We start from the raw sequence: 144,179 nt of genomic DNA, 5'->3' as shown, positions 1-144,179 counted from the left end.
ATTATTGTACGAGTTTCTTCTCGTCTCTTATTCTTATCTGAACGTCCTCTAAGAACAAATTAAAGTAATTTAATTTGTTCTTAGAGGATGTTCAGATATTTTTAGAACCAAGGTGCTTCGCTATAGATATATTCTATATAGTTGCTTGGGGGTAGTATTGACCAGTATTCAATTTGGCTGTCATGGTCAGTTCAAAAGGCCGATAGAAAGCGTTTAAAAAATAAGGCGTAAAGTGTATGTTGTTACATTATTTTAGTTTCCGAATACGGCTGAGCACTATCCTCGAGACCTGACTTTATTAAAGCAATATCAATATCTCGTTACGGCTTGGGCTCAAAATAACTTACAATTAGTCAAGAAAGCGATATCAAGCGTATAGAATTATTAATTAAATATATTAACCCTTGCAGCCACGGTTGTTAGTAATAATAATAATAATTCAGCCTATATACGTCCCACTGCTGGGCACAGGCCTCCTCTCATGCGAGAGGGCTGGGGCTATAGTCCCCACGCTAGCCCAATGCGGATTGGGGACTTCACATACACCTTTTTGAATTTCTTCGCAGATGTGTGCAGGTTTCCTCGCGATGTTTTCCTTCACCGAAAAGCTAGTGGTATAGTATCAAATGACATTTCGTACATAAGTTCCGAAAAACTCATTGGTACGAGCCAGGATTTGAACCCGCGACCTCCGGATTGAATGTCGGACGTCATATCCACTCGGCTACCACCGCTTACTTGTTAGTAGTGGTAGCTTTTTAGGTATATGGTGTACGAAGTTTGCCAGTATTTGTGACATTTCATGGGTAAAGATAATATGGTGGTTGACGTTTAGGCTATTATTAACGTCTCTCCAATACTAATGCGGTACTACGCGACGTAAGCACCGACTGCCATATGGTATCTGTAACTGTGGAACGTCACATTTGTTGGCCTACCGTGAACCACGTTTGACGTGTTGCCTTTTTTGTCGCACTTGTAAATTCGTATGTAAGTGAGACAGGGAGGCAACATCGAACGTGGATCACGGTAGGCCCTCTGATCGTATGTGTGGCTGGTAGTGCTGGTACTAGTTTACGTTGCTAAAAATGTCAGCCTATGTAGCCTTCATTTTGTAACAAGTATTTAGGTAAGTGCAAAATTTAGTGAAAATAGAATACATTAAGAAAGATGCCAATAGAAGGTGACACTTGAAGAAAAATTTTACCTATTAAGGTACTTATGTATAGTGTTGGTTAAGAGGTCCTTTGAGTCCTATCCTTTAAGACTCAACTCAGTTTTTCAGACTCTAGTCATTAACGGCCCGATTCGAAGAATGATTAAGCCACGTTTAAGATCTTTAAAAGATCGATAACTAAACGACATGTCAAAATTGACGTTTATTTCGATTCCGCTGTGATCCCAATAAGATCTATCTACGATATTTCTAACGTCAAAGTGACGTTGGTTGCCCCAATCGAGCTGCTTTTGTCAATTATACGACATACAAACGATATCTAAATGAGAACTTATCGTTATCGTATCTCATTCTTCGAATCGATTTCAATTGACATGCAAACTGTATTGTATGTTTATAAATAAAAATCTGAAATCTGAAATCTGAATCGGGCCGTAAGTCGAAACTTACCTAAGTAAGTTATCCTTATCGAGAGCTAAGTCTTTAAAGACTTGAGCCCTTTAAATAGAACTCTCGAATTATGTAGGTAATTTTTTTTTCTAAAATGCATTGTCTCCAGATTAAATTCATTTGTTATGCACAAATTAAAAAAAAAATACAGTTTTCCTTTGTGTTTGTAGATAAAACCTATAAAACGAAGTCTTTGTCGTTGACGAAGTCTTTATTCGAAGACTCGAACCAGTCATTTTAAGTTGCACTTAACCCTTAATAAACGACTCTACTCGGGATTTAATAGACTCGGAAGTTTCTTAGGCGCAAAGTTGCGTAATAACGACTGGAGTTCTTCAAATTAAGACTGAACACATTCACTGCCACCAACGCATATATGCGTTCAGCGACATACAAATTTGTTTCTAGGCCACGCCCCCTGGCAGTGAATACGAGCTTACCAAGTCTACTAAAGAAACCTAATAGAGGGAAACCGAACTCATTTTGCGTTAAAGGGTAAAGGTAAAGTTCATCTATTACGTATTCTTGAGTTACTTGGAAAAGCCTTTGAAATGTGAATAGTCTGGGGCCGCTCTCAAATTACACATTCATTAAATGGGCTTTAAGATATTAGTACTTACATAAATTAGTTAAATGAAAATGCCTATTGGGTAATGTATTAACGGTGTAACGTTGCGTACCTCTGAGGTAAATGAAGTATAGATAGGTACCTAAAGATTATTAGTAGCATTAAGTAATACTTTGATAAAGGAATCTGTTCTTACATTAATTAAGGAAAAAGTATTGTAGACACTTAAATTTGCTTAATTAATGTAAGAACACACGAAAGAATTGGTAACTGACGTTCGAGTCTCGTGGACCCATATGCAAAGATACACGTCAAAACATTTTAAAGATAAGCTTATCATATATATATATATATATTTTCGATCATAAATAATTACGAAAATACATTTAAATCATACAATGTCCGATTATTAACAAAAATAATAACAACGCATTTAAAAATAAATTAAATGAAATACCTAAAGCATACCTAAAGGTTGTTTGGAGAGAAGAGAGAGAGAGAGAGAGAGAGAAATTAAGACTGCCTGTTGTTTACCTCTTCTTAATGTGCTTTATTCTTTGTATTGTTTCTGTATTGAGGGGTGCAATAAAGTGTATTTGTATCGTATTGTATTGTATTAAATTCAAATTAAATGTCACAGAATTCACGGATGTCATAAAGTGCATTATTGATTAGCCATTTCTTTAATTTCCTATAAAATGAGTTATTACTTTCTACGTATTACTTACTTTCCAATATGACTATTTAATAGATAGATATTTCGATTTGATACTTAGTCTGTCTAACTAAGCAGATCGTTTTTATAAATATTCAATAGAAATAAGTAAGCGGATTGCAAATAATTCCCTTTCAAAGGGTGACTAAATTCTGATATTCCAGAACGAAATTCTATCGACCGAATTTCAAAAACGATATCAAGTTACTATGCAAGTACTTGGCTAGCTCGAAACTTCAAGACTAAATGCTAAGTACGTTTATACGAGTCGACCCGATATAAAGTGCTACGAAAACACGACCAATTGACTTGGTCATACCTCTTCTTATTCCTTGAGACGAAAGCTGAGGACTGGCGTGAAACCGCCTTTGCATGCAAACGTAGTCCTCATTCTCCTCTCTGGATATAAACATTATTATACATATTTTGATACAATTTGTTATATTACAATCACAACTATGCCCATATGTTTGATTCTTTCGATTTTTAAATTATTATAAGAGTTAGGAGCATTTAAAAATTTGCATGAAAACTGTTTTTTGCTCCTAATTTTTATAATAATTAAATAAGTTTTTGGCAAAAATTTCATTTTTGGTACAAGCTTTTACCGCTGACTGTACTTTTCTTTCCACGAGCAACTAATTAATACTCATCGAGACAATTCTAAAAACCCCAAACACAATTAGGTTACGTTGTTTTATCACAGAGTTCCTATGACCACCTCCTGTCTCCATTATCAGATCATCTCGATGGTACCATAATATTGCATTGTCTCCCGACTTACATATGTATGCAAATTTTCAGCTTCGTAGGAAACCGGGAAGTGGGTCAAATTCAATTTGCAAGATTTGATTACACGCAGAAAATGGGACAGGTGAAACTAAATTAAAGCTTGTAAAAATAAAAATCTACCTTCAAATGGCTCCATAAGCCAGTTGAGGGTAGATGAAAATATTACATGATCAAATTATGTAGGTTAAAATCAGGTCATTCAGTGACATATCCAGGCGGTTTTGTATTTGGTCGGTTAACCAATAAATGTTATAACTACCCAAAAATTAAAAATTGTTTGTTTACTTTTATTTAAATATCTAAAGATAAAGAACATAGGATGAAAAAGAAATTTTTATGATGGTGAAACAGAATTGGCCCCTGAGCGGTCTTGCATTGGAGTAACATTGGCTATAAATTTCAATGCAATAGAAGTGCAAAGAATGCTGAGATTCGTGTAAAACGATGTATACTACTTTTGGTGGCAGCGAAATTGTAACAAGGAAAAGGGAGTATTACTGCAATGTTCTGCCGCCAGAGTGCAGCACTAGCACCTTTCGTAAACCATAGAGTAAATAACTTATACATACTGTGCCTTAGACTTTTTTTTGTCAAGTTTCTACATATATAATAAAGTATGACATTGATGCATCACGGCGGTTTGTTTACAAAGGGCCTACCGGGAAACGCGAAAACAAAATATAGTTATCTGCCTCTTCATCGGTCGAATATGCAAGAGTGATAGAGAGGTTAGATTACGAAATTTAGAATTTCTTGTTCCGCGGTAGACCCTCAGACCCTCAGTTTCGCGTATTAATAATATTCCCTATTGAAAGGGGATTATTACCCGACCAACGGCCAGATTCGAAGAATGATTAAGACACGTTTAAGTTCTTGAAAAGATTTTAAAAAATCGACTACTAAACGACATTTCAAAATTGACGTTTATTTTGATTCCGCTGTGATCCCAATAATATCTATCTACGATAATTCTAGCGTCAAAGTGACATTGGTTATCCGAATCGAGCTGCTTCTCTCAATTATACGAGATAAAAACGATATCTAAATAAGAACTTATCTAAACCAGAACTTATCGTTATCGTATTGCATTCTTCAAGTCGGGCCGCAAGTTTTGTTCATTTTCTTCAGAGTTACAATGTTACACATTTTAGATAAGCGTAATAAGTAGTATTAATAACACTTCTTCTTCTTCTTCTTCTTCTTCCGTCCCTGGTCCCGTTATCGGGGTCGGGTCTCCTCACTCTACGGCGCCAGGTTGATCTGTCCTGGGTTGTCGGTTTTGGCAATTGGGCTTTCTTAAGGTCTCTTTCGATGCTTGACCACCAGGTCGATGGCGGGCGGCCTCTCCCTCTCTTTTGTTCTGGCAAGCTTAATGCGATTTTCACTACATGGTCTTCATCACGTCTCATGATATGGCCGTACCATCTAAGGCGATTTTCCGTCATTTTGTCTGTGATTGGTGAAGTAGTATTAATAACACTAACCTAATTTATTCCAAATGATTACATGGACTGGTTTAATTATTAAGCATACAAATACCGGCCGGCAACTAGTTGATTTCATGTTAACTAATGGACCCATATCGCTATACCACCAATTTATCAAAGTGCTCCGAGTGACCGTACGCAATCAGGGCTCGATTGTGTCCCACCCAGGTGTTTCACTGTTGACGCGATATGTCCTCGTCTGATACATGCTAGTTAATTACTGTATAGTTATATCGTGTTGCAGTAAAGTAACCATACTACTATGGTTACTTTACTGCAACACGATATTATAGGGTTGTTGCATAAGTATTTTCCCACTTTGACATAAAACTATTTTTTTCTGTAATATTTATTTATTGAAACAATCAATCGAAAATATAATCACCATCATTATCTAGAACATTTGTAACCGTCTGCTACGCAAAATTTCAATACCCTTGGCCCAGAATGAAAGTGGTTGAGAGCAAAAGAAGTTGGCAAGGTAATGTTTTAGATCGCCAGAATTTTCGATTTTTTTTACGAAGATGCTGTTTCAAAGCCCGAAAAAGATGATAGTCGGAAGGTGCTAAAATTTTTTTGCAACAACCCAATACTATGGTTACTTTACTGCCACACGATATAACTATACTACTATGGTTACTTTACTGCAACATGATATAACTATACAGTAAGTCAGACCAGTCTAAGTTGGCAGCGATTTTGATAGCCGACGGTGCAAGTCTTATTTTAAGTCGACCTTCTATGAAATTATGACGTTAAAACTGGCACTGTCTGGGTTATCAAAATTAACAAAGGAAAAGTTGGATGGACTGTGTGAGCGATGATATGAAAATAAGTTCTTGGCAAAAAAATCATTTTTGGTACAAGATTTTATGCTGACTGTAATCTAATGAATAGATTTTGGCGTTACTTTGCATTAATCCATATTAATTTAAACAAAAAATATTACTTTGCTTATCCGCAAAAAGTTTGTGTCTGAACACGTTATTAGAAAAAAAAATCGCTAGGAAAATCACAAATAGCTAGAGTTACACCGAGCTAAGTTAGCAGCGCTTTTGACAGTCCAGAGTGCAAGTGACGTCTATAAAATTATGACGATTACTTAACACTTGTACAGGCTGGGCTATTAAAATCGCTGCCAACTTAGGCTGGTCTGACTCTAAGTATCTACGTAACAATAAACATATCTATTATTGTAACAGGTGCTCGCTTTGATCTCAGCTCGGTTAATTTATGCAATTACCACTCAGTCTTCACATTAATTAAATGAGCCTTCCGCTCCGGTGTGCAAGTGGGACATCGCTATATTCGTGCATAGCTGTCTCGCTTACATACCGGAGCGGCGTGCGGATCTGTGTCATAAGCGCGTCAGACTTGGCAAGAAGTCAGAGTACCTACCCCGAAAGTCGAATTTCTTTATCTGCTCTATTGCTCTTTATATTTGTGCGATAGAGAGGCAAGTAATGAGATTTAGATTAGTTTTTAGCAATAATTAAGCCCTCAGGAAGTATCAGATAATGACGAATATTAATTTATGTTACTCGTAAACGTGATTACTCAGAGGAGTAATTTTAATTGGCAATTACGCGTGCTAACGATATATTAATATAAGGAAATCTGATAAAGTTTTGACGTGAAACATGAGTAAAACGTACAACTAGGGAACAAATCAAATTATATTATTAAATATTTTTATATTTGTGTTTTTTAGGGTTTCGTAGTCACCTAGAAACCTTAATAGTTTCGCCATGTCCGTCTGTCCGTCCATCCGAGGCTTTGCTCCGTGATCGTTAGTGCTTAAAAGCTACAATTTGGCATGAATACATAAATCATCCATTACGACGGAATGGTAAAATAAAAACTATACAAAAAAAATGTACTTCCCATACATTTTTTTTTGCTTTGACCCAATAGTGTGGGGTATCGTTAGATAGGTCTTTCAAAACGAATGAGATTCTGAAAATATTGTTTTAATAAAGTTAATAGTTTCGGAAATAATCGCTCTGAAAGAAAAAGAAAGTGCCCTCTCCCTCTAACTTGTGAACCATGGGTCGTTACCACAACCACGTTATCCACACGTCGTTCGTTAGGACGTTAGCCGCGTAAGCTGGGGACGCAAGTTCGATTCCCGCCTCGGCCACCTGTGGACTTGGTTACTTTTTCTTTCGTGAATGCTATCTAGATAATTGCAGAGCCCCTAGTGTACATTTATTCGATTTCGTGACGTGACGTACGCGTTTGCGTTAAGTCTCATTTAGTATAGGATTTAGAAACAGCGCGCCAAGCAGAACGTATTGAAAACTCAAAATCGCATACAAAATGAGACAACGCAAACGCGTACGTCACGTTACGCCATTGAATAAATGTACACTAAGGGTACAGTTTATAATGAGTGAAACGTCTTTAATAACTCGTAGATATGTCATAAAACTGTTGTCATGAATTACCTATTATAATTTATCGGCGTGAATTATCTAACTAACAGGAAATAGTTTTTAGGGTTCCGTAGCCAAATAGCAAAAAACGGAACCCTTATGGATTCGTCATGTCTGTCTGACTGTCCGTCCGTATGTCACAGCCACTTTTTTCCTAAACTATAAGAACTACATACTGAAACTATATACTGATGAAACTTGATAAGATGTATTCTGTGAACCGTATTACGATTTTCACACAAAAAAAGAAAAAATAACAATAATTTTTGGGGGTTTCCCATACTCAAAATTTTTTTTTCATCAAACCCATACGTGTGGGGTATCTATGGATAGGTCTTCAAAAATGATATTGAGGTTTTTACTATCATTTTTTTCTAAACTGAATAGTTTGCGCGAGAAACACTTCCAAAGTAGTGAAATGTCCCCCCCCCCCCTGTAACTTCTAAAATAACAGAATGATAAAACTACATTACCATGCAAACTTCCACTGAAAATTGGTTTGGTTGTAAGTAGTTTTTTTAATACGTCATATATGGTACGGAACCCTTCATGGGCGAGTCCGACTCGCACTTGGCCGCTTTTTTAAATGTATGTGGCTAAGTATTTAAGGCACACATTACCCAACATTAAAAACACTAATTAATATCAAGAGAGGAGAGTAGTGTAAAACGGACAGGGGATAAAAAGGAGAACCTGTCCTTATCAAGAATTAATTAACCATCAGTAACAATTAAATCTGTTAAAATACAAGTGGATCAGTTTTGTTCGGTCCTCATTCCAATTGAATGAGTACATGTTAATTTGAATAAAGAACTTGAATTGTGAAGATTTTCAGATATTTTAATTAGAACTAAGACTATAATTAAAATTAAAAATATCTATTTAAACAAATCTTATTTAATACTGTAGTGATGTACGAAATATGATATGATATATGATATAATTTATTTATCTCACAATGTACAATTTCACTTAAAACTACGCGTGCTAAATTTTTAGGAATATTGAGATCGTTAGTTTTATTTTATATCAAAATTAGTAAAATTTCGTAGTAAAAGTTAAAGTTATGTAGTAGTATACAAGGTGACCGTGAGCATTGCGAGAGATTTTAAAAGTGCATTCCTGATGGCAACAGAAGCAAAAAATGTTATATGACTTTTTGTGAAATTCGACAAAAAAAAAGAATATTCTTTTGTTTTTTTCCCCCCTTTTTTTGAACACTCCTGTACATAAAACGTAATTTTTATTGATAAACACATAACCTAAAATTAACTAAAAAGTTTTTTATTTTTATTTGGGGGTAGCCTCTCGAATACATGGCATAAAACGGAACCCTTATAGTTTCGTCATGTCCGTCTGTCTGTCTGTCTGTCTGTCTGTCTGTCTGTCTGTCCGAGGCTTTGCTCCGTGGTCGTTAGTGCTAGAAAGCTGAAATTTGGCATGGATATATAAATCAATTAAGCCGACAAAGTCGTACAATAAAATCTAAAAAATTAATTTTTTTTAGGGTACCTCCCCTACACGTAAAGTGGGGGTGATTTTTTTTTTTTCGCTTCAACCCTAGAGTGTGGGGTATCGTTGGAAAGGTCTTTGAAAACTAATAGGGGTTTTCAAGAAACATTTTTTGATAAAGTGAATATATTCGGAGATAATCGCTCCGAAAGAAAAAAAAAATGTGTCCCCCCCCTCTAACTTTTGAACCATAGGTCCAAAAAATATGAAAAAAATCGTGGAAGTAGAGCTTAAGAAAGACATTAAATGAAAACTATAGCGGACATGATCAGTTTAGCTGTTTTTGAGTTATGGCAAAAAGTTTTCCCTTCATAGTAAAAAGACTTACTTTAATTAGGTACTGATTACGCAAATTTGCCTATTTGTTTAATTCGGGTGAAAGGTACCATATACTACACTTTAAGCTCCAGTTTAGCTTATTGTGACGGAAAAGTAACTACGGAACCCTACACTGAGCGTGGCCCGATATGCTCTTGGCCGGTTATTTAATTTATCGATGTCAATCAATAGGTATGTCCAGACTAGACCTCAAAGTGGCAATACCGCAGTCAAAAATGTGTTTTGTACCGACTTATGGCGAAAGAATGATTTAGAAAAAACATTTAATCATCTCTGAAACTAGGCCTAATCCAGAAAATTTTATATGTCATTTTAGTTTCTAAATATTACCAGGAATGCTTAGTTAAAATGTCTCGCAATGCTCACGGGCACCTTGTATTAATATTTATACATAAATTCTAGTATCTTTATTGATTTGTGTATTTTATTCTAAGTAGTTAATCAGGTTTTCCAGTTTTTTGCGATAGTTCTAATAAATATCTTCTAACTTTTTTCCTTGCACCATTTTTACATGGCTCTGTTTAGCACGATGGTTGACTGGTAGAGATGTTATTGCAATAAAGTTTAAATAGAATAAATCTTTCTTGCTTTAACACAAGATTCGTACCTAATCCTAAAATTCCCTTGTTTCCTTCAAAAATAGATAACTTATAATTTATGAGTTTCTGCCAAAAGTTATCCTCAAAGATTCAAGTTTGGCGGACCGATTCGAATTTTAAGATACGTTATATATTAGATCTAGATACGATATTGATCGGATAGGTCAGTGTCAAAAGGGACATTTCTTCAAACAAAAACGTCACTGTAGTCTTATTATCTTAATAAGTTATCAAATTACGCGGGCTGCCCAATACAAGCTCGACTGGAGGCCTACCGCGAACAACGTTCGACGCGTTGCCTCTCTGTCGCACTTGTAAATTCGTACGTAAGTGTGACAGTGACAGTGGCAGGGCAAGACAGAAGTGTGGGCAAGGTACATTTAGCGAGGCCCTCTGGTGGCGCAAGAAATAACGATTTTTTTACGTTGCTTCACAGTTATATGTATTTGAGGCACGAGGCCCCTCGGACCGCGAGGCCGTAGGCGATGTCCCGCGTCACCCACGCCTAGCGCCGCCTCTGAGGGCCTACCGCGAACCACGTTCGACATGTTGCGTCTCTGTCGCACGTTTATTTATAAGTATTTTTATTTGATATTGCCTATTGATGACTGACTATTTATTATTATCTGTCACACAAGTCGCGCAGTATGCCGTTCCGCTCACCTCACTGGCTCCACAGTAAACCAGCGCCGTTGACAACGCTTAGTCGTGCCAACTGCAATGCTGAGTGGAGACCATTTCAGCGTCACATCCTTATCTGTTCTGTACTATTCAACTTCCACTGTTTCTTTTTTAATTCTTGTTGTTGTTAATGTATTATCTTCTTTGTAATAATTGATGTGTTGTCTGAATAAATATTATTATATTCTATTCTATTCTACTTGTAAATTCATACGTAAGTGTGACAGGGAGGCAGCACGTTGGACGGGGTTCGCGGTAGGCCCACTGATAATTTTAAAAATAATATTTAATCTGGTTGGAAATCCGAGATTATTAAGTTCCGCGGAATAGGTTATTTTTGATAACGACTTATTAAATAATTTTCTTCTTTGTTATGAATAAAAATAAAATTATAAGGAAAACGTATTTTAAACATCTAACAGGCCAATAAAATTCGAACGTACACTGACTTCGGAATGACATCTAACGTTCGTACTTGTCCGTACATGTAATGGCGCGGGCGAGACGCACGATAACCAACGGCCCGATCCGAAGAATGATTAAGACACGTTTAAGATCTTTAAAAGATCAATAAATAAACGACATGTCAGAATTGACGTTTATTTCGATTCCGCTGTGATCCCAGTACGATCTATCTACAATATTTCTAACGTCAAAGTGACATTGGTTGCCCGAATCGAGCTGCTTTTGTCAATATACGACATACAAACGATATCTAAAAGAGAATTTATCTAAACCAGAACTTATCGTTATCGTATCTCATTCTTCGAATCGGGCCGACGGTTCATATCCCGGTCAATTTAAGTCTACGTAATTTTAACTTTGATTAAATAAGTTCATGTTCCAAATTCAAAAAAGAAACTAGCGATTCTGGGGAACGGAAATATACAGCGCCATCTAAGTACGTCATCTGTCAAATTCGAGGCACTGACTTTACACATCTTACGCATTCGATGGATCTTTGCCATTTTTAGGGTTCCGTAGTCAGTTCATCAATTATGTCGACTATGACGTACAATAAAAACCACTTTTATTAGTTTGTTCCCCTGCACGAAATGTGGGGCGGATTTTTTTTATCGTTGGTCTTTCAGAACGAATAAAAGCCTTCAACAACCATTTTTGATAAATATAAATAGTTACGAAAATAATTGTCCTAAAAGAAAAAATATTGTCCCCCCCCCTCTCTAACTTTTGAACCATGGCTCCAAAAATATGAAACGTTTTGTGTAGAAAACATTACATAGTCAGTATCTCCATTCTTACTCGTAATTTACTTTCAGGTTGTAAAATGAAATGGTAAAATAATATTTGCAAAAATAATGCCTGGAAAAATTAAAGTCGCTTTTCCATCGTCGCACCTGAATAAAGGGTAAATTTACTTTGCAATTTGCTTTACTCGTATTTTACTGTATTCAGAGTTTGAAAATGTATGTTACTACAAGCTTTTCATTAAAATTTTACGCATGGCATTATCTGGTTTACCGTAATATAGGTTTATTCTGTTTAAAAAATTTATATATGACTTTGGATTGATAGGTATTCATATTTGTACGTGCAGTAGGCTTAGCACATGATTGGCGCGGCAGTATCTCGCGGCGACATAGGCTACCCATCCTTTTCTAACTACGTTAATTATAGAGGGACGGGTAGTCTATGTCGCAGCGAGATACTGTCGCGCCAATCATGTGCTAGCCCGGCAGCTCGCACTTGTTTTTTTCTACTGCGAGAGAATTTTAAATCAATGTCATATTTTAAAAATAGTACCTAGGCGACACCGAGCTTTGCTCGGTTATAACTATATTTATTGTAATATGGTGGTGTATAGGTGATAATCTTAACTACATTTTTTTACTAAATTAAATTGTGTAAAATAATAAAAAAAATTTTTTTTTAAATAAACTTGAACATATATATATAAAAAAAAAACAAAAGTTAGTCACCGGGCGAGATTCGAACCCGTAAGGATACGTACGCACTAAGCGGCTAGCCGCGTGCGGACAGCCGCATGACGGTTAAGAATGTATGAAACCGCAACCATAAATACTGAACGCACTAAGCGGTCCGCCGCAACCGCACGCGGCTGGCCGCATAGTGCGTATGGGGCCTAACACTCGTTTCTAGCCGTCCGCGTCTTAACCCGCTGGACCAGACGGAGAGTGGCCGGCAACACGAAATTAGTGACCATATTCTGCGTCGAAAGAAAAACGCATGGAAACTCGAAAACACGCGTTTTCCCAAACATAAGACTAATCTAGATCGATTTTATACCCCCAAAAAACCCCATATACCAAATTTCAGCGAAATCGTTAGAGCCGTTTCCGAGATCATAGAAATATTATATATATACAAGAATTGCTCGTTTAAAGGTATAAGATAAATACGTTTGCAGGCTGCAGCTGCTTTGCAGACTTTTTTTGAAAATCATACCTATAGATCGTGATATTGTCGAAGACGTGTCTTAAATCTTATTGTCGTGTTATTAAAGGTTAGATTTGACAAATCTGCGCGCCATCGTGGATGGCACGCACTATATTTGATGCTGACTTTGCTTTATCTACATTATAATTTAATCGATTTGTTTAATTTATTTGCATTTTCTATCGCATGTACAACGGGGAGTGCTCCGAGGAAATGTTCGGATTAATCCCTGCCGCTTCTTTTCGCCATCGCCCTACGCGACAACATTTCCATCCTCACCACTTAGATGGTTGGCAGTCCTCAACTGTGCGTTTCTCCAGGAACTTTCTGCCTCGCACAGCTGAACTGTGGAATGAACTGTCGCCTGCGGTATTTCCGGACCGATACGACCTTCAAATCAAACCTTCAAGAAAAGAGCGTACTCCCATCTTAAAGGCCGGCAACGCACTTACCACCCCTCGTGTTGCAGGTGTCCATGGGCGGTGGTAATCGCTTACCATCAGGTGATCCGTCTGCTCGTTTGCCTCCTCTACCATAAAAAATTTTTTTAACACTAAGTCATTTATCGTATGGTGATATATCCAAAATCACATAATACAGTATGTTTATTTACTCACCTGCAATAATTTACGGGGTGAATATGTAGGTGATACTGAGCAACTTTTACTATGGGACCAAACCCGAAATCGAGAAAAAAAAAATTAGTCTCCCATAGAAAAATGTCAAGGTCAGACAGCCAAAATGTATGAAACATCCATTTTTTTCAAATAATTGGAGGCTAAAAAAATAAAAATTGTATAAACAAAATATTGCCGAAACTGTTATAACTAATATGTAGGAAATGACATATTAGGCACAATCTGATCAGTGATATGTTATAAAGAGACGTGTACACACTCGTGCTTTATCAGAGCGGCCATCAGGCTAGGCATCAAAGCTTTGACGAAGAACACACAAGCTACACAATTAGACGGAAAGGTCGGCTTTAAATGGAGCATTTTGTTCGGCGTGTGAAAGCCTTACGAACTACAGCCTTATTCGAACACCGCCGATCTTGATTTAAATCGTTTTATATATATATATATATATATATTTTATGGTAGTGGAGGCAAACGAGCAGACGGATCACCTGATGGTAAGCGATTACCGACGCCCATGGACACCTGCAACACCAGAGGGGTTTTAAGTGCGTTGCCGGCCTTTAAGATGGGAGTACGCTCTTTTCTTGAAGGTTTGAAGGTCGTATCGGTCCGGAAATACCGCAGGCGACAGTCATTTCGAGACAAGAGGACGCAACTAATTGAAGCTAGGGGTTATAGTCCAAGATCCCAGAGCCGCCAGACCTTACTTATTTTCTCACTAAGTACCTGGGCGACCGAGCATTGCTCGGTTATAACTATTTATTGTAATATGGTGGTGTATAGGTGATAATCTTATCTTATATCTTATATATTTTTTTACTACATTAAACTTGTCTAAAACAATAAAAATTAAAAAATTATATATAAACTTGAACATATAAAAAAAAAGTTAGTCACCGGGCGAGATTCGAACCCGTAACACTCGTTTAGCAGTCCGCGTCTTAACCCGCTGGACCAGACGGACAGTGGCCGGCAACACGAAATTAGCGACCATATTCTGCACCGAAAGAAAAACGCATGAAAACTCGAAAACACGCGTTTTCCCAAACATAAGACTAATCAAGATCGATTGTTTACCCCCAAAAACCTACATATACCAAATTTCAGCAAAATCGTTAGAGCCGTTTCCGAGATCCCGGAAATATATATACATATATATATATACAAGAATTGCTCGTTTAAAGGTATAAGATAAAATGTATGGGGTCCTTGCTATATTGGCCTGACGGCCATTTGTCCGGTACAAGGTGCTAAAGGTTGGTAAAAATATTACTAACTTTTCTCAATATTTTATGTATGTTTTAGAAAACATTGTTAATCTATCATTATAATTTTTTTGAAACTGCAACTTTCACGTCTGTGATTCCGGTTGGCTCTGCGTCTAGTATTTTCACAAAGAGACAACCATCAGACAAAACAACTGAAAACAGCGCAGCTCTGACTGTGCAACCGCTTCTTGAGAATTTATACGTAACGAAGTACCTCAAAGTGGGTCATATTTTATCGTGCGGGAGACCGCATACGCTACATTGGAGTAACCGAAGTAGTTTAGGCAAGGTGGTGTAAGGCTGTTTAATGTGCTGTACGGAACGGAGCACAGTCTCGGGGATCCGATTTACGCTAAGAGTTACTAATAATTTTTAATAAAAAAAATGACTTCACGAATCAGTTTGAATTGCCATTTAAATCGCTATAAGTAAGCTTATAAGAGTTATACGATTGTATATGCAGATGTCAATCACAATTATCAACTCTGGCCTCTGGCCAATTGGGGACGTTTTTTTTATTGTGATTGACATCTAAATATACAATTTATAGATTGGAGTGTGGTACATCCCACAATAAAAAAGGAAAACATTAACAACATCAGCTTAAAAGAGGTGAAAAGTTTCAAAACTCGCTTACAACTTATTATAATTGGGTGTCTATCTAATATCTATGTACGGAGTGAGCACTCTAAGCTTATTTCTCTATGGTATACCTAGTGTGCATAACATTTTGAATACATTCGCTGACGAGCAGCTACTTCGGCTGCTGACTTTACCGAAGACTCCGTCTATCTCCTTTAAATTAGGTGTTGAAACTTTGTTTTGAGTCGCTGCAAACTTGGTTCGACGTCTTCGGCTACCTCTAAGAGGCCAATTCGAATATACAGTGATATCGGAATTATATTTAATTGGTATCCTAGCCAAGATCACAATCGTTTGCAGAAAACAAAAAGATAAACTTAAATAAGCCATCAAGATGGTGTAACCAAATATCTACCTAGAGAGACATCACACTAAGTAACGGTTTCCACAAAGCAACCGACAGGGAGAAGTGGAGAGGTGACGTAGGAAAAAGCAAGCAGAGTCACGATCCTCAGCAGTAAGGGACCGACTTAGAAGAAGAAGAAATAATGTATGGAAATATTAGCGTTTCGTTTTCTGCAAACGATTCTTAACTTCATATTTTTCAGTGACTTCTACTTATTATTATAATAAATAATAAGGGTGACAGCTGGTAACTACAGTTACCAAAAGCAAGTGAGTGGTTAGGCACCCTGATGTCATTCAGGTATCGTGCATTTCGCTCGTAGGTACTTGTTTGTACTTGTATGTGTTGGCGCGGGCGAGAGACACGATAACTGAATAACACGATGGAGCTTGGGACGGATGTTAGTGTGGGACTGGCACCGTACCAACTCCAATGGACTAATGTATGTTAATCCTTCCTAAAACTTTCCGGGATCAGGGAAAACCAATCATACACGAAAACGCGATTAACTCTGCTTTTACCTAATTCCAATTACCACAAGAACCATCAATCTCTAACACCACAATTTATTTTAAAGGTGTTCACAGCTCGAGTGCTCATAACGGAATGATTCCGAACGAACGACAACTAAAAACAACTGCAATTCAAAAGGCACCACTCGACCCATGAACCAATAGAAATCGACAATTGAAACGTCACTCGAGCAATGACCAATGACAATCGTACAAAAATAATTTTCGACTTAAATGTCAACGGGAATGCATTTTTAATCATATCGTACCGTTTTGCAATTTATATAATTAATTTAATTACAAGTAAAACATTAATATACAGGGTGGCCAAATAAGAAGTAAGTATACATTTTGTATTTAAATTTTAACTGTATTAAGTTCAAAAATTATTAGGTATTGTTTTAAAAATATATTCTTCAGGGTTGGCAAATTCATGCGAAACATAATGTCTGACATATGTCCACCTCTAACAGCAGGCAAATGTAAGCCATTATCATCCCAATGTTCAGCATCTATTCGCACATTTTTGGCATTATCTTAGTACATTTGTGTCGAATAGTCGGTTTTAACTGTTTAAATTTCATCAGCTCGTTAGCATAGACACGTAATTTTAGATAGTCCCACAGAAATAAGTCAAGAGCTACAAAATTTGGAGAATTTGGGTGCCAATCACTGTCACTTTTTTTCAAAATTAATCGAGCAAACAACGTGTTTTAAACAACAGAAACATTTGACATAAAATTGCTTGCTGCTAGTGGTATACATTTGGCAGAAATTATCTTCCGTATACAATTGCCAACCCTGAATAATATATTTATGAAGAAATATTTAATAAAATTTCCACTTAATGTAATTAAAATTTAAAAACAAAGTGTATCATTCTTATTTGTCCACCCTGTAGTTAATTATTACTAAAAATATCGTAAACGCTTACATGTTAAAGCGAGCGGAGCGGCGGAACGCGTCGAAATATTGAAACGTAATAAATATAAAAGCCGTGTTAGACAGTACTATTTTGTACCATTTGGCGTTGAAACTCTAAGTCCATGTGGTCCCAGCGCGCACAAGCTTTTTGCAGAAATCGTGATGCATCTGGTTGACGTAACTGGTGAACGAAGAGCTGGCGGCTTCCTCGCACAACATATCAGCATTGGTACAATGCCTCAAGGGCCTATTTTAGATTTAAGCTAGTCATTTGTTTATATTTTATGTATATAATAGTTATTGTTAATAAAAGTTCGTTTTATTAATATCATTCCGATGTCAGTGTACATTCGAATTGGCCTGTTAGTTTAGCATACCTAGTTGAAATAGCTATACTTGGACTAATTAAAATGTCTGCGCTCCCAAACTATAAGATGGAGACAATATGAGCATCTGAAGTTTATATAACGTTTGCTATTATTTAATACGTACATAAGATGGTATAGAATAGTGAAGTAGCTGGGTCAAAATTAATTTCGGTGTCTTGTTTTTTCCCCCAAGAATGTGACGGAGTGTAGCTTTTTGTATGAAATGATTTTTTTTTCACTTAAATTATAAATTATAATCTACAGCTAGAAAGACATGCAATAGCTCTCGGCTTTTTTTATTTATTTGATTGAAGATACAAATACAAGCGTGACAGAGTGGTCAGAAACAAGACATCGAAAACAATGTTGACCCACCTAAGTATTAGACATAAATATGATTCCAGATGATATCTATAGTATTTTTAAGACAGAATTTTACATATCTATTTAAAACTTTTTTTTTCTTCAAACTTTACCTTTTTATAGAACTTTTTTGTTTTTCAATTGGAAAGATTGAAGTTTTTTTTATAAAAAATTGACTTCTACGGTTTTTACCTAATACAATTATATTTCTTTTAAGAAATGTTATTTAAACAGTAAATAAGTTTTACAGGGTGTTTATTTAGTCACCTGCAATCATTTACGGGTTGAATATATCGGTCATATTGAGGAACTTATACTATGGGGCCAATACCGAAATCGCGAAAAAAATCTACTCTCCCATAGAAAATGTCAAGGTCAGACAGCCAAAATGTATGAAACCGCCAATTTTTTTTCGCGATTTCGAGTTTGGTCCCAAAGTAAAAGTTGCTCAGTATGACCTATATATTTACCCCGTAAATTATTGCAGGTGACTAAAACGACAACGACGTCTATGTATATTTGTATCAATGTGTATTCAAAACGTGCATTTCATTAATTTCAGTGATTGTACACTTTTGTTTGTGTTTGTCATTCATTCACCGTTACTTCTGTTTTACTCATTTCCTCAAAGGTTAACTGGAAGAGATTCCATTCAGGGATAAGGTCGCCTTTGTTGTATTTAATTTACTCTGTAACTGTGTTTTTATTTCTATGTACAATAAAGTATATGCATACATACATACAACCTGTACTGAGTATTACTAAAAATATGCTACCAGTTTTATTTTTATTTTTTAAATTTCCAGTAACTTGATCAAAGTTTAATCCCACAGGTAAATACATAAGATTGACGTGCCAAGTTTCCTTAAGGTAATGGTACTCTTTCAACAGCCGGAAGGTAAAAAACCTTTTTAATTAGACTTGGGGGAAAATAGTCCCGGCGAAGTTTGTTACGTTAGAAAGAAGGCATTGAGCAGTGGAGTCCCCTGAGTACGGAAGGGGTGAGGTGCGTTGGGGTAAATTCAGTAATTGCATATTTCTGTTAGACAAGTACTAAATACTTCTAACCTCATTCTCTGTATGGTTATAAAATTGTTTTCCACTGCCAACCGAAGGTTTTTCTTATCTTTTCAATATAATCCCGGCTTAAAATAGTTTGAATTTTAAATCTTTTTTTTTTGTGTACGCACGTTTTGTTTTATGATAATAACAATCTATTCGTTATATTGTATATCTATTTTTATGATTAAGTAGTTGAAGTAGAAATTAAAGCTTATTTTATTTACTCCAAGTCGTAATTTTTGAATGTTTGTTTTAAACTTTGGTGTGAAATAATTTATTTTGGTTACAGTGTTTCCCCTTACTATACTATGGCGACATTAGATGTAATAAAAATATCGGAGAACGACACTTAATTTATGGCATTTGTCTCACTCAAACAGACACCACACAAAAAATAAACATCGACCTAGAGCATGTCGGGCCATGCTAGGACGTTTAAGGTTCCGTAATTACCTGTTTATTCCGATAGGCTGCCTAAAACGGGGGCTTTGAGCGGGTATCATATCATATTCTAGCACTAAGGATCACGGAGAGTTGCTTGAGACGCCGATGTGGTGAAACTATGTATAAGGTAAGGATTCCTTTTTGTCTACTATCCTATACTATTGAGCCCAATGAGATGGACAGAATAAATTCGTTCAGATCTTGATGTAACGCTTCACGATGCCCTACATTCGGTGACAGATAGAAAGAAGTGGCGGCAGATTATCAAAGAGAAACGACCCTCAGTGGTGAGGAGGAGGATTTGTCTACGGAAGTCAAAAACATCGACAAATTGATCAAACCTTTCCTTCCACATGATCTGGCGATCTAGACTGAAATGAACCACAAAAAGTATTATAGTAACCCCAATGCACCACCCAATCCTCTTACACGATGACGGTCCCTGATTAGGTTTTCGTCCTCCGACCGTTATTCCGTGATAAAGGCAGCATAATGAGACTCGGGTGCGAAATGGACCGCACGCTGCGAACACACTTATTTACGTTTTCCATTATGTTACATACCTGTCTCCGATCTTCAATCGAAACTAAACCTTAGTTCTAAGAAATATGTTATAAATTCGATTAAAGATTTACCAGACCCCCTTTTTATTGAATTTTGTGTGATATTAGATCAACGAAGTCGTTACCTGGCATTCATTAGATTCCTATTTTAAGAGCATGGAGAAGATGACAAGAAATATTGCTTGTACTTTGTAGAAGCGATGAATGAGATAAGCACCTGTATTATACGAGTGACATGTTCAAGCCCCGTTATCGTCGGGGATAGTGCAATACCGCGCAACTAACAAAGTCGTAAAGTCCCGGATAGACGTGCGAGTAAGTTCGCGAACTTACGGCTCGACGACCTTTTTCGCTCGTGTGTCAGCCTAAGTACGTGTACTTTACAAGCAACAAAAGTCGTCAAGCCATAAGTTCGCAAACTTACTCGCCCGTCTATCACCCACTTAAGAGTTCGAAATTCAAACAATGTTCAAGGTAATTGGACCTTACTGCATTTGTTAGTTACGCGGTATTGCACTATCCCCGACGTGATGCTTCTTGCAATTCATTAAAAATAAGGGTTGGTAAAACTGTCTTCCATACGGGTCCCTAACTTCACCGTTAGTGCTCAAGTTCGCCCAAGTATTAGAATAATAATTTTACTGAGAAATAGGTATCCATTGAAATTATGTAAATTAAATTGCGCAGCTCGTAAAGCTAGTTTAAAATTAAAGATAGTACAATTATTCTAAAACAACCTAATTTTGTAACCTAATTAAGAAGAGTATAAATGACATTATCTATGAAAAGGTCGGTGGCGCTTACGACATTATCAACGATGCTCCCATATTATAAACAAACGCCGCGCTACGCAGTGCGGCGTAAGCGCCATCGACAATAAGGTCCCTTTTCATAGATAATGTCAAAGGTTATCACATCGCTGGCTAGCTGACTGTTAGTTAGCAGTTACTTATTGGCAAGTTGCTGCGGTGTATGAGCGCGATAAAGCTATATAGCAGTGTCCCACTCGCACTCCGGAGTGGCATGCGAATCCGTATTCAGTGTGAAGACCGCGGAGATCCTTAGGCGTGCCGATGTCGCTGGAATAGAGGCCTACCTAATGAGACGACAGCTACGATGGTGCGGTCACGTCTCCCGCATGTCCCAAGAACAAGTCGCGAAACGCATCTTCTACTGCGAACTGCAAGATGGAAAGCGCAAACAAGGCGGCTAATTCTTGCGGTTCAAAGATGTGTTGAAACGGCATATGAAGAGAGCTTATGTAGAGCCAACGAAGTGGGAGAGTCTAGCCAGTGACCGTCCACGTTGGAGGCATATTGTGCAGACTCAGGTGCGTTAGTTTGAAGCCAGGCGGCTCACAGAACTTGAAGCTAAGCGCGACGAGCTGAAGGCCAGACCACCTGCGGCCATACTTTACAATTATGTCGGAGGGGTGCTGACTTGCAACGAGTGTGGTCGTACATTTGCTGCAAAAATTGGCTATATCAGTCACCTGAGAGCGCACCAGCGACGATCTCAGCGGTAGAACGCAGTCGCTATGGTCAAAAACGGCTAGGAGATGATGATGATGATTGAGCCAGTTAGGGTTTACTTTACATTGGACATTTCATACCGTTAGTATTGTCAACCAAATTAGCTTGAACCCTAAGTGGTTCAACAATTAAAGTCCGGCACTGTACATAGGTAGTTGGCGCCAAAAGGTAAAACTGGTAGACTGCGAACAAATTTCCTCTATCAGCGTTTAAAGTCAAGAAGTTTACAAACTTAGTCAGTATTCGAGATTTATAACTTGAATTCAACCTTCCTTTCGGCGATTCCTTATTCCAGGGGCCGATACTAATTGAACAATTTGATAATGGAACTAGGGATGAAAATTCCGGAAAAAATCAAATGTATTTTCCGGGAATTTTACCATGTTTCGCTTTTTTCGGTTTTTCCTGTTTTATCCCTTGGTAAATTGAAATAAAATCAAAATTCCAATAACTTAAAAACGACATGTGCCACTTGAAGAATTATTCAGAAAAAATAAATACGTCATACACAATGCCAGTGATGAGTGATGACAGTGTCAAATATATAAAATACCAGAAACTAACACATTAGACGTGCAACCTTAACCGTCCTATTTAAAATCTCAGTTAAATTCTGGAAAAATACAGAAGTTTAAAAAAACTAGTTTTTTTCGGAAGTATTTTAACTGAAATTTGCAATGTTTTTTTTCGAAAGTAACTTGAAAAAAAAAAGTCGTTTGGAAATTTTCCCGTATTTTTCCGGGTTTTTTCAACGCTTTATGGAACTTTGGAAAAATATAAAATTTCATATTGTATAAATTTGTCGGATCTTGGGGTGCAGAGGCGAAGGAGTTTGTATGGGAATGGGGTTGGCGACTAAGAGAAAGGGGTTGCGATCCTCGCTCCGCATCGTATCTGGTCCAACAGATATCCTTGGCAATTCAACGGGATAACGCTGCCAGTGTCGCGGGGACTTTTGGGCCGGCTGCGGTCCGGGGTGGGGTCTTGGTCTAATTTTAGTGTTAAGCTTGACAAAGCTTGTTGCGGATTATATCATTTGTTAGTAGACGAAGCAGAACATGACAAAATTCGCAATACATTGCATATTAGAATAAACTTTAAAGTGTAATAAAAATCAAAACATAAGTTATTTTTAAAAGTCACTGAACAAATGTTGGTCAGTTTGAGGAGTACAGCTTTTAGTTTTATTTATTGCTCCTGTTATAGGCAAAATCCGGTATAAATTAAAAACTGAAATATTTACATGCCATATACGAAAGTAAAAGTGACTAATCCCTCCAGTGTTGGAGGCCGTGTTCGAACTCGGCGTTTTCAGCTTACTTGGCTGTCGTCCTGAACCAGGTTACCCCGTCACAGATACACAGATGGGATAGCCACTGGCCCCTTTCACAGATACACAGATGGGATAGCCACTGAGGGATGGAGGGCTTGGGCACTTTTTCGTTTGGGTATGCCATATAGGTACACCAGTTTATAATTTAATATGATTTTCACCTTATTTTGATACGACCTCGAGTCATGTCATCAGGTATCTTAAGCGCACTGGTAAGTGCGAGCGAGATGCGTTACCGGTTAGCGTTGTTGTGTAAAAAAGATAAGGTTATACGATTTTTCCTGTGGACAACATAAAACAAACGGACTTTAAAGTCTAATTTTCGTAGGTACTTTATGCTTATAGGCATGTGATAATCTTTTATTACTTAAATATTGTATGATGAAAGTCATAGAAATGTATTATTATCGTTAACTTTTGTAATGCCCACAGAAAAGTTGCCGGTTTTCCTAAACGTTATTCAACCAATTGTCTCATATCATATAGCATCCGCTCGCACATATTGGTACGCGTGAGATGCCTGATGACATAACTCAACATATCCAAATAAAATTAAAACCACATCAAAATGTTAAAACAGAATGGTGTTCACGGTCTCTAAAGCTTGGCAAATTTTGCAATTTCCGTGTTCGGAATTGGAATAAATCGTGGTCAACTGGATTACACTTGAAAATGACGAGCGACTGACAAACCTATTACGGTGAGTAGTTTAGTGATGTTGACAGATCGATATCGAATCACTACCACTATCGATTATAGAATTACTATCTAATAGGTATTTGACGACCTGTTTGGACTAGTGGGTGACCCAGGTTCAAATCCTGGTAAGGGTATTTATTCGTGTGATGAGCACGGAATTTGTCCTAAGTCGTGGAATTTTTCCATGTATTTAAGTAATTATATAAGTATTATACTATATCATCCTGTTCCTGTTTCCCTTTTAATTGTTGTTGGCCACATTGTGGTGATTTATTTATATTCGTAAATGTGTAATATATGCCATTTATTTATGTATGGTAATGTATGTAGTCTATACTATTTGCTATTTACTATTTATGTATGTAGGTATGTGTATAATAATAATATTATTATTTCTGAACTTCTCTCTCACTACATCACCTGCTCACATTGCTTGTTTTTTTTTAAATCGTCTCCAATATATCGCCCTATGGTTGTCTGGAAGAGATCGTTCTTTAGCGATAATGTTCTCTACCATAGTTTAGGTTATGTGCTTAATTTGTATGTCATGTTCATATTTATTTTCATATTAGTGAACATAGTAGGTAAGCTAAATAAGGACAATAAGGTTTGTGTTGTGGGCACTACACGACTATATAATATATAGTATATAATAATACTTATATACATAAAAAAATCATCCATAATTCAGAAACAAATATTTGTGATCAACACACAAATGCCCTTAACAGGATTCGAACTCGGGACCCACTGCTTCGTAGGCAGTCAATTATCAACTTCTTGCACAAGGGAAATTGAGATTTCTTTTTTATCTGGTGTATCATTAAGTGTGCAGATATAAGAATTAAACCACTTAAAAAAAATTGCTTTGAGTTCTTGGTTTGTTTTCTACGGACAGTGTCAGTTATTATGATATATTATTATTTGTAGTGGAAATTAATATGTAACTTACGATTGTCAAGTAGATATCTCTTGGTATAAGTAGGACAGATTATTGTTTGTAGTTTACAGTTTGTCTTTTTTAAATATTTGTCAAATCTAAGGATTGTGAAGTTCAAATGCCGAAAATTGACATTAAATTTCTATACGTAAACGGGTTAATCAATTCATTATTATCGATACATATCACGTCCCATCACTAGTCACTATAGAAAGAAACTAACAAGTCAAGTAACGATTAAAAATGGTTCGCAAGAAATTAGAGTTCGAGGAGAGACCAATATGTAACGCAGTTACTGTTTACAGATCAAGAGGGTAAGTACCCACACAGATAAAGATAAAGATAGTTTATTATTATTCAAGTAGGCATATTCCGATGCGCTTATGAACTTCAAATAAAGCTACACCGGCTCTAACCCTACACCTCTGACCCGAGAAGATTTAAGTCCCTCCTAAATTATAGAAGGGTATCCAAATATGGGACTGGCAAGAAACTCGGCGGGACGTATATTTTCAAATCATTACTATTTTTGTTCCCGATCAGTCAGTAGCGGTAGCATTAGTGACCGCTGCACAAAAGAAACAGACTTTGCTTAACAGATTAGAGCCCTAGCTAAAAAAATCATTTCATATAATTCATACAATACACTTACTTAATCCGTTGGCTCAGCAATCCAAAATGAAACTTGGTCTCCGACACAAGACAGCGCCTCTCGGACCCGCGCCACTTCGCCAATTGTTGTGTCGGAATTCGCGCAGATCCGCCTCCACCATGTCGCTCCAGCGATACCTGGGGAGCCCAACAGGACGTACACACACAGACCACACGACCAGACGTACTCGTACATAGTATAACTCTGTATCTTAAGGTATTGGTATTATAAGGTATTATAAGGCAAATAATAATAATAATTTAGCCTATATACGTCCCACTGCTGGGCACAGGCCTCCTCTCATGTGCGAGAGGGCTCGGGCTATATAGTCCCCACGCTAGCCCAATGCGGATTGAGGACTTCACATACACCTTTGAATTTCTTCGCAGATTTCCTCACGATGTTTTCCTTCACCGAAAAGCTAGTGGTAAATATCAAATGATATTTCGTACAAAAGTTTTGAAAAACTCATTGGTACGAGCCAGGATTTGAACCCGCGACCTCCGGATTGAAAGTCAGACGTCATATCCACTCGGCCACCACCGCTATTTTCGGGTAGTTATAACATTTATTGGTTAACCAACCAAATACAAAACCACCTGGATCTGTCACTGAACGGCCTGACTTTAACCAACGTTATTTGATCATGTAATGTTTTCATCTAACCTAAACTGGCTTAAGGAGCCATTTGAGGGTAGATTTTGTTTACTTTTATTAAAATACCTAAAGATACAGAGTACACAGAGAGGTTAAACACTAATTAAAACGCACCGTTCGCAGACACTACTTGCAGCGTCTGGAACTGTTCGACAAAGCGATACAAGCGTACAATGAAGCACTCCGGTGGAATGTAAGTAAAATACTAAATATTAAGCACTTACGAGAGGAGCCGGTCAACGTTGTTACCACCCTAGTCAGCACCCTAACAGCAGGTTTCCGTCCACGTACTATCAGGGGCCCATTTCTCGAACCATATGTCGTAATGCCATATACCTAAGTATAGCCTACTACTCGAAACATATTATTTATTAGTGTGTTAGTAACCCATACGATTTGACAGTTTGTGGATTAATAAAATAAATTAGTCTAAAACTGTTCGACAAACGAGTCTCTGGAAACCGTTACCATACTCAAAACGGATTCATTTAATTTTTTTTTTAATTCGAGACAAAGTTTTTTTTTGTTAAACGGAAAACGCAGCCCGGCTAATCCCAGCCCAAGAAATCAATGGACACCGGCCCCCTTTCGCAAGTTCCTGGGTTACAACAAGTTCGTAAATTGCCGACATTTCTCTGTCATTCTAATTATACGTATTGGGGAGAGTAAAAGAGAAAGATCCCCGCAATTTGCGAATTTCGGTTTTTGCGGTAGGCCCCCTGGCAACAGTCTAGATTATATTAGTAATAAGCACACTTATGACAAGCGAATATTCTACTAATAAGGGCCGGCACAGACAGACTAACAACGACTGCAATTTAAATGGGAACCCCACGCTGACTGCATGCCGATTTCCGTACAAATTGCATTCGGGTTGCAGTCCGTCTACACAGGCCCTTAAAATAGCTCCGTTACATGTTTAAATAATTTACCTAACTGCGAGTAACACGCATAACAGTCGTAACAGACATTGGAAAACCAGTTTCAATTTAGACTTTGTTGCACTAGAATAAGGTAAACATTTGAATGAGATTTCCGATGGTTGTTGCTACCTTTATTGCCAAAGGGGCAGTATTTTAGTCAAATTTCCAACTAGTACTAGCAACCAGTTATTTGAGATGAAAGTTAAAATGTAAATAATTCCTGTTGCAGTTATATTCGGAATTTCACAACGCATTGTTTTTTTTGTTGAAAAGCTTTAACATTAATCCGTGAAATGTTTTGTTTCAAAACAGAGCGTGGTTTAATTATATATTTGGTTGAAATTTTAGTTCGTCGTATTATTGTTGTATTATATAAGTTATTATCTACATTTTGACAGCCAGTCTGGTCTAGTGGGTAGTGACACTACCTATGAAGCCGATGGTCCCGAGTTAGAATACATGTAAGGGCATTTATTTGTGTGATGAACTCAGATATTTGTTCGTACACCCATGACTCAGGAACAAATATCCATGTTCATCACACAAATAAAGCCCTTACCAGGATTTGAACCCGGGACCATCGGCTGCATAGGCAGGGTCACTACCCACTAGGCCAGACCGGTCGTCTAACCCCACTACCAAACCACACTATGATCTTTTATTCATTATGGGTAGTCAAATATACTGTTATTGTCTGTACTTCGGGGCTCCCTGAGGATGGGGGACCTGAGGGCCTACCGCGAACCACGTTCGACGTGTTGCCTCTCTGTCGCACTTGTAAATTCGTACTTAAGTGTAACAGGGAGGCAACAAGTCAAACGTAGTTCGCGGTAGGCCCTCTGGGCATGAGGCCCGTGTGCCCTTATGGTAACTGTAATGAGAGTAGCAAATACCGTAATATAACAAAAATCGCGTACAAATTCTTGAACCGTCTGAATGGGGCTTTATTGATCATGTGGTATAAAAGTAGAAGGTAGTATATAATAGCGATATAATTGTCATTTGTTCGACGCGGTGTTACGTCCTCTTCTTTTAACGGGCATAATTATTTATATTAAAACCGATGAACAATCTCTCTGCTTTACCTTCAGGTTGACTGGTAGGAAATGCATTTAGGCATTAAGTCCGCCTTTTGTACGATAAGTTTTCTTATGTGCGATAAAGTTTAAATAAATAAATAAACATGAATAATACGTTAATTTTGTCGCTATAATCGTTCCCTTACTGTAAGCAGATCGTACTGTCCCCGACTAAATTGCTTAAGCTCACGTGACCCTATTAAAGCTGAACACGTTATACTTATAAAATAATAAAATTGTGTATTACAGAAAGATGACGTCCACTCACTACTCGGCCGCAGCGTGGCGAGAGCGAAAGCGACGTATTACAGCGGTGCTATAGCGGACGCCATTCGAGCTACTGGTATCTGTCTTTAAACCTAAATAAATAATAATAATAAATGACATTATTACACAAATTAACTAAAGTCCCGCAGTAAGCTCAATAAGGCTTGTGTTGTGGGTACTTAGACAACGATATATATAATATATACATATTTATAAATACTTAATACATATAAAACACCCATGACTCAGAAACAAATATCCGTGCTCATCACACGAATAAATGCCCTTACCAGGATTTGAGCCCGGGACCATCGGCTTCATAGGCAGGGTCACTACACACTAGACCAGACCGGTCGTCGAGGACCTAGGAATTTGGTACAGATACATAAACAATACATTCATTGCCAGCAACCCGTTATCGCTAGACAGGTTCTCTGTTCATGGGCACGTTTTCGGTTTTTCCTGTGTCATCAGATACGCTCGTAGCATGTAGCTCGCGCTGGCAGCGAATGACTGTGTTAACTATCTACGTAAATTCACTGACTTAATTAAATCTTTTGATGTTTGGAATATAACTTTGTTCACCAGTTTTTATGTGAAATTTCACTTTTCTTAAATAGGTCTCTATTATAAAATTTAACATTAGTCAATTTTGTGAACGCATTTCAGTTACTGATTGTAATGGACATACCAGAATCTATTTATTATTAAATTACATTAATAATCCATTGAAATCAGGTTGAAAATAAAAACAGAGGTAAATCTATGTCTCTTTGATCTAAGTATGATGTATAATTAAATGTTGAATAATTATGTTCGAACAGTATATTGTTTGTTGTTTTTTTTGCATTTCAAACGGTGTTCACTATCGAACATATTCAACAATTAATTATACATCATACCTAGATCAGAGAGATATATATTGACCTCTGTTTTTGTTTTAGAGAAACACGTATGATAGCATTTTAACTTCCCCTGTTTTGTAGAATGGCCGCAAATATACTACAATAACGCCTTTTATCAACCTTTGTTTCCGATTGGCGTTAAATACAGGGCGTCCCACGGCGATGCCACATGGAGGGAAAGTACCTTAAATATCATAGATAGCATATTTTGCTGAAAGAAGACTTCATTTTATTTTTAAAACTTAGTTAAATTGCATTCATACTTTTTTAATTTTTTTTGAAAAAAAAAATGTATGGAAAAAAAATATCGCGTCATTGGAGGAAAAGTACCTTAATTTTTGTAAATGAACATCTTACTGAAAGAAGACATTATTTCGATTTAAAAAAACAAGTTGAATTGCATTTTAAATAATTTCATGGTTAAACCGGGAATCGAACCCGCTACACGAGAAAAAAAAATACCTTGTAGCTTTGTCATACCGATCGAAAGGCTTCAATGTGAGAATTATTTTTTTGCCAATTAACATAGTGTTGGAAACAAAAGGAAGACCATTATTTTTTTCATTTGATGTGAAATTTTGATTAGAATAATGACATTCCCGTATGGGCATACAACTAATCTTTCATTTTAAAGTACCTATTACTAATGAATCAGGACCCACTTGAGAAGTACGCATCATTTCCTTATTATAATTGTAGTGCATGATAAAATGATAAAGAGATAAGTAATAAGTAGGAACGTACCTGTTTGTATGCAATCAATTGAGTTTGTGTGCATAATGTTCTGCCGTATGCGTAAACGACAACGAGCGTATTTTAATTCTTGCTATAATGTGTTTAAATTCCGTGTTTCGTGTCATTAAATTAAATAAATCTGTTAAAATAAGTGTCAATTATTGTTTAAACATGTTTTAAAATTACTGACTAGGCAGAAAAACAAGTATCTTAAACTATGATCAGGTGTTGAAAGTAAAAAAAAAAAGTTTAAAAAGTTTGTTGGCGGGAATTGACTATTTTATTTAGTTATGTCGCTTTACGAGGATTTTGTTACGACGGTATTGTATTAAATAACCATGGCGTATCAAAATAATGTTGATTTAATGGAAGCATACTTTTTGAACCACAAAAACATAACATTAGCCTTAAATTGGCACCGTGAAAGATATCCTGATAGAAATACACCATCTCGATTTATTATGAAACGGTTGGTGGATAATCTGACAAATTTGGGACGTTTCGATCATCTATTACCACAACCACGGCACCAAATGTTAAACACTGACGATGAGCTCGACATTTTGATATACTTTGAGGCAAATCCTAAATGTTCAGTGAGGGAAGGTGAAGCAGAAACCGGATTTTCGAAAAGCAAAATACACCGTGTACTGAAAAAATACAAATTTAAAAGTTACGTTGAAGGGCGATTAGTACAAAAATTGCAACCGGGTGATCCTGGTAGACGATTGATTTTCTGCCGAGAAATCGAGAGGCTCATTCTAGAGAATCAAGATTTTCTTAATAATATTATCTGGTCTGACGAAACAAACTTCAGCAATAATGGTATGTACAACAGACATAATAACCGCATCTGGTGCAGGGAGAATCCCTTACGTATCCGCGAGACTAACAATCAAGTGCGTTTTTCCTTCAACTGTTGGTGTGGTATTGTAAACAACCGGGTCCTCTTAGTACATTTTTACGAAGGGCATCTAAATACGGATAGGTATTTAGAAATACTTGAGATTTTAAGAATTGAGATAAATAATCTTCCGTTGGCAGAACGACAAAACATTATTTTTCAGCAAGATGGGGCTCCGGCTCATAACAGTCACAGAACAAGGGATTATCTCAATGAACACTTTACTTCCTGGATCGGAACAAATGGAGAAACTAGATGGCCGCCGAGATCCCCAGATCTAACCCCGTTAGATTTTTTTTTATGGGGTTATGTAAAAAATGTAGTTTACAAGAACCAGTATGAAAATGTCCACGAGCTACAAGCAGAACTTAGACGTATTATTTTAAATATCCACCACACCATAATTAAAAAATCGACAGGGAGTGAAATAATGAAAAGAGTGAGACTTTGTATTGAACAGGATGGAAAACATTTTGAGCATTTGATAAATTGATTTAATTTTGTATTAAAAATATTAAAATGCATGGCATTTTTATTTCGTTATTTAGCAAAAAAGTAATTCTCACATTGAAGCCTTTCGATCGATATGACAAAGCTACAGGGTATTTTTTTTTCTCGTGTAGAGGGTTCGATTCCCGGTTTAACCATGAAATTATTTAAAATGCAATTCAACTTGTTTTTTTAAATCGAAATAATGTCTTCTTTCAGTAAGATGTTCATTTACAAAAATTAAGGTACTTTTCCTCCAATGACGCGATATTTTTTTTCCATACATTTTTTTTTCAAAAAAAATTAAAAAAGTATGAATGCAATTTAACTAAGTTTTAAAAATAAAATGAAGTCTTCTTTCAGCAAAATATGCTATCTATGATATTTAAGGTACTTTCCCTCCATGTGGCATCGCCGTGGGACGCCCTGTATATTCACTTGCTTCAGAGATCGAGCCTGAAAATGTATCAGCGCTGCACATCAGAGCTCAAACGGCGTATGAAACATGTGCCTTTGAGCGTTCTCTTGTCTTGTCACACCGCGGGCAGTTGCTGAGGAAGCTGCCGCCAGACTTCGCTGAGTGTGCCAGGAATGCCGAGGAAACTGTATGTACCGATGCATTGGCACTATCAGGGCTTGAACGGTGTAGACGCCACTGAGTGCTTGCTTGCCTCGTCACACTGCGGGTAATTGCTGAGTAAGCTGACGTTAGACTTCGGAGAGTGTGCCAGGAACACCGAGGATACCATATGTACCAATGTAATGGCACTATCAGAATCCGGACGTATTGAGACGTTTGAACTGTTCCTTGTCCCGTCACACCGCGGGCAACTACTGAGTAAGCTGCCGTTAGACTTCGGAGAGTGTGCCAGGGGACTGACAATCGTTAATAAAAACCCCAAGCAAAACTTAAATAATCTATGAAAATAGTCACGTGACTTTACGTAGCATCTGTCATTCCCAGAGCCCGTACATTTCATGCTGTTGACAGAAAAATGACGTCACGCTACATAGAGTATGATTCCAATTAGTATTTTCGTAATAATTAATCATTTGTCAACCTCTTTAGGTAACTGATACATATACTTAACATTGACAATCAGTAAAGAAACGTCTGACTTTCATTTTATTGTCACACAAATAAATAATAGATTATTAATTTATGAAATAATACATCTTTTTGGTTTTTAATAGCGTAACAAGCTTTTATTCACGTAACAAGTATTTATTATGATACCCATCAATAAGTAAGTTATCTAAATTTGTAGGAACTCCCTGTATGTTAAATTATATGTAGGTATGTTATTTCACAATCTATAACTCCCGCGGGAATATTACATGCCTTTGTCCTTCAGTATACCTGTATGAAATAAGATCTTTATCGAGCAAGTATGATAAAAAAACATTTTCATTACCTTTTCAAAACTGTACATCTGTTCCTATACGCCAGTTAAAGTCAGGGCAAAGCAGTTCATTACTCTATTTCAATGTTCCATCTGAACAAGTCATCAATAAATATACTCGTAACATAGCAACATAGGCTGGCAATCAGCGAGTTTGTGCAACTTGTAATAAAGTTAGAAGGACAACAAACATAAACTCGAACCAAGGCCCGGGGGAGTGGCGGAGTTCACACTTCTCATTTAAAAAGTATATTCACCTTGGAAACACCGTCAAATGGAACTTGTAATACAAGGAAAATCATTGCAGCTTTCGTTTAGAAAAGGAGTTTTGAGGTGCATTACAATATAAGTACAATGAATGCAAACCATTGCAAAATAAATAAAATAGGTATAACTAAAAAAACTTTACTAAGAGCTTCGTCTATATACAGTCTGTCCCTAGCCATTAGACAAAGCCGAAATGTATATATGCATTAGGGTATTTAGAACCAGTGTACAAAGTATCATAACAACCGGTGTAGCGATTTCCAAGAAATTAACATATTACCATATTTTACTTTGAAGCAGCCTGTATGTGTTAGTAGCTCCTAAGCTAATATCCTAAAAGAATAGTATGGAACCTTCTTCGACCTTTTTGATTATTATTTTTATTTATGACACTAATAAGCTTCTGACTTTTGAAAAATGTCATCATTATCAAATATTTCGAAAAAATTGTCAAAAACACTGCCAAAGATTAACACAGTGTGTTTCTTTTTGTTGTCGATTATTGCAAATAACTTTTGTTCGACAAAATATTTTTTTATCCATTGTTCTAATTAAAAAAAAAAATATTAACGTCAGAGAAATCCTGAGAAGTAATCCTACGTATATTATATTCCATCACTGGTGGTAGCATTACTGAGTCTGTGTTTCCGCCTGAGTACAATCTCGATCTCTTCAAGGCTAGAGTAAATAGGTATCTCATAGGTAAGCGTGCTCCACCGTAGACCGCATCATCACTTACTATCAGGTGAGATCGTGGTCAAACGCCAGCCTATCCTCCATATAAAAATGTTTTTTTTAAAACAAAATTAGTTTAAGTAAAATTTTAAGTTAATTTTTTTGTGACAAATTTTAGAATTACTTTGTATCAACTCGATTTCGTCTAATCTCGTACGTCAAATGGTAGTCATTTTGACTAATTTAAGTACCCACGCATATATGCATGAGTAGCTTTAATTAGAATGCGAAAATGCAATTTAAATTTATCGTAAATAACAAATGCAGTAAGGTCCAATTACCTTGTACATTGTTTGAATTTCGAACTCTTTCGACTTTGTTAGTTACGCGGTATTGCACTATCCCCGACGTTATGTATAATACAAAGGCGAGCTAACTTGATAGCTACTCCACTTTACCATAAACTTAAAATAACTCGGCGCAACCTATTGGCGTAATCTGAGAATCAGCAGTTAATTTTATAGTAACTTTATCAGGCTTGTTCGAAGGCTCTCCTGTACATTAGAAATAACAATAAAAAACCGGCCAAGAGCATGTCGGGCCACGCTCAGTGTAGGGTTCCGTAGTTACTCTTTCGTCACAATAAGCTAAACTGGAGCTTAAAGTATAGTAAATTGTTAACCAAGGGATGAAACGGTACCTTTCACCCGAGTTAAACAAATAGGCAAATTTGCATAATCAGTACCTAATTAAAGTAAGTCTTTTTACTATGAAGGGAAAACTTTTTGCGATAACTCAAAAACAGCTAAGCTGATCATGTCCGCTATAGTTTTCATTTAATGTCTTTCATAAGCTCTACTTCCACGATTTTTTTCATATTTTTTGGACCTATGGTTCAAAAGTTAGAGGGGGGGACGACACATTTATTTTTTCTTTCGGAGCAATTATCTCCGAATATATTCACTTTATCAGAAAATGTTTCCTGAAAACCCCTATTAGTTTTGAAAGACCTTTCCAACGATACCCCACACTCTAGGGTTGAAGCGAAAAAAAAATTTCACCCCCACTTTACGTGTAGGGGAGGTACACTAAAAAAAAAAAAAAAAAATTAGATTTTATTGTACGACTTTGTCGGCTTTATTGATTTATATATTCATGCCAAATTTCAGCTTTCTAGCACTAACGACCACGGAGCAAAGCCTCGGACAGACAGACAGACAGACAGACAGACGGACATGGCGAAACTATAAGGGTTCCTTAGTTGACGACGGAACCCTAAAAAGGCCCAATATAACTCCATTTTTCTCCTTTTGTAAACTGGGTTATGAGTATTGGAATCGGTTTTTTTTTTTTTTTTTTCTTTATTAAAGAGCTTTGTCACTTTTGTGACGATGTCGCTCTGTGCGTATACAAACATGTGACTTATCTTCTACTTAATCCTAATGAAACCAGTTTATATATACATTTTGCATCCTCAGATAGTGGGTGCCCCAAAATTTGGTTGCAACCCCCAACTTCAAAAAAGCTTTCGTTCATGATATCTTTTCTCTCACTTTCGTTCCGGACACATTCCATAATGTCATGGTATGCATCTTCTACCATGTCACACTCGTCGGAATCGGATTACACTTTTATATGCTTTTATAAATAACAATGTTGTGCTTCTCCTACATTTTTGTTTTTCGAGATCTTTTTTTTTGTAGTTTAGAGATATGTTTTTCAGAGTGAGTCCTACCTACTATAGTGAAGCTATGTAAACTGTGCCATTTTTTACAGTATCCAACCTCTTTCATTCGACTCATAGGAGCCTCGGGTCCGCTTGATAACTAATCCCAAGATTTGACGTAGGCATTACTTTTTATGAAAGTGACTGCCATCTGACCTTCCAACCCAGAGGGTAAAACTAGGCCTTGTTGGGACTAGTATGGCTTCGTCACGATATTTTCCTTCACCAAAAAGCGACTGGTAAATATCAAATGATATTTCGTACATATCCGAAAAACTGGTACGAGCCGAGGTTTGAACCCGCGACCTCCAGATTGCAAGTCGCACGCTCTTACCGCTAGGCCACCAGCGCTTCCTAGGCCACCAGCGCTTCCTAGGCCACCAGCGCTTCATATGGATATGGAATTCTAGTACTGAAATAATTTTTTTTTTTTTTTTTTATATCCCTAATTATATATTCTTTATAATATATCCCTAAATTGGGCAATAACTTTTTCATTTACAACATGAGAAATAAAAATATTTTCTTTAATCAAGGAACTTTAGTTATTAAAAGTATTAGAACTTTAGTTATTCTTCTAGATCAGAGTATGCACCGGAGAAAGTGCAGGAAAGGTGTTGCAGTCAGCTCGTCTTCTACGTTCGGAGGTGTTTGAGGAGATGGCCAAGGACGAATTCACGCCGATCGTCATTAAACATCACAGTCGAATGTCACATCAGGCAGAGCATAAGGTAATCGGTAGTTTTTAGAAACAATAAATAAGTAATAAATATTGTAGGGACATTCTTACTCAAATTAACTAAGGCCCACGGTAAGCTCAAGAAGGCTTGTGTTGTGGGTACTCAGACAACGATATATATATAATATACGAATACTTAGATACATAGAAAACATCCGTCATGGATCAGGAACTAATATCTGTGCTCATTACACAAATAAATGTCCTTACCGATATTTGAACCCAGGACCATCGGCTTCATAGGCAGGGTCACTACCCACTAGGCTAGACCGGTCATCGGTATGACCTACAAACCTTCAAGAAAAGAGCTTATTCCTAACTTAAAGACCGGCAACGCAGTTGCATCCACCCCCCCGGTGCTGTAGGTATCCATGGGCGACGGTACCGTCAAATGTGGCAACATTATCTTCTGTGGCAGCTTTAACATATGGTATTACTTAATAGAAGTATCTCATCCAAACATAAATATATGAGAGGTTTCTATGAGCTATTCATATTAAGTATTACTTGAAATCGGTTATTTGTATTAGGTAATATCATATATTATGGTAAAGTTGCCACAGAAAGTAATGTTGACACGTTTTTAATTATAACATTATACGGACCTGACATTTGATATTATTTTAGGTCCAAGACATGTCACGCATCGAACAGCAGAAGAAAAATCAAATGACCCGTCTGATGGCGTCGAAGTATTTAGAAAGGATGGCTCACGACAAATACTTCCTTACAAGCTTGTGCAAGGATGAGAGGTTGGCGTCAGCTAACAAGAAGGGATCCGTGAAACTACAGGAATTAGCTACTAATGCGCTCATGGACGTAGAAAACAGACAGGTATAAGATGGCCTACGATAAATACTTTCTTACAAGCTTCACTAAGGATGAGAAGCTGGCGTCAGCTAACAAGAAGGGATTCGTGAAACTACAGGAGTTAGCTACTAATGCGCTCATGGACGTAGAAAACAGACAGGTATAAGTATTTAAAGAGAATGGCTCACGATAAATACTTCCTTATAAGCTTCAATAAGGATAACGCACTGGCGTCAGCTAACAAGATGGGATCCGCGACACTGCAGGAGTGTGCTACTAATGCGCTTATGGACGTAGAAAACAGAAAGGTAGGGTATTTAGAGAGTATTTAGACAGGAGAGTAGTCATTTTTGCTCCGGATGCATCGTTTCTAGTGCAAATAAGCGTCATGTCTGTTAGCGATATATTCAATTCCGAGTAATAGCTTTTTTTCTCTAAGCATCACTATCAAAATTATGAATTTACGTAGATATTAATACATAGGTGCATAAAAATAAGCCACCGTGCCATAACCCTTTCCGTCACATCGGATTTTTGATCCGAATCCTACGGGTTATAAAAGATGACTTACTCACGTTTCACATAAAAAAAACATTTAAAAAATGTGATGTACGGAACCCTTGGGACGCGAGTCCGATCGGCAGTTTGGCCAGTTTTATCATTAGGACAATTGAGCGTCAGGGAGGTTTGAACTCACTACCTCACCACTTTTATGATGACACTCCCTCACTTTGTTTCGTTCTAATCGGAGCAATGCTTAGACGGATTCTAGCAGATAGTTTGGCTTCATCAAACAACCCACTATAAAGCAGTTTTCTCTATGTACCTTGGGAAATAAAGTTTTCTAATCCTAATTGGATCGAATCGCACTCCGTCTTTGCAGATAGTATCAATTTATCGAGTTCGGAACCACTAACGGCATGCAACGGCTTGATGCCTCATTAGCCTAGCAGGCGAAGAATCCTAGAGCTAGTTTAAGTTAAAACTATAGAAAATTGCTCCTAGTGGATTGAAATACGTTCTTTTGATTAAAAAATCTAACAAGCTTCACCTGATACAACTTTGTCTGCTATACTTAAGAGGGGACGGTTGCTTCTCCATACTAACGTAGTTCCCATTTTCCTCGCTGGATATTGACATTATGGAAAATATTTGTACATAATTTGATGTATTGACAGCTATGCCCCTAAGTTTGATTATTGTAAAAATTAGGAGCGAAAAACTGATTTTATAGAATTGTTTAATGCTTTTAACTCTAATAATAATTAAAAATTCTAAAAAATCAAACTTAAGAGCATAACGGTGGTTGATCTACAACAATCTGTATCAAAATATTTTCAATAATGTTGATATTACAAAAAAATGTTTATTTCAGACAGAGTCCATAGATAATTAATAATAATTACATAACACTTAAGCTATGTTAGTAGTGTACAGGCCAAATAAGTAATAAATAACAATAATAATTTATTTTAAATATCTGCCACCCCCTAGAACACCCGGCGCTTGCGCATGCATTCGGACCCAGTGTCCCAGAATGGGGCAGTTCCTCTTAACAGAAAATTCCTGAATGTTAATACCAAGTAAATAATACAAAAATACGTGTATACATTTAGACGCTTGCAACTCCACAGTGGCGCACTGGCGATGGTTATAATTAGGACCTCAGGCTACATGCCGAATTGGCGCACTTAATTTTTTCTAAGATTAAATAGAATCTACGTAAGATATGATCTTTATGATAAAAATTTCAAAGGAAAAATTCAAATTCAGCGTGGAAATGCTGCGAGCATCATGGGCGCCTTAGCACCGGGGACGGCGGGGAGCGGTTTGTTTGTGTAAATTTTTAGTTTTAATCCTTAGTTTTACTTTTTATACAGGAAAAGTAAATCTTAAATAAAATCCGGAAAATACTGATCGCAATAACAAAATGATTATGATAAGTTTGTATATAAATAGGGCAAATCTGCCGGGATTTAAATCAGAAGGCACGGAGCCAAGCTATCTCAATAGAATAGATGCAAAATCAACAACATTTTGGCACGGAAAGACATCCGTTTCTGCTGGCCGAGTTTACTTAATACTGGCTTTATTTGGTCTTTGGTCTAGGTCTATTCTCTAATAAAAATGAGACGTGTAGGTATTATATTGGTATTAGAATTATTCGTGCATAGGTACTTGTACTGCCGAGAATCTGAAGGTATCTACGCGAACATGACACACTTATGATCAGGCCGCGTAACATACAAATCGCTTACACTCCGTAGCGATCGAAACGCAATTGTCACTGTTGCACTAATATGAATATTTTTATTTCATGTAACACATGGACACATATTTTTATTAGTAGAACTTACAAACTAAGGGGTTAGTAGGTACAGCAAACATTAATTTAAAATAAGACAACACTGATGGGGGAATGCAATCCCGCACAGTGCGACAAGTAGGGACAGTCAACCCTATCCGCTATAATTCGTAGGATGCTGTTGGGAGTGTTGGGACTGCCACGCACCCTGCGCACCAGGGATGCTGCGCGTGCACGCATGGTAGTATAAAAACAGTCCACGCGCGCCGTCGCGAACATCCACGATGCGCTACAGAAACGGGGCAGCCCCATCAGCACCCGGAACGTATTATTGTTCTGGACCCTAAGGGCCCCGTATGTCTGTTGCGTATACTGTGCCCACAAATTGCAGGTGTAGAGGGAAGTGAAAAACGCTCTAAACAGTGTGACTTTAACATCTTTAGAGCACCTTGCAAATCTGCGGGCGATCATATTCGCCCGGACCGACAGGGCCCTTCGTTCCCTTTCCATATCCAGGTCGAAGTCCATTTCATATGGAATTCTTAGAAGAGTGAGAGAGAGACAAAAAGCGTTTCGTTTTCGAAGCGATAGCGATTGTCAACTTGGCTAAGCCGTCAGGGGTGGCAGGGGCCCAACTTGATTGGAGAAAGTTTCGGAAGGGAGCATGGCTACCATAATTATGAACCCTGTGACGACAATAATTAGCTAAATTGGCTCTCCATCCGTCGTCGTAGGTCCCTTAGAATCCTGAGTATATTATTCTCCATTTTCGACGACCGGTTTGGCCTAGTGGGTAGTGACCCTGCCTACGAAGCTGATGGTCCCGGGTTCAAATCCTGGTAAGGGCATTTATTCGTGTGATGAGCATGGATATTTGTTCCTGAGTCATGGGTGTTTTCTATGTATTTAAGTATTTATAAATATTTATATATTATATATATCGTCGTCTAAGTACCCTCAACACAAGCCTTATTGAGCTTACTGTGGGACTTAGTCAATTTGTGTAATAATGTCGTATAATATTTATTTATTTTGTTCGTGCCTTCCTCTCCTGGTTATCTTAAACGTAAATTCACTTTCATCACCCCCCGTCCAGGATGTGAACTCCGTTCCTCCCGTTCTCTCAAACTCTCGATTCCTTCTCACCGTACTGGTTTTATGTCTAACTCTTTCGCCGTTGAGGCAATCCGTCTCTGGAATTCTCTCCCTCTCTTTATTCGACAAGCCCCAAGCAAACCCGTTTTCAAACGACTACTTCGCAAGCATCTTCTGTCAGAAGAACTTAAATAAGGTTCACCATCATGTATATGTACATACTTATATGTATTAGTCTATCTTTTATACATTATATAAGTAGTAGTATTTAACTATTTATATATTTTTAATATTATTTGACTTCACGTTTAATTTTTTCCTTATTATTTGTTATTATTTTTTCCTGCACCAACATACACAAATGTCTCTGTTTGACCCAATGGTTGACTGGTAGAGAATGCCTTTTGGCATTAAGTTCGCCATTTGTACATTTTTCATAAGTGTGCAATAAAGTTTAAATAAATAAATAAAAAATAAAATAATATCGCTGCTTTGGTTATGAGACAATGTGTGTATGAATTTTCATTTAGACATATTGTTCTAAAGAGATTCCGGTTGTGGTTTTTTCTGATGATGTATTTATGTTGCCGCTATAACAACAAGTACTTAAAACTGAATAAAATAAATATTTAAGTGGGGCTCCCGTACAACATAGGTGATTTTTTTTGCCGTTTTTTTGCTTAATGGCCCTTCGTACGCGAGTCCGACTCGCACTTAGCCGGCTTTTTATTTATTAATTTAATAAAAAACGCAAATACAAGCGTGACAGATTGGTCAGAAACAAGAAAACGAAAATAATTTTGACCCATTTGTGGTTACATCACCGTGAGTAATTTTAAACTGGATGAATTAAATTGGATTAGATTTAGACAAGAAGAATTTAAGCTCTGGCTTTATTTGTCCGCAGCCGGTGCTCTTATTTATGTGTTGCATTTTGTATGTCTCGTAAAATTTCCTGAATAAGCACGGCAGTGTGCAGTAACAACATTAAATATTCATTACTAGCATAAACAAAATGGAGCCTGACAACGCGTATAGTTGTCCAAAATACAGTATTTACCCACACACTTGACAGCTAATTTAAAGTAAATGATATCATGATAAATTAGTTTCACTTTATATTTTCACAAATACCATTTGACACCAACATGCCAATCGTTAACTGTTGTCTCTCTCTATCACTGTTCCATATTAGTGCAACAGTGACAGTTGTGCTTCGTTCGCCACGGAGCGTAAACGATTGGCATGTTGGCTATGCACCCAGAAAGCCTATTTGAGGTGAAAACCGTACATCGACAAACGCCATATGAAAAAAAAGGTATTGGTATGACATACGAAAATTCACGTGACTACATCATTTAAGTTTCTATTGGCGTTATCTATCAACAATTGTCACCTTGGCTAGGCTGCCAGGACGTTTAACCAGGACTAGAAGTTTTAACCCTGCTGACTTTACAGGCTGTTTTACGCGAACGTCGACCCATGTACGCGACGTCGCCTGCTGAGAGCGCTGCACGCGCTCGTCTCCGACAAGCCCGTAAAGAGCAGCGGGAAAAGGCGAGGCGTCAGAACGTGACGGATGCCACTCGCCTTCTGTCTGCTGCTATAGCTGTGCAGGAACAACATGATACTAACAAGTACCTACTGTCAATTAATATATACACGAAGCAAGTCATATAAGCACCGTTTCCTATAGGCTGTTCTAAGAGAACGTCGACCCATGTACGCTACGTCTTCCGCCAAGAGCGAGGCGCGCGCGTCTCCCACAAGCCCGGAAAAAGTAGCGAGAAAAGGCGCGCTGTCAGAACGTGACAGATGCCACTCAGCTTCTGTCAACTGCTGTGGCTATGCAGGAACAACATGATACTAACAAGCACCTACTGTCAATTAATAACTATGTACACGAAGCAAGTCATAAAAGCAACGTCTCCAATAGGCTGTTCTAAGAGAACGTCGACCCATGTACGAGTACACTACGTCTCCCCTGCCTGTGCCCTGTGCTCTCACAGCAGCACGGGCGCGCCTCCGTCAAGCCCGTAAACAGCAGCGGGAAAAGGCGAGGCGTCAGAACGTGACAGATGCCACGCGGTTTCGGTCAGGTGCTGTGGCCATGCAGGAACAACATGATACTAACAAGTACCTCCTGTCAATTGACACACCCACATGAATCAAGTCATGTACGTAACATGTACCATTTTTGAAAAGATAAGTGTACGTGAAAATTTTACACTTTATTCATAAAGTTGAATGCTTAGACCCACTTTGTAACGATAAAACATTTCCCACACGGTGTCCATTGTCTAGATGTTTGGAGCTCGCCGAGTTCGCCATGCAACAAATAGCACGCAAGCCTGCCCACCTGCTGCCGGACAAAGAAAAGTTTCTGCAGGAGTTATACGCGACTGTTGCTCTGGCTTTCCTGGATCAGGTAATTCTTGCAATACTTAGTTATTTGTTTTCGAGGGGCAAAGTTTTTGTTTATCTCGTGTTAATATTGATACCCAAGCGAGAGAAATCTTTAAAAGGGAAATCTACTACAGGAGTTGTACGCGATTATTGCTCTGGCTTTCCTGGACCAAAATACAAATACAAAATACAAAAAATTTTATCTCATAAAAGCGTACATAGTTATGATGTAGGGTATGGGTCCCAGTAAGCAAACGAATGCCTGTGTTGGGAGGCACCGCTCTTCCTTTAGGTTTAGGACTAGAGGGCCTACCGCGACCTATTGCCTCTCTGTCGCACTAGTGAATTCTTACGTAAGTGTGACAAGGAGGAAACACGTCGATTGTGGTTCGTGGTAATTATTGAAATCAAAAATCAGAAATCATCGCATTTATTCTCGCGTCGCAGTTATCATTATTGTAGTTTATTTTCTACTAGATAATATATGTTCATGTGGAATTTCATTAGATACAGTGAGTTCAATGCCATTTATAAAATCCATATCTCAGATTGGCTGTTATAAATGTTGCTAGGTATACATAGAATTAATCGACATTCATGCCAATATCATTTCTTCCTATTCGCAATTCTACACAGTCTAAATTCCTCACAGTAAGTATTTAACCACATTCGCTATTGTGCACAGTCATTATTTGTGTACAGTAGCGATTCAGCCTTTTCGCAATTCTGCACAATCTGAATTCTACACAACGGCATTTCACCACAGTCGCTACTGTGCACAGTCATTATTTGTGCACATTAGCGATTCAGCCTTTTCGCAATTCTGCACAATCTGAATTCTACACAACGGCATTTCACCACAGTCGCTACTGTGCACAGTCATTATTTGTGCACATTAGCGATTCTCCCTGTTCGCAATCTCGCACAATCTTAATTCTACGCAATATCATGTGATAATAATATCATTATTTATTTATTAGGATAATGAAAAGACGACTAAAAGCTAAAAAATATAGTATATATTCTATTAATAGAACATTATTACAGAGGCCGGGATGAAAGGGGTTGCCGGCCGAATGCATATAGTTATGAGGCAGGCAACCTTTTTTCACGCCTAGGTATGTATAGTGCTTCTCTCAAACTAGCAATGAAATTAAAAACAACTATTAAATAAGAAATATTGTTTTCAATTATTTTTTTCATTTCTGAATGTCATGATGCTGTGTTCCTATATTTGTGAAATGAAAATTAAAAAATAGTACTTAGTCGGCCTAGGCCTTTAATTTAATTGCCGGCTTCTTGGATGTGCTCCGCCCGAAACGAAATGTTTGAAGCCTAAAATACCGAACAGAATGACAATATTTCATTGCATGCTTGAGAAAATGATATTGCGTAGAATTAAGATTGTGCGAGATTGCGAACAGGGAGAATCGCTAATGTGCACAAATAATGACTGTGCACAGTAGCGACTGTGGTGAAATGCCGTTGTGTAGAATTCGGATTGTGCAGAATTGCGAAAAGGCTGAATCGCTAATGTGCACAAATAATGACTGTGCACAGTAGCGACTGTGGTGAAATGCCGTTGTGTAGAATTCAGATTGTGCAGAATTGCGAAAAGGCTGAATCGCTACTGTACACAAATAATGACTGTGCACAATAGCGAATGTGGTTAAATACTTACTGTGAGGAATTTAGACTGTGTAGAATTGCGAATAGGAAGAAATGATATTGGCATGAATGTCGATTAATTCATTTTAAATGTCACTATATGATGTCAGTGTAAACGTTGTATTGACTTCTGAAAGAGCCCTTGAGGCCTAGACTAAATACATAATATTTTTTTTAAATTTTGACTTTGAATTTTGTGTGAATACGTTTTTGGAGTATTAGCTTGTAAAGATGTTCAAGTAAATTCGACTTTATACAAATTATATACGAGTTAATTCTCCTAAATAAGAGTGTCCACATTGTCAATTGCTATACTAATTAATTTATTTCAGAAACGAGTCGCAGAAAGCATGAGCGAGGCGGATCGCGAAAAGAAAGCATTTCTCATGCTTGGCATTGCATTGTCGAGGGAACCAAGCAGGGATTCGTTGTGGAGGGCTAGGCCTATGGCTCCACACACTGATGTCAAGTAAGACTCTTTTTGTCATTTGATGATGACGTCAGCTTTTCTTACCTACTCTCATTCTTCAGCCAACTCTGCCGTCGATAGCTTCGGACACCTTCGACCATAGCCATGATCTTTTATACTAACTACTTATATCTTTCTACCCCAGTACAACTTTCTTAGAAGTGGCTAGCGCAGAGTCCCAGTTTTTATATAGAATTCTTCGGGACACGGCGGGAAGTTGATAACTGGAGATATAAAATTTAAGAAATTTGAACTTAAAATAGAAGTACATAAGGTACAAATTGCTTCAATTTTATATCTCTAGTTATCAACTTCTTCCCGCCGTTAACGGTTTTATACGTGTTAATCAAGAGTAGATGCTATTAAAAAATTCACGGAACGGAAAATGTCAGAAGCTAAGTCCAACACTAAATAGCGCTTTATTAAATAATTTTTCTTATTCATTTAAATTGTCTGTCTCGCATAATAAAAAATCATGTTGTGAGAAGCATGGAACTTTAGACGCTTTACTTTTTCATTCAACTCTAAACGAGAGTTGTTTAGCTACAGGATGTACTCAACTTTAAAAATAAAATGAATCTTTAAACTTTAAATGAAGGAAAAGTTTTGGAATGAGAATTTAGGAAAAGTAACTTTTTTATTATTTAAATAAGGAAACCTTGAATTATATTGCATTAATAGGGTTACCTATTAATGTTTGTAGATGACGATTTAAACTAAAGTTTAGACATAGATTTAGTTTATTATATTTTATTGTCTGAATATGTACAATTTTCAAGATGAAGCGGGAAGACCTAGACAACACCATCTCACATTGAGATACTGGAACCCAAAATTGCGGTGGAAATATTCATGACCCGATTTTTCTTTTGCGGTCGATGTTTTTTTGTGAATTTCGAAAAAAAATGTGGATTGCTGGACATAATAAGCGAAATTTCGTACGGTACGGTGGTATCTATACCTAAAAAAAACTTTCACCGTTAAGAAAACGTATGGTATTTTCTTTTAAGTCAACGGAAAGTTACAATGGTTTAATTTTGTCTTAAATTGGAATTCGTATTTATTCCGCCAAGAATGAGGAGCTCTTCAAACCAGCCAAATTGTATCCTATTATAATCCTAATCGAATGAAAGATCCAGAACAAATTATTATAAATTGGCCTTCATTGGCGCATCAGATGTTCAAGTTTTATATGACAAACATAGAGAGGTATGGGCACTGTGAATGTCATCTCGGTTTGTGTGGTAGGGCACAGCACAGCGGATGTCATTCCGGATCTAGAGCAGAGCCCAACTGGGGGAGTACCTTACAGAAAACCGCAGCCAAATAACACTAGACCCTACTCATAGTGTTGAGATCCTGCTGGTAAGGTTGCCAGAGCTCAACAAGGGTGCGGAGTGTTAGGGTCGGCAACGCGCATGTAATTCCTAATTCCTCTGACGCCACCAACGTAGTATAAAAAAGCAACATTTAACAAAAACGATAGTTCCAATAACTAACAAGATTACATAATTAGATACACGATACAGCTATGATAATTAGACACACGATAGTGTTCCTTTAAACCGATTAAGCCTGAATAATCCACCCTGTATACGATTAACCCACGTGGTTCCCCATCGCAATGGAAGCCCGCAAAGCACTGGTCATAGATCACTTTACTAAACGGAGCAAGTATCTTTCGTATCGGCTCGATTCGCATTTTAAATAAGTCAAATATTAGGTCTATAAACGATATGGGTCGGATAGGTCAGTGTCTAAAGTGACATTTTTGCTTGAAGAGGCGTCACTTTTGATACTGACAACCGATCCATATCGTATCTGATTCTAATATTTGACGTGTCTTAAAGTTCGAATCGGGCCGCGTGTGTGGTCAAAAATCATTGTTTCAAACCTCAATCGTGCTGGATAGAGCAGAAAATTATGACTACAATTTCTAACTAGATATCCCGTTTAGTCCATTGCAGGCAGATGTAGGACCATTTCATCACAGTAATTTGCATTTTTTCTGTAGAGCGATTTTCTTGAAAATTGCTCAACATCAGTTTTTAAGGGAATATAACTTTAAAATTATTTACTTCCTAGAGATCTTACAAACAGAAACAGACAGGTATTTTAACGTGATGTTATTCAGGGGTCATATTTCGCATCTCAACAGAGTGGCACCGACGAAACGTACAGTTTCAATGTAAGGTCCTTGAAATAGAATGGCATACAAACCACTCGATGCTAGGTATCACACGTAGGCGCTCCTTTACTAATTCGATATGAAAGCATGAACGCTCACTTGTACGACTACGACTTTTAAACCTTGACTTCTCAGTAAGGAAACTGTGCGGCATTACTTCATAATCGGGTAGATTGACCTGGATGCAGGAATACGCTGCGCTCCCGCTCCTCTACGCTTCCTCTTTTTCCTCGTTGTCCAGGCATTTTTTGCCATGGCGCATAGGATCCTGGGGTCTGCTTGGCAACTAATTACCAGAATTTGCGTAAGCACTAGTTTTTACGAAATCGACTGCCATCTGACTTTCCAACCCAGAGAATAAACTAGGCCTTATTGGGATAAGTCCGGTTTCCTCAGGATTTTTTCCTTCACCGAAAAACGACTGGTAAATATCAAATGATATTTCGTACATAAGTTCCGAAAAACTCATTGATACGAGCCGGGGTTTGATCTCGCGGCCTCCGGATTGAAAGCCGCACGCCGCTAGGCCACCAGCGCTTCAAGCTCCCGCTCCTCCACCCCAATCAGGAAAAAACACTGCTTACTATATCGATAAGGTACCAACAAGTAAGGAAACCCGTCAGTTGTAATATCAAATTTCAACAAAAATAGGATGAGCTGTTGTGCTAAAAACGTTTGTCTTCGCGGTCTTCGTGAATATTTTACGAAGCGGAGTCTGTGTATTTTCGTCTATAATTTGGAGGTATGCTCCGCATTCCCTGCCCTCAGTGGTTCTAGCGTGAAACGAAACCAACGTTCGATGCCAGTGCTAGTAGAAATGAGGTAGGTATTTCCTTTTACCAACGGCCGACCATTTCATAGATTAGTGCACAAAGAGACACGAATATCAGCAATGACATACCTGTATCTGTTATTCTTACATCATATCACACACCGTATTATTGACAGGCGTATTGTTTTTAATATGCTTTTTTTATATTTCCATTTTTCATACTAACTCACGACGTGCAGTTTTTGAGTCCAGGGTGCCTAGCCAAAGTGACAATCGTTTAAGCTACGACAATAAGACACTTTGTGTCTCTCTATTACTCTTCCCTAATGTTGGCTACGCAGCCTGAGCAAATAATCTGTTATTGAATGGGCATCATTCACTTGTGTGTAGACTTAAAATTCAAAAAATTATTCTGCAAGTAGGCCTCAAGGGCTCTTTTACAGGTCAATGCATTTATAGTGACATAAAAAATACATAAAAACATTTTATAAATACAACAGCCAATAATGCCTACAATACAACAGAGATGTATAGTCTCTATGGTTGAATTCATTAAATCTGGGGATGTAAAAGGTCCCCAATGTCAGAGTACTAATAAGATTTGGAGGTATAAAGTCTCTCCAAGTGTCAAAATAAAATGTATACTAAATAAATCAATCTCGTCTAGACTATTAAGCTAGCAGTCTCATAAACTAAACCGGTGTGAAGTTAGCAGCCAAAGTTAGCAGCCGCCGATAACCCAACCAAATTAAGAAGTCAAAATTTTAAACGTAAAAAATGTCATAGAGAACCAGTAAAAGAGCACCTGATGCATGTAATTACAAAGTAAACAGACCAAAAAGGACTAAAATTAATGCAAAACTAAAATATATTCACTTTCGTCAAAGCACTCATGCTATCTGTAATATTGCCTAGTAAAAAGGCAAGCATGAGGTTTTCAAAACCGTTTCCATGCAGATAGATAGCTACATAATCAAGCTAAAGAGCTGCTGAAAGCTTTAAGTGATACTCGACCATTAACTTGGAGAAAAGGGGAGACCAAGGCAAACTGAACACAAAATATTCGAAATAGTTGCAATATTCAAAGATTTTTAGCATGAAGAACGGCAAGCAAGGGATTATCGACCTATGTGATAGTTAGCTAGTAACACAACCTATAAATGATTGTGCATCACAAGTTGATACTCGATCGATAAGACTAGTCAATTTACTGAAAAGTAAAATATTTTGATAATCTAAGTTAAGCGGCTGCTGAGAGCTACGAGTGCTAAAACGGCCAGCAAGAGGTTTTTGAAACCTGAACTATACAGCTAGATCATCAGGCTAAAGAGCCGCTAAGAGCTTAAAGTGATACTTTACTACTATCTAGGAGAAAAGGGAAGACCAAGGCAAATGTAGCCAAATTATTTAAAAATGTTTGTTTGTTTGTTTGTTTGTTTGTTTAAACTTTATTGCACAAATTTACAAAAAGAGTACAAATGGCGGACTTAACGCCTTGAGGCATTCTCTACCAGTCAACCATTGGGCTAAACAGAAATAGTTAGTTTGGTGCAGGATTGTAAAGAGTTGATATGGAAATAGACACAAGTCGAGACTACTATGATACTATACTTACACTAATATATATTTTAAATATACCTACATATATACATATTCAATATATATAAATAAACATACATATATATAATAATAATGTACCTATTAGTGTGAGATATCACGCAGACATTTAGTCACGAATGTTTTCAAATAAGTGCTTACGCAACTTGCTTTTGAAAGAAAGCTTGCTCTGAGCTTGTCTGATAGGCAGAGGGAGAGCATTCCACAGACGTATTGCTTGGCAAGTGAATGAGTTGGACAAGAATCCAGTCCGATGAGGGAGGACAGCCAGCTTCAGAGTTCGAGAAGCACGAAGAACATAACCAGGACGGGCTGTTATAAATTCAAATTTAGACCTGAGATAACTGGGTGCAGCTGGGTCAAATAAAATTGAATACAAAGTACATAAAATTCGCAATGACCTGCGTTCACGAATTGCGAGCCATTGGAGTTTACGGCGAAAAGCAGAGACATGGTCATATTTGCGGAGGTTAAAAACGAATCTGATGCAATTGTTGAGGAGACGATCAAGTTTGGAAAGCGAGGCTTGTGTAATGTTAGTGCAACACACATCAGCGTAGTCAATGATTGGTAATATTAGGGACCGAACAAGTAAAATTTTAGTACTTGCCGGTAAAAAGTTTTTATGCCTGTAAAGCGCCCGCAATGTATTGGTCACCCTGCGACTAACGTCAGACACATGTTGCTCCCATGTCAAACCACTGTCGATAATTAAGCCCAGATTTTTAACATGCGCTGACAGAGGTATAACGGTGCTTTCGAATAGGATAGGCGCAACGAGAGAAAGATCAGTTGACGAAAGTAAGCGGGGGCTTCCCAAAACTATACCTTGGCATTTCGTGGGGTTAACGGCGATTCCAAAGTCACGGGACCAAACAGCGATGCGGTTAAGATCGTCGTTAATTTTAGCGATTGCACATCCGATGTCTTTGGTATTTGCTTGCGTATAAAGTTGCAAGTCATCAGCATACAAATGGTAAGAGCAGCTAAGACTATTAGTAATCAAATTTATAAATATAGAGAAGAGAAGAGGAGAAAGTATGCCACCCTGTGGAACACCCGAAGTGAGCTCTAGCCAGTCAGAAAAGGACTGACCAGCGCGAACCGCCTGCCGGCGATCCAGGAGGTAAGAAGAGAACCACTCCGCGACTGATGATGAGATGTTTAAATGTTTTAGCGCAGCAAGTAAAAGATCATGATTAACCGCATTAAAGGCGTTGGAAAAATCGATTAAAACCAATACAGTTAGCAGAGAGTTCTCCATGCCGTGCCTCACATCCTCAACTACTTTCAGCAGAGCTGTCGATGTACTGTGCCCAGGGCGAAAACCGGATTGAAAAGGCGACAGTAAATGGTTAGAGTAGATGTGGGTAGATAGTTGTTTATGAACTACTGCTTCTAATATTTTTGACATGAATGGGAGAATGGATATTGGCCGAAAGTCTTTAAGTAAAATGGGGTTAGAATTTTTGGGTAAAGGGATAACATGGGCATTCCGCCACACTGAAGGAAAAACCCCATTGAACATTGAAGAATTAATCAGAGAAGTGATAACTGGGAGAATACATTCTAAGATGCAGACAATCATTAATCTACTCAAGTCGTCGTGACCAACTGCATTGGACTTAATGGACAGGATTACTTTACGGATCTCATCATCAGTGGCAGGGGAGAAAGAAAATCTATTAGAAATAGAAGGTAAAGAAGAAATGTACGAGATGCTTAAATCTTTGGTATCAGGGTCTAAGGTGGGACTTTTTGCAAAATGTTTATTTAAATCGTTAATAGAAAAAGAAGAGAATGAATTGCATGGGCTATGAGATTTGACGACACCAATAGATTTTAGGAATTTCCAAATGTCAGCTTGGGATGAAGAAATAATATTTTCATGTATATATTTACGCTTAGCCGCTCTCACCAGTCGATTACACCGATTCCTAGCAGCCTTATAATGTTGCCAGTCTTCGTCACACCGGCTGCGTTTGTACTTCCGGAACGCCCGATCACGTCTTGCCATGGCCATTCGGACCCCTCTAGTAATCCAGGGCGCAGGAGGTCGTTTCAGTTTGACAGTACAAACCGGTGCGTGAGTGTCGTAGAGCTTTAAGACTGCTTTATTCAATAAAGCTACTCCCTCATCCACCGAGGGTGCTGCATATACCGGCGTCCAGTCCACAGCACACGCGTCACGTTTTAGGGCTTCAATATCCAGCCTCGCAAAGCTACGCAGCTGAACAAATTTGGATTGTGGTTTAGGAGGCCGGATACGATAGCTCATGAAAATAAGGTCGTGGTGAGAAAACGCGGGCGCTGTGAACTGGCCAACTTTGTCCACGAGATCTTTGGAAGAAGTTAGAATAAGGTCAAGCCAGGAGTCCGAAGCATCACAGTTGTGGTGGGTAGGGTTAAGAGGAAGAACGTTTAAACCCGCTGATTCAACGATTTCGTGCAATTTTCGTGACCTATTGTTAAATTTTAAAAGATCGGTATTAAAGTCACCCATTACCACGTGATGTGTGTACACTGAGCTAATCGGAGACAAAACTGATTCAAAGTCAGTAAAGTAGTCAGTGTTTGGAGGACAATAGACTACACCAAGTACTGCAAGTGAACCCCTCACGTTAATTTCGACAAATAGATATTCAATAGACCCAGAGTATCTCGTGGAAGATGATGAAATAATTTTATACGTAATATTGCTGCGGAGGTAAATGGCAACACCACCGCCACGTTTGCCTATACGGTCGTTACGTAGCAACACAAAACCTGAAAGGCCATAAGAAGTGGAGGGTAGCTCAGGTTTAAGCCATGTCTCTGAAACCATTATAGCATGTATATTACTCGAAGAGAAAGTGTCTAAGAAGTCATTGTAGTGGCTCGGAATACTCTGGGCATTGATGTGGCAGATGTTAATATGTTTGCAATCGTTCTCAAAAGTGTGTGTGAGGCGATTCCCGAGCGTATCCGGCTCACCGGCCGAGCTATCAAGCGAGTAGAAAGAGGCAGACAAGTCGCATGCTGAAAGGTAAGATTCATTGTTCGACATAATATTTCACTAACGCAGGTACAAATATAAATATATACAAATAAATAAGTAAATTAAAAATATATAAGTACTAAAACTATTATACCCGTATACAGGCAATTTTTACAAACTATACAAGTTCGGTTTACCCTGCCAGTTGACCAATAGAAAAAAAAAAAAAAACAGGAAAAATCTACAATAACAGAAAAAAAACATAACACAACTTAAATTACTTAAAAACTTGTCGAGCACATTAATTAGGAAAAGAAAAAACAAAAATAAATATAAGTTAATACAAGAAAAGATGTTGACATATGTATTTGCAAACTACCGTAAAATTGTCTTGCAAAAACAAAACGCATAATTTGACATCTATCATCATGACGGCTATATTGACGTTTGACTTGACTGAATCGAATTTACTAGTGAAAAATAAACTCAATATAAAAATACAAAGACGGTAGACTTATAAATTGTTCAGTGACCATAAGTTTTGCTAAACTGCGTAGTTTTTGACATTATATAAAACATGAAAAAACCTGTCAATGGCCACATGCAAGGCCCACTAACGTCTCGTTGCAGGCCTCCTGGTCGCAGCAGTCGCTGTGCTTTTACCGGCCACCGCAGAGACTTGTGATGCGGAGTTTGAGGCCATGGTGATAACCGCGTCAGATGCGAGGATTACACCGCCGGCCGGCGCAGGCGCCGTGACTTCAGACGGCGCAGGTGATGGGACTGCGGGTGGCACAGAGGCTGAGGTTTCGGAGGTGACAGACCCGGAGCTTAGGACTGCATGCTGCGACATCAGCGATTGAAGATGTTCATCCGAGGATAGCCGCTGTTTCTTCCCCGAAGGCAACTTGACAAAAATATTGCCGTCCTATGCAAAATGTTGCAGTTTTCAAACATTTTTAGCATGAAGGACGGCAAGCAAGGGATTTTCGACCTATGTAACAGTTAGCTAGTGTCACAACCTACAAATGACTGTGCATCGCAAGTTGATACTCGATCGATAAAACTAGTCAATTTACTGAAAGGTAAAAAAAATGATTTTCTTACTTTAGTGGCTGCTGAGAGCTGCAAGCGCTAAAACGGCCAGCAAGAGATCTTTGAAACCTGAAGTATACAGTTAGATGATCAAGCTACACAACTGGTCAGAGCTTTAAGTAAAACTAGACTACTATTTGGGGGAGAAGGGGAGACCAAGTCAAATATACCAAACATATTTAAAAAAGTTGCAGTTTTCAAAGATTTTTAGTATGAAGGACGGCAAGCAAGGGATTTTTGACTTATGTGACATTTACCTATTGTAACAACCTACAAATGATTGTGCATCGCAAGTTGATACTCGATCGATAAAACTAGTCAATTTACTGAAAGGTAAAAAAAAATGATTTTCTTAGTTAAGTGGCTGCTGAGAGCTACAAGCGCTAAAACGGCCAGCAAGAGATCTTTGAAACCTGAAGTATACAGCTAGATGATCAAGCTTACCAACTGTTCAGGGCTTTAAGTAGTACTAGACTACTATTTGGAGGAAAAGGGGAGACCAAGGCAAATATACCAATCAAATTTAAAAAAGTTGCAGTTTTCAAAGATTTTTAGTATGAAGGACGGCAAGCAAGGGATTTTTGACTTATGTGACATTTACCTATTGTAAAAACCTACAAATGATTGTGCATCGCAAGTTGATACTCGATCGATAAAACTAGTCAATTTACTGAAAGGTAAAAAAAATGATTTTCTTAGTTTAGTGGCTGCTGAGAGCTACAAGCGCTAAAACGGCCAGCAAGAGAACTTTGAAACCTGAAGTATACAGTTAGATGATCAAGCTACACAACTGGGCAGAGCTTTAAGTAAAACTAGACTACTATTTGGGGGAAAAGGGGAGACCAAGTCAAATATACCCAAAATATTTCAAATAGTTGCAGTTTTCAAAGATTTTTAGCATGAAGGACGGCAAGCAAGGGATTTTCGACCTATGTGACAGTTAGCTAGTGTCACAACATACAAATGATTGTGCATCGCAAGTTGATACTCGATCGATAAGACTAGTCAATTTACTGAAAAGTAAAAAAAAAATGATTTTCTTAGTTTAGTGGCTGCTGAGAGCTACAAGCGCTAAAACGGCCCGCAAGAGAACTTTGAAACCTGAATTATACAGTTAGATGATCAAGCTACACAACTGGGCAGAGCTTTAAGTAAAACTAGACTACTATTTGGGGGAAAAGGGGAGACCAAGTCAAATATACCCAAAATATTTCAAATAGTTGCAGTTTTCAAAGATTTTTAGCATGAAGGACGGCAAGCAAGGGATTTTCGACCTATGTGACAGTTAGCTAGTGTCACAACATACAAATGATTGTGCATCGCAAGTTGATACTCGATCGATAAGACTAGTCAATTTACTGAAAAGTAAAAAAAAAATGAATTTTCTTAGTTTAGTGGCTGCTGAGAGCTACAAGCGCTAAAACGGCCCGCAAGAGAACTTTGAAACCTGAATTATACAGTTAGATGATCAAGCTACACAACTGGGCAGAGCTTTAAGTAAAACTAGACTACTATTTGGGGGAAAAGGGGAGACCAAGTCAAATATACCCAAAATATTTCAAATAGTTGCAGTTTTCAAAGATTTTTAGCATGAAGGACGGCAAGCAAGGGATTTTCGACCTATGTGACAGTTAGCTAGTATCACAACATACAAATGATTGTGCATCGCAAGTTGATACTCGATCGATAAGACTAGTCAATTTACTGAAAAGTAAAAAAAAAATGATTTTCTTAGTTTAGTGGCTGCTGAGAGCTACAAGCGCTAAAACGGCCCGCAAGAGAACTTTGAAACCTGAATTATACAGTTAGATGATCAAGCTACACAACTGGGCAGAGCTTTAAGTAAAACTAGACTACTATTTGGGGGAAAAGGGGAGACCAAGTCAAATATACCCAAAATATTTCAAATAGTTGCAGTTTTCAAAGATTTTTAGCATGAAGGACGGCAAGCAAGGGATTTTCGACCTATGTGACAGTTAGCTAGTGTCACAACATACAAATAATTGTGCATCGCAAGTTGATACTCGATCGATAAGACTAGTCAATTTACTGAAAATAAAATAAAAAAATGATTTTCTTAGATTAGTGGCTGCTGAGAGCTACAAGCGCTAAAACGGCCAGCAAGAGATCTTTGAAACCTGAAGTATACAGTTAGATGATCAAGCTACACAACTGGTCAGAGCTTTAAGTAAAACTAGACTACTATTTGGAGGAAAAGGGGAGACCAAGGCAAATATACCAAACATATTTAAAAAAGTTGCAGTTTTCAAAGATTTTTAGTATGAAGGACGGCAAGCAAGGGATTTTTGACTTATGTGACATTTAGCTATTGTAAAATCCTACAAATGATTGTGCATCGCAAGTTGATACTCGATCGATAAGACTAGTCAATTTACTGAAAGGTAAAAAAAAATGATTTTCTTAGTTTAGTGGCTGCTGAGAGCTACAAGCGCTAAAACGGCCAGCAAAAGATCATTGAAACCTGAAGTATACAGCTAGATGATCAAGCTACACAACTGGTCAGAGCTTTAAGTAAACCTAGACTACTATTTGGGGGAAAAGGGGAGACCAAGTCAAATATACCCAAAATATTTAAAATAGTTGCAGTTTTCAAAGATTTTTAGCATGAAGGACGGCAAGCAAGGGATTTTCGACCTATGTGACAGTTAGCTAGTGTCACAACATACAAATGATTGTGCATCGCAAGTTGATACTCGATCGATAAGACTAGTCAATTTACTGAAAAGTAAAAAAAAAATGATTTTCTTAGTTTAGTGGCTGCTGAGAGCTACAAGCGCTAAAACGGCCCGCAAGAGATCTTTGAAACCTGAAGTATACAGTTAGATGATCAAGCTACACAACTGGGCAGAGCTTTAAGTAAAACTAGACTACTATTTGGGGGAAAAGGGGAGACCAAGTCAAATATACCCAAAATATTTCAAATAGTTGCAGTTTTCAAAGATTTTTAGCATGAAGGACGGCAAGCAAGGGATTTTCGACCTATGTGACAGTTAGCTAGTGTCACAACATATAAATATTGTACATCGCAAGTTGATACTCGATCGATAAGACTAGTCAATTTACTGAAAAGTAAAAAAAAAATGATTTTCTTAGTTTAGTGGCTGCTGAGAGCTACAAGCGCTAAAACGGCCCGCAAGAGAACTTTGAAACCTGAATTATACAGTTAGATGATCAAGCTACACAACTGGGCAGAGCTTTAAGTAAAACTAGACTACTATTTGGGGGAAAAGGGGAGACCAAGTCAAATATACCCAAAATATTTCAAATAGTTGCAGTTTTCAAAGATTTTTAGCATGAAGGACGGCAAGCAAGGGATTTTCGACCTATGTGACAGTTAGCTAGTGTCACAACATACAAATGATTGTGCATCGCAAGTTGATACTCGATCGATAAGACTAGTCAATTTACTGAAAATAAAATAAAAAAATGATTTTCTTAGATTAGTGGCTGCTGAGAGCTACAAGCGCTAAAACGGCCAGCAAGAGATCTTTGAAACCTGAAGTATACAGTTAGATGATCAAGCTACACAACTGGTCAGAGCTTTAAGTAAAACTAGACTACTATTTGGAGGAAAAGGGGAGACCAAGTGCAAATATACCCAAAATATTTAAAAAAGTTGCAGTTTTCAAAGATTTTTAGCATGAAGGACGGCAAGCAAGGGATTTTTGACTTATGTGACATTTAGCTAGTGTAACATCCTACAAATAATTGTGCATCGCAAGTTGATACTCGATCGATAAGACTAGTCAATTTACTGAAAGGTAAAAAAAAATGATTTTCTTAGTTTAGTGGCTGCTGAGAGCTACAAGCGCTAAAACGGCCAGCAAGAGATCTTTGAAACCTGAAGTATACAGTTAGATGATCAAGCTACACAACTGGTCAGAGCTTTAAGTAAACCTAGACTACTATTTGGGGGAAAAGGGGAGACCAAGTCAAATATACCCAAAATATTTAAAATAGTTGCAGTTTTCAAAGATTTTTAGCATGAAGGACGGCAAGCAAGGGATTTTCGACCTATGTGACAGTTAGCTAGTGTCACAACATACAAATGATTGTGCATCGCAAGTTGATACTCGATCGATAAGACTAGTCAATTTACTGAAAAGTAAAAAAAAAATGATTTTCTTAGTTTAGTGGCTGCTGAGAGCTACAAGCGCTAAAACGGCCCGCAAGAGATCTTTGAAACCTGAAGTATACAGTTAGATGATCAAGCTACACAACTGGGCAGAGCTTTAAGTAAAACTAGACTACTATTTGGGGGAAAAGGGGAGACCAAGTCAAATATACCCAAAATATTTCAAATAGTTGCAGTTTTCAAAGATTTTTAGCATGAAGGACGGCAAGCAAGGGATTTTCGACCTATGTGACAGTTAGCTAGTGTCACAACATACAAATGATTGTGCATCGCAAGTTGATACTCGATCGATAAGACTAGTCAATTTACTGAAAAGTAAAAAAAAAATGATTTTCTTAGTTTAGTGGCTGCTGAGAGCTACAAGCGCTAAAACGGCCCGCAAGAGAACTTTGAAACCTGAATTATACAGTTAGATGATCAAGCTACACAACTGGGCAGAGCTTTAAGTAAAACTAGACTACTATTTGGGGGAAAAGGGGAGACCAAGTCAAATATACCCAAAATATTTCAAATAGTTGCAGTTTTCAAAGATTTTTAGCATGAAGGACGGCAAGCAAGGGATTTTCGACCTATGTGACAGTTAGCTAGTGTCACAACATACAAATGATTGTGCATCGCAAGTTGATACTCGATCGATAAGACTAGTCAATTTACTGAAAAGTAAAAAAAAAATGAATTTTCTTAGTTTAGTGGCTGCTGAGAGCTACAAGCGCTAAAACGGCCCGCAAGAGAACTTTGAAACCTGAATTATACAGTTAGATGATCAAGCTACACAACTGGGCAGAGCTTTAAGTAAAACTAGACTACTATTTGGGGGAAAAGGGGAGACCAAGTCAAATATACCCAAAATATTTCAAATAGTTGCAGTTTTCAAAGATTTTTAGCATGAAGGACGGCAAGCAAGGGATTTTCGACCTATGTGACAGTTAGCTAGTGTCACAACATACAAATAATTGTGCATCGCAAGTTGATACTCGATCGATAAGACTAGTCAATTTACTGAAAATAAAATAAAAAAATGATTTTCTTAGATTAGTGGCTGCTGAGAGCTACAAGCGCTAAAACGGCCAGCAAGAGATCTTTGAAACCTGAAGTATACAGTTAGATGATCAAGCTACACAACTGGTCAGGGCTTTAAGTAAAACTAGACTACTATTTGGAGGAAAAGGGGAGACCAAGTCAAATATACCAATCAAATTTAAAATAGTTGCAGTTTTCAAAGATTTTTAGCATGAAGGACGGCAAGCAAGGGATTTTTGACCTATGTGACATTTAGCTATTGTAAAAACATACAAATGATTGTGCATCGCAAGTTGATACTCGATCGATAAGACTAGTCAATTTACTGAAAGGTAAAAAAAAATGATTTTCTTAGTTTAGTGGCTGCTGAGAGCTACAAGCGCTAAAACGGCCAGCAAGAGATCTTTGAAACCTGAAGTATACAGTTAGATGATCAAGCTACACAACTGGTCAGAGCTTTAAGTAAAACTAGACTACTATTTGGGGGAAAAGGGGAGACCAAGTCAAATATACCCAAAATATTTCAAATAGTTGCAGTTTTCAAAGATTTTTAGCATGAAGGACGGCAAGCAAGGGATTTTCGACCTATGTGACAGTTAGCTAGTGTCACAACATACAAATGATTGTGCATCGCAAGTTGATACTCGATCGATAAGACTAGTCAATTTACTGAAAAGTAAAAAAAAAATGATTTTCTTAGTTTAGTGGCTGCTGAGAGCTACAAGCGCTAAAACGGCCCGCAAGAGAACTTTGAAACCTGAAGTATACAGTTAGATGATCAAGCTACACAACTGGGCAGAGCTTTAAGTAAAACTAGACTACTATTTGGGGGAAAAGGGGAGACCAAGTCAAATATACCCAAAATATTTCAAATAGTTGCAGTTTTCAAAGATTTTTAGCATGAAGGACGGCAAGCAAGGGATTTTCGACCTATGTGACAGTTAGCTAGTGTCACAACATACAAATGATTGTGCATCGCAAGTTGATACTCGATCGATAAGACTAGTCAATTTACTGAAAAGTAAAAAACAAATGATTTTCTTAGTTTAGTGGCTGCTGAGAGCTACAAGCGCTAAAACGGTCCGCAAGAGAACTTTGAAACCTGAAGTATACTGTTAGATGATCAAGCTACACAACTGGGCAGAGCTTTAAGTAAAACTAGACTACTATTTGGGGGAAAAGGGGAGACCAAGTCAAATATACCCAAAATATTTCAAATAGTTGCAGTTTTCAAAGATTTTTAGCATGAAGGACGGCAAGCAAGGGATTTTCGACCTATGTGACAGTTAGCTAGTGTCACAACATACAAATGATTGTGCATCGCAAGTTGATACTCGATCGATAAGACTAGTCAATTTACTGAAAATAAAATAAAAAAATGATTTTCTTAGATTAGTGGCTGCTGAGAGCTACAAGCGCTAAAACGGCCAGCAAGAGATCTTTGAAACCTGAAGTATACAGTTAGATGATCAAGCTACACAACTGGTCAGAGCTTTAAGTAAAACTAGACTACTATTTGGGGGAAAAGGGGAGACCAAGTCAAATATACCAAACATATTTAAAAAAGTTGCAGTTTTCAAAGATTTTTAGCATGAAGGACGGCAAGCAAGGGATTTTTGACTTATGTGACATTTAGCTATTGTCAAAACATACAAATAATTGTGCATCGCAAGTTGATACTCGATCGATAAGACTAGTCAATTTACTGAAAAGTAAAAAAAAATGATTTTCTTAGTTTAGTGGCTGCTGAGAGCTACAAGCGCTAAAACGGCCAGCAAGAGATCTTTGAAACCTGAAGTATACAGTTAGATGATCAAGCTACACAACTGGTCAGAGCATTAAGTAAACCTAGACTACTATTTGGGGGAAAAGGGGAGACCAAGTCAAATATACCCAAAATATTTCAAATAGTTGCAGTTTTCAAAGATTTTTAGCATGAAGGACGGCAAGCAAGGGATTTTCGACCTATGTGACAGTTAGCTAGTGTCACAACATACAAATGATTGTGCATCGCAAGTTGATACTCGATCGATAAGACTAGTCAATTTACTGAAAAGTAAAAAAAAAATGATTTTCTTAGTTTAGTGGCTGCTGAGAGCTACAAGCGCTAAAACGGCCAGCAAGAGATCTTTGAAACCTGAATTATACAGTTAGATGATCAAGCTACACAACTGGGCAGAGCTTTAAGTAAAACTAGACTACTATTTGGGGGAAAAGGGGAGACCAAGTCAAATATACCCAAAATATTTCAAATAGTTGCAGTTTTCAAAGATTTTTAGCATGAAGGACGGCAAGCAAGGGATTTTCGACCTATGTGACAGTTAGCTAGTGTCACAACATACAAATGATTGTACATCGCAAGTTGATACTCGATCGATAAGACTAGTCAATTTACTGAAAAGTAAAAAAAAAAATGATTTTCGTAGATTAGTGGCTGCTGAGAGCTACAAGCGCTAAAACGGCCAGCAAGAGATCTTTGAAACCTGAATTATACAGTTAGATGATCAAGCTACACAACTGGGCAGAGCTTTAAGTAAAACTAGACTACTATTTGGGGGAAAAGGGGAGACCAAGTCAAATATACCCAAAATATTTCAAATAGTTGCAGTTTTCAAAGATTTTTAGCATGAAGGACGGCAAGCAAGGGATTTTCGACCTATGTGACAGTTAGCTAGTGTCACAACATACAAATAATTGTGCATCGCAAGTTGATACTCGATCGATAAGACTAGTCAATTTACTGAAAATAAAATAAAAAAATGATTTTCTTAGATTAGTGGCTGCTGAGAGCTACAAGCGCTAAAACGGCCAGCAAGAGATCTTTGAAACCTGAAGTATACAGTTAGATGATCAAGCTACACAACTGGTCAGGGCTTTAAGTAGTACTAGACTACTATTTGGGGGAAAAGGGGAGACCAAGGCAAATATACCAAAAATTTCAAATAGTTGCAGTTTTCAAAGATTTTTAGCATGAAGGACGGCAAGCAAGGGATTTTCGACATATGTGACATTTACCTATTGTAAAAACATACAAATGATTGTGCATCGCAAGTTGATACTCGATCGATAAGACTAGTCAATTTACTGAAAGGTAAAAAAAAATGATTTTCTTAGTTTAGTGGCTGCTGAGAGCTACAAGCGCTAAAACGGCCAGCAAGAGATCTTTGAAACCTGAAGTATACAGTTAGATGATCAAGCTACACAACTGGTCAGAGCTTTAAGTAAAACTAGACTACTATTTGGGGGAAAAGGGGAGACCAAGTCAAATATACCCAAAATATTTCAAATAGTTGCAGTTTTCAAAGATTTTTAGCATGAAGGACGGCAAGCAAGGGATTTTCGACCTATGTGACAGTTAGCTAGTGTCACAACATACAAATGATTGTGCATCGCAAGTTGATACTCGATCGATAAGACTAGTCAATTTACTGAAAAGTAAAAAAAAAATGATTTTCTTAGTTTAGTGGCTGCTGAGAGCTACAAGCGCTAAAACGGCCCGCAAGAGAACTTTGAAACCTGAAGTATACAGTTAGATGATCAAGCTACACAACTGGGCAGAGCTTTAAGTAAAACTAGACTACTATTTGGGGGAAAAGGGGAGACCAAGTCAAATATACCCAAAATATTTCAAATAGTTGCAGTTTTCAAAGATTTTTAGCATGAAGGACGGCAAGCAAGGGATTTTCGACCTATGTGACAGTTAGCTAGTGTCACAACATACAAATGATTGTGCATCGCAAGTTGATACTCGATCGATAAGACTAGTCAATTTACTGAAAAGTAAAAAAAAAATGATTTTCTTAGTTTAGTGGCTGCTGAGAGCTACAAGCGCTAAAACGGCCCGCAAGAGAACTTTGAAACCTGAAGTATACAGTTAGATGATCAAGCTACACAACTGGGCAGAGCTTTAAGTAAAACTAGACTACTATTTGGGGGAAAAGGGGAGACCAAGTCAAATATACCCAAAATATTTCAAATAGTTGCAGTTTTCAAAGATTTTTAGCATGAAGGACGGCAAGCAAGGGATTTTCGACCTATGTGACAGTTAGCTAGTGTCACAACATACAAATAATTGTGCATCGCAAGTTGATACTCGATCGATAAGACTAGTCAATTTACTGAAAATAAAATAAAAAAATGATTTTCTTAGATTAGTGGCTGCTGAGAGCTACAAGCGCTAAAACGGCCAGCAAGAGATCTTTGAAACCTGAAGTATACAGTTAGATGATCAAGCTACACAACTGGTCAGAGCTTTAAGTAAAACTACACTACTATTTGGGGGAAAAGGGGAGACCAAGTCAAATATACCCAAAATATTTCAAATAGTTGCAGTTTTCAAAGATTTTTAGCATGAAGGACGGCAAGCAAGGGATTTTCGACCTATGTGACAGTTAGCTAGTGTCACAACATACAAATGATTGTGCATCGCAAGTTGAAACTCGATCGATAAGACTAGTCAATTTACTGAAAAGTAAAAAATAAATGATTTTCTTAGTTTAGTGGCTGCTGAGAGCTACAAGCGCTAAAACGGCCAGCAAGAGATCTTTGAAACCTGAAGTATACAGTTAGATGATCAAGCTACACAACTGGGCAGAGCTTTAAGTAAAACTAGACTACTATTTGGGGGAAAAGGGGAGACCAAGTCAAATATACCCAAAATATTTCAAATAGTTGCAGTTTTCAAAGATTTTTAGCATGAAGGACGGCAAGCAAGGGATTTTCGACCTATGTGACAGTTAGCTAGTGTCACAACATACAAATAATTGTGCATCGCAAGGTGATACTCGATCGATAAGACTAGTCAATTTACTGAAAAGTAAAAAAAAAAATGATTTTCTTAGATTAGTGGCTGCTGAGAGCTACAAGCGCTAAAACGGCCAGCAAGAGATCTTTGAAACCTGAAGTATACAGTTAGATGATCAAGCTACACAACTGGGCAGAGCTTTAAGTAAAACTAGACTACTATTTGGGGGAAAAGGGGAGACCAAGTCAAATATACCCAAAATATTTCAAATAGTTGCAGTTTTCAAAGATTTTTAGCATGAAGGACGGCAAGCAAGGGATTTTCGACCTATGTGACAGTTAGCTAGTGTCACAACATACAAATAATTGTGCATCGCAAGTTGATACTCGATCGATAAGACTAGTCAATTTACTGAAAATAAAATAAAAAAATGATTTTCTTAGATTAGTGGCTGCTGAGAGCTACAAGCGCTAAAACGGCCAGCAAGAGATCTTTGAAACCTGAAGTATACAGTTAGATGATCAAGCTACACAACTGGTCAGGGCTTTAAGTAAAACTAGACTACTATTTGGAGGAAAAGGGGAGACCAAGTCAAATATACCAATCAAATTTAAAATAGTTGCAGTTTTCAAAGATTTTTAGTATGAAGGACGGCAAGCAAGGGATTTTCGACCTATGTGACATTTACCTATTGTAAAAACATACAAATGATTGTGCATCGCAAGTTGATACTCGATCGATAAGACTAGTCAATTTACTGAAAGGTAAAAAAAAATGATTTTCTTAGTTTAGTGGCTGCTGAGAGCTACAAGCGCTAAAACGGCCAGCAAGAGATCTTTGAAACCTGAAGTATACAGTTAGATGATCAAGCTACACAACTGGTCAGAGCTTTAAGTAAAACTAGACTACTATTTGGGGGAAAAGGGGAGACCAAGTCAAATATACCCAAAATATTTCAAATAGTTGCAGTTTTCAAAGATTTTTAGCATGAAGGACGGCAAGCAAGGGATTTTCGACCTATGTGACAGTTAGCTAGTGTCACAACATACAAATGATTGTGCATCGCAAGTTGATACTCGATCGATAAGACTAGTCAATTTACTGAAAAGTAAAAAAAAAATGATTTTCTTAGTTTAGTGGCTGCTGAGAGCTACAAGCGCTAAAACGGCCCGCAAGAGAACTTTGAAACCTGAATTATACAGTTAGATGATCAAGCTACACAACTGGGCAGAGCTTTAAGTAAAACTAGACTACTATTTGGGGGAAAAGGGGAGACCAAGTCAAATATACCCAAAATATTTCAAATAGTTGCAGTTTTCAAAGATTTTTAGCATGAAGGACGGCAAGCAAGGGATTTTCGACCTATGTGACAGTTAGCTAGTGTCACAACATACAAATGATTGTGCATCGCAAGTTGATACTCGATCGATAAGACTAGTCAATTTACTGAAAAGTAAAAAAAAAATGATTTTCTTAGTTTAGTGGCTGCTGAGAGCTACAAGCGCTAAAACGGCCCGCAAGAGAACTTTGAAACCTGAATTATACAGTTAGATGATCAAGCTACACAACTGGGCAGAGCTTTAAGTAAAACTAGACTACTATTTGGGGGAAAAGGGGAGACCAAGTCAAATATACCCAAAATATTTCAAATAGTTGCAGTTTTCAAAGATTTTTAGCATGAAGGACGGCAAGCAAGGGATTTTCGACCTATGTGACAGTTAGCTAGTGTCACAACATACAAATGATTGTGCATCGCAAGTTGATACTCGATCGATAAGACTAGTCAATTTACTGAAAAGTAAAAAAAAAATGATTTTCTTAGTTTAGTGGCTGCTGAGAGCTACAAGCGCTAAAACGGCCCGCAAGAGAACTTTGAAACCTGAATTATACAGTTAGATGATCAAGCTACACAACTGGGCAGAGCTTTAAGTAAAACTAGACTACTATTTGGGGGAAAAGGGGAGACCAAGTCAAATATACCCAAAATATTTCAAATAGTTGCAGTTTTCAAAGATTTTTAGCATGAAGGACGGCAAGCAAGGGATTTTCGACCTATGTGACAGTTAGCTAGTGTCACAACATACAAATGATTGTGCATCGCAAGTTGATACTCGATCGATAAGACTAGTCAATTTACTGAAAAGTAAAAAAAAAATGATTTTCTTAGTTTAGTGGCTGCTGAGAGCTACAAGCGCTAAAACGGCCCGCAAGAGAACTTTGAAACCTGAATTATACAGTTAGATGATCAAGCTACACAACTGGGCAGAGCTTTAAGTAAAACTAGACTACTATTTGGGGGAAAAGGGGAGACCAAGTCAAATATACCCAAAATATTTCAAATAGTTGCAGTTTTCAAAGATTTTTAGCATGAAGGACGGCAAGCAAGGGATTTTCGACCTATGTGACAGTTAGCTAGTGTCACAACATACAAATAATTGTGCATCGCAAGTTGATACTCGATCGATAAGACTAGTCAATTTACTGAAAATAAAATAAAAAAATGATTTTCTTAGATTAGTGGCTGCTGAGAGCTACAAGCGCTAAAACGGCCAGCAAGAGATCTTTGAAACCTGAAGTATACAGTTAGATGATCAAGCTACACAACTGGTCAGAGCTTTAAGTAAAACTAGACTACTATTTGGAGGAAAAGGGGAGACCAAGCCAAATATACCAAACATATTTAAAAAAGTTGCAGTTTTCAAAGATTTTTAGCATGAAGGACGGCAAGCAAGGGGTTTTTGACTTATGTGACATTTAGCTATTGTAAAATCATACAAATAATTGTGCATCGCAAGTTGATACTCGATCGATAAGACTAGTCAATTTACTGAAAAGTAAAAAAAAATGATTTTCTTAGTTTAGTGGCTGCTGAGAGCTACAAGCGCTAAAACGGCCAGCAAGAGATCTTTGAAACCTGAAGTATACAGTTAGATGATCAAGCTACACAACTGGTCAGAGCATTAAGTAAACCTAGACTACTATTTGGGGGAAAAGGGGAGACCAAGTCAAATATACCCAAAATATTTCAAATAGTTGCAGTTTTCAAAGATTTTTAGCATGAAGGACGGCAAGCAAGGGATTTTCGACCTATGTGACAGTTAGCTAGTGTCACAACATACAAATGATTGTGCATCGCAAGTTGATACTCGATCGATAAGACTAGTCAATTTACTGAAAAGTAAAAAAAAAAATGATTTTCTTAGTTTAGTGGCTGCTGAGAGCTACAAGCGCTAAAACGGCCCGCAAGAGATCTTTGAAACCTGAAGTATACAGTTAGATGATCAAGCTACACAACTGGGCAGAGCTTTAAGTAAAACTAGACTACTATTTGGGGGAAAAGGGGAGACCAAGTCAAATATACCCAAAATATTTCAAATAGTTGCAGTTTTCAAAGATTTTTAGCATGAAGGACGGCAAGCAAGGGATTTTCGACCTATGTGACAGTTAGCTAGTGTCACAACATACAAATAATTGTGCATCGCAAGTTGATACTCGATCGATAAGACTAGTCAATTTACTGAAAAGTAAAAAAAAAAATGATTTTCTTAGATTAGTGGCTGCTGAGAGCTACAAGCGCTAAAACGGCCAGCAAGAGATCTTTGAAACCTGAAGTATACAGTTAGATGATCAAGCTACACAACTGGGCAGAGCTTTAAGTAAAACTAGACTACTATTTGGGGGAAAAGGGGAGACCAAGTCAAATATACCCAAAATATTTCAAATAGTTGCAGTTTTCAAAGATTTTTAGCATGAAGGACGGCAAGCAAGGGATTTTCGACCTATGTGACAGTTAGCTAGTGTCACAACATACAAATGATTGTGCATCGCAAGTTGATACTCGATCGATAAGACTAGTCAATTTACTGAAAATAAAAAAAAAAATGATTTTCTTAGATTAGTGGCTGCTGAGAGCTACAAGCGCTAAAACGGCCAGCAAGAGATCTTTGAAACCTGAAGTATACAGTTAGATGATCAAGCTACACAACTGGTCAGAGCTTTAAGTAAAACTAGACTACTATTTGGGGGAAAAGGGGAGACCAAGTCAAATATACCCAAAATATTTCAAATAGTTGCAGTTTTCAAAGATTTTTAGCATGAAGGACGGCAAGCAAGGGATTTTCGACCTATGTGACAGTTAGCTAGTGTCACAACATACAAATGATTGTGCATCGCAAGTTGAAACTCGATCGATAAGACTAGTCAATTTACTGAAAAGTAAAAAATAAATGATTTTCTTAGTTTAGTGGCTGCTGAGAGCTACAAGCGCTAAAACGGCCAGCAAGAGATCTTTGAAACCTGAAGTATACAGTTAGATGATCAAGCTACACAACTGGTCAGAGCTTTAAGTAAAACTAGACTACTATTTGGGGGAAAAGGGGAGACCAAGTCAAATATACCCAAAATATTTCAAATAGTTGCAGTTTTCAAAGATTTTTAGCATGAAGGACGGCAAGCAAGGGATTTTCGACCTATGTGACAGTTAGCTAGTGTCACAACATACAAATAATTGTGCATCGCAAGGTGATACTCGATCGATAAGACTAGTCAATTTACTGAAAAGTAAAAAAAAAAAATGATTTTCTTAGATTAGTGGCTGCTGAGAGCTACAAGCGCTAAAACGGCCAGCAAGAGATCTTTGAAACCTGAAGTATACAGTTAGATGATCAAGCTACACAACTGGGCAGAGCTTTAAGTAAAACTAGACTACTATTTGGGGGAAAAGGGGAGACCAAGTCAAATATACCCAAAATATTTCAAATAGTTGCAGTTTTCAAAGATTTTTAGCATGAAGGACGGCAAGCAAGGGATTTTCGACCTATGTGACAGTTAGCTAGTGTCACAACATACAAATGATTGTGCATCGCAAGTTGATACTCGATCGATAAGACTAGTCAATTTACTGAAAATAAAATAAAAAAATGATTTTCTTAGATTAGTGGCTGCTGAGAGCTACAAGCGCTAAAACGGCCAGCAAGAGATCTTTGAAACCTGAAGTATACAGTTAGATGATCAAGCTACACAACTGGTCAGAGCTTTAAGTAAAACTAGACTACTATTTGGGGGAAAAGGGGAGACCAAGTCAAATATACCCAAAATATTTAAAATAGTTGCAGTTTTCAAAGATTTTTAGCATGAAGGACGGCAAGCAAGGGATTTTCGACCTATGTGACAGTTAGCTAGTGTCACAACATACAAATGATTGTGCATCGCAAGTTGATACTCGATCGATAAGACTAGTCAATTTACTGAAAAGTAAAAAAAAAATGATTTTCTTAGTTTAGTGGCTGCTGAGAGCTACAAGCGCTAAAACGGCCCGCAAGAGAACTTTGAAACCTGAATTATACAGTTAGATGATCAAGCTACACAACTGGGCAGAGCTTTAAGTAAAACTAGACTACTATTTGGGGGAAAAGGGGAGACCAAGTCAAATATACCCAAAATATTTCAAATAGTTGCAGTTTTCAAAGATTTTTAGCATGAAGGACGGCAAGCAAGGGATTTTCGACCTATGTGACAGTTAGCTAGTGTCACAACATACAAATGATTGTGCATCGCAAGTTGATACTCGATCGATAAGACTAGTCAATTTACTGAAAATAAAATAAAAAAATGATTTTCTTAGATTAGTGGCTGCTGAGAGCTACAAGCGCTAAAACGGCCCGCAAGAGAACTTTGAAACCTGAATAATACAGTTAGATGATCAAGCTACACAACTGGGCAGAGCTTTAAGTAAAACTAGACTACTATTTGGGGGAAAAGGGGAGACCAAGTCAAATATATCCAAAATATTTCAAATAGTTGCAGTTTTCAAAGATTTTTAGCATGAAGGACGGCAAGCAAGGGATTTTCGACCTATGTGACAGTTAGCTAGTGTCACAACATACAAATGATTGTGCATCGCAAGTTGAAACTCGATCGATAAGACTAGTCAATTTACTGAAAAGTAAAAAATAAATGATTTTCTTAGTTTAGTGGCTGCTGAGAGCTACAAGCGCTAAAACGGCCAGCAAGAGATCTTTGAAACCTGAAGTATACAGTTAGATGATCAAGCTACACAACTGGTCAGAGCTTTAAGTAAAACTAGACTACTATTTGGAGGAAAAGGGGAGACCAAGGCAAATATACCAAACATATTTAAAAAAGTTGCAGTTTTCAAAGACTTTTAGTATGAAGGACGGCAAGCAAGGGATTTTTGACTTATGTGACATTTAGCTATTGTAAAAACCTACAAATGATTGTGCATCGCAAGTTGATACTCGATCGATAAGACTAGTCAATTTACTGAAAGGTAAAAAAAAATGATTTTCTTAGTTTAGTGGCTGCTGAGAGCTACAAGCGCTAAAACGGCCAGCAAGAGATCTTTGAAACCTGAAGTATACAGTTAGATGATCAAGCTACACAACTGGTCAGAGCTTTAAGTAAAACTAGACTACTATTTGGGGGAAAAGGGGAGACCAAGTCAAATATACCCAAAATATTTCAAATAGTTGCAGTTTTCAAAGATTTTTAGCATGAAGGACGGCAAGCAAGGGATTTTCGACCTATGTGACAGTTAGCTAGTGTCACAACATACAAATGATTGTGCATCGCAAGTTGATACTCGATCGATAAGACTAGTCAATTTACTGAAAAGTAAAAAATAAATGATTTTCTTAGTTTAGTGGCTGCTGAGAGCTACAAGCGCTAAAACGGCCCGCAAGAGAACTTTGAAACCTGAATTATACAGTTAGATGATCAAGCTACACAACTGGGCAGAGCTTTAAGTAAAACTAGACTACTATTTGGGGGAAAAGGGGAGACCAAGTCAAATATATCCAAAATATTTCAAATAGTTGCAGTTTTCAAAGATTTTTAGCATGAAGGACGGCAAGCAAGGGATTTTCGACCTATGTGACAGTTAGCTAGTGTCACAACATACAAATGATTGTGCATCGCAAGTTGATACTCGATCGATAAGACTAGTCAATTTACTGAAAAGTAAAAAAAAAAAGAATTTTCTTAGTTTAGTGGCTGCTGAGAGCTACAAGCGCTAAAACGGCCCGCAAGAGAACTTTGAAACCTGAATTATACAGTTAGATGATCAAGCTACACAACTGGTCAGAGCTTTAAGTAAAACTAGACTACTATTTGGGGGAAAAGGGGAGACCAAGTCAAATATACCCAAAATATTTCAAATAGTTGCAGTTTTCAAAGATTTTTAGCATGAAGGACGGCAAGCAAGGGATTTTCGACCTATGTGACAGTTAGCTAGTGTCACAACATACAAATAATTGTGCATCGCAAGTTGATACTCGATCGATAAGACTAGTCAATTTACTGAAAAGTAAAAAAAAAATGATTTTCTTAGTTTAGTGGCTGCTGAGAGCTACAAGCGCTAAAACGGCCCGCAAGAGATCTTTGAAACCTGAAGTATACAGTTAGATGATCAAGCTACACAACTGGGCAGAGCTTTAAGTAAAACTAGACTACTATTTGGGGGAAAAGGGGAGACCAAGTCAAATATACCCAAAATATTTCAAATAGTTGCAGTATTCAAAGATTTTTAGCATGAAGGACGGCAAGCAAGGGATTTTCGACCTATGTGACAGTTAGCTAGTGTCACAACATACAAATGATTGTGCATCGCAAGTTGATACTCGATCGATAAGACTAGTCAATTTACTGAAAAGTAAAAAAAATGACTTTCTTAGTTTAGTGGCTGCTGAGAGCTACAAGCGCTAAAACGGCCCGCAATAGAACTATGAAACCTGAATTATACAGTTAGATAATCAAGCTACACAACTGGGCAGAGCTTTAAGTAAAACTAGACTACTATTTCGGGGAAAAGGGGAGACCAAGTCAAATATACCCAAAATATTTCAAATAGTTGCAGTTATCAAAGATTTTTAGCATGAAAAAAATTCGTTTTAGCGCTTGTAGCTCTCAGCAGCCACTAAACTAAGAAAATCATTTTTTTTTACCTTTCAGTAAATTGACTAGTCTTATCGATCGAGTATCAACTTGCGATGCACAATCATTTGTATGTTGTGACACTAGCTAACTGTCACATAGGTCGAAAATCCCTTGCTTGCCGTCCTTCATGCTAAAAATCTTTGAAAACTGCAACTATTTGAAATATTTTGGGTATATTTGACTTGGTCTCCCCTTTTCCCCCAAATAGTAGTCTAGTTTTACTTAAAGCTCTGCCCAGTTGTGTAGCTTGATCATCTAACTGTATAATTCAGGTTTCAAAGTTCTCTTGCGGGCCGTTTTAGCGCTTGTAGCTCTCAGCAGCCACTAAACTAAGAAAATCATTTTTTTTTACTTTTCAGTAAATTGACTAGTCTTATCGATCGAGTATCAACTTGCGATGCACAATCATTTGTATGTTGTGATACTAGCTAACTGTCACATAGGTCGAAAATCCCTTGCTTGCCGTCCTTCATGCTAAAAATCTTTGAAAACTGCAACTATTTGAAATATTTTGGGTATATTTGACTTGGTCTCCCCTTTTCCCCCAAATAGTAGTCTAGTTTTACTTAAAGCTCTGCCCAGTTGTGTAGCTTGATCATCTAACTGTATAATTCAGGTTTCAAAGTTCTCTTGCGGGCCGTTTTAGCGCTTGTAGCTCTCAGCAGCCACTAAACTAAGAAAATCATTTTTTTTTTACTTTTCAGTAAATTGACTAGTCTTATCGATCGAGTATCAACTTGCGATGCACAATCATTTGTATGTTGTGACACTAGCTAACTGTCACATAGGTCGAAAATCCCTTGCTTGCCGTCCTTCATGCTAAAAATCTTTGAAAACTGCAACTATTTGAAATATTTTGGGTATATTTGACTTGGTCTCCCCTTTTCCCCCAAATAGTAGTCTAGTTTTACTTAAAGCTCTGCCCAGTTGTGTAGCTTGATCATCTAACTGTATAATTCAGGTTTCAAAGTTCTCTTGCGGGCCGTTTTAGCGCTTGTAGCTCTCAGCAGCCACTAAACTAAGAAAATCATTTTTTTTTTACTTTTCAGTAAATTGACTAGTCTTATCGATCGAGTATCAACTTGCGATGTACAATTATTTGTATGTTGTGACACTAGCTAACTGTCACATAGGTCGAAAATCCCTTGCTTGCCGTCCTTCATGCTAAAAATCTTTGAAAACTGCAACTATTTGAAATATTTTGGGTATATTTGACTTGGTCTCCCCTTTTCCCCCAAATAGTAGTCTAGTTTTACTTAAAGCTCTGCCCAGTTGTGTAGCTTGATCATCTAACTGTATACTTCAGGTTTCAAAGTTCTCTTGCGGGCCGTTTTAGCGCTTGTAGCTCTCAGCAGCCACTAAACTAAGAAAATCATTTTTTTTTTTACTTTTCAGTAAATTGACTAGTCTTATCGATCGAGTATCAACTTGCGATGCACAATCATTTGTATGTTGTGACACTAGCTAACTGTCACATAGGTCGAAAATCCCTTGCTTGCCGTCCTTCATGCTAAAAATCTTTGAAAACTGCAACTATTTGAAATATTTTGGGTATATTTGACTTGGTCTCCCCTTTTCCCCCAAATAGTAGTCTAGTTTTACTTAAAGCTCTGCCCAGTTGTGTAGCTTGATCATCTAACTGTATAATTCAGGTTTCAAAGTTCTCTTGCGGGCCGTTTTAGCGCTTGTAGCTCTCAGCAGCCACTAAACTAAGAAAATCATTTTTTTTTTACTTTTCAGTAAATTGACTAGTCTTATCGATCGAGTATCAACTTGCGATGCACAATCATTTGTATGTTGTGACACTAGCTAACTGTCACATAGGTCGAAAATCCCTTGCTTGCCGTCCTTCATGCTAAAAATCTTTGAAAACTGCAACTATTTGAAATATTTTGGGTATATTTGACTTGGTCTCCCCTTTTCCCCCAAATAGTAGTCTAGTTTTACTTAAAGCTCTGCCCAGTTGTGTAGCTTGATCATCTAACTGTATAATTCAGGTTTCAAAGTTCTCTTGCGGGCCGTTTTAGCGCTTGTAGCTCTCAGCAGCCACTAAACTAAGAAAATCATTTTTTTTTTACTTTTCAGTAAATTGACTAGTCTTATCGATCGAGTATCAACTTGCGATGCACAATCATTTGTATGTTGTGACACTAGCTAACTGTCACATAGGTCGAAAATCCCTTGCTTGCCGTCCTTCATGCTAAAAATCTTTGAAAACTGCAACTATTTGAAATATTTTGGATATATTTGACTTGGTCTCCCCTTTTCCCCCAAATAGTAGTCTAGTTTTACTTAAAGCTCTGCCCAGTTGTGTAGCTTGATCATCTAACTGTATAATTCAGGTTTCAAAGTTCTCTTGCGGGCCGTTTTAGCGCTTGTAGCTCTCAGCAGCCACTAATCTAAGAAAATCATTTTTTTATTTTATTTTCAGTAAATTGACTAGTCTTATCGATCGAGTATCAACTTGCGATGCACAATTATTTGTATGTTGTGACACTAGCTAACTGTCACATAGGTCGAAAATCCCTTGCTTGCCGTCCTTCATGCTAAAAATCTTTGAAAACTGCAACTATTTGAAATATTTTGGGTATATTTGACTTGGTCTCCCCTTTTCCCCCAAATAGTAGTCTAGTTTTACTTAAAGCTCTGCCCAGTTGTGTAGCTTGATCATCTAACTGTATTATTCAGGTTTCAAAGTTCTCTTGCGGGCCGTTTTAGCGCTTGTAGCTCTCAGCAGCCACTAAACTAAGAAAATCATTTTTTTTTTACTTTTCAGTAAATTGACTAGTCTTATCGATCGAGTATCAACTTGCGATGCACAATCATTTGTATGTTGTGATACTAGCTAACTGTCACATAGGTCGAAAATCCCTTGCTTGCCGTCCTTCATGCTAAAAATCTTTGAAAACTGCAACTATTTGAAATATTTTGGGTATATTTGACTTGGTCTCCCCTTTTCCCCCAAATAGTAGTCTAGTTTTACTTAAAGCTCTGCCCAGTTGTGTAGCTTGATCATCTAACTGTATAATTCAGGTTTCAAAGTTCTCTTGCGGGCCGTTTTAGCGCTTGTAGCTCTCAGCAGCCACTAAACTAAGAAAATCATTTTTTTTTTACTTTTCAGTAAATTGACTAGTCTTATCGATCGAGTATCAACTTGCGATGCACAATCATTTGTATGTTGTGACACTAGCTAACTGTCACATAGGTCGAAAATCCCTTGCTTGCCGTCCTTCATGCTAAAAATCTTTGAAAACTGCAACTATTTGAAATATTTTGGATATATTTGACTTGGTCTCCCCTTTTCCCCCAAATAGTAGTCTAGTTTTACTTAAAGCTCTGCCCAGTTGTGTAGCTTGATCATCTAACTGTATTATTCAGGTTTCAAAGTTCTCTTGCGGGCCGTTTTAGCGCTTGTAGCTCTCAGCAGCCACTAAACTAAGAAAATCATTTTTTTTTTACTTTTCAGTAAATTGACTAGTCTTATCGATCGAGTATCAACTTGCGATGTGTTCCGTATGTGACAGGGGACAAGTGAAACTAACGGCGGTTGAAATCACACTGGTTATATTCATGCGAAGTGTTACCTTAAGTAGGGGTCGAGGCACCGAACCCGCTATAGCTACATGTATACATATATTACATATACAACATCTCCCCCTAATAGTTTTACAATCCATCGTTGATTAAACAATTAAGAAACTACCACCTAAATTACATAAGATAAAAAAACGGTTTATAATCAACCCTAGGGACAGGACGCAACGACATTTGTCCAGCCGTTCGACTCGGACTTACGGCTTCGAGTTGAGTCTCTGCATCTTGTACACCTTCTGTGTCGTGGCTCTGTTCTCGTGCTTCGAAGAACTCGTCGTGACCCCCGTCATCAGCTGACGCGGCCGGCGGTGAGGCCTTCGATGTCTGCAGGTCTGGTAAAGTCGTCGCAGTAGATGTCGCTGTCGGCGTGGTTCCACTCCCCTCCACAGTGGGGGACTGTGAAGACTCCGCTGACACTGGATGAGTTATTTCAGGTTCCTCACCGCATAACTCAGATGGAGAGTGGTCAATTTCGTCACCCGATGTCGATTCAATAGAAGTATCAATGTCTCTAGTGCCACTAAGATTGTTGTTTGTCACTGTCCCTCTAAAAGCTATCAATTGATTTTTGTGTTTTTTAAATTGCAATGCAGTTACACTGTCTTTCACAATATATACAGTTTCACCCAATCTCTTCATTACTACACCTCTATTCCATGTAAATTTACCGTTACTGAAATATTTTTTAAACAGAACTTTATCACCTGGCTTAAAACATTGCTTGTTGGTGCCACCATATGCTTTAGTCTGCAAACACTGTTTATAATTTACAACCTCAGTGAGAGTGTCCGGTGAGGACGGCGCGGCGGCAAGTACATTAGTTACAAGTAAATCCAGGCGCGAACGAAGTTTCCGCCCGAATACCAACTGGGCAGGCGAAACGCCCGTAGTGGAGTGAACCGAGTTTCTATAGTCGAATAGGTATTTTAATAAGTTTTGATCGACTTCCTTTGCACTACTACTTAGCAATGATGCTCGTATACCTTTTTTTACCACCTTTACGAAGCTTTCCGACTCAGCATCGATAAGTGATAAAAGAGCACCAAGGCCGTACGGGGATGCATCCGTAGTCAAAATTATAGTCGCGTTTGGATTAAAGTGGGCCAACACCTGATCTGAACTCAAATGTTTTTTTATGGCCATAAAGGCATCGTTATGTACGGAATTCCAAACCCATTTGCTTCCCTTCTGTAACAATTGGTATAACGGACTAAGTAGTGACGATGCACCGGGTACGAAATTTCTATAGTAGTTTACTAAGCCCAGAAATGACTGTAAGCTGGCAACATTAGTCGGGGTAGGCGCATTTACAATAGCTTCAACCTTTTTGGGTGACTTTTTCAAGCCGTGTTTGTTTATAGTGTATCCTAAATACTCTAACTCGTCCTTGAAAAAGTCACACTTAGCTTTTTGTAAGGTCAGACCGGCATCTTGCAGTCTTTGAAGTACTGCCCGCAACCTCGTTAAATGCTCCTCCCTGTTAGCTCCTGTCACCAACACGTCGTCTAACATACATAAAACTCCGTCCATACCTGCCAACACGCACTCCATAACGCGCTGGAAAATGGCCGGCGCGCTTGCTAAGCCATATACTAATCTGGTATATAGAAATAGCCCTTTGTGCGTGTTGATACAAGTGAGTTTTTGAGATTCATCGTCAAGGACACACTGCGCGTATGCTTGTGAGAGATCTAGTTTACTAAATTGCTGTCCGCCATGCAATTTGGTAAACAATTCTTGCGCAGTGGGTAACGGGTACTGTTCAACTAACAGCTGTTTATTAATTGAGACAGAATAATCTGCACAGAGACGTAAAGAGCCATCGCGTTTTAAGACCGGCACTACCGGCGAAGCGTACTCCGAGTACTCGACCGGTTTTAATATACCTACTCGTACTAAGCGCTCTAATTCGTTTTCAACTTTTTGGCGCAAAGCGAAGGCCATAGGACGCGCTTTAAAAAATATGGGCTTTGAATCACTTTTTAAAAATAATTTTATTTTATATTTATTGAAAGTTCCTAGTTCGTCAGAGAAAACCGCGGGATATTGTTTTTGTAATATATCTAAAAAGGTATTTGAAGTTTCACAAAAATTAACGGGTGTGGTAATTTCTAGACCGTAGTGAGCCATAAAGTCCCTACCTAAAATTGGTGGCCCCCCATTACGGATAACATGAACATCAAACGTATGAGGTTTACCCCAAAAAGAAAAAAGTAATGGGGCGATGCCGACACAAGAAATATTACCGCCTATATAAGTATGTAACCGCTTATTTGGTTGGGATAACGGCACGTGTTTGAAATATTGTAAATACACTTGTTCCGAAATTGCGGTAACCGCTGAGCCGCAGTCATATTGAAACTTCATTCTTACCCCGTGAACGTCAATTATTTCTGTCATTGGCTCGCCATTAACAGTACGAATATTAAGTAACTCACCATCATCGCCGTTCTCATCGACACTCTCGTTTCCCACATAATTAATTTTTTTGCACATCCTATTCAGATGACCCTTTTTGTTACACTTCCTGCAAGTATAGTTAGCGAACCGACACTGCTCTGTGGTGTGGTTTTTAAAACCACATACCGCGCACTTCACTTTAGCGTTAGCACTAGCACTAGGTTTCGTAGAGATCTTAAACAGTTGTTCGGGCGCTGACGAGGCCTGGGCCGGGGTAGCTCCTGCGCGTGCGCTGCGCAAGGTCTCCGCCAACTCGACTGCTTTTGCCAAGGTCACGTTGCCAGGTTCTAAGGCAAACAGCTTCTCTCGCTCCTTCCCAGAAAGCATTCCCATTATAAAACGGTCCCTTAATGTTTCTTCGAGGTTTGAAAAACTGCAATGCTCCGTCAGTCCACGCAATCTTGCAGCCCACTCCGTGTAACTTTCACCCTCCTTTTGCACGGCTGAATAAAACGTAAATCTTTCACCAAAAATACAGCGTTTGGGGGAAAAGTGTGCATCCAAAATACAAAGAATATCTTCATAGGGCAAATCATGTAGTAATTTAGGCAAGGCTAAATCTGCCGCTAACTTGTAGGTAGCCTCGCCGAGTGCGCTCAACAATATCGCGCGCCGCTTCACTCCGGTAGTGTCGGCTTCCTTGGTTATATCATTCGCGATAAACCATTGTGACAACCGATTTTTGTACACCTGCCACGTTCCCGTATTATGATCAAAGCTGGTTAATATCCCAAAATGAGACATTGTACTATTCACTTTTTTAAAACGCGGGTAGATTCGTCGCCACTGTTCCGTATGTGACAGGGGACAAGTGAAACTAACGGCGGTTGAAATCACACTGGTTATATTCATGCGAAGTGTTACCTTAAGTAGGGGTCGAGGCACCGAACCCGCTATAGCTACATGTATACATATATTACATATACAACACGATGCACAATCATTTGTATGTTGTGACACTAGCTAACTGTCACATAGGTCGAAAATCCCTTGCTTGCCGTCCTTCATGCTAAAAATCTTTGAAAACTGCAACTATTTGAAATATTTTGGGTATATTTGACTTGGTCTCCCCTTTTCCCCCAAATAGTAGTCTAGTTTTACTTAAAGCTCTGCCCAGTTGTGTAGCTTGATCATCTAACTGTATAATTCAGGTTTCAAAGTTCTCTTGCGGGCCGTTTTAGCGCTTGTAGCTCTCAGCAGCCACTAAACTAAGAAAATCATTTTTTTTTAATTTTCAGTAAATTGACTAGTCTTATCGATCGAGTATCAACTTGCGATGCACAATCATTTGTATGTTGTGACACTAGCTAACTGTCACATAGGTCGAAAATCCCTTGCTTGCCGTCCTTCATGCTAAAAATCTTTGAAAACTGCAACTATTTGAAATATTTTGGGTATATTTGACTTGGTCTCCCCTTTTCCCCCAAATAGTAGTCTAGTTTTACTTAAAGCTCTGCCCAGTTGTGTAGCTTGATCATCTAACTGTATACTTCAGGTTTCAAAGATCTCTTGCTGGCCGTTTTAGCGCTTGTAGCTCTCAGCAGCCACTAATCTAAGAAAATCATTTTTTTTTTACTTTTCAGTAAATTGACTAGTCTTATCGATCGAGTATCACCTTGCGATGTACAATTATTTGTATGTTGTGACACTAGCTAACTGTCACATAGGTCGAAAATCCCTTGCTTGCCGTCCTTCATGCTAAAAATCTTTGAAAACTGCAACTATTTGAAATATTTTGGGTACATTTGACTTGGTCTCCCCTTTTCCCCCAAATAGTAGTCTAGTTTTACTTAAAGCTCTGACCAGTTGTGTAGCTTGATCATCTAACTGTATACTTCAGGTTTCAAAAATCTCTTGCGGGCCGTTTTAGCGCTTGTAGCTCTCAGCAGCCACTAAACTAAGAAAATCATTTTTTTTTTACTTTTCAGTAAATTGACTAGTCTTATCGATCGAGTATCAACTTGCGATGCACAATTATTTGTATGTTGTGACACTAGCTAACTGTCACATAGGTCGAAAATCCCTTGCTTGCCGTCCTTCATGCTAAAAATCTTTGAAAACTGCAACTATTTTAAATATTTTGGGTATATTTGACTTGGTCTCCCCTTTTCCCCCAAATAGTAGTCTAGTTTTACTTAAAGCTCTGACCAGTTGTGTAGCTTGATCATCTAACTGTATACTTCAGGTTTCAAAGATCTCTTGCTGGCCGTTTTAGCGCTTGTAGCTCTCAGCAGCCACTAAACTAAGAAAATCATTTTTTTTTACTTTTCAGTAAATTGACTAGTCTTATCGATCGAGTATCAACTTGCGATGCACAATCATTTGTATGTTGTGATACTAGCTAACTGTCACATAGGTCGAAAATCCCTTGCTTGCCGTCCTTCATGCTAAAAATCTTTGAAAACTGCAACTATTTGAAATATTTTGGATATATTTGACTTGGTCTCCCCTTTTCCCCCAAATAGTAGTCTAGTTTTACTTAAAGCTCTGCCCAGTTGTGTAGCTTGATCATCTAACTGTATTATTCAGGTTTCAAAGTTCTCTTGCGGGCCGTTTTAGCGCTTGTAGCTCTCAGCAGCCACTAAACTAAGAAAATCATTTTTTTTTTACTTTTCAGTAAATTGACTAGTCTTATCGATCGAGTATCAACTTGCGATGCACAATCATTTGTATGTTGTGACACTAGCTAACTGTCACATAGGTCGAAAATCCCTTGCTTGCCGTCCTTCATGCTAAAAATCTTTGAAAACTGCAACTATTTGAAATATTTTGGATATATTTGACTTGGTCTCCCCTTTTCCCCCAAATAGTAGTCTAGTTTTACTTAAAGCTCTGCCCAGTTGTGTAGCTTGATCATCTAACTGTATTATTCAGGTTTCAAAGTTCTCTTGCGGGCCGTTTTAGCGCTTGTAGCTCTCAGCAGCCACTAAACTAAGAAAATCATTTTTTTTTTACTTTTCAGTAAATTGACTAGTCTTATCGATCGAGTATCAACTTGCGATGCACAATCATTTGTATGTTGTGACACTAGCTAACTGTCACATAGGTCGAAAATCCCTTGCTTGCCGTCCTTCATGCTAAAAATCTTTGAAAACTGCAACTATTTGAAATATTTTGGGTATATTTGACTTGGTCTCCCCTTTTCCCCCAAATAGTAGTCTAGTTTTACTTAAAGCTCTGCCCAGTTGTGTAGCTTGATCATCTAACTGTATAATTCAGGTTTCAAAGTTCTCTTGCGGGCCGTTTTAGCGCTTGTAGCTCTCAGCAGCCACTAAACTAAGAAAATCATTTTTTTTTTACTTTTCAGTAAATTGACTAGTCTTATCGATCGAGTATCAACTTGCGATGCACAATCATTTGTATGTTGTGACACTAGCTAACTGTCACATAGGTCGAAAATCCCTTGCTTGCCGTCCTTCATGCTAAAAATCTTTGAAAACTGCAACTATTTGAAATATTTTGGGTATATTTGACTTGGTCTCCCCTTTTCCCCCAAATAGTAGTCTAGTTTTACTTAAAGCTCTGCCCAGTTGTGTAGCTTGATCATCTAACTGTATTATTCAGGTTTCAAAGTTCTCTTGCGGGCCGTTTTAGCGCTTGTAGCTCTCAGCAGCCACTAAACTAAGAAAATCATTTTTTTTTTACTTTTCAGTAAATTGACTAGTCTTATCGATCGAGTATCAACTTGCGATGCACAATCATTTGTATGTTGTGACACTAGCTAACTGTCACATAGGTCGAAAATCCCTTGCTTGCCGTCCTTCATGCTAAAAATCTTTGAAAACTGCAACTATTTGAAATATTTTGGGTATATTTGACTTGGTCTCCCCTTTTCCCCCAAATAGTAGTCTAGTTTTACTTAAAGCTCTGACCAGTTGTGTAGCTTGATCATCTAACTGTATACTTCAGGTTTCAAAGATCTCTTGCTGGCCGTTTTAGCGCTTGTAGCTCTCAGCAGCCACTAAACTAAGAAAATCATTTTTTTTTTACTTTTCAGTAAATTGACTAGTCTTATCGATCGAGTATCAACTTGCGATGCACAATTATTTGTATGTTGTGACACTAGCTAACTGTCACATAGGTCGAAAATCCCTTGCTTGCCGTCCTTCATGCTAAAAATCTTTGAAAACTGCAACTATTTTAAATATTTTGGGTATATTTGACTTGGTCTCCCCTTTTCCCCCAAATAGTAGTCTAGTTTTACTTAAAGCTCTGACCAGTTGTGTAGCTTGATCATCTAACTGTATACTTCAGGTTTCAAAGATCTCTTGCTGGCCGTTTTAGCGCTTGTAGCTCTCAGCAGCCACTAAACTAAGAAAATCATTTTTTTTTACCTTTCAGTAAAATGACTAGTCTTATCGATCGAGTATCAACTTGCGATGCACAATCATTTGTAGGTTTTTACAATAGCTAAATGTCACATAGGTCAAAAACCCCTTGCTTGCCGTCCTTCATACTAAAAATCTTTGAAAACTGCAACTTTTTTAAATATGTTTGGTATATTTGAATTGGTCTCCCCTTTTCCCCCAAATAGTAGTCTAGTTTTACTTAAAGCTCTGCCCAGTTGTGTAGCTTGATCATCTAACTGTATAATTCAGGTTTCAAAGTTCTCTTGCGGGCCGTTTTAGCGCTTGTAGCTCTCAGCAGCCACTAAACTAAGAAAATCATTTTTTTATTTTATTTTCAGTAAATTGACTAGTCTTATCGATCGAGTATCAACTTGCGATGCACAATTATTTGTATGTTGTGACACTAGCTAACTGTCACATAGGTCGAAAATCCCTTGCTTGCCGTCCTTCATGCTAAAAATCTTTGAAAACTGCAACTATTTGAAATATTTTGGGTATATTTGACTTGGTCTCCCCTTTTCCCCCAAATAGTAGTCTAGTTTTACTTAAAGCTCTGCCCAGTTGTGTAGCTTGATCATCTAACTGTATACTTCAGGTTTCAAAGTTCTCTTGCGGGCCGTTTTAGCGCTTGTAGCTCTCAGCAGCCACTAAACTAAGAAAATCATTTTTTTTTTACTTTTCAGTAAATTGACTAGTCTTATCGATCGAGTATCAACTTGCGATGCACAATCATTTGTATGTTGTGACACTAGCTAACTGTCACATAGGTCGAAAATCCCTTGCTTGCCGTCCTTCATGCTAAAAATCTTTGAAAACTGCAACTATTTGAAATATTTTGGGTATATTTGACTTGGTCTCCCCTTTTCCCCCAAATAGTAGTCTAGTTTTACTTAAAGCTCTGACCAGTTGTGTAGCTTGATCATCTAACTGTATACTTCAGGTTTCAAAGATCTCTTGCTGGCCGTTTTAGCGCTTGTAGCTCTCAGCAGCCACTAAACTAAGAAAATCATTTATTTTTTACTTTTCAGTAAATTGACTAGTCTTATCGATCGAGTATCAACTTGCGATGCACAATTATTTGTATGTTGTGACACTAGCTAACTGTCACATAGGTCGAAAATCCCTTGCTTGCCGTCCTTCATGCTAAAAATCTTTGAAAACTGCAACTATTTTAAATATTTTGGGTATATTTGACTTGGTCTCCCCTTTTCCCCCAAATAGTAGTCTAGTTTTACTTAAAGCTCTGACCAGTTGTGTAGCTTGATCATCTAACTGTATACTTCAGGTTTCAAAGATCTCTTGCTGGCCGTTTTAGCGCTTGTAGCTCTCAGCAGCCACTAAACTAAGAAAATCATTTTTTTTTACCTTTCAGTAAATTGACTAGTCTTATCGATCGAGTATCAACTTGCGATGCACAATCATTTGTATGTTTTGACAATAGCTAAATGTCACATAGGTCAAAAATCCCTTGCTTGCCGTCCTTCATGCTAAAAGTCTTTGAAAACTGCAACTTTTTTAAATATTTTGGGTATATTTGCCTTGGTCTCCCCTTTTCCCCCAAATAGTAGTCTAGTTTTACTTAAAGCTCTGCCCAGTTGTGTAGCTTGATCATCTAACTGTATAATTCAGGTTTCAAAGTTCTCTTGCGGGCCGTTTTAGCGCTTGTAGCTCTCAGCAGCCACTAAACTAAGAAAATCATTTTTTTATTTTATTTTCAGTAAATTGACTAGTCTTATCGATCGAGTATCAACTTGCGATGCACAATTATTTGTATGTTGTGACACTAGCTAACTGTCACATAGGTCGAAAATCCCTTGCTTGCCGTCCTTCATGCTAAAAATCTTTGAAAACTGCAACTATTTGAAATATTTTGGGTATATTTGACTTGGTCTCCCCTTTTCCCCCAAATAGTAGTCTAGTTTTACTTAAAGCTCTGACCAGTTGTGTAGCTTGATCATCTAACTGTATACTTCAGGTTTCAAAAATCTCTTGCGGGCCGTTTTAGCGCTTGTAGCTCTCAGCAGCCACTAAACTAAGAAAATCATTTTTTTTTTTACTTTTCAGTAAATTGACTAGTCTTATCGATCGAGTATCAACTTGCGATGCACAATTATTTGTATGTTGTGACACTAGCTAACTGTCACATAGGTCGAAAATCCCTTGCTTGCCGTCCTTCATGCTAAAAATCTTTGAAAACTGCAACTATTTGAAATATTTTGGGTATATTTGACTTGGTCTCCCCTTTTCCCCCAAATAGTAGTCTAGTTTTACTTAAAGCTCTGACCAGTTGTGTAGCTTGATCATCTAACTGTATACTTCAGGTTTCAAAGATCTCTTGCTGGCCGTTTTAGCGCTTGTAGCTCTCAGCAGCCACTAAACTAAGAAAATCATTTATTTTTTACTTTTCAGTAAATTGACTAGTCTTATCGATCGAGTTTCAACTTGCGATGCACAATCATTTGTATGTTGTGACACTAGCTAACTGTCACATAGGTCGAAAATCCCTTGCTTGCCGTCCTTCATGCTAAAAATCTTTGAAAACTGCAACTATTTGAAATATTTTGGGTATATTTGACTTGGTCTCCCCTTTTCCCCCAAATAGTAGTCTAGTTTTACTTAAAGCTCTGCCCAGTTGTGTAGCTTGATCATCTAACTGTATACTTCAGGTTTCAAAGTTCTCTTGCGGGCCGTTTTAGCGCTTGTAGCTCTCAGCAGCCACTAAACTAAGAAAATCATTTTTTTTTTACTTTTCAGTAAATTGACTAGTCTTATCGATCGAGTATCAACTTGCGATGCACAATCATTTGTATGTTGTGACACTAGCTAACTGTCACATAGGTCGAAAATCCCTTGCTTGCCGTCCTTCATGCTAAAAATCTTTGAAAACTGCAACTATTTGAAATATTTTGGGTATATTTGACTTGGTCTCCCCTTTTCCCCCAAATAGTAGTCTAGTTTTACTTAAAGCTCTGCCCAGTTGTGTAGCTTGATCATCTAACTGTATAATTCAGGTTTCAAAGTTCTCTTGCGGGCCGTTTTAGCGCTTGTAGCTCTCAGCAGCCACTAAACTAAGAAAATCATTTTTTTTTTACTTTTCAGTAAATTGACTAGTCTTATCGATCGAGTATCAACTTGCGATGCACAATCATTTGTATGTTGTGACACTAGCTAACTGTCACATAGGTCGAAAATCCCTTGCTTGCCGTCCTTCATGCTAAAAATCTTTGAAAACTGCAACTATTTGAAATATTTTGGGTATATTTGACTTGGTCTCCCCTTTTCCCCCAAATAGTAGTCTAGTTTTACTTAAAGCTCTGCCCAGTTGTGTAGCTTGATCATCTAACTGTATAATTCAGGTTTCAAAGTTCTCTTGCGGGCCGTTTTAGCGCTTGTAGCTCTCAGCAGCCACTAAACTAAGAAAATCATTTTTTTTTTACTTTTCAGTAAATTGACTAGTCTTATCGATCGAGTATCAACTTGCGATGCACAATCATTTGTATGTTGTGACACTAGCTAACTGTCACATAGGTCGAAAATCCCTTGCTTGCCGTCCTTCATGCTAAAAATCTTTGAAAACTGCAACTATTTGAAATATTTTGGGTATATTTGACTTGGTCTCCCCTTTTCCCCCAAATAGTAGTCTAGTTTTACTTAAAGCTCTGCCCAGTTGTGTAGCTTGATCATCTAACTGTATACTTCAGGTTTCAAAGTTCTCTTGCGGGCCGTTTTAGCGCTTGTAGCTCTCAGCAGCCACTAAACTAAGAAAATCATTTTTTTTTTACTTTTCAGTAAATTGACTAGTCTTATCGATCGAGTATCAACTTGCGATGCACAATCATTTGTATGTTGTGACACTAGCTAACTGTCACATAGGTCGAAAATCCCTTGCTTGCCGTCCTTCATGCTAAAAATCTTTGAAAACTGCAACTATTTGAAATATTTTGGGTATATTTGACTTGGTCTCCCCTTTTCCCCCAAATAGTAGTCTAGTTTTACTTAAAGCTCTGACCAGTTGTGTAGCTTGATCATCTAACTGTATACTTCAGGTTTCAAAGATCTCTTGCTGGCCGTTTTAGCGCTTGTAGCTCTCAGCAGCCACTTAACTAAGAAAATCATTTTTTTTTTACTTTTCAGTAAATTGACTAGTCTTATCGATCGAGTATCAACTTGCGATGCACAATTATTTGTATGTTGTGACACTAGCTAACTGTCACATAGGTCGAAAATCCCTTGCTTGCCGTCCTTCATGCTAAAAATCTTTGAAAACTGCAACTATTTTAAATATTTTGGGTATATTTGACTTGGTCTCCCCTTTTCCCCCAAATAGTAGTCTAGTTTTACTTAAAGCTCTGACCAGTTGTGTAGCTTGATCATCTAACTGTATACTTCAGGTTTCAAAGATCTCTTGCTGGCCGTTTTAGCGCTTGTAGCTCTCAGCAGCCACTAAACTAAGAAAATCATTTTTTTTTACCTTTCAGTAAAATGACTAGTCTTATCGATCGAGTATCAACTTGCGATGCACAATCATTTGTAGGTTTTTACAATAGCTAAATGTCACATAGGTCAAAAACCCCTTGCTTGCCGTCCTTCATACTAAAAATCTTTGAAAACTGCAACTTTTTTAAATATGTTTGGTATATTTGAATTGGTCTCCCCTTTTCCCCCAAATAGTAGTCTAGTTTTACTTAAAGCTCTGCCCAGTTGTGTAGCTTGATCATCTAACTGTATAATTCAGGTTTCAAAGTTCTCTTGCGGGCCGTTTTAGCGCTTGTAGCTCTCAGCAGCCACTAAACTAAGAAAATCATTTTTTTATTTTATTTTCAGTAAATTGACTAGTCTTATCGATCGAGTATCAACTTGCGATGCACAATCATTTGTATGTTGTGACACTAGCTAACTGTCACATAGGTCGAAAATCCCTTGCTTGCCGTCCTTCATGCTAAAAATCTTTGAAAACTGCAACTATTTGAAATATTTTGGGTATATTTGACTTGGTCTCCCCTTTTCCCCCAAATAGTAGTCTAGTTTTACTTAAAGCTCTGCCCAGTTGTGTAGCTTGATCATCTAACTGTATAATTCAGGTTTCAAAGTTCTCTTGCGGGCCGTTTTAGCGCTTGTAGCTCTCAGCAGCCACTAAACTAAGAAAATCATTTTTTTTTTACTTTTCAGTAAATTGACTAGTCTTATCGATCGAGTATCAACTTGCGATGCACAATCATTTGTATGTTGTGACACTAGCTAACTGTCACATAGGTCGAAAATCCCTTGCTTGCCGTCCTTCATGCTAAAAATCTTTGAAAACTGCAACTATTTGAAATATTTTGGGTATATTTGACTTGGTCTCCCCTTTTCCCCCAAATAGTAGTCTAGTTTTACTTAAAGCTCTGCCCAGTTGTGTAGCTTGATCATCTAACTGTATACTTCAGGTTTCAAAGTTCTCTTGCGGGCCGTTTTAGCGCTTGTAGCTCTCAGCAGCCACTAAACTAAGAAAATCATTTTTTTTTTACTTTTCAGTAAATTGACTAGTCTTATCGATCGAGTATCAACTTGCGATGCACAATCATTTGTATGTTGTGACACTAGCTAACTGTCACATAGGTCGAAAATCCCTTGCTTGCCGTCCTTCATGCTAAAAATCTTTGAAAACTGCAACTATTTGAAATATTTTGGGTATATTTGACTTGGTCTCCCCTTTTCCCCCAAATAGTAGTCTAGTTTTACTTAAAGCTCTGACCAGTTGTGTAGCTTGATCATCTAACTGTATACTTCAGGTTTCAAAGATCTCTTGCTGGCCGTTTTAGCGCTTGTAGCTCTCAGCAGCCACTAAACTAAGAAAATCATTTATTTTTTACTTTTCAGTAAATTGACTAGTCTTATCGATCGAGTATCAACTTGCGATGCACAATTATTTGTATGTTGTGACACTAGCTAACTGTCACATAGGTCGAAAATCCCTTGCTTGCCGTCCTTCATGCTAAAAATCTTTGAAAACTGCAACTATTTTAAATATTTTGGGTATATTTGACTTGGTCTCCCCTTTTCCCCCAAATAGTAGTCTAGTTTTACTTAAAGCTCTGACCAGTTGTGTAGCTTGATCATCTAACTGTATACTTCAGGTTTCAAAGATCTCTTGCTGGCCGTTTTAGCGCTTGTAGCTCTCAGCAGCCACTAAACTAAGAAAATCATTTTTTTTTACCTTTCAGTAAATTGACTAGTCTTATCGATCGAGTATCAACTTGCGATGCACAATCATTTGTATGTTTTTACAATAGCTAAATGTCACATAAGTCAAAAATCCCTTGCTTGCCGTCCTTCATACTAAAAATCTTTGAAAACTGCAACTTTTTTAAATATGTTTGGTATATTTGACTTGGTCTCCCCTTTTCCTCCAAATAGTAGTCTAGTTTTACTTAAAGCTCTGCCCAGTTGTGTAGCTTGATCATCTAACTGTATACTTCAGGTTTCAAAGTTCTCTTGCGGGCCGTTTTAGCGCTTGTAGCTCTCAGCAGCCACTAAACTAAGAAAATCATTTTTTTATTTTATTTTCAGTAAATTGACTAGTCTTATCGATCGAGTATCAACTTGCGATGCACAATTATTTGTATGTTGTGACACTAGCTAACTGTCACATAGGTCGAAAATCCCTTGCTTGCCGTCCTTCATGCTAAAAATCTTTGAAAACTGCAACTATTTGAAATATTTTGGGTATATTTGACTTGGTCTCCCCTTTTCCCCCAAATAGTAGTCTAGTTTTACTTAAAGCTCTGACCAGTTGTGTAGCTTGATCATCTAACTGTATACTTCAGGTTTCATAAATCTCTTGCGGGCCGTTTTAGCGCTTGTAGCTCTCAGCAGCCACTAAACTAAGAAAATCATTTTTTTTTTTACTTTTCAGTAAATTGACTAGTCTTATCGATCGAGTATCAACTTGCGATGCACAATTATTTGTATGTTGTGACACTAGCTAACTGTCACATAGGTCGAAAATCCCTTGCTTGCCGTCCTTCATGCTAAAAATCTTTGAAAACTGCAACTATTTGAAATATTTTGGGTATATTTGACTTGGTCTCCCCTTTTCCCCCAAATAGTAGTCTAGTTTTACTTAAAGCTCTGACCAGTTGTGTAGCTTGATCATCTAACTGTATACTTCAGGTTTCAAAGATCTCTTGCTGGCCGTTTTAGCGCTTGTAGCTCTCAGCAGCCACTAAACTAAGAAAATCATTTATTTTTTACTTTTCAGTAAATTGACTAGTCTTATCGATCGAGTTTCAACTTGCGATGCACAATCATTTGTATGTTGTGACACTAGCTAACTGTCACATAGGTCGAAAATCCCTTGCTTGCCGTCCTTCATGCTAAAAATCTTTGAAAACTGCAACTATTTGAAATATTTTGGGTATATTTGACTTGGTCTCCCCTTTTCCCCCAAATAGTAGTCTAGTTTTACTTAAAGCTCTGCCCAGTTGTGTAGCTTGATCATCTAACTGTATAATTCAGGTTTCAAAGTTCTCTTGCGGGCCGTTTTAGCGCTTGTAGCTCTCAGCAGCCACTAAACTAAGAAAATCATTTTTTTTTTACTTTTCAGTAAATTGACTAGTCTTATCGATCGAGTATCAACTTGCGATGCACAATCATTTGTATGTTGTGACACTAGCTAACTGTCACATAGGTCGAAAATCCCTTGCTTGCCGTCCTTCATGCTAAAAATCTTTGAAAACTGCAACTATTTGAAATATTTTGGGTATATTTGACTTGGTCTCCCCTTTTCCCCCAAATAGTAGTCTAGTTTTACTTAAAGCTCTGCCCAGTTGTGTAGCTTGATCATCTAACTGTATTATTCAGGTTTCAAAGTTCTCTTGCGGGCCGTTTTAGCGCTTGTAGCTCTCAGCAGCCACTAAACTAAGAAAATCATTTTTTTTTTACTTTTCAGTAAATTGACTAGTCTTATCGATCGAGTATCAACTTGCGATGCACAATCATTTGTATGTTGTGACACTAGCTAACTGTCACATAGGTCGAAAATCCCTTGCTTGCCGTCCTTCATGCTAAAAATCTTTGAAAACTGCAACTATTTGAAATATTTTGGGTATATTTGACTTGGTCTCCCCTTTTCCCCCAAATAGTAGTCTAGTTTTACTTAAAGCTCTGCCCAGTTGTGTAGCTTGATCATCTAACTGTATAATTCAGGTTTCAAAGTTCTCTTGCGGGCCGTTTTAGCGCTTGTAGCTCTCAGCAGCCACTAAACTAAGAAAATCATTTTTTTTTTACTTTTCAGTAAATTGACTAGTCTTATCGATCGAGTATCAACTTGCGATGCACAATCATTTGTATGTTGTGACACTAGCTAACTGTCACATAGGTCGAAAATCCCTTGCTTGCCGTCCTTCATGCTAAAAATCTTTGAAAACTGCAACTATTTGAAATATTTTGGGTATATTTGACTTGGTCTCCCCTTTTCCCCCAAATAGTAGTCTAGTTTTACTTAAAGCTCTGCCCAGTTGTGTAGCTTGATCATCTAACTGTATTACTTCAGGTTTCAAAGATCTCTTGCTGGCCGTTTTAGCGCTTGTAGCTCTCAGCAGCCACTAAACTAAGAAAATCATTTTTTTTTTACTTTTCAGTAAATTGACTAGTCTTATCGATCGAGTATCAACTTGCGATGCACAATCATTTGTATGTTGTGACACTAGCTAACTGTCACATAGGTCGAAAATCCCTTGCTTGCCGTCCTTCATGCTAAAAATCTTTGAAAACTGCAACTATTTTAAATATTTTGGGTATATTTGACTTGGTCTCCCCTTTTCCCCCAAATAGTAGTCTAGTTTTACTTAAAGCTCTGACCAGTTGTGTAGCTTGATCATCTAACTGTATACTTCAGGTTTCAAAGATCTCTTGCTGGCCGTTTTAGCGCTTGTAGCTCTCAGCAGCCACTAAACTAAGAAAATCATTTTTTTTTACCTTTCAGTAAAATGACTAGTCTTATCGATCGAGTATCAACTTGCGATGCACAATCATTTGTAGGTTTTTACAATAGCTAAATGTCACATAGGTCAAAAATCCCTTGCTTGCCGTCCTTCATACTAAAAATCTTTGAAAACTGCAACTTTTTTAAATATGTTTGGTATATTTGCCTTGGTCTCCCCTTTTCCTCCAAATAGTAGTCTAGTTTTACTTAAAGCTCTGCCCAGTTGTGTAGCTTGATCATCTAACTGTATAATTCAGGTTTCAAAGTTCTCTTGCGGGCCGTTTTAGCGCTTGTAGCTCTCAGCAGCCACTAAACTAAGAAAATCATTTTTTTATTTTATTTTCAGTAAATTGACTAGTCTTATCGATCGAGTATCAACTTGCGATGCACAATTATTTGTATGTTGTGACACTAGCTAACTGTCACATAGGTCGAAAATCCCTTGCTTGCCGTCCTTCATGCTAAAAATCTTTGAAAACTGCAACTATTTGAAATATTTTGGGTATATTTGACTTGGTCTCCCCTTTTCCCCCAAATAGTAGTCTAGTTTTACTTAAAGCTCTGCCCAGTTGTGTAGCTTGATCATCTAACTGTATACTTCAGGTTTCAAAGATCTCTTGCTGGCCGTTTTAGCGCTTGTAGCTCTCAGCAGCCACTAATCTAAGAAAATCATTTTTTTATTTTACTTTTCAGTAAATTGACTAGTCTTATCGATCGAGTATCAACTTGCGATGCACAATCATTTGTATGTTGTGACACTAGCTAACTGTCACATAGGTCGAAAATCCCTTGCTTGCCGTCCTTCATGCTAAAAATCTTTGAAAACTGCAACTATTTGAAATATTTTGGGTATATTTGACTTGGTCTCCCCTTTTCCCCCAAATAGTAGTCTAGTTTTACTTAAAGCTCTGCCCAGTTGTGTAGCTTGATCATCTAACTGTATACTTCAGGTTTCAAAGATCTCTTGCTGGCCGTTTTAGCGCTTGTAGCTCTCAGCAGCCACTAAACTAAGAAAATCATTTTTTTATTTTACTTTTTAGTAAATTGACTAGTCTTATCGATCGAGTATCAACTTGCGATGCACAATCATTTGTATGTTGTGACACTAGCTAACTGTCACATAGGTCGAAAATCCCTTGCTTGCCGTCCTTCATGCTAAAAATCTTTGAAAACTGCAACTATTTTAAATATTTTGGGTATATTTGACTTGGTCTCCCCTTTTCCCCCAAATAGTAGTCTAGTTTTACTTAAAGCTCTGACCAGTTGTGTAGCTTGATCATCTAACTTTATTCTTCAGGTTTCAAAGATCTCTTGCTGGCCGTTTTAGCGCTTGTAGCTCTCAGCAGCCACGAAACTAAGAAAATCATTTTTTTTTACCTTTCAGTAAATTGACTAGTTTTATCGATCGAGTATCAACTTGCGATGCACAATCATTTGTAGGTTTTTACAATAGGTAAATGTCACATAAGTCAAAAATCCCTTGCTTGCCGTCCTTCATACTAAAAATCTTTGAAAACTGCCACTTTTTTAAATTTGTTTGGTATATTTGCCTTGGTCTCCCCTTTTCCTCCAAATAGTAGTCTAGTACTACTTAAAGCCCTGAACAGTTGGTAAGCTTGATCATCTAGCTGTATACTTCAGGTTTCAAAGATCTCTTGCTGGCCGTTTTAGCGCTTGTAGCTCTCAGCAGCCACTTAACTAAGAAAATCATTTTTTTTTACCTTTCAGTAAATTGACTAGTTTTATCGATCGAGTATCAACTTGCGATGCACAATCATTTGTAGGTTGTTACAATAGGTAAATGTCACATAAGTCAAAAATCCCTTGCTTGCCGTCCTTCATACTAAAAATCTTTGAAAACTGCAACTTTTTTAAATATGTTTGGTATATTTGACTTGGTCTCCCCTTCTCCCCCAAATAGTAGTCTAGTTTTACTTAAAGCTCTGACCAGTTGTGTAGCTTGATCATCTAACTGTATACTTCAGGTTTCAAAGATCTCTTGCTGGCCGTTTTAGCGCTTGCAGCTCTCAGCAGCCACTAAAGTAAGAAAATCATTTTTTTTACCTTTCAGTAAATTGACTAGTTTTATCGATCGAGTATCAACTTGCGATGCACAGTCATTTGTAGGTTGTGACACTAGCTAACTGTTACATAGGTCGAAAATCCCTTGCTTGCCGTCCTTCATGCTAAAAATGTTTGAAAACTGCAACATTTTTAAATAATTTGGCTACATTTGCCTTGGTCTTCCCTTTTCTCCTAGATAGTAGTAAAGTATCACTTTAAGCTCTTAGCGGCTCTTTAGCCTGATGATCTAGCTGTATAGTTCAGGTTTCAAAAACCTCTTGCTGGCCGTTTTAGCACTCGTAGCTCTCAGCAGCCGCTTAACTTAGATTATCAAAATATTTTACTTTTCAGTAAATTGACTAGTCTTATCGATCGAGTATCAACTTGTGATGCACAATCATTTATAGGTTGTGTTACTAGCTAACTATCACATAGGTCGATAATCCCTTGCTTGCCGTTCTTCATGCTAAAAATCTTTGAATATTGCAACTATTTCGAATATTTTGTGTTCAGTTTGCCTTGGTCTCCCCTTTTCTCCAAGTTAATGGTCGAGTATCACTTAAAGCTTTCAGCAGCTCTTTAGCTTGATTATGTAGCTATCTATCTGCATGGAAACGGTTTTGAAAACCTCATGCTTGCCTTTTTACTAGGCAATATTACAGATAGCATGAGTGCTTTGACGAAAGTGAATATATTTTAGTTTTGCATTAATTTTAGTCCTTTTTGGTCTGTTTACTTTGTAATTACATGCATCAGGTGCTCTTTTACTGGTTCTCTATGACATTTTTTACGTTTAAAATTTTGACTTCTTAATTTGGTTGGGTTATCGGCGGCTGCTAACTTTGGCTGCTAACTTCACACCGGTATAAACTAATGCTACAGAATAAATAACTAATATGTATCCAAAGTCAAGTACATGACAATATTACAGAGACGTATAGTCTCCACGGTTAATCACAATACTCACTAAAGTCACCTGCAATAATATGTTACTATTCGAAGGCCGCATAAATATGTGACACGCCCTTATGGCTCTACAAATTTTAATAAGATCGTGTCAGATATTTTTGCGCCTTCCTTCCAAGGTTCGGAAACCGGTTAAACCAAACCGTTTGAATGTACTTGGCGCAAAATCTTTAAATTTCGGTTTCGCTCGAAAAACCGTTATTTTACAGTTCAGAACAGTTCTTGTCAAATTAACCGGTTTAGAACAATAAAAACCTGTTTCATCATATGTCGGTGTCTGTTTACGTGGCACACCACCAGGCCGACCGGCCGTTGCGTCGCTCGTCGAACCGGTTTATTTTAGGTTACGATAAAGTTCTTAAAACGTTGGCGTTAGTTCGGAGGAAAACCGAAATAAACCGGTATATACCGGTATTTTAAAAACCGGTTCCGAGACTGTACTCTGGTCTGTGATAAGAGAAAATTTCCAGTTAAATTTGAAATAATAGGAATATGGTTGGTTTCTTTTTTTTAATCAAAATAAATCAAATTATGTTTCTATTAAAATGGTTTTAATTACTTTGAAGGAATTAGTAATATGGTATGGTATGGTATTGTACAGAGAGAGCATTGTATATTTCCTGTTGAGAGATCGAGTAAAGCATTGACTAATGAATGATACCTACATATGCTTGATTAATAGGCAAGTGTTCAATGTCAAATATCCTATTGTTAAGTATGTCTATCAATATGTTATATATTAGTCGACTAATTAGTCGTTCATCATTTAGTATTAAGAATGTGACATTTATGTTAGTTTATAATTTATATTATTATTATTATCACAAATTATCAAAACAATTCATGAAAATTTGATGAAAGCAAAAATACCGCCTGTCACTTTCGCACTTACCTGTTAGAACGTGACAGGCATGGTGATAGGCGATAACAATGGAACCATGCTGCGACCGCTGGATAGATTCTCGGAGCAAGTACAGCCCGAGTAGCCAACGTGCATATCGTTTACGCTCCGTGGCGAACGAAACGCAACTGTCACAGTCGCACTTATATGGAAGAGTGATAGAGAGATGACTATGCTACGCCACGGAGCATTAACGATTGTAACGTTGGCTACGCGGCCAGTTATAAAACTAAAGACTAGACACGTGTAAGATATTGAAAAGATCGATAACTAAACGACATGTCAAAATTGACGTTTATTTAGATTCCGCTGTGATCCCAATAGGGACCGTGCGCGTTGGAGGGTCTGCCATCTATTGGCCTGAATCAGGACCATAACATGTAGATTTATGCGTCACGTGTCTTCTTGTGCATAGTAGGTTCTGCCATCTTGTGGGCTACATCGGAACAATAAACATCACATTTGCGCCTCGCGCCAAAAATCTGACAGCTCCTGTGCTGCCACCTACAGTTCATGCACGCTCCCTATAAGATCTACTACAATGTTTCTAACGTCAAAGAGTCTTCGTCAAACTGTCAATTATACGACATACAAACGATATCTAAATGAGAAATTATCGTTATCGTATCTCATTCTTCGAATCGTGCCGTATACCTGTATCGATGTTTTGCAGGACTCGCCTGCGCACCCTCGAGCGCTCCGTAGCCCTTGCCGAGCGCGCGTCCGAGCGTTGCTACATCCTGCACGAGCTAGCGCGCCTATACGCTGATACCAAGAAGGCTCAGAAAGCTAGATATTATTCTACAAAGTGCCAAGCAGGTTTGTGGTTGGCTAAAACATATAAGTAATATATTAGAATATCCAGCAGGATGGCAACTGCCGTGCGATTTCACTGTCATATTCCTCATCGTTGCTGCATTATTAGAACGCTCAATCCTTCACTCATTATCAATTTATCATAGATCTAGAATGACGCTTACCTATTACATTGTAGAGCTCATGATATCAAGGCATTTGACAGTGACATCGCCGATGTCAACGCTGCACGATCGCCATCTTTAATTGCCATTTGGCTACGGAACCCTAAAAATCGTGAAAGTGTAAATAATTGTGATGAGCTTTAACTTCTTGGTAATAGAAGCATTGCTTAAATATTTACCGCTCCAATATATCTAATGCCGACTATACCAAAAAATGAAGTGTATGATATTTTTTTTTACTAAGATAAATGTATTTTATTCAGAAGCACGATCCTCAGGCCAAAGCGTGTGGCTCCTCAACGCTACCTTCCTGCTGGCACGATGTCACATCCTACAAAACAACAGACCTGACGCCCGGGCCGCGCTACTGGAAGGTTCCTCAATGGCTCGAGCCTTTGGATATGGCGATGTTTCCGAGTTCTTTGATACGGTATGTATTATGCTTCTTAAGTACTCTTAGTACCTACTTACTACTTTCTTTTGGAAAGATGTTATGTATTACAAAACAGCAGACCTGACGCCCGGGCCGCGCTACTGGAAGGTTCCTCAATGGCTCGAGCCTTTGGATATGGCGATGTTTCAGAGTTCTTTGATACAGTATGTATTATGCTTCTTAAGTACTCTTAGTACCTACTTACTACTTTCTTTTGGAAAGATGTTATGTATTACAAAACAGCAGACCTACGCCCGGGCCGCGCTACTGGAAGGTTCCTCAATGGCTCGAGCCTTTGGATATGGCGATGTTTCCGAGTTCTTTGATACAGTATGTATTATGCTTCTTAAGTACTCTTAGTACCTACTTACTACTTTCTTTTGGAAAGATGTTATGTATTACAAAACAACAGACCTGACGCCCGGGCCGCGCTACTGGAAGGTTCCTCTATGGCTCGAGCCTTTGGATATGGCGATGTTTCCGAGTTCTTTGACACAGTATGTATTATGCTTCTGAATTACTCTTAGTACCTACTTACTACTTTATTTTGGAAAGATGTTATGTATTACAAAACAACAGACCTGACGCCCGGGCCGCGCTACTGGAAGGTTCCTCAATGGCTCGAGCCTTTGGATATGGCGATGTTTCCGAGTTCTTTGATACAGTATGTATTATGCTTCTTAAGTACTCTTAGTACCTACTTACTACTTTCTTTTGGAAAGATGTTATGTATTACAAAACAGCAGACCTGACGCCCGGGCCGCGCTACTGGAAGGTTCCTCAATGGCTCGAGCCTTTGGATATGGCGATGTTTCCGAGTTCTTTGATACAGTATGTATTATGCTTCTTAAGTACTCTTAGTATCTATACTTACTACTTTCTTTTGGAAAGATGTTATGTATTACAAAACAGCAGACCTGACGCCCGGGCCGCGCTACTGGAAGGTTCCTCTATGGCTCGAGCCTTTGGATATGGCGATGTTTCCGAGTTCTTTGACACAGTATGTATTATGCTTCTTAAGTACTCTTAGTACCTACGTAGCTTACTACTTACTACTTTCGTTTGGAAAGATCCTTGCTGCTGGAAGGCTTGTCTTTGGCTTGAGCCTTTGGATACGTCGATGTTTCTGAGTTCTTTGACACAGTACATACTTAATATGCTTCGTAATAGTAAGTATTTTCTTCTAGAAAGATGTTTTATATTACAAGCAGCAGACCAGAGGGCCTACCGCGAACCACGTTTGACGTGTTGCCTCCCTGTCACACTTACGTACGAATTTACCAGTGCGACACAGAGCCAACACATCGAACGTGGTTCGCGGTAGGCCCTCTGATACCCGGGCGCGCTGCTGGAAAGCTCGTCTTTGGCTCGACTCGAGCCTTTGGATATGGCGATATTTCAGAGTTCTTTGGCATGGTTGATTATTCGTAACTATAATAATTCAGCCTATATACGTCCCACTGCTGGGCACAGGCCTCCTCTCATGTGCAAGAGGGCAATTCGTAATTACTTTAGAAAAATCTATTTTAGTTACAAAAACCTAAGGACTAGTTTTGGGTCTTCTCAAATATAATTTATGGTTAAACAAACTTACCTGAAGTGAAGTTTGGCCATAATTATACGAGACGTTACATCCGAAGAGATTTAATTTTGACTAGGTAGTACACTGTTTAATGTACTAGGCATCCAGCACAATATTTAGATATAAGAAAATAAAATTGTCAATTGATCCTCTCGTTCTCGCCGCTGCGCCCTCTGTTGGCGCGCGTGTCACCTCATTACTTTAGAGAGTTAAGGCATCTACTCTGCGAAATTTTGGGATGAATTGAATGGTAAGATGTAATATAACTAATTACTATTCAAACAGGGCGGGATGGGACATTAAATCTCTTCGGATGTAACGTCTCGTATAATTATGGCCAAACTTCACTTCAGGTAAGTTTGTTTAACCATAAATTATACTATCGACGTTACATCCTCGAGATTTAATTTTGACTAGGTAGATGTTTAGCGCCCTTTCGCAGAGTTGGGTGAAAATTAAAGGAAAAACACTATTGTAATCACATGGTGTTTTAATTAGTTTCTTTCATTGTATTTGTTTGATTATAGCAAGCTCATCATCACGTATAAACTATAGGTAAGTATAATCAGACATTATAAACTGCTTCAGCAAAGGCATTGTCGGCATTAGCGTCAGTTGTTAGGGGTCTATTGTAAAATTTCGAGAATACTAACGAATTCCCGGACCAGCCTGCTGTCTTCTTAATCCTTTCGACTGACAGGCCTTTGCGATTGGCCGCTGAGGTAGCAGCGTGCCTTGTGCTGTGAGCACAGAACAAGCTCGTATCGATTCCACTGTCAGACATCGTCTTTTTTATCCAGCGACTAATTGTGCTAGAACTAGCGTTATGTATTGGTCTTTTTATTGTTAATAAAAGTCGTTCTGTGTTGACGCTATTTCTAAAGGTTTGGGTCCTATCCATGTATGCCAACAATGTCCTAGCTGGGCAGATTTCTACTTTATTGGGGAAGAACGGTATAATGAGACGTGGCATTGTCCTACTGGGAGCGGATGTTTTTAATATGTCATCAACAATTATTTTAATATTATCTTCATATATTTGAATATTAGGAGGCTTAATCAAGGATAACGTCTGTACTCGTTGTGCAGTCGACAATGCGAGCAGAGTTACGGTTTTTCGTGTTAATAGATCCAGGCTTATATCTTCGTTTGGATATAAGGTAGTTAAATGATTCAAAACTATATTCGGGTCCCAAGTTGTTTGGTATTTTGGGAAACAGGGTTTGGTTTTATAAACTCCCTTTAAAAACCTAGACACATGTCTATGTTTAGTAAGCGATTCTCCTAAAATTAAAGATAGAGCTGAGCGAGAAGTATTTAGACTTGAATAGTTAGCTCCACGTTGATATTGCTCCGTTAGAAAATGTAATACTATGGATGTGTCCACTGAGAAACAATCTAACTTATTGATTTTACAATACAGCCACCACTTATGCAATTCACAATTATATTGTTTTAATGAATTTGCAGATAGAGATGAAATCATTATATCAATCGTTTGAGGCATTAATGACTGCCTAGAAAATGCTTTCCTGATAATAGCATCGCCACCAGGGTAAGCTTCCTCCAGAGTGGATGGTAAGTCCTGAAAGGGGATAGGAGCAAGTTAATATTAGGTCCCAGGAAAATGAATTCTGACGTCGACAAGGCTGTCAGTAGTGAAAACCACGGCTGACTAGGCCAGTAAGGAACAACAATTATGCCAGTTGCTTTATCGGCAATGATCTTATTTAAGCATCGTAAAATTAAAGAGAAGGGTGGAAAAGCGTAGAAAAAATATGGATGCCAATCAACTGTAAACGCATCAATATTGAAGGCACTTGGATCCGGGAACCAAGAGATATATTTCTGACATTTCGAATTGATTCGAGTGGCAAACATATCGATGTCAGGGATACCAAAATTGTCAGTAATTTGATTATACGCATCCTCTGATAATTCCCACTCTGTGTCGATATTGGTGCGCCTTGACTCTTGATCGGCCTCCTTGTTGTCTCTAGATTTTATATATGATGCGAAAATAAATAGCTTGCGACTTTCGCACCACTGCCATATTTTGCGAGTTATGTCATTAAGGTGTACGTATTGTACCCCACCCATCCTATTTATATAAGAGATTGCGGTCATATTGTCAATTCTAAGTAAAATCTCTTTGTTATTCAAATCTTTTGCAAAACACTTAAGTCCTATAAAGGCAGCCTGGAGCTCCAAAAAATTAATATGGTGCTCCCTATCTGTAGCGTTCCAGAAACCGTGAGAGCGTTTACCATTACAATATATGCCCCAGCCAGTAAGTGATGAGTCTGAAAATATTTCCAACGCGTATTTACTTGTTCGGATCGGGTTTTTGGTGGTCATTATGTTTTCTTGCCACCACTTTAAGTCTGGTTGAATTTTTTCAGTTAATATCATATTACTATCATAATTATCACCTGAATTTTTTAACGCAAGAAATTTTTCTCTCTCTAAACGTTTAGTGTATACCCAACCATAAGATACTGCCAAACAAGTAGAGGTAAGAGAACCAAGAAAAGTAGCAAATTCTCTTATGGTTAAAACTTTTTGTTTGGAAATACTTTTTGACTGATCGTAGATATGTTTTCGTTTCTTGTAGGGCAACTCTAGGCTCATATCGCGAGTATTTATATTAAATCCTAGAAAGGTACATGTCTGGCTTGGCTGAAATATACTTTTCTTGTCGTTAATCACAAATCCTAATTTATCTAATAGGGATACGGTTTCTGTAACGCAATCATGGCATTCGCTATAAGTACGACCTATACACAATATATCGTCTAGATATATTACAAGCATTAAGCCTTTACTTCTGAGATGTGTAATAACTGGTTTCATGAGTTTAGTAAAAACGTACGGCGCTGAACAGAGCCCGAACGGTAGACATGTAAACTCATAGGTATCATTAAATTTGAATCTTAAAAATTTTCGGCATGATTCATGAATCGGAATTAAAAAATATGCTTCTTTAAGGTCAATCGTTGCTAGGTATCCTGATTTAGGTACCAGTTTTGTGGCAGTACGAATATCCTCCATCTTAAAGTGATGATGATCAATGAACTTATTTAGTTTTTTGAGATTAAGGATAAATCTAAGTGACCCGTCACTTTTAGGGGTAAGAAAAACCTTGGATATAAACTGCCCTGTAGAATCTTGGCATTTTACGACCGCGCCGCAAACTAGTAACTTTGTGATAGCGATTTTAAGATTCTCATTATCGGATGGAGAAAAAACAGAGTTCATTGGTTCAATTTCTTGTACAACTGTTGAATTAAATGGGATTTTGTATCCAACAACGTATTGCAGTACAATCGTATCATCTGTTATATCACGCCAATGATCAATGTAAAACTGGAGTCTACCTGCGTGCTGCTTTACCTCTATTGATGTTTGCGTGGCTGCCGGCTGTCTCTCTTGGACGACGAAGGCTGGTACTTCTCTGAGGTCGTCCGCCGGGGCTGCTGAGGAGGGGCGCGTGTCCGGTACCCACCCGGCTTGTTCTTTCGCGAACTCTGCTGCCTGGGTGGGCCTCTCCAGTTTCCCTGGCGCGAGGTATATTTCTTTGACGAAGAGGGGGTATTAGAAGTATAAGATCTTTTAATTTGAAGTCCTGACTTCTCTGCTGACTTCGAGGCTTTAATCTTTTCGCCGAGATTCTCCCCAAATAAATACGAGTCCCTTTTAACATCTTGCATCATATTTGTGAATTTTTTATCCAAACTTGGTAAAATTATTTTCCTTCTGCTACTGGTATTCTCAGAATGAAGATCGGCTAGTAATTGGCTAACATCAGCAATCTGCTTTATGATTGCAAGCTTTTCCAGGTTTTCTGAAATGAGGCAACCTGTGAGCTTGGATAAACCTGCAATAGCCAATCCTAGTTGGTTTTGGGCCTTTTCCATTCTTTTGTCTCTTTGCCTCGATGACTCAGACATCACAGCTGCAATTTCAGCATTCAGTTTAGGAGCTTTAAGTAATTTAAAGTTTTCTGGAATTAGAAATTTCTCTGAAAGCTCCTCCTTTTCTTCTTTGCTTAAGCCCTCAACTGCTATTCGCCCCCAACGTTTAGCGATTTCCTCTGGGATGTTAGGCCCGAAAACCTCCTCCTTCTCTTTTGATCCACCCAGTGCCTCCAGGATATTAGCTGGCAACTCCACGGATGGCGCATCCGGCGTTAAAGTGCTTGGCCCTGCGACGGGACCAGAGATGGGTGCTTGTGTAGCCTGGGCGTCGACCGAAGTATCAACCGGTATTACTACCGATTTAATTTCCTCTGCATTAGAGTAGTCCGATGCCGAGGCTTCTGATACTTCTTCATAGTCAGAATAGTAATTTTCCGCTGAAGAGTTGCATTCGGAAACTGTAATAATGAATTCCCATGTAACAAAAAAAAAAAACTTCGAGGAAGTATGAGCATATATCGATCAGACGTTGATGAGTGCGTGCATATGAAGTGCATACCTCGACATAACTTTGTATTTTAACAAATAAGGTCGTAATCGCATCACGACTCAAAAAATAATAGGCAACAAAAAGTTATTGACCGTAATCGCATCACGGTTCTAAATAACTTGTTATAATCAAGTCGAGGTGTGAGGGCTAAAAATTAAAAAGTTTGTTGCCAAACTTGACGTTTAAAGTCATTGATTGCAATCGCATCGCAATTCTAGACTAAAGTTATTGACCGTAATCGCATCACGGTTCTAAATAACTATAATTTATGTGTTTATTACACATACGACATTCACACACATACGATTTGCAGCACACAACAGCGTAGGGTTTAAAAACAGTTAAATAAGGACGAGTATTGTATTATTAACGTAGGTATTTATGTAACACATTCTTTCTAATAGCCGTGCATCTCAATCCTTATAAAATGCACCTTATTACATAGGTAACTGGTTCATATACGAACCATGAAGCATTGGTATGTTTACATTTTTTAAGATGTGCGGTAGGCAGCGAACAGCCGAGACTCGCCGTCGCCGCTCATGAACCATAGGGCCCGCGCAATCCTTAAACAAATCTAATTTGAACCACTGAACTCACCTTCGTCGTCACTATAATAATGGCGCCGATCTAAACTGCGTTTTAGTCGTTTTATTTTGCGCTTAATATCTTCCGAGTGACGTCTTCTTCGTTTTCCCATATTGTCGAGATATTATTTTATACCTACGGGGTAATTTTCACTTATTTTCACAAGAATTATAATTTAATTTGAATAAACTTGAACGAGAGTGTACTGCGATGCCCGCACAAAAAAGCGAAAATGAGGTGACACGCGCGCCAACAGAGGGCGCAGCGGCGAGAACGAGAGGATCAATTGACAATTTTATTTTCTTATATCTAAATATTGTGCTGGATGCCTAGTACATTAAACAGTGTACTACCTAGTCAAAATTAAATCTCGAGGATGTAACGTCGATAGTATAATTTCTTCTTGAATCGATGCCACGTCTTACAAAATAACAGACTTGCGGGCCACGCTGCTGGATGGCCCGTCGATGACTTGAGCCTTTGCATATGGCGATTTTTCAGAGTTCTTTGGCACAGTATGTTACAACTATGATGTAAAATGCCACGTCCTACAACAGACCTGACGCCCGGCCACATTACTGAAAGACTCTTCTTCTATTTCTTCCTTCTAGAAAAGTGCGTACTCCCATCTTTAACACCGACAATGCACTTCCAACCCTTCTGATGTTGACCATAGACGGCGGTTATTACTTATCGTCAGGCTATTTGTCTTCTCGTTTAAATCCTATACCATAAAAACTTGCTCGAACCTTTGGATATAGATTGCCTGCAAAACATATTTACACAACCAAATATTAGTGTAAATTTTGATACCTACAAGTAAGCATTGTAAATTAATGATTTAACTCAGTACTTGTTATTGTGGTTTGTGGGCCTTTGAATGCCACGTCGACCAGGTATTGGTCAGTACTTACCTACTAAAATAAGTTTGTATAATGTATGAGTAGGTATGACACAACATTGTTAGCTTTATTCTAGAGCACACTTTCCGCCAACAAACTGTCCTCAGTTGGGCGAAAAAATATGTATATATACCTACGAAAGTTTTCTCTTGAAATAAATAAATAATTAAAAAATAAATACCAACAACCCAAGCCTTATTGAGCTTAGTCAATTTGTGTAATAATGGCCTATAAATAATAATATGGTTCTTTTTTGACGCGGATATATAAAATTTTGTACATGCGCTATAAAAGTATTCAACATTATCGTGTCGGGTTAGGGCACTATCTAGTTACCACGAAGTGGTTTTCAGTGTCAATAGCAGTAATCATTTAGTGGTAATAGATGGGAATAACCCATCATGTCCTACATTTTCTATAAAGTACTGAAATAAGTTTACCCTTCTTAATAAAAGGAAAATTGGACCTTCCAAAGTACTCGTTTTAATTGCTCCTAAGTGTAGTTTCGTAGTTGAATTTCTTCGCAGTGACCTTATTAAAGCAAGTAGGCTAAGTACACTGGGAGAATAATTAAGGCCGAGACTGGAACCGTGATTACTCCTTTATTGTGCTGGAGTTGATTACTTTTAATTGAATCCCTCAATGACAGTATTTATACTCTGTATCTTTAGGTATTTAATAAAAGTAAACAAAACATTTTTGGGTAGTTATAACATTTATTGCTTAACCAACCAAATATAAAACCGCCTGAATCTCTCACTGAACGACCTGACTTCAACCTACATTATTTGATCATGCAATGTTTCCATCTACCCTCAACTGGCTTAAGGAGCTATTTGCGGGTAGATATTGTTTACTTTTATTTAAATACCTAAAAATACAGCGTATAGTTTGCATTTTTCTTTAATACCACGTCTGTGGCAAAAAAGCATATAGCCCACCTGATGGTAAGCAGTCACCTTAGCCTATGGACACCTGCAGCTCCAGACGTGTTACATGCGCGTTGTCGACTTAAAAACCTGTAGTCTGTTCGGAAAGAGAAGAGTCGTGGAATGTATTGAGTCCCGCACAGACACTACACTCCTTTTTTGAAGAACCATACTGTAGTCTTTCGAGAAAACCTCGGCATAGCTCATTCCACGGGCAGGTCCGCCTCCACGACATCACACCAGCGGTACCTGGGGCGCCCGATCGGTCGACGGCCGGTTGGTCGCCCCAAGTACGCTTCCTTGACTACGCGATCCTCCCCCATTCTGAGTAGGTGACCGAGCCAGCGAAGTCTGTGGGATTTAGTTACGCCGATGATGTTGGGCTCAGCCACCAACTCCAAAAAGAAATATATTTTTCACGCCACGCGCGAAATTCGCGCGGCGCGCCATATTTTTTATCCCCTTCAAGTTTTCTGTTTGTACGACTTGTAATAAAAGTAATCTTATTTGTAGTGTGCCAATGTCTCGACTGAAGGAGAAATCTTGCTCTCCGAGGAGCCACTGTCGAAAAGAGAGAAAGACATGGTGAGCCTGATGCAGGATGATGACATGAAATCTGCCGCCGAACATCTGTTTAGAAGGATGTCTACAGTTCCTGTCGCCAGGTAATTAGTTTACCATTTGTCCACCAAAAACATCAACTGACGTGTTAAGCTACAGCCCAATATCAACCTTATTGCATTCCGAAAAGGTTCACAATATCGCACCGCGCACTATAGTTGCCTATAGGCAATAAAGATAAAGAAAGTTTATTTTTCATGTAGGCATATTACAATGCGCTTATGAACGTCAAATAAAGCTACGCCGGCTCTAACCCTACACCTCTGACCCGAGAAGATTTAAGTCCCTCCTAAATTGTTGCAACAATTTAGGAGGGACTTAAATGAAGGGTATCCAAATACGGGACCGGCAAGAAACTCGGCGTTACACATCTTTTCGAAACAATAAATCTTATAACTAACATTCATTAAATAAAAAAAAATACAATTGAAAGTAATATGAATGTAATTTCTTAAACAAATTAGATGCACCAGATTGCTAATGCAGGACGTTAGCAATGGCGTTCAAGGGCCGCTTTTATGTTGTTGTCGTTTTATCTTTCACTTCTTTTCGATTTCGATAAAATTTGGTAAATAGAGTTCCCTATTCCGTACAACATGTACTCAATTTCACAGTACATCCTACAAAATATTTCACTGACTCGCGGAAACGAAAAACAATAAAAATCATTGTGAGCGTTACCCATATAGCGTGGGGGTTTTAAAAATAATAATACCTATAATAAATATGTAGATTATAAATAACCATATTCTGCTGCTTTTCGACCTACATATTTTTTTAAATATAAGTACAACAAAAGAGATAAAAATACACATAATGACTTGATTGTCTCCGCTAGTCAGCAATAAAGTAAACACGGCAGCCGAGCAAAATACCGCAAATTATCGAATCTGTTTGAGCTGTAATTTATACCGGCAATATCGGCTACAGCGTGCATATTATCGGCTGCACGATGAATATATTATTAACGAAATAATTACTGTATCGCTTTCCGTAAAAAGCTTTGGTAAAAACGACACGTAAAGATATTGCACTGTGATTTTCTATTATGGAGCTCTCACATTGGCTGATATAATATGTTATACAACATCGTGTGACAGAGACATTATCATAATATTGATAGTAATTTATTATGTTGTCCCTGTCACATGATGTGGACCCTGTTTGGACTAAAACTAGTTAAGAGGAAAGGGGGCCCCTTCTCCGTACAAACGTAGTCCCCATTTTTCGCTCTGGATATTGACATAATGGAAAATATTTTTATACAATTTGACGTCTATTAACTATAGCTATGCCCCTTCGTTTGACTTTTTTAATTATTTTAATATAAGAATTAAGAGCGAAAAATAATTTCCATACAGATTTTACATGCTCATAACTTTTACAATAATTAAAAATTCGATAAAATAAACGATATGGCATAGATGTGGTTGATAGACATCAAACTAATTTCAATAATTCATATTCAGAGAGGAAAATGAGGACTACTTTTGTATGAAAAGGCGATTTCGCACTCTCTTCCACTTTCGTCTACCGTAGTGTTTGTATAAAAGTTGGTTCAGTTCAGTTCAGTTCAAATATACTTTATTCATGTAGGCCTAGCAACAAGCACTTATGAATAGTAAGATAATATTACATATAGTTATCTTAAGTTAATTATCAGTTCTCCCTAAAGAACCGGACTAATTTGCAATCTTCTAATAATAAACTCAGACTTAAGTTTGAGATCTAAGTTCACTTTTGACACATGCCAACTAAACGCCCGTAGAACCAAATCGCGCATGACCCATTGAAATTATTAATAAAATCCCGTATAATGATTGTATTTGTCAAGTACTTAAAAACAATATTTAGTTTTTCTTAAGTATAACTTAACTTTGTTACATTTCTAAGATCTTAGTTATTGAATAATTTAAGATAGTAATTTATCCCACAAACAGTTACCTATTATGTATTGGTTGTGGTCGAGTCTTTCGTTTCAATTCATATGGCATTTCCGTAAGTTGATAAAAATCGATGAAAAATGTATAAAGGATACATTTAAAATAAAAACAAAATGACAATAAAATGGAATACCATGTGAAAAAAAGGTTAATTAATAATACAAATGACCATGCATGTAGGGGTGGACGAGAAGATCTTGGGGTCGTAGATGAGGTGAGTTAAATGACAGTCGTAGTCCAATACATGCACGTATAATAATTTAACTTTTGTTATACATAGATATTAAGTTACATAATTATATAGCTAATTGTAAGTGGACGGGCACAACCGTCCGTCGCAAGATGGCTGAGAGAAATAACAGGTTCCGGCCCCACTTCTCCGCGCCCCGCACCATGCATTGCGTTGGCGACGGCTCCCGAAGATGCCCGAACAAAGACGAGGCGAGTTAAGGCAGTGAAATCAATTCGACTAATTCGTTTATAATCGCTAGATTTGTCGAAAATACTTTACAAACTCTAGTCAAATTTAAAAATAAATTTAAAAGATCCTTTGCTTCGTCTCTTGTTCATAATGATCGCTTGGTAACTTTATAAAAGTTATGGCTTCGAAGTTTTACTTGAAGCCTTTTCCGTAAAATTGTTGAAGAAAACCAATATCTTCACAATCAAGTATTTACGAGGAACTTTAAAATTCAGCTTATTGCATGCAGAATTTGTTCCACTGGGATAAAACTTTGTACAAAGTTACGGGATTTATACCTACTGAATTGCAAAATCTTTTATCACAATTAAAAAAAAATACTTGTAAACCTCCAAAGTAGACCATAATTATACTACATAGGACGGAAGCCCGTACGGCTACGGATATGTAACTGTTCACGAACACATGCATACTTAGTTTCGAAATAAAATCAGAGATGGCGTTGTCAAATGAGTTAACATGAAACGCTTCAAGAGGTCTCTCTTTTTATATTATACCAAAGAGAATTGATTGTAATAGACAGGTAAAGTCTAAAGCGAGGTTTAGATTAGCAGGAACTTGCATGCAATTTTCATTACATTGCGGGATCTGATCTAACTTTTGAATGTAGTTTACCGTAGTAATCGGTAATTTAACGTAAATTGCATGCAAGTTCTTGCTAGTCTACGCCTCGCTTAAGAAAAAAAAACGTGCCCCTTAGTTTCCACATCCGAAACAGATGGCACTGTACTGCGCCATATGTTTTGCGGTCACTGAATTTTCAAATGTCAACTTTTGACAATCAGAGTTACCGCAAAATGTATGGAGCTGTTCAGCGCCATCTCGTTTACCTGTCAAAGTCGAAACACGAAATTGTCTTAGATTTTACGCATCTTACCCAATCAATGTATCTTTGATTATACTTACTACTTTTCCGGTATTTTTCGATGACATTTGTCAATTTTGTGGTGCCGATATCATAGCAACAGCCAAAACAAGTCAGGGGGCCTACTGCGAACACCAAAGTTTTCAAAATACGGACATGCTTCTCTTTTACTCTTATTAAGCAGTAATTACACTGAAAAAGTAAGATGCCCGCAATGTGAAAACTTCGGTGTTCGTGGTAGGCCCTCAGTGGCTAGATTTCGATAGGTAAGGCTAAGCGCGCACTACGATTTTCATTTTACGACACCATTGTAGAATCGCGCTGTAATATATCGCTGAAAATTCACTGCACGCACTGCGATGAAAAAGCCGATGATTTGTTCATTCTCAACATGGATTTCGTACCAGTCACTTGTCTTGCCTTATTGCTTCTTAAGAGGAGTAGAAAAAAGAAAAAAAATTCTTCAATATGCGATCGCTGTATGACTTTGAGTATTTATCCCACAAAGGCGGTCTTCCTTCTATTTCCATAATTAAATGGTCTACATCTAGCGTCTCGTCTTGTAGCTCCATTGGAGAAGCAGACATGCTGACATGTTGACGCTTAGAGAGCGAAATGCTGATTGAGCGCCGCGGGCTCCGGGGTGCGATTTTATTAACGCAGTGCGCGCGGGGAAATGTGACAAATCACAATTTTAAAATCGCTGCGTTTTTTTTCTACTATATGCGCGCACTGACATATAAACATATATTTATAGGTTTTCCCTTTTTATTATTATTTTTAATTAGTTTTGACGATGCGGGTTGCATATGACTTATGTGTAAATAGACATTCTGAATTGACGAAACCTCAGGTGGATGAGCTTTTTGTAATGTGACGAAACCTGCGCTGTGGATCTGATGGTATAATTTTGGTTAATAAATAAATTACTGCTGTATCAATATATACGTTGCATTTCTGCGACAAAATTATCGCACGACAAAAAATCGTAGTGCGCGCTTGGCCTAATTTACCGTTACTTACAATTTTAGTTCTTTATGTAACCGCTAGAGGCGTGCGATTCTACGATATAATTCTTATTCTATTTTTTACTATACTTATAAAGGGAGTGAAGTTATTAGGCACATCAGATCGTAAAAAAACAGAAATACGTGACATATGGCCCGTTTATTCAGTTTACTGCTGTAGTAAAGTAAATCGAATTTACTTTGGCAGCTCATGGTAGTGGTATAGGTCAAAAGGCGTTCTAAAAGTTTTTATAATGTGTCGAAAAATGGCAGTAAATTTACTGTGGCTACAAAGTTCACTTTGACAAAAAATCTGCATCTATTTTTATGTTTAATTACTGTGCAAATAAAATCGTTTCCACTTTACACGCTCAATATTTTGCAATTTCTATCATAGGAATTCTTGGATAAAATATTTTTCTGGCTTTATTTGATTGACGTTAATAATTCCACCGTAGGTGATTTATTTCGAGTAAATATGGAAAAATACATGCTACAAATAAAATGGAAAAATATTATATTCATTTTAAACATGGTAGTTTACAATACAGTGCTAGATTTCTCTATAAATAACTCACTTACAATGTAAAAGGTTATTTAATATAATGTATAAGAAAACATTCATCTTGGTGGATACACACCAAACCATGCAAAACCAGGCCCTACAGTACCGACCAATAATATATCACCTCCATGTTTTTACGGTAGAACTTTTTTTTTATATTGGAAGTATTTTGGACCCGGGTATGTCCTTAAACTACGTCCAAAAGAGAGGTATGGGCAATGTGAATGTCATCTCGCCTTTTGTGGTAGGGCACAGCACAGCAGATGCCATTCCAGATCTAGAGCAGAGCCCAACTGGGGAAGTACCTCCACCTTACAGAAAACCGCAGCCAAATAACACTTGACCCTACTCATAGTGTTGTGTTCCTGCCGGTGAGTAAGGTCGCCAGAGCTCAACAAGGGGGGTGGGGTTAGGGTCGGCAACGCGCATGTAACTCCTCTGGAGTTGCAGGTGTACATAGGCTACGGAGACTGTTTACCATCAGGCAGGCCGTATGCTTGTTTGCCACCGACGTAGTATAAAAAAAAAAAGTAATTTCCATCTCACTAGTCTCACTACTAAGGTAGTCTAAATAGCAGTAGTCGTTTGTGCGAGCGATGAGGGAAATGGGTCTCATGCAATGGTTTTTTCATAGAGGTTTTTTTTTCAATTAATGAATTAAAGTGTTTATAGTAAACATAGGTACAAAATAGGCCTTATAATTATATTATGTAGCGTATCACCATGTTTTGCAATTAGGTATACAAATATTTAAGTCAAGATGGATGCAATTATTGTAGCTTACATCTATAATCTATTGCAATTTATAATTATAGGGGCGGGAGGGTTGTTAGAGTCGGCAACGCGCATGTAATTCCTCTGGAGTTGCAGGCGTACATATGCTACGGAGACTGCTTACCATCAGGCGGGCCGTATGCTTGTTTGCCACCGACGTAATATAAAAAAAAACTAACAACAATGTAACTCTACGGCAGACAGATATTCCGTAGGTGAATAGTAAGTCAACTTAATTTTTTTAACAGAGCCTTTTTAGTATTTGCAGTATTATAATCATATATTTGTATAGAATGACTAGCAAAATATGAACTAGAATGTACGAAATAACCTATATTGTTTACTCTACTCGGAGCAAAATCATCATACTGAAGTTTCATCAGTCATTTGGTGTATAAAGGGATCTTTTTATAATAATTATTACTGTCAAATTTAGTAACTTGCGCTGCTATAAGATTATTGTCAACTTAGCTAAGGGCCACTTGCACTACAACACTTGTGTACAAGTTGCATGTTGAAAGATATTTTACATGTAGGTGTATATTTTGCATGCTGCAATTCAGCATGTGTGATACTTTTTAATTTATAATATTTAAGACCTTTTGTTAATGCAAATAAAGAACTTTACTTTACTTTACTTCCGCCAGTGGCGTGAAGAGGCGCGAGACGTCCTCTACCAGCAGTAGTCAGAGCGTCTGGCAATCCCGGGAGCTAGCCGGGACCTGGTGGCCGCTGTTCGTCCCGTTTTGAAAGAATGGGTCGAACGCAAGCATGGCGCACCCTCCTTCCATCTCACACAGCTCCTGACGGGGCACGGCTGCTTCGGCTGGTACCTGTGTGAGAGGTTGGGAAGGGAGCCGACGACAGCATGCCATCATTGCGATTGAGGAGCCGTGGACACGGCGCAACACACGCGCGAAGAGTGCCCTGTTTGGGCGGAGCCTCGCGCTATCCTGTCCTCGGCCATAGGAGGAGACCTCTCACTGCCGGCGCTAATACGCCGCATGCTCAGCAGTGAGGAAGCATGGGCGGCAGTGGCCTCCTTTAGCGTCACCGTCCTGTCGCAAAAGGAGGCTGCAGAGAGAATGCGCGAGGACGATGCGATTTCGCTCCCTCAGCGCCGTAGGAGGCCAGGTTGGCGTCAAAGGGCATACGCAGCCCGAATGATGCCGCCTTAACGGGAACCTGCGGGTGATGGACCGGGAGTTCCATCACTCGCCTAAAGAGGTTCCGAGCTGGAAGGCCCTCAAGTGTTCCGAGGCGTCTTCAGCGGAGTAGGCTGCTGCAGCAGCCACAAAAAACGAGCCCGTAATGGCAACGCCGACGGGGTATCGGAAGTCTACAATCGCGTTCCCGAAACCCCATTCACAAAGCGCGCGGTGGAACACCCCAGGGGGTTTAGTCCGTGGGAGTCGGATATACCCACTCGGCTTCTCCCGTGCCAGTGGGATCCATAACGGATTCCCCCTGGGTCAAAAAAAAGGGTTAAATTTTTACCGTTAACTCCGGGTTTAACTAGTTAACCCCGAGTTAGTGGCTAACCTTTGATGGCGCAAGTTGCCGCTGCTTTAAAGAATACCCGCTGTCAGAAACAATTTAGTAAAAAATTAATTAGAATTAATTGCCTTGCTTTTCATAATCCAAATACTTTCAGCGTGACCCTCCTATTATGGTTCCAGGCGCTTCTCAATAATGCCCGGAGCGCGCATGGAGGCTGCGCCCGCGCCGACGGGCGGACGGCGCGCTTCGATCCTGCCGCGCGCGCAGCCCGTGCGATACTACAAGACCTCACACCCGCTCGGTTTCCAAGATTTCGACAATTAATGCTTCTTATTTTTTGTTTTTATGATTATTCTTCGAAATTTTTGTTTAAAAAAAGTAAAGTCAATAATCGTCTAATCTAATTTTGTGCACTATATTTTTCTTTCCTATGGATTTGGCGAAAATGTTAAATTAACATTTAGTTTTAAATTTAGTTTGACTGAGGTGTTAAAAGTCAAAATTTAATTTAATTTAAATTAATTTTCTTCAAGATTTGTACGGTGTGTAAATTTAATCGAGTATTTTATGTACCTATTGAAAGAAATGTCATTGTTAACCCAGACAGACAGCACTAAACTATTTTTTTTTACTCTGAAATAAAGGTACAGTATTAATTCTACAGTGTTTTTCATGCCCCGTTGTTGCACTTACCCCGCCTAACCTCAATTAAAGTCATATTAGTTTCATAATCTGTGTAACAATTCCATACCCTTTTGGCGTTATACCTCACAATAACAGGGCAACCGCAACCACAATTTGAAATTGGAACGCTAAATGCGGAATTAACCGCCACTGCCGTTGGAAGTGTCCTAAATCATACCCGATCCCTATGCTTGACGAGGAACGAGCAATTAACCTAGCATAACGGAGACAAACAAAATGTATGGACCTACATACAGTACCTGGGCGACCGAGCTTTGCTCGGTTATAGCTATTTATTGTAATATGGTGGTCTATAGGTGATAATCTTAACTACATTTTTTACTAAATTAAACTTGTCTAAAACTATTATATATACTATATACTATATAAAAATTCAAAAATTATATATAAATTAAAAAAAAAAACAAAAGTTAATCACCGGGCGAGATTCGAACCCGTAACACTCGTTTAGCAGTCCGCGTCTTAACCCGCTGGACCAGACGGACAGTGGCCGGCAATACGAAATTAGCGACCATATTCTGCGTCGAAAGAAAAACGCATGAAAACTCGAAAACACGCGTTTTCCCAAACATAAGACTAATCTAGATAGATTGTATACCCCCAAAAACCCCCATATACCAAATTTCTGCGAAATCGTTAGAGCCGTTTCCGAGATCACAGAAATATATATATACAAGAATTGCTCGTTTAAAGGTATAAGATTTATATTCTTCTATGGCCCAGAATCAACGTTTCAAATTAAAGGATAGGCAATTTTACACACAGTGTGTAGTTTCATTTAAAGTATTGTGGAGAAACAGAAACACTTTATGGAAAATAATCAGTTAGAGATACTTAAAGATATTACAAACTAAATTAAATGATAAAAAATAACATTACCTTAAAATATTTAATTTCCTTACACGGTTACTATTGCTCCAAGCCAAATGAACTATGTTTCGCCTATCCTTCCTGACCTTATTATTTTTCTACACTTCTTTCATATAAGTAAAGGGATATATCTTCCGAATCCGCACTTATCCTAAGGCTTAGTTTTCCCCTCTGGTTTAGAAGGTCAGATGGCAGTCTCTCTGGTAGAAACTGGTCACTATGCCAATTCTTGGAACTAATTGATCGGCAACTACCTCAGGGTCCTATGGCAAAAAGCGAGGACAACGCTGGGAAAAAAGCTTTGTATTTATTGCCACACATTTAAAGCATAGCGTGTTGCTTATTTATTACTAATTTTTAAAAGACCAAAACTGCCAATGTTGAAAGCGCCTATTGACAAAATACCAAAAACTATGATCTTCTGGAAAGATTACGCCATATTGTTAACCAAAGATCCGAAAGAAGGATTAAACCAAACCAACCTAAGAATCACAGAACCTCAGAAAATAGAAATATACAGGAGCAAATACCTAGGGACTCCGTGCACACTAAAGGAGGCAGTTAGCAACCTGACAACAATAGTGGTTAGAGTAGCGCTACCTCGAAATCACGCAAATGGTTGTCGACTTGCGGAAAATGTCCAGAAGCACTAACTAAGATCGAATGGCATCAACCCAACGTAAATCGCTCAAAATTCTTAAAATCAATGGCCGGCCTCAAACTTGTTTACACTGCATAATGAATGCGAATATGCATATACCGCTAGTTGGCTAGGGGAAACGAAACAGGTGGATAGGCTGGGGCAAAATGATTATGTATGCAACCTGATAGCTACCCGATAACGTGAGGCTACATAATATTTTGCATAATGCCACGCAATGCGTCACATAGTTAGTAACTAGGCCAGAACATTAGTCCAACTTGAGCGCAGAAAGTAACTTAATACGAGTACAAGATTAATCGGGACAAGTACTTGCAAAGAACTGAGCATATCTTTAGCTATTTGCTATCATAAATAATTGGTAATAGTCAGTAAAAGCTAAAGTTAAGGGCCTCTACCAGCTTAACAAAAATTACATTAGATTTATGTCACTATCATGTAGAAGACTTTTGAACATGAACTTTCGAGATTTATCGCTAATTAGAAAAACGCGTTGTTTTATTCGCTACTACTGATGGTGACTGTATCTAGGAACTACAACAATAGAGATATCTATTCAATTTCAATTCAATTCATTTATTTTTCATTTTCAATTTAATATTGCCGCACGTAGTATTGGCGAATTTTACCCAACTTAATCTTACATATCTTTTTTTTTTAATACTACGTCGGTGGCAAACAAGCATACGGCCCGCCTGATGGTAAGCAGTATCCGTAGCTTATGTACGCCTGCAACTCCAGAGGAGGTAAATGCGCGTTGCCGACCCTAACCCCCTCCCGCCCCTCGTTGAGCTCTGGCAACCTTACTCACCATACACAACTAAACAAAAACTAAACATATACAAACTAAACAAACTATTAAACTATTACGTATTTACAAACGAGACTACATCAGACAGCAAGAGTGACAGTGACAACTGCCTTTAATATTGTCAGGATCGCAACGGTACATATTGCCATCACGGTTACCACGAGTTGACTCTAGGCGTTTACGGATATGTTTATGACTGATACCAGAGCTGCCCGCGTAGTCAAGATGAACGCTCCGTAGCGTAGCGAAGTAATCTCTCTCTATCACTCTTCCATATTAGTGCGGCAGTGACAGTTGCGTTTCGTTCGCTACGGAGCGCTAACGATTGGCACGTTAGCTACGCGGGCAGCCCGGGATCAAATGTCTATATGGGACCCAATGCCTTAAAGCAATACAAAAGTCACAAATGATAGTCAGTCTGACAATCGCACTTTACTGACGAAGCGCTCCTAACAAAATATCGTGACGTCAGTATTGCTTAGAAGCCGTTACGATGTTTGTAAAAGAAGGAAATGGTGATTTTGCAGGTGAAGCGTTTATGTATATAGTTGCTATACAGTATTTTATTTAATAAAATGTAGGGAATATAATTTATTTATTTAAACATTATTGCACAAAAGAAAAACTTAATGTACAAAAGGCGAACTTAATGCCATGAGGCATAAAGAAATATGATGTGTAATGGGATCGTAATTTTTTTCCTGTTTTAAATATATATAAAAAAAAAACATAAATTTTGGAATTGTGAGGTCTTATATTTTTAAGTTTTCAATTTAATTGCTCATTCTCTATCTATTTAACTAAATTTATTTATAAAATTCAACATATGTCAACAACCCTTGTCCATGTCCATATATTGGATGTCGTTGACATTCAACAATCTTCCAACAAATTAATGGCCACTGTGTTTACGTGTGGTCCGTAAGTTATTTTATTCCATTCGTTCTGTTTATCGTGACGTTCATTAGGACGAGTTGTTGGACTGTTTTGTTTACTCCGGTTCTACTATTTGAAATACGTGTAACGGATATTGTCTAAAAGGGTTCATGACTAATTTGGAGAAATGGGTCATGTAGGTATGTTCTAGAGAAGGTTACATTTGTGGATTTACAATAATAGTCAACGCCTCTGATACATTCTTATATTATATCCCGTTTTTCTTATTTTGATTTCAAGTACAAAAAATAAACAACGGGTTGCACTCCAGGAGTGCCGGCAGAAGTGAAAACTTGAATATTAACGTTGTGCATTTTTTGATATTTTGGAATTGTTAGGGAATAATTTTGCACGAATTGTTTTAATTATCAGTATAAAAGTACTTACTATCATTTATGTGGTAATATACAATATTCATTTATTGCGGTCTACTGACTTCAATGACATTATAACAGTTTTTCGATCGGATCACGTGTCCGTCTTACGAATTTTCAATCTGTTGAATCTGTCGGTCACGTGACCTGTCGCGAGTTTAACATTTTTTTCCATCACAAAAAGTGCACAGCGCCGCTAAAGAAGTTTTCACTTCAAAAATGTATCCTTCCTATAAGGGAGGCGTAAAAATGTACTTATGAAGCCCTTAATTTTGCGATGTCTGCAGAAAAGATACGAACGAGTTAAGCATTAAGCATACTATAAAATATGTATGATCCGAATGATATAGTTTGTGGTCGCATTTTTATCGCCTGTCACGTTCTAACAAGACACACATACATCTGCGAAAGTGATAGGCGATAATTAGCCGCCGCAGGAGTAGTACTCGTATTCGTACTATTCATATTTTACAATTTGTTAAAGCTTTTGATATTGTTATAACTGTTATGATACGCTAATAGCCTCTCTTGCATCTAGTTGTAGCTAACGTATAAATGCATTAATAAAAGCTGTCTTATAAATATAAGTTGACAAAGAATTTGAACAAATATTTTTCTTACTTATACATATTTTACAGAATGTTATTAAATATTAAAACTACAATCTTTTAACTGATACAAAACATACCGTCAAAATATTATCATTTGGATTTTATACACAAACGAAATCTAATATTAAAATTATTCAACAATATGTCGTAAATATTAAAAAACGTGTCCCAATTTCCACCACGTTCCAAACAAGACAGACAACACAGGTTCAAGAACTTCAAGACTAGCAACAAGGTTCTAGCTATTTATGTTTTCTTGCTAAGATAGAATTTAAATAATATATGCGTCACTCAATAATCCAGCGGTGGCAATATTGTTGCATTTTTATCGCTTGTCACTATGCCTGTCACTTTCGCACTTACATACTTGTTAGAACATGACAGGCATGGTGACACGCGATTAAAATGCGACCGTGCTACCGCCGCACGTCGAGTCGAACGTTTGAATGTTCGCAGTGGAAACGGCATTTCATCAGAGCTATTAAGGAAGGATGCTGGCTGACATAAAAGGAAGCCGATTCGAATTACATATTGATGTTAATTTGATCTTGGCAACACTATCACTCGTACCGTAAAGCCACGCAACTATAACTTGTCCAAAATGCCTTCTTCTTCCTCGCGTTGTCCCGGCATTTTGCCACGGCTCATGGGAGCCTGGGGTCCGCTTGACAACTAATCCCAAGATTTGGCGTAGGCACTAATTTTTACGAAAGCGACTGCCATCTGACCTTCCAACCCAGAGGGTAAACTAGGCCTTGTTAGGATTAGTCCGGTTTCCTCACGATGTTTTCCTTCACCGAAAAGCGACTGGTAAATATCAAATGATATTTCGTACTTAAGTTCCGAAAAACTCATTGGTACGAGCCGGGGTTTGAACCCGCGACCTCCGGATTGCAAGTCGCACGCTCTTACCGCTAGGCCACCAGCGCTTTTTTAACTTGTCCAAAATGCCAACTAAAATTAAGTAAGTAAGTAAGTAAATATTCTTTATTGCACCAACAATTTATACATTTTACATACATGTAAAACTACAAATGAATTTTAAAAGAAAATAGAACCAGGTAACAACAGGCGGTCTTATCGCTAAAAAGCGATCTCTTCCAGACAACCTTAAGTATGGAGAATTAAATTTCCCATTAATTTAGATGTGACTGTTACGCGATGCAAATAATTTTACCAAACGGGAAAAACCCTAGACAAAACCCAGAAGAACTTTAAATCGTTTATAAATAAGAAATTAAACCATAATTTTACTAAGGTAGACATCCGAGGTGTCACTGTCCCATTATCCACGTTTCAACTTCATCTTAAGCAATGGAGGTGATAGAAGGGTGCCATCTATTGAGAATTAGTATACCGAGTACCTACTAGGAAGTTTACCGTTGTGGATATATAATTGGCTGATTTTACAGTATTATGATATGAGTTATATTCGAAGTCACTAATATCAAATCAATAACATATTTTCAAAGTCCGAATTCCGCTCCCGTACGGAGCTAATTTTACGAGCCAGGAGACAATTTTAGGGGCTATTCGGGCAATTTATAGATACTAAAGCATTGAATGGGATAGTTTTTCAATAAATTAAATTGGTAAAGGTACAAAGCTGATGAAAATTTTGTGTCTAGAGTATTTAAATAAATATATAATCCTTTGTTGCGGAACTTGCGGCCTTTCCAAAAAGCGCATAGTAGCTATCTACTTATTTCAAAGTAGGTACACGAGACAGGTTATTTTAAGGTTAAAATGGAAAATGTTCATTAAATATATGTAATTGTGACATGCTCCAAATGAACAGTCAAAAATATCTTGTCAAGATAAAAGAGCACAATTCTGTTCGATTCGATTTTACTGACAGAAATGTTTACACATTGTTATTAAATACATGGAAAACCTTTCTTCGTAACATTCGGCATCGGCAGGTCGGCATAACATTCTTCTCTTCCATTCTTCTCTATCTTTCGTCACCTCAACACTCACGCCTTTCTTTCTCATATCTTCTTTCACGCAATCTATCCATCGTTTTTTGGGTCTACCACCCACTCTCCGTCCATCAACATTCATTCCTAATATTCTTTTACCTATATGGCATTCATCCCTAATTATAACATGCCCATACCACGCTAATGCTAATAATAAGATAGCATAGGCTACTCTTTATCTTCTCCGTTACCGGTGCTAATAACCAAGAGCTTTAAATATTTCTATAAGATACAATATAATTACAGAGCCAATTACAGGTACAGAATCAATTATAAAAATTAAATAGGATAACAAAGATCAAATATAATTACAATTCAGATACACACACAAGTACCTCCACCACAAACCAAGGTTAGTGTGTACAGCAAGCTAAAAAACTGCATAGACGCATTAGGAATGGAATTCGTTCATAAAGTGGCATGCACTTCCACCGCTGACTGTACAAAAATGCACTTTAGTAATTTGCAGTCCAAGACTGACAGACAAAAAAAAAACTCTAAGGCAATCAAAATATTGCGCAAGCTTTAACTCATATAAAGTTATATGCCTTGTGATATATCATAGCTTCTAAAAATAACTTTGTTATATTACAATAATAGAGGCAGTAACAACAAGGTAAATGTCCCTGAGCGTGTCAAGTGTGACGTGGAGCGGGACGTAATTGGTCGTTTGTGTGACGTAGACAATAAATAGGTAGCCGTAGCCCAGTGCTCGTGACGCCTTCAGACGTCAAATATCGCTGCAATGTAGGCTGCCATAGTGTATTAAGGGCTGTAAACAAGAATTTACGAAAAAGTTTTAATTTTAAACCCGAAACCGAAGGCAAACTTAAAACCCGAAGCCGAAGCCGAACAAATAAAAAGCCTTATTCGAATTCGGGATCTCGTAGGCTGGTGTACAACCGACTAGGCTGGATAATGTTTATGCCTACAAAATATCAAAAAGAGTGTGTCAAGTGTGACGTGGAGCGCGACGTAATTGGTCGTTTGTGTGACGTAAGCGATAAATGGCCGTAGCCCAGTTGCTCGTGACACCCACAGACGTCATATGTAGTCTCTGTCTAGGCTGCTATTTGTAGTTGTTTTACGACTTTAGTGGTCACTTCGAAGACTTTTTAGTTAAGTCAAACTTAAACATACCTAAAACCTTTTGAGCAAGATGAATGGGAAATGCTGGGTTTCATTAACGACGTAATTTGTCGTTTGTATGTCATCTGATCAGTCCCCCTAAGTAAAAAAAAAAACTTAGAAAAAAAAATGTGTGTATTTCTAATAATAATTTTGCTTACCTACATTATCACAGACGGCAATGTCTCTAAGCGTGTCAAGTGTGACGTGGAGCGCGACGTAATTGGTCGTTTGTGTGACGTAAGATGTAAGCGATAATTAATAATCAAACGAACTTACCTGTGAAGTTTGATTACAATTATGCGAGTATCCAAATCCAAGACAACAAATATAATTTACTAGCAGCAGTACACGTTATCGTGCAGTCCAAGTCACACATTTTAGAGATTATAGTATTTAAAAAACAAGTTCGCGCTGTCCCTCTCACTCGCTACGCTGCGTTCCTGCTTCGACATCGCTCCTCCAGTACTCATTATTTCAGAGTTATTTTTGTGTTATTAACAGAGACTATTTTATTTTCATTTTTGGGGATGGGGGGCGGGTCTTTGTTGTCTTGGATTTGGATACTCGCATAATTGTAATCAAACTTCACAGGTAAGTTCGTTTGATTATTAATTATACTTCGTATCCAAATCCAAGACAACAAATATAATTTACTAGCAGATGTTCAGAGCTTTGTATTTAAATTCAAATCCTGATTGCGAAAATAAAATAAAATATCGATATCAAATCAGTATGTTACGAACATACTGATATTATTGATTTTGACTAAAGAGAACAACGTACCACCTAGAAGTTATTAATTTATATCCAATTTAAATAATTATTTATGTATCCACATAGTATAAATGTAAAATGTATGTATAGCATAATAAAATTAAGGAGTGAAATTGCTCTTGGTATTTCATTTCGTTAATATTAAAAAAGTATAAAACTTTCTTTGATTTCACTGTAGTATATTGATAAAGTTGTATATATCTTAATATTCACAAGGTACAACTATTTTTATGTCATTTACAAGCCAGGACGCCATTAAGTGTAAATGTGTTTTCAAGCTTTAGTTGGCTCTAAATAAGTTTTAGATGGGCATTTTCTGTCTGTAACCATATAAACAAACCATTTTGTATAATTTAGAATTTACCAACCATTCTCTGGATGTAATTACAACGGAGACAAACAAGCAAATGGCCTGCCTGATGGTAAACAATCACCGTAGCCTATGAATGCCCGCTACTGCAGAGGTATATTACATGCGCGTTACTGACCCTAAAATGTAATCTAATTTTATGTTACGACACTTTAAAGTTAATTTTGAATACAGCAATCAATACTTTCCTCGGTAAATAGCCTTTGAGTGAGGTAGATAAAGGAGAATTTTCTTCATTGTAAAGCTACCATAAATATCAAGGCTATATGTAAGTACTTTAAAACTAAGTCTGGACAATTACTAGTAGAGTATCCTGTAGGTATTAAGTATTTGAAACTTATCACTTTGAAAATATAGATGGACTAATTTTAGTTATTACCACAGATCAAGAAATAGTAATATGATATTATTTATAACTAAATAGCTAATCTCATCTGCTTATGCGTATCTGAACGATGATGGCTACTACGCTAACAAGTGGCAAGGAACTTAGGTAGATTATGTGTTGAGTTATGATATATTTGTGAACAAAATATCTGGCATGACTTGTAACTTGTACTTCATTTTAAGGAGTAACATTTTTTAACGTTACCTACAATAAAACTGTACAGTGTGCATTGCGACGAAAAATGAAAACTATTTAAGCTTTCTTTTACAGCAAGACAATATGACAACCCGAGCATTTACATTTCAGACAATAATAATGTTATTGTTAAAGGATTTCAACCCTTTATTGCGATTATTAATCTAGCTACTTAGCGCAAGCGACTGCAACACGTGGCAGCATAACTCTAGTTGCATGGTTGCACAATTTACAGCACTTATTTCGCGTCGCGGGATAGTGCATCAACGGCGGTTCACCTCTTGTTTGATGCGGCGATGTTCCCCTGAAGTTTGGAGCTGAGAATCCGTAAGTAAATTGTACCGGATTTATTACATTAGGCTCGTTGATATGGTATATTCTTGACAGCATATCAAAGCTGACGTTTGAAGTTATTAGGAGTATATAACAGCGTGATATGAGTACGAATCATAAATTTGGGTTAAAGGGTTTACAGATATATTTTTTCCTATATGTTGTTTACATACAGCATTTCTTTGTCTGTAAGGGCAATGACATTGCGTACATTTTGTTTAAGGTATTTTAGGCCGCATTAACACCTATTAAATTACCTCAGCGTAACAAGAACCTCCTTTATATTTCATTATTTTTACAAGTCCTGTAAACTTTAGCTCAACCTTAAATATTTTTGCTCTTTAGTCCCTTATATTTACATGCGTGAAGCTACTTCCAATACTATTAAAGTCTTCAATCATTACATTGGCATCAACACTGTTATAGTAGAGCAACGTTATATATCTTTGACGATATCATTTTGAGATATGTATAATGACCGACTGTAGACCGAAGAGCGAAGTGACCGAAGAGCGTAGCGACCGAAGTGCGAAGCGACCGAAGAGCGAAGCGACCAAAAGGAGCAAAGCAACCGAAGAACCAAATGACCGAAGCATTATAACCTCGACACTTAAAATGAAGCACATATAGCCTCGACGCTGCGGAAATGGAGGCCTCGATACGATTATTGTGGAATTGAATAGTACATATAACTTAAAGTGCGGCATATATCTTCGTCACTGCGACAGCTGCGACAGCGGACCCCTTGACACAATTATTGTGGAGTAATGATAGCATCCTCACTATGACGTGGGGCAAACTTAGCCTCAACACTACGACAGCAGAGCCCTCGACACAATGATTGTGGAGTAATGATAGCCTCCACACTATTAAAGTGGGGTACATATAGCCTCGACGCTGTGAAAGCGGAGCCCTCGACACAATATTGTGGAGTAATGATAGCCTCTTCACTATTAAAGTGGGGCAAATATGGCTTCAACGCTGTGAAAGCGGAGCCCTCGACACAATGACTGTGGAGTAATGATAGCCTCTTCACTATTAAAGTGGGACAAATATAGCTTCGACGCTGTGAAAGCGGAGCACTCGACACAATGGTTGTGGAGTAATGATAGCCTCATCACTATTAAAGTGGGGCAAATATAGCTTCGACGCTGTTAAAGCGGAGCCCTCGACACAATGGTTGTGGAGTAATGATAGCCTCATCACTATTAAAGTGGGGCAAATATAGCTTCAACGCTGTTAAAGCGGAGCCCTCAACACAATGATTGTGGAGAAATGATAGCCTCTTCACTATTAAAGTGGGGCAAATATAGCTTCGACGCTGTTAAAGCGGAGCCCTCGACACAATGGTTGTGGAGTAATGATAGCCTCATCACTATTAAAGTGGGGCAAATATAGCTTCGACGCTGTTAAAGCGGAGCCCTCGACACAATGGTTGTGGAGTAATGATAGCCTCATCACTATTAAAGTGGGGCAAATATAGCTTCGACGCTGTTAAAGCGGAGCCCTCGACACAATGATTGTGGAGTAATGATAGCCTCATCACTATTAAAGTGGGGCAAATATAGCTTCAACGCTGTTAAAGCGGAGCCCTCGACACAATGATTGTGGAGTAATGATAGCCTCATCACTATTAAAGTGGGGCAAATATAGCTTCGACGCTGTGAAAGCGGAGCCCTCGACACAATGGTTGTGGAGTAATGATAGCCTCTTCACTATTAAAGTGGGGCAAATATAACCTCGACGCTGTGAAAGCGGAGCCCTCGACACAATGATTGTGGAGTAATGATAGCCTCTTCACTATTAAAGTGGGGCAAATATAGTACCATGTCGACATCTCATTTATAAGAAAATGTTTATTTAATATGTGTTTTAATTTTGAACTATTAATTAATGTGCATTATAAAATTACATTAAAACTTTAATCAACACAGTTAATACCAATTTTCTATTTGATGAATATCTTGTTGCACAGTAAACCTAAGCTTCTAAGTACTCACGGAAAAGAGAATTATTATTAGACGGAGTCCACAATATTGCACAAATCAAGTATATCTTTCCATAATATATTTCATTATAAAATTATATTATATTATGTTAATCAAAGCTGTCTAATAATAACAAAGCGGGTAACTAACTGATGATCAAATTTAGGAGGCGACCACATCGATTGGACCCAAGACTCGACGATACCGCGATGTCCGATTAAAGCCTACTACCTAATCCGTCATGATCCATACGATAGATTCACTATGGCCCTCATATGGGGCATGGGGCGCACGGTATCGGAGCACGCATAGCACGTCCCGTTTGTATACGTCGATTAATGGCATTAAACACTTTAAACTGTCAGTCAGACTAAATAGTCTTCCAATGTCTTATAGATTGTGTATTGATTGACATTACTCCTGTATATTTATACCTATAGGTATCCTCATAAGACGCTCATTAAACTTGTTGGTACTGTGTATGTACATTTGCATAAAGATGCGTTTTGTTATCATTCATAGGCACTTATTACCAATCGGCAAGGATTACCATTGTTATCTGTTTTATTGTATGGTAGGGTAGATCGGACATGGTAAAAGCCGCTTTCGTGAAACGATTACCTAGTATATATTAACTTTATTCAGATATGGTTTGTATATTTCAATCTGTACGCGAAAGCATCTCGTAAAAAAAAAAAAAATTGTGAGTGAACATTGCATTTTATGCAATCATAAAATGAAATCTAAATAATATTATATTAGTAAATAATACTATAATAGTACGTATTACAATTATTTAAAGTTCAAATTGTAATCTATTTGTAGCCCCATACTTATTTTTTCCGTAATTTATTTATTCAAAAAAGAAGGTAGTTGTAGTAAGTGATTTCGTATGAACGTAAAAATTACTTACTTGATTTCTTAGGTAATAAGTTTATTACGCTAAACGAATATACCTACAATTTCAAATTGAAAGTTTAACTGCCATGTAAGTATGGCAAACGAGACTAGACTTGCCGAGCTGAATAAACATCAATTTTTCGTTCGAGGGTACGGCGGTCGGCAGTTCAAATAATGTTTTGATTCTATACTTCTTATTCAGCGCACAATAAACATTAATCGAAACACAATTAGGTACACATATTTAGAGGAACACTATTTTGGCGAAAATACGTGTGACTCGGACTAACACAAAAACATGTAATGAGTACTGGAGGAGCGATGTCGAAGCAGGAACGCAGCGTAGCGAGTGAGAGGGACAGCGCGAACTTGTTTTTTAAATACTATAATCTCTAAAATGTGTGACTTGGACTGCACGATAACGTGTACTGCTGCTAGTAAATTATATTTGTTGTCTTGGATTTGGATACGAAGTATAAATATCCGTGGCCCCGTGCTTGTGACACCTTCAGATGTCAAATAGAACCACCGTCGAGTGGTCGAGGCTATTTATGGGACCAATTCAGTAGCCACTACAGCGAAAGAAACCTTTTTAGTGTGACCGTAAAGTAACAGGACAATTCGAACGTATACTGACATATAATCATATTTGAATAATGTTATTTTGTTATCGTGCATTACACTCGTACTGGTGAAGACTAGGGAATGCAACCGAGTAATGAAAAAACCGAGTATGCCTTAGTTTAGTAATCCTTTTGTTCATTTCATAAACCTACGCTCACGTTTAAATGTCTTTTATTATGTAGCAGTCACATAAACTACTATTAAATGTCTTTCTCTAATGGTTTAGTGTCATCAATGTATACGTACGAGCCATTTAGTTAGTGGTTCTAGCTAAATTGGTCATTCCATAGCGTAAGTATTACACAGCCAGTTTAGCCAGCTAAAGATTACTCGGTTTTTAACCGATTTTCGGTTTCGAGTTCGAGTTTAACCGAGAGCAAAACCGATACTCGGTTATCGGTTATTTTGCATTCCCTAGTGAAGACGCAGCCCTATGGGCCAAGACATTGGATATAGTTAAAAAAAACACTCGTACTTGTGTGTACGGAACATTTATTGGCACGGGCGAGACGCACGAACACAAGAGTCCACTAGAGCACAAACTAGAGTACAGAATGTGGAAGTGTTATTTTTAAAGTCATGATTAAATAGAAGTTTGATATTTATGATAACACTTTCAGACTCTGTGCATCCAACAAGGTGCAATGCAGCCCTAAATAACACGATTCAAATACAATTTTGATCTCCGTGGTACATTTGAATTGGCCTACTAACAGGCCAACGAACATAAAGTTGGCAGACTGCACTGTACAAGGTGTAGGTAACAAAAATAGTAGGTATCCATTTAAGGCCATATTAGGTATCGTGATCTAACTAGTAAAAAAAAAGAAGATAAAAAAATTTGTAACAAAAAAATTTTTGCCTCTGTTTGGAGGGTTGGCCGACTTGGACAAAAGTTAATAAAAGGGCTATGAGTCAAAATGGTTCAAAAACCAACAGAGTTGAGAATTAGGTCGTTAAATAGGTATTTCTATGTTCTTCATTTCGTCCTATGGGCACCAAGTGGAATTCCATTGCAGTATTGAGATATTTTAGTCGATTGCTTATTACCTAGTCAATAGAGTCCAAGTAAGTAAATAAATTGCTGCAGGGTAGATGTTCGCGTACCGCTGCAAGCATACAAAATTGCCCATGGTCCTTTGTCTTCTACCTTCTACCCTTAAACGGATCCCCTACTATTTTTGCTACATCTTGTATAACATATTCTATAGTGCCTGCTAGTATTTGAAGCGAGGTATAAAACCGTAGTTTACCGTACCGAAAAGTTCAGATCGATACGATACTAAAATTAACGATGGCGATAAAATTTTGATTTAAACCCCCGATGGACACAGTTTATTATGATCGTAAACTCAGTCCGCTTTTGGGTGTAAAGTATCACCGTAAAGAGTTAAGTCTCTGTAGAAAGAGAAAAATCATGGAATGTCCATATATTCTAAAACATTCCCCCCATAGCCCATGGCCCAATGGCCCAATAAATTCCACGACTCTTCTCTTCCCGAACAGACACTAACCTATTCTCTGGGTAACCACTCTACGCCTAGCCCTGCATCGCTACGCTAAGGTTCGTAGATCAATAATCAATACTCTTAGCAGATACGCATTTAAATATTAGTAGAAATTACATTTTCTTAAATATAAAGTTTAAAAAGAACCTTCAAGGATGACTCACGCTAGACCGGCTCGATCGAACCCGGTCCGAGGCGTCCGGCACGTCATTTTCTATGACGGCTGATCGGTGATCGCGTGGTGCTTTCCATAGAAAACGAAGAGCCGGAAGCTTCGGCCTGGCCCCGGCCCCGTGTCCCTATCCTCGGAAGTCTCCCACCAGTCTCTGTCAAACGTCCAGCTCGTCCCGCCATCTCCGACGAGGTCTCCCGTGACGCCTTACAATTCGTGGAACCCAACGCGTGGCTGTTTTGAGCCGCAGGTCATCCGGTATACGGCAGACGTGTACTGCCCAGTCCCATTTACACGGCTACATACATAGCCTGATTATTATTTATTATTAAAATCGTAACCGGTTACGTTATTCAACTTTTGTGTAAGGTAAACGTTTATTTCACAGACAAAAACATAACTTATGAAGAAAATTATGATGATCATAAACTTCGTTCTGCCAGACAAGGGATGCTTATCTTCTGCCGCTATAAAAGCGACCATTAAAGTCTTGATTCTAGACTAATATATTGCTAGCTATTATACCTAGGTACTTTGTCGTGATACCACAGATCACCACAACTAATAGACGGGGCAAAGACAATCGAGGTAACCTAACCTACACACTAACATAAGCGCTCCCGTAAAAAAAATATGGTAGCGCGTTAATTTGCGCCCACAGTTACTACCAGCTCGTGTAAATTAAAAATAAAGTGCTTAATTCGTAGCATTTTACAAGTAAAACTGCACCTTTATGTGTCGACCGCATGCTCTTACTCGTAGTAAACGCTACGCTGTGATTTAATCTGTCGCACAGGTCTGAGGATCTGCGTCGCAGTTGTACAAATTCTTCATGGTGTGACGTAACGCGATCCTAACATAATGGCAAACCGTGTGTACAAGGCACGGATTGCACAGACACCGCATTGAGGTGATGTTCGGATATCGGATTGACAGATACAGCGGCAACAACGACGCCGCAACAGTAATGCAGCTGCAGTTGACATCCGTACGGTACGCTAGGTTCACCAGCAGAGTTTTTGATAAATGGTAGCACTTTTAGATCACAATACAACCGCAAAATTTTAATTAGCAAGGCATTTCTCTATAAACTTTTTTTGGTTCGAAACATGATAACTTGAGTTTCGCTCGATAGAAGAAAAAACGATTGGTCTAAAACGCACCTTAAAATTTTGTAACAATATTTGCACAAAAGCTAAAAATATGAAATTTGCTTCTATAAAATCAAAATTTTATTTTTTATCGAACTCTTTGATTACTTTATTTTGTTAAGGCTTACAAAAAAATAAAATTCCAGGAACACAGTAATCTCGTTCTTTCTACCGCTCAGGAAGACCGAGAGAAGAACCTCAAACGACGGGCCTTACGGCTCTATTCGAAGAATGAGATACGATAACGTTAAGTTCTCATTTAGATATCGTTTGTATGTCGTATAATTAACAGAAGCAGCTCGATTTGGGTAACCAATGGCACTTTGACGTTAGAAATATCGTAGATAGATCTTATTGGGATCACAGCGGAATCGAAATGATCGTCAATGTTGACATGTCGTTTAGTTATCGATCATGAAAAGATCTTTCCAAGATCTTAAACGTTGCGTTAAATCATTCTTCGAATCGGGCCGTTAATGCGGTGTCTGTGTAGTCTGCCCGTTATACACGGCGTGCGATTATGCTAGTATCGCGTTACGTCGCATCATGAAGAATTTATACAACCACGACGCAGAACTTCATACTTATCCGACAGATTAAATAATATTCGCAGATACGCGAGAAAAACGATTATCAAATTAAATGTTGAATGCGCTTCACAACTTACGCGCTTCACAAGCGTAATCTCATACGATTCGCTGCTACAACGCTTCGTATGCGGACTTGTTTGACCACGTACGTGCTCGTAGCGCTCTCGTTCAACGCGCGTGTTACGATACTCGATACTTACGAGTATATTACGATATCGTACATGACGACGCCGTGTGCAGGGTCTAAAGGATGAGTCACACTATAACGGTCTTGGTCCGGGCCAAGGCGTCCGACACTTAGTTGTCTTTAGAAAGCATTGCCTGTTCACCGATCACCCATCAGAGAAAATAAAGTGAACTCGGAACGTTCTAAATAGCGTAAATCATCCCTAATGTTAGTAGTTTATAGTGCAGAAAGTAAGTCCCCAGCTGTCCCTCCCCTCCTTACAACTCCCCAGCTTACTAGAATAAATCATACTTATATATTTTCAAGGGTTAGATGCCGATGCCGATGATATAAATTTAGGATTGTATTAGTTGATGATATTAATTTAGAATTTTATTACCTTTAGCTTGGTGCTAGAATAGCGCGGTCTCCCGACACAAGTATTCCCATATTTACCAGAAGATTCCAACTCTTTCTCATTTTGTTAATTGTAACCAATAAACGATTAAATTTTTAAACATAGAATTTCGTGTGGCGTTTCTGCCATGATGTTATCTCTGTTTACTCACGTAACACCGTACTTTATGCAAATTTGCGCCGGTATGTAATTGCAGTAGCAGGCAGGAGACAGTTTTAGTGCTGAAATAGGCATAATTCCTGAAATACCGGGAGGCTAAACATCTGTTTGGATTCGTTGTTTGAAACTGCGAACGGGAATTCTAGACTGCAGTTAATAGGTTTCGTTGCATATGGCTGAGTTTAATCAATCGTTATACGTAAAATGGGCTTACTTTGTTCCAAATTTCGAAATTTAATTTGAATATTAAAATTATGATATTGTGGTAGGTATGTTGATATATAGGCTGCTTTAAAGTAGACCATCAGTACTATCATGTTGTAATGCTTAAATTAGGATGAGATATAGTTTTTATGAATAAAAAAATGTATGTTTTTTTTTTTGTTTGAACATTTTTCGCTAAACATACATATGGGGTCAAATCGGTAGCTCTTATGGTCCTCTGTCTATAGCTTTCGTTAAATATTTTGAGTCATCTAGTTTGGTAAAATTAATTAATTTAAATGTTGTGTTGTACAAAAGACAAAAATAATGTACAAATGGCGAAAAAATGCCTAATATCATTCTATAATAGTCAACCATCGGGCTAAACAGAGACGTAAAAATTGTGGGGAATGTAAAAGGGGTCTTGTTCTTCTTAATTTCAGTCTATTTATTCATCTATACATTCATAATATTTTTTACCTGTCCTTTTATGAAAGCATCCATTTTAATCTCAGTATCTCAGATCTCTGCGATCATTCACCCTATAAATTTCTGATAACTAATAAAAAACGGTTGAAAAGCTTCCATAAACAAATTTACAAATTACTTTGATGATAAGAAATATATTTGCAATTTATTAAATGCCCTTTGACTTTATAAAACTACGAATGGAATAAAAAATGAACGAGGCACGTGTATTCATCAACCTTTAACTTTGAAAGTTCAACAATAAATGTTTCAGAAAGTTAATCAGTGTTTCGACTTTTCCTAGAACGACCAGAAGTCTGGTTCTATTGCTGGTATTCACACTCTTTAAATTATTATGTCTTTAAAAACAGGTCTATATTTAGTTTATATACTTCGTCTGTATTAGAAGATGTCGATCGATGATTCTACACAATAAAATTATGTTTTATCTGATGTACTTAACCAATATTTTTAAAGTGTTTACTTAGTTCTTCTTTCTAGCGTTTGTCCCGGCTTATTGCCACGTCTCATGGGAGCCTGGGGTCTGCACTACTGTTCACGAAAGCGACTGGCATCTTCTTCTTGTTCCTCGCGTTGTCTGCTTGACAACTAATCCCAAGATTTGGCGTAGGCACTAGTTTTTATGAAAGCGACTGTCATCTGACCTTCCAACCCAGAGGGTAAACTAGGCCTTATTGGGATTAGTCCGGTTTCCTCACGATGTTTTCTTTCACCGGAAAGCGACTGGTAAATATCCAAATGATGTATCGTACATAAGTTCCGAAAAACTCATTGGTACGAGACGAGGTTTGAACCCACGACCTCCAGATTGCAAGTCGCACGCTCTTACCGCTAGGCCACCAGCGCTTCTACGAAAGCGACTGGCATCTGATCTTTCAACCCAGAGGCTAAAACTAGAAACTAGGCCTTATTGGGATTAGTCCGGTTTCCTCACGATGTTTTCTTTCACCGGAAAGCGACTGGTAAATATCCAAATGATGTATCGTACATAAGTTCCGAAAAACTCATTGGTATGAGACGGGGTTGAACCCACGACCTCCGGAATGAAAGTCACACGCTCTAACCGCTTAGGCTACTACTTATTATTGATAAATACTATTATGTCTTTCCCGGGCTTCAAACCATATCTATACCAAAATCGATTCAGCCGTTTAAGCCTGAAGAGCTAACAAGCAGACAGACATACCGACGAGTTACTTGCCGAGGCGTTCCATACTTTAGTTTTCTATAAATCTGTAAGAGAAAAAACGGTCCACCAAATAAAACAAATATTTCATAAAAAAAAGTTAGATTTGTATAAAATTATATGCAAACAAATGCAATGTATTCTTCGGAATCCACGTCAGTACACACTGCAGCACATGGCATTTTATTTGGTTTGTGATAGTCATAGGAGTAGATAATCATTACTTTTTCAACATTCTCTGGGGGTACATTTTTTTCCTTAACTACTCAAGTATCGATGTCGATAAAAAGGTATCTAATACTTGGTAAGTTGTGTTAGACTAAATACACCAATCATCATCAAATAGAGGATTTAATACAATAAAAACAGACATAACTTGGGAAACTCCACTACGGCCGCCATTGCCGCGAAGCTCATCTGTCAGTCCTTGCCGCGCTGATGTGACCATATCCAATATCCCTTTGTAGGCTGCACTCAAGAAAGCCTAATCATCGGTTATCAGTTGCGACAGTGTTTCGTTTTGCTGCGAAAATTCCGGGCTCTGATAATCACAGATTACCTGTCATAGAAAATGATGTGTGTGACGGCTCGGCTTCCGAGCCATTTTAGCGTGACTCATCCTTTAATGTGACATTCGTATGTCGACTTTACCATTGCATCATTGACCCCGACGGTGTGGTGACGAATAGAACATTTAACTTGTCATTCATTTTATCAAGAAAATTGACGGCGATTTTGTCCGCGTTACCTGAAATAAGAAGATATTTGTTTGTGATGAGAATATTTTAATGAGAGGTCTCATTAATTGTAGTTTAACGATACTTTTTGATCAAATATTCTGTAATTGTGATTTATCTGTAATAAATAAATAAAATAAATAAAAATAAATTATTCTAATATAACGTGTTCATCATTTATTTGAATGAACAACTAAACTATTTTAAATATGAATAGTAATGTATTTGATTCAGTCTGTCTGATTATGTTTTTTGAAAAACAAATTATATCCAAGTAATATGAAAATGGTGCATTATATCGGATCAATGAATATAATCTTATTTCTTAAGAATTTATTAAGAATGATTTCTTACATTGACACTTTTTTTCTATCTCTAATACTTTCCTCAAAAATTAAAATTAAATAATCGTTAACCAGGCTATATTTCATGCTGAAATGGGGGGTTGCGTCAGGGGGAGGGGAGACGCTAGTGTGCGTAAAGCACCATACCCAAAGGTATCATACTACATTTTGTTTCAAGCTGGATATGATTTGAACATAAGTTGACCGAATCATATTAATTAGTGTAAGGGTACAGATTTCCGAATAATGCTGCGTCATCACACATTCGTTACATGGGTTGAAAAAACCATTTTGAATCTAGAATTAATTGCGTGAAAGTACGGTAAAACAATACATTGAATTAAATGTCACTGTTGTTATAATGCAACTCACTATGCCCACTGACACGTATTGGCTTGGTGACATAATTAAGTTAATTTACTAGCTAATTTACTTTACCAGTGGAATCAAAGCACTAGATGGCTGTAATTTCTATCTTTAGCAAGAATTCATTTTTTAAAAATGGCCTCCATCAAATTTAAATTGATTTCGCCAATATGAAAAGTTTGCTCAAAGAGTATGACATGGTTTGATAGTTGCTTTTAGTAAAATGAAACTCCAGCTGGCTTTACAAAGCCATAATGAACTGCCGGGTGTTAACTTATGCCATACCACGTTTAAAAACAAAGAAGGTTGCTTTACAGGCCTAGGTGTGTAAGGCAGTATGAAATCCTTTACATATCTTTATTTATAGTACCGGATACGTAGCATTTCAACATTTTATTGCAAGTTTGAGAATATATTTTAAAACCACTTGCGAATCGGAATGTTTTTACGAAAGCGCACTTCATTTTGTTAAACATATCATCTGTCGCATAAATTGAGATGTCTCCAGTCTCACAGGTGAAACACTGTCAGCGGCATACACTATGCCGGAGCAGTGGGACTGATTTATTTGTCGTTATTTACTGATTTCACTGCGAAATGGATTGGAAAATGAGCAAACCTCATTACTGAACCTCGGATGAGAATGGCAGCTTCAGCTATAAATAAGTAAGTAGTGATTCTGTGATGCGAATCTATCGATTTGACCTCAATTCAAGGCATGTTGGTTCTGCGGTTGTGTGACGATTTCGGATACTTTTTGCCACGTCTAAAACGTTAGACAACGTGCTTCTGTCTGGTTCGTAGACAAAATGCCAATCGTTCACGCTCCGTAGCCTAGCGTAGTTATTTCTCTCTGTTACTCTTCCATATTAGTGCGACAGAGATGGTTGCGTTTTGTTCGCTACGGAGCGTTAACAATTGGCATTTTGTCTACACACCCAGTGGATAATCGTTAACGATTTCTTTTCATTTTGCAAAGAATTTCGTTGTACAGGTGCTGCACACTAATGGAACCCGCCTTTATGTTTGGTGTTTTCGTTGGTACCTTGTCAGCCGCAAGGGATCTCATATTTTATTGTCATTGCCAAGGTATAGAAGTAAATTTCCTTAACTAAACTACTTCGCGCACAGCTGTTTAATTCATCAGCCTTATTGAAAATATAGTTTAGTTTTCGATGCTTAATGGTATACCAAGAAAATAGAGCCAGTAAAACCCCACGGAAAAAGGGGGCAAAGTCTCCCACGTACCACATGGAGGCGAAAAGTGGAAAAGGAAGCTGCATCAGTTGGCCTCGGCTGGGCAGAACTGTGAATAATGGAAATCCCTTGTGAGAGCCCTATGTCCCTGATGAGGGATAATAGGATACCTTCATCATCATCAAAGTTTTGTATAGGCTTTTATTCGCTCTAATTTATTTGTATTATAATTCCTTTTAACGAAGATAGTACCAGACCTTTACACGTTGTGTGTTTTTTAAAGTAATTTTCATGTAATTTCAGAAAATAGTAGTAGTAAATGAGAGCATTATGCAGCATCTTACGTAAGCGAACAACTCACGAACGCGAAGCTAAGCGGCGCGGCGTGGGTGAAGCAGTCCTTTAATACCTATAGAAGTGTCCCACGTGTGCGATGTCGTTGCGAACGCGAATGCCGTGGGCCGCCGCGCCGCATCGTGCCGTTTCGCTTCGCGTTCGCAAGATGACACCAGCATTACTGCAGCAGCATAAGTAACAGCGCGACCTAGCTGGTGACTGCATTACTGCCGCAAATGTCAAAATTCCGGGCAGCAACATCGACTTTGACTTTTGCGGCATTTATGCAGTCGGCAGTAATGTCCCGCTGCAATGCTGACCTATTTGACGTTTATTGCAGCAGTGCAGATATGCACTACAACTGAAAAAAATTATATACGATAAACGCATATTGGTAAGATAGAATTCCCTCACGAAAATTTTAAAGGCCGTGCGAAAGAGGCACTCCTAAACGGTGACCTACCGTATAATAAGCGTCCTCCAGGACCCTAATGACTTGTTTCGGGATAGGTTCATTAATTATTATCGCGCCACGTCAGACACGGACGACCAGTAGTTGCGGCATTCCTATCCCTTGTCGAATTATGGAGAGTCGGAGCCTCAGATGAACATGTATTTTAGATGCGAGAATTGTTATGAAAAAGCTGTGTCTGGCCAATTGCTTGCTAAATTTATATTCGCGAGTCCTAACAATACTTTTAACCCTGACCTCTTGTTATGCAAAATTGTTTGTTCTGATGCAACTAAGCTTTTATGTTGAATTTTTACACGTTTTAATCAAGAGCAAATGACGAAAAAACACACGAAAACAATATTATATTTGAAAGGGCAGACTTAAAAGGCTAAATTTGGCTCGATGGAAAAAATCACGTAAATATTTACGTCTACACATATATCATATTTACGTAGACATATGTCTAATTTTCATTTATTTTCAGTGACATACTACATTAACTAGTGTAAACTCATAACTTAAAATTAATTTTGAAATATCCAGTAGAACTAATCCAGTGATCCAGTTAGAACTAGTTTTTTTTAAACTGAGGATTGACGGAAAACAATTTTTTACTACCAAGTGAAAACACGTTTTTAATAAAATCTGATTTTTATGATATAATTATACAATAATACAAGGTGTAACAAAAATAGCGGGGATCAATTTAAGGGGGTATTCAGTATCGTGTTCTAATTAGGAGAAAGTGGAAGAAACAATTTTTTGACGCGAAAAAACTTTTTTACGATAGGTCAATTCGTTTAAGTCCAACCCTCCATGCAAAGGCCAAAAAAATTTAGCGGTAAAATTTTCTGCTTTTTTCCTAGTCGGAACACAATATCGAATTACATCTTGTTTTATTGTGTGTCGTATGGTGTAGGTATTTAGGAGTTTCCAAATCGCCCGCGCTCGCGCCATCAGTGAGAATAAACGAGCAAAACTGACAAATTCGTTACATTTCGCCCATGATTAATTGCTTATTTGAAATTTCCATTATTGTTGTCACAGTACGAGATGACTCGCAATACGTTTATGATAAATAACGTGTTTTAAGCACAATATATAATACCTGCTGTTTGTTCTTCAACGAGGCTTTGTGGTGAAATTAATTTGCACAAACACATAATTTTATGAAGAACCTTGTTATTTTACAGGTTTTTTATATACTACGTCGGTGGCAAACAAGCATATGGCCCGCCTGATGGTAAGCAGTCACCGTAGCCTATGTACGCCTGCAACTCCAGAGGAGTTACATGCGCGTTGCCGACCCTAAACCCGCCCCCCTTCGTTGAGCTCTGGCAACCTTATTCACCGGCAGGAACACAACACTATGAGTAGGGTCTAGTGTTATTTGGCTGCTGTTTTCTGTAAGGTGGAGGTACTTCCCCAGTTGGGCTCTGCTCTAGATCTGGAATGACATCCACTGGCTGTGCCCTACCATACAAAGCGAGATGACATTCACAATGCCCATACCTCTCTTTTGGACGTAGTTTAAGGACGTACCCGGGTCCAAGGTTATAATATTTATAAATTAAATCGTCATTGTAATTTTAAAATTTCACAATTTTTACACATTTTTACGGAAATGGAGGTAATTTTAGAACTTAACCATATGCCATTGAGTCGCATTTCCCCGTAATTGACTGAAAAACAAAATATGAAAATGGCTGAGACATACGGACAGAGGGACGGACATGACGAAACTATAAGGGTTCCGTTTTTGCCATTTTGGCTACGGAACCCTAAAAACCACCAGGTAAATATAAGTTACTTCAAAGCCTGGTTTTCTAATTATGTTTCTAATTATAAAATTATAAGTAGCAATCACAGGTTATTTGATTAATTTTAATTTTAACTTCGATAATAAATTACTAAATACAAGGAAATTGGTTAAAATCCAATAATTACAAAGATTAAAGGCCACCGCAAAATGATTGGAAAGCTGTACGGCGCCGTAAACATGAGGCCGAATGTGATTTAACAATTTGATATGGTTTATATCTTGTTTTGATACAATACTGTGGTGGCATTACTGATCTGACGGCATTATATTTATAAAATGAGTGACGTTCGCCGCCGCATTACTGCCACGATTATGACGTTCATACCATCACTTATATTATCGAGGAAATTGACAGATACAGCGATGGAAACAAGAAACCACAACAGTAATGCTAAGCTGCATACAAAATGTATGAGAAGACTCGACTCATGGAAATTAGACACAAACGTAGACTTATTTTTTTTTATTCGGGACAAAAAATAGTAACACACAGGTTTAGACACAAAAATAAAATACAAAGAATAATGAAGTGTGAGACCAACAACATCGTCCACAGATTACTAGATTACCTACTGATAAATCTACAATATATAGCGCTAGGTAACAATATAAAGGACACAGCTTATAGATACAGTAACAAATTAATTATCGAGTTAGCAGAAGTAGTTTTGTATAGATACCTTTTAAGGAGCGAGTAAAAACGGCAAGGTCCACCGGGACGACTTATATTAATGTTTTGTTTGAAGCAACTGAATCACATTATTCTTATACACATTGTCAGACATCTTGAAAATGTCAATTTCATTAAAATACAAATTGTAACATTTAACCAGCCTGTATAGGGGATCACGTTCTCCAGCATTATTCTCAGATAATGGCTCTACAAACTTTAATTAAAAAGTAAAAAATTATCGGGATAACAGATAAAAACTAAAAGTAACGTGAACATTTCCATGCATCGCTTAAATTTATATGTACAGTCAGCTGCAGAGAAAAATGACCCCCTGCATAGAAGTTTGTATGCAAAGGTGCTAATGTTGACTGTACGTTTTCTATAATCAAATGTCTTCAGGAATTATATCATATATAACATATGGATATCTAGCACTTATTGATGTAGGTAACAAGCCCGTATCAAAACAAGATCAAAACCTTATTATATTGTTAATACAGAGTCGGCCTCCAGATCGATGGCTCCATTTGTTCGGTGTTTTCATCTCGCTGGACAAACATAGTGCCCACGCTCGTGGAATTGTTTGTTGAACATAAAGAGCTTTAAACATACTGTTATATACAGAATAGTTCAAGATAGCATAAAAGGTATAGATTACACAGGTTATACATACTTTTATTTAGCGTCACTGCTTAATTTTTTTTATGAATCTCTTCATGGAATCCGGTTCAGTTCAAATTTGGAATGCTTCCGTAATATAATTGCAATATAATTGCATTGTAAGTAAGTAAACATTCTTTATTGTGCAGTGCATACAGTTATAAAAATAGACAGGAAATGAAAAAAACACTTAAAAGTCGTATTGTCTTTGGAATTATGTCTATTCCAATATTCTTATATAGAGCTGACATAAAGATGCAGTCAGAAGGTAGCAAATGAAACACCTCGATGGAAAAACACATGGAAACATGTGATTTACTCGTACGAGTAGGCTTATGTTAGAGGTTTCGATAAGTACTGTAACGAGGGATACGGTCTATCTGCGGTGGGGAATGTAAATAAATATTTTTGTTTTTGTAGATTTCTGATATAATATATTTGCTCTTCTTTTTACAAGATTTTAAATTAACTACCCGTAATGCTTGCCACCCCCCGAATGGCGGTCCGCAGAACTTTATTCATTTAGCAGGGCGATAATTCTGAATTCAAATCTATAATTGAGGCCAGTTATCTACAAAAAACTGTGACGGTTTCAAACCTTCACAGTACTTATCATGCAAGTGAGACAAAGTACATTCAGCAATAAAAAACGTACTTGTCTTCATTCCGGTGTCATCGTCGTATGTGAGTTTTGACAGTTTGCAGGCACAAGATATTTTAGCTTAAAACTTATATTAAGAAAGGATAATTTTGAATGAATTGGACCAACACTCATACAACAGAAACCTACTACGTGATGTAGGTATATGTGTAGTAAATAATCCTTTCTAATCGTATTTTTTCGGTAAAGACAAGAGTAAGTTTGGATACGAGATAACTGTAGCTGGCCTTAAAATTTTTCTTTTTCTCTCGTGTCGAGGTTCCCCTAAACAGTGGCTGCCCAGAAAGTAGCGATGCTGACTGCCCGGAGTGTGGCGTTTCTCAGGTCAGATTTAGAGAACCAGTGCGGGCACGCGGGGCAATCCAGCAGCTGTGCCATGGTATGCAGTGCTGTGTTGCAAGCACATTGGATAGAGTGGCCACGAAGCAGTCCCCATTCGACCATGCTCTGTTTACAATGGCCAACCTGAGACCTGAGCCTATTCATCGCCTTCCAGATGGGCCATGGTTCTTTTTGGCCGGGTGGTAAATGCTCCGAGCCTTAACATTGAAACCTGGTTACAGATTAGTGTGCTTCAAAGTTCAAATAATATATTACAATTGGATTTCCAAACGAAACTCGATCTCATAGAAAATTTTGCACAAAAGTTTGTGCCAACATTACCTACTACATCATACAGGATAGCATTTTCGTGTTTGTAATACTCTGTTACATTACCAACTGCGCTGTGTGTTAGCATTCTAACCGCGAAAGTGGTGAAACTTTCGACTTGATTCTGTAACATTAATGTTCTGCAGTAGAAAATAACACTGTACACGCTATACTCCTACGTAAGTACACACTGTTTTAGTGTTATTGTTGTTGTTATTGTAAACATAGGATAGGGGGAAAAGCTGGAGACAGCCGTCGGGAGAGTTTATACATCTTGTGAATTTTAATTGGAATTTCTAAACGACAGTTTTAATACAAAACATTTGTTAGATTCAGACATACTTAGTAAATAAAAGAAAGTTAGAAATGAATATCGCTCGATAAATTCAGCGAGGAAATGTTGCCAGCATCTTTGGCATTATGCTTCATTGGCATTTTATTTTTAATTTTAATTAGGAAAACAATTATAACAAAAGATTATTGTAAACGATTAGTCGATTACATATTCATTGTTCGTATTGAGTTGTTGTGTTATTACTTGATTAGTGTCGGTACGTGGTGTCGTAGGTAACATAGAGCTACGGCTCGCTATCTTTTAATGTTTTGATATTTTGGCAAAAAAATTACAATTATGCACAAAAATTTAAAAAAAAATGATTACATTAACGGCCCGATCGAACTTGTCAAACATTAGGTCTAGATAAGATATGGATCTGATAATATGTCAGTGTCAAAAGTGTCGTTTTCGTTTGAAGAAACGTGAATATGTCAGTCTCAATAGTAACTTTTAATCAAACAAAAACGTCACTTTTGATGACATATTCGATCTATATTGTATATAGACCTAATAGTTGACGTATCTTGAAGTTCAAATTGCAAATGACAGCGGCTGCTAGGCTAGTTTTCTGTTCGTAGCCGTCGCTGGTTCGTAGACGTTTTTTGCTATAGTGCGGAAATAACAAGTCTTCGGCTACGAACGTAGCGCATAAGTCGCACTGGCAGTTAATACGTTAATTCATTTTATTCCAACCAGTTTCAATGTCATTACTTGAAAGTCAAACCGTTCTTTTTGAGGGTCCCCATTATACAACAGGTTATTTATTTAGTCACCTGCAATATTTACGGGGGGATTATATAGGTCATACTGATCAACTTTTAGTATCGGACCAACCCAGAAATCGTGAAAAAAAATTGGCTGTTTCAAACATTTTGGTTGTCAGACAACTTGATATTTTATATGGGAGAATCATTTTTTTGCGATTTTGGGGTTAGTCCCATAGTAAAGTTGTTCAGTATGACCTATATATTTAGTCCGTAAATTAATGCAGGCGACTAAATAAACACCCTGTAGAACATTTGTATTAAGTATTTGGACGGTAAGCATAATATGAATTGCAGCACTCATATTTTCAAAATAGCACTATATAACAGGCAATAAGCTTCTGGCCAGCTCAACGTTGTGACGGTCACAAAGGATAATGGTCAAAGTAAACTGTTATGAACTCTTATTTCCATTGTGGAAATACAATAATAATAGAGATGGCTCTAAGACGACGTTGAGCTCCGTACACTGGCTGAATAGAATTGGAAATATTTTCTATGTACCCAAAGGCCAAAGTGGTCTGGCCAGACCACAGTATATGACAATACCAGTGAGAGTAATCTATCCCTTACTATGTAGGACATCAAATTATGGATCATATTGACTCTAACATAATTTGAATATTTAGTATGACACATACATAGGGCAGTAAAGTAAGAAATGTTTCAGATCACATGTAATTGTCGGCCGATGCGAAGCCGAGGTGTACAAGCATTTGTGAGCGGAGGCTTTATTATTTACTGCCTGAGGTGTGTTTACTATTTTTCTATTCGACGAAAGTTGACGCTTTCCGCACGGAGAACAGAAAATAATCATGTACCTATTACAAATAACATCTGTTATATTTTTACAAGCTTTTATTTACTTTCACCTGACCGTTGTGTGTTTGTAATCAAATCTTGCAAGTTAAATTTGATCCAGTTCCCGGGTTCCGATTGAGCTGAAAATTTGCATACATATGTAAGTCGGGTGACAATGCAATATTATGGTGCCATCGAGCTGATCTGATGATGGAGACAAGAGGTGGACATAGGAACTCTGTGATAAAACAACGCAACCTAATTGTGTTTGGGGTTTTTAGAATTTGCTCGATAAGTATTAGTTGCCTGTGGAAATAAAAGTACAGTCAGCGATAAAAGCTTGTGCCAAAAATGAAATTTTTTCCAAAAACTTATTTTTACCTGTGATCTGACAATAAATAGTTTCAATTTCAATTTAAAACATGTAGGACACTGGATCCTGTAATTTCTGTTCTTTTGTCACAAGTGAAGTATGTAGTTTCACTATCCTTGTCCATACTCCATAGCTTCCGAAATCAATGTCAATTTGATACCGTTCTGACATTATTTGCCCATACAAATTGAGCTAGATGTGCTGCAAATAGTAGGTAACATATCAATAGATACAAACGTGTATTTTTTTTGCATAGTCTGAAATTCATTTCAACAGAACGCCACTATGTACCAAGATTGGTAAGAAAAGCCATTGAAATTCATAAATACAGAAATTTCAATTGTGAAGATAGGTTTAAATTGTCAAATGTGTGGAATCCTGTGATTTGTTTATGTAAAAAACCATTGACATCCGAATCAAACACGCGTAGTGACACTGTGAGTGTGGTATGCGTACATAGACTAACAAGTGTGGACGCGACCAGTGCTAACGTTGAAAGCGAACGCAGCCGTCGCGCACGAATGAGGGTAGACCGAGCGCGGTCTACACAACTTTGACACCCACCCGCTATCTCCAGTTACCCGTGAACAAGATGCATGCAACTCAAAGCTCAAAAATAATATAAAAGGTAATCCATATCCCGGTCGATTTAAGTCTAGTGAAACTAACCGTGAATCATTCAAAATTGTTAGTGTATTTTCTTATTTTGTTTAAATGTCATAACTAGAATAGAATATAATAAAATAGAATATATCATTTATTTCAGTACAAGTACACGGTTATATTCGTACTGTACATACAGAGAAAGAGAAACAAAAAAAGATTACTTATAATTAACTTGTACATACACTGTAACTACACTGATAAAGGTGAACACTCAGCATAATGCCAAATTACCCAAACTAAGAAACAAATAGTAGGACGATTAATAATGTCCTTTACTTTTTCTCTTAAGGCCCGCGTATGTACCTACCTTCATTTGAAGATGAACTACTCAATTTTAAATTCACTCTGTGATAAAGATACGAATCTTAGCAGAATGCACTCGCTGATATTTATATTCTTTGATATAAAATATTGGGATCCCCGTTGTGGGCAATCCAGCTTGGATTGGCTGACCATATGAATAGATATCTGTTGTATGATATTGTGTTAGACATACAAGCTTTGAAGGGAAAGCTGAGATTTTTCTTTGTTCACATTTGCTCATTGTTCAAGTAATTTTCGACGTAAGAAAAAACGTGGCCTAGACAATCAGAACCCCTAGTGTAAATTTTCTCGATAGCGTGACGTGACGTACGCGTTTGGGTTAAATGTCATTCTGTATGGGATTTAGAAACAGCGCGCCAAGTGGGACGTTCAACACAATAAATTATTAAGTAAATTAAAATATTTGCACAGCTATTGTTGGGTTAATATTGATAACATCCAGGGATTGCAATCCGGTCCGGCAGATCCAGTAATCCGGCTGGATCCGGCACTTTTCAGGACCTACCGGATCCGCTTAAACTCACCGGATCCACAATAACATAAAACAACGCCTAAATACAGCACGCGCTGTGCGTTTTAGATGAGGAAAAGGCGATGGATGAGAGGTATGAAGTTGAACAGTACTCCTAGTGTAAATTATTCGATAGCGAGACGTGACTTACGCGTTTGCGTTAAGTCTCATTTTGTATGGGATTTAGAAAATGACGATGACTGGGAACAGAAGAGGATTTCTCTTCTTCTTTCACATTGGTGACACGATATGACGATTACATACATAAATACTGTAATAGAAGGAAAAATTCTGTGGCCCCAGTGAATAAGGGTACAAAGTCTCGGGCAGCGCAGGTTGAAAACTAATCAAATTTATAAATTTG

General features: G+C 37.8%; 1 protein-coding gene across 1 annotated transcript; it reads left to right on the top strand.

Annotated features, from left to right (window-relative positions):
* The first annotated feature begins 24,736 nt into the window (after positions 1-24,736).
* LOC133533264 (outer dynein arm-docking complex subunit 4-like) lies at positions 24,737-113,101 on the top strand. Its single transcript, XM_061872220.1, has 13 exons — positions 24,737-25,124; positions 26,243-26,312; positions 28,371-28,464; positions 31,869-32,026; positions 36,074-36,223; positions 36,859-37,065; positions 41,900-42,078; positions 42,746-42,869; positions 44,848-44,984; positions 95,479-95,624; positions 96,049-96,215; positions 105,200-105,351; positions 112,622-113,101. Exons 1-13 carry the CDS (start codon positions 25,054-25,056, stop codon positions 112,764-112,766), a joined length of 1,800 nt encoding a protein of 599 aa, XP_061728204.1. The 5' UTR covers positions 24,737-25,053; the 3' UTR covers positions 112,767-113,101.
* The last annotated feature ends 31,078 nt before the right edge of the window (positions 113,102-144,179 follow it).

The sequence above is a fragment of the Cydia pomonella genome, unplaced genomic scaffold (genome assembly GCF_033807575.1).
Source record: "Cydia pomonella isolate Wapato2018A unplaced genomic scaffold, ilCydPomo1 PGA_scaffold_145, whole genome shotgun sequence".
NCBI classification, from domain to species: domain Eukaryota; kingdom Metazoa; phylum Arthropoda; class Insecta; order Lepidoptera; family Tortricidae; genus Cydia; species Cydia pomonella.
Note: the sequence above shows the minus strand (reverse complement) of the source record. Positions and strands in the feature narration are given on the sequence as shown.

Coding starts and splice junctions, on each gene's coding strand:
- LOC133533264 (XM_061872220.1), top strand. CDS start 25,054: ATGGTTCGCAAGAAATTAGAGTTCGAGGAGAGACCAATATGTAACGCA. Junction 25,125..26,242: donor ACTGTTTACAGATCAAGAGG/GTAAGTACCCAC, acceptor CACCGTTCGCAG/ACACTACTTGCAGCGTCTGG. Junction 105,352..112,621: donor TCTACAGTTCCTGTCGCCAG/GTAATTAGTTTA, acceptor TTATGGTTCCAG/GCGCTTCTCAATAATGCCCG.